Here is a 123,729-nt window from a genome sequence, read left to right as displayed (position 1 = left end):
ACATATCTGCTATTGGGAAAATGGAAATAACTGCTGGAAGATCATGGAAAAGTTCCCATGTTAATCTGGAGTTAAAAATAATGGATCCCGCCTGATCAGGTGGTGGCACAGTGGATAGAGTGTCAGACTGGGGGACCCAGATTCAAAACCCCAAGGTTAGGCCCTGGCCGGTTGACTCAGTGGTAGAGCGTCGGCCTGGCGTGTAGGAGTCCCGGGTTCGATTCCCGGCCAGGGCACACAGGAGAAGCGCCCATCTGCTTCTCTACCACTCCCCCTCTTCTTCCTCTCTGTCTCTCTCTTCCCCTCCCGCAACCAGGGCTCCACTGGAGCAAAGTTGGCCCGGGCGCTGAGGATGGTTCCATGGCCTCTGCCTCAGGTGCTAGAATGGCTCTGGTCGCGACAGAGCAACGCCCCAGATGGGCAGAGCATCGCCCCTTGGTGGGCATGCTGAGTGGATCCCGGTCGGGTGCATGCGGCAGTCTGACTGCCTCCCCATTTCCAGCTTCAGAGAAATGCAAAAAACCCCCCCAAAAACACAAAAAAACCCCAAGGTTACTGGCTTGAGCACAGGCTCACTAACTTGAGAGCACGGTCTCTGGCTTGAGCGTGGGGTCATTGACATGATCCCATGGTTGTTGGCTTGAGCCCAAAGGTTGCTGGCTTGAAGCCCAAGGTCGCTCGCTTGAGCAAGGGGCCACTTGGTCTGCTGTAGCCCCCAGGTAGAGGCACATATGAGGAAGCAATGAATGAACAACTAAGGTGCCAATACTGAGTTGATGCTTTTCATCTCTCTCCATATCTATCTGTCTGTCCCTCTCTCTTAGTCTCTGTAAAGCCAGTGGCCATGGCCATTATCACAGCCGTCTGGCCCATGCAGGTTCGCATTGGATTTGGACAGTCGATAAAGAAACAATGGAGCCAATGATCCAATCAAAAGACATAGGGTAGCTGTGTGGATAAGAAAACAGGACCCATACATATGCAGTCTACAAGAGACACACAGTAAAACAAAAGATGCATATAGACTGAAGATAAAAGGATGGAAAAAAATATTTCATGCAAATGGAAATGAAAGAAAAGCTGGGGTAGCAATACTTATATCAGACAAAATGGACTTTGAAACAAAGGCAGCCCTGGCCAATTGGCTCAGTGGTAGAGCGTCGGCCTGGCATGCAGAAGTCCTGGGTTCGATTCCCAGCCAGGGCACACTGGAGAAGCGCCCATCTGCTTCTCCACCCCTCCCCCTCTCCTTCCTCTCTGTCTCTCTCTTCCCCTCCCGCAACCGAGGCTTCATTGGAGCAAAGATGGCCCGGGCGCTGGGGATGGCTCCTTGGCCTCTTCCCCAGGCACTAGAGTGGCTCTAGTTGCAACAGAGCGACGCCCCGGAGGGGCAGAGCATTGCCCCCTAGTGGGCAGAGCATCGCCCCTGGTGGATGTGCTGGGTGGATCCCGGTCAGGTGCATGATGGAGTCTGTCTGACTGTCTCTCCCCGTTTCCAGCTTCAGAAAAATACAAAAAAATAAATAAAGAAAGAAAAGAAAGAAACAAAGGCAATAGTAAGAGATAAAGAAGGTCACTACATAATGATAAAAGGAGCAATCCAACAGGAAGATATAACCATTATAAATATCTACGCACCTAATATAGGAGCACCTAAATATTTATATATAAAGCAGACTTTGATGGATTTAAAGGGCAAGATCAACAGCAATACTTAATAGTAGGGGATTTCAATGCCCCCCTAACATCACTAGGTAGATACTCAAGAAAGAAAATTAACAAAGAAACAGCAGACTTAAAGGACACACTAGATCAACTCGATTTAACAGATATCTTCAGAACCTTTCACCCTAAAGCAGCAGAATATACATTCTTTTCAAGTGCCCACAGTACATTCTCTAGGATAGATCACATGTTAGGGCACAAAAGCGGTCTCAACAAATTTAAGAAGATTGAGATCATATTGAGCACTTTCTCTCATCACAATGGCATGAAACTAGAAATCAATCACAACAGAAAAACTGAAAAATACTCAACTAAGTAGCATATTATTAAATAACGAATGGGTTAACAACAAGATCAAAGAAGAAATAAAAAAATTCATAGAAACAAACGATAATGAGCATACATCAACTCAAAATTTATGGGACACAGCAAAAGCAGTCCTAAGAGGGAAGTTCATAGCAATACAGACATACCTTAAGAAGCCAGAAAAAGCTCAAATAAACAACTTGACCCTGCATCTAAAAGAACTACAAAAATAACAGCAAGTAAAGCCCAGAGGTAGTAGAAGGAAGGAATAATAAAGATCAGAGCAGAAGTAAATGACATAGAGGCTAAATAAAAAATACAGAGGATCAATGAAGCCAGGAGCTAGTTCTTTGAAAAGGTAATCAAGATCAATGAACCTTTAACCAGACTCACTAAGAAAAAAAGATAGAGGACTCAAATAAATAAAACTAGAAATGAGAGTGGAGAAATAACAACTGACAAAACAGAAATACAAAATATTGTAAGAAAATACTATGAAGAACTGTATGCCAAAAAACTAGACAACCTAGATGAAATGGACAAATTCCTTGAAACATATAATCTTCCAAAAATTAATCTAGAAGAATCAGAAAACCTAAACAGACCGATTACAACAAATGAGATCGAAACAGTTATCAAAAAACTCCCAAAAGAGAAAAGTCCTGGGCCTGATGGTTTCACAAGTGAATTCTACCAAATATTCAAAGAAGAATTAATTCCTATCCTTCTCAAGCTATTTCAAAAAATTCAAGAGGAAGGAAAGATTTCCAAGCTCCTTTCATGAGGTGAGCATAATTCTGATTCCAAAACCAGGCAAAGACAACACAAAGAAAGAAAATTATAGGCCAATATCCCTGATGAATTTAGATGCTAAAATCCTCAACAAAATATTAGTAAACCAGATCCAGCAATATATGAAAAAAATCATACACCATGATCAAGTGGGATTTATTCTTGGGAGGCAAGGCTGGTACAATATTTGCAAATCAATCAATGTGATTCATCACATAAACAAAAAGGAGAAAAACCACATGATAATTTCAATAGATGCAGAAAAAGCATTTGATAAAATTCAGCACTCATTCATGATCAAAACTCTCAGCAAAGTGGGAATACAGGGAACATACCTCAACATGATAAAGGCCATCTATGACAAACTCACAGCTAACATCATACTCAATGGGCAAAAATTAAAAGCAACCCCTTAAGATTAGGAACAAGACAGGGGTGCCCCCTTTCACCACTCTTATTCAACATAGTTATGAAAGTCCTTGCCACAGCCATCAGACAAGAAAAAGAAATAAAAGGCACCCAAATTGGAAAAAAAGAAATAAAACAATCATTATTTGCAGATGATATGATATTGTATATAGAAAACCCTAAAGTCTCAGTCAAAAACTACTGGACCTGATAAATGAATTCAGCAAGGAGGCAGGATATAAAATTAATACTCAGGAATCAGAGGCATTTTTATACACTAACAACTGTCAGAAAGAGAAATTAAGGAAGCAATCCCCTTCACCATTGCAAACAAAAAATAAAGTACCTAGGAATAAATTTAACCAGGGAGATTATAGACTTGTACTCAGAAAATTATAAAACATTGATAAAAGAAATCATTGATAAAAGAAATACAGACAAGTGGAAGCATATACCGTGCTCATGGTTAGGAAGAATAAACATCATTAAAATGTCTATGTTACCCAAAGCAATTTATAAATTCAATGCAATACCAATTAAAATACCAATGACATACTGCAAAGATATAGAACACATATTCCAAAAATTTATATGGAACCAAAAGAGAACATGAATAGCCTCAGCAATCTTGAAAAGGAAGAATAAAGTGGGAGGTATCACACTTCCTGATATCAAGTTATACTACAAGGCCATTGTACTCAAAACATTGGGTACTGGAATGAGAACAGGCATATAGATCAATGAACTAGAACAGAGAACCCAGAAATAAACCCACAGCTTTATGGACAACTGATATTTGACAAAGGAGGCAAGAGCATACAATGGAGTAAAGACAGCCTCTTTAATAAATGGTGTTGGGAAAATTGGACAGCTACCTGCAAAAAAATGAAACTAGCCTGACCTGTGGTGGTGCAGTGGATAAAGCGTTGACCTGGAATGCTGAGGTTGTCGGTTCAAAACCCTGGGCTTGCCCGGTCAAGGCACATATGGGAGTTGAAGCTTCCTGCTCCTCCTCCTTCTCTCTCTCTCTCTCTCTCTCTCTCTCTCAATCTCTCTCCTCTAAAATGAATAAATAAATAAAAATAATTAAAAAAATGAAACTAGACCATCAACTTACACCATTCACAAAAATAAATTCAAAATGCATAAAAGACTTAAATGTAAGCCGTAAAACCATGAGCATCTTAGAAAAAAACATAGGCAGTAAGCTCTCTGACATCTCTCGCAGCAATATATTTGCCGATTTATCTCCACAGGCAAGTGAAATAAAAGACAGGATAAACAAATGGGACTATATCAAACTAAAAAGCTTTTGCACAGCTAAAGACAATAAGAACAGAATAAAAAGACAAACTATACAATGGGAGAACTTATTCGACAAAACGTCTGATAAGGGGTTAATAACCAAAATTTATAAAGAACTTCTAAAATGCAATACCAGGAAGACAATCCAATAAAAAAAATGGGTGAAAGAAATGAATAGACACTTCTCCAAAGAGGACATACAGATGGCCAATAGGCATATGAAAAAATGCTCAACATCACTAATCATTAGAGAAATGCCAATTAAAACCACAATGAGATATCACCTCACACCAGTCAGTATGGCGCTCATCAACAAAACAACACAAGAAGTGCTGGCGAGGATGTGGAGAAAAGGGAACCCTTCTGCACTGCTGGTGGGAATGCAGACTGGTGCAGCCCCTGTGGAAAACAGTATGGAGATTCCTCAAAAAATTAAAAATCGAACTGCCTTTCAACCCAGCCATCCCACTTTTAGGAATATACCCCAAGAACACCATAGCACTGTTTCAAAAGAAGAAATGCACCCCCATGTTTATGGCAGCATTGTTCACAATAGCGAAGATCTGGAAACAGCCCAAGTGTCCATCAGAGGACGAGTGGATTAAAAAGCTTTGGTACAGGCCCTGGCCAGTTGGCTCAGTGGTAGAGCATCGGCCTGGCGTGCAGAAGTCCCGGGTTGGATTCCTGGCCAGGGCACACAGGAGAGGCGCCAATCTGCTTCTCCACCCCTCCCCCTCTCCTTCCTCTCTCTCTCTCTCTTCCCCTCCCGCAGCCAAGGCTCCATTGGAGCAAAGATGGCCTGGGCGCTGGGGATGGCTCCCTGGCCTCTGCCCCAAGCGCTGGAGTGGCTCTGGTCGCGACAGAGCGACGCCCCGGAGGGGCAGAGCATGCCCCCTGGTGGGCAGAGCGTCACCCCCTAGTGGGCGTGCCGGGTGGGTCCCAGTCGGGCGCATGCGGGAGTCTGTCTGACTGTCTCTCCCCGTTTCCAGCTTCAGAAAAAAAAAAAAAGCTTTGGTACAGCCTGACCAGGCGGTGGCGCAGTGGATAGAGCGTCGGACTGGGATGCTGAAGACCCAAGTTCAAGACCCTGAAGTCGCCAGCTTGAGCGCGGGTTCATCTGGTTTGAGCAAAACCTCACCAGCTTGGACCCAAGGTCGCTGGCTCAAGCAAGGGGTTACTCAGTCGGCTGAAGGCCCATAGTCAAGGCACATATGAGAAAGCAATCAATGAACAACTAAGGTGTCTCAATGCACAATGAGAAACTAATGATTGATGCTTCTCATCTCTCCCTTCCTGTCTGTCCTTGTCTATTCCTCACTCTGACTCTCTCTCTGTCTCTGTAAGTAAATAAATTAATTAATTAAAAAAAAGCTTTGGGGCCTGACCTGTAGTGGTGCAGTGGATAAGGCGTTGACCTGGAAATGCTGAGGTCGCCGGTTCGAAACCCTGGGCTTGCCTGGTCAAGGCACATATGGGAGTTGATGCTTCTAGCTCCTCCCCCTCTCTCTCTGTCTCTCCCTCTCCTCTTTAAAATGAATAAATAAAAGAAAATTAAAAAAAAAAAACAAAAATAAATAAAAATTTAGTAAAAAAAAAAAAAAAAGCTTTGGTACATATATACTATGGAATACTACTCAGCCATAAGAAATGATGACATTGGATCATTTACAACAACATGGATGGACTTTGATAACATTATACTGAGCAAAATAAGTAAATCAGAAAAAAACTAAGAACTATATGATCCCATACATAGGTGGGACATAAAAATGAGACTCAGAGTCATGGACAAGAGTGTGGTGGTTACGGAGGGGGGGGGAGAGGGAGGGGTTTGGGGAGGGGAGGGGCACAAAGAAAACCAGTTAGAAGATGACAGAAGACAACTGGACTTTGGGTGATGGGAATGCAGCATAATCAAATGTCAAAATAACCTAGAGATGTTTTCTCTGAATATAAGTACCCTGATTTGTCAATGTCACCCCATTAAAATTAATAATAAAAAAAAGAAACAACAGAGCTGTAAGGCCAGGAGCCGCCATCGTGGCCATTCACATGCAGGTTCCCATTGGATTCGGGCAGACGATAAAGAAATGGCGGAGTCAGAGTATGGGGGGCCATCCTATTTATTGGTGTCTCACCAAGACAGGCAAACCACAAAAGAAGACAAGGGAAAAGCAGAAAACCAGCTCTTCCCATGAAGGGCCAGGGATCAGGGAAGCCCCTGCAATTGTGATAGCAGGAACTGTGTGTCCAAGCTCCTGGTCTGTCCCACTTTATAGTGTAGAAAACCAAAATCCTTTAATTTAATATACAAACAAGGAAGTCTCCGATACAAAGTCACTTATCCAAGGCATAACTGGATTCCTCATGAGAGTGCACCACCCAGATCATACAATCAGTCAAGGGTGTGGGGAAAAGCTTAGTCCCAAAACCAAACCTTAGGCTACAACGACCTGGCCTGCTTATAGCCTGTCCCCCACACCCAATATAAGTCACAAGCGAGCTAACATATATATCATATTTACAAACTTATTTGACCAACAAGAGCCTAAAACTGGTGGGCCATTATCTTTAATCCTAGCTTGCACCCAGCAGGCAAGTAAAAACACACACTGGGCTCCAAAACTCACTCATTCTGTGCTCACAAAGCTACTGACTTATCCAAGTTTCCTAGAATCAAAGGTTTCTAGCTCACTAGCCTCATTCTCCTTTGTTCCCCATCTCCTTCTCTCTACACAAACTATGCACTAACTGGCTTCTCTTTCAGCATTCTGCTTTCTTGGTTGTTTCTTCTTGGCCTCCTCCACGTGGCCTTACTCTGCTCTCCTCTTTAATATTAATCTCAGGAACTGAGAGAGCAAGCTCCCAGTCTGCCCCACTTTATAGTGTAGTTCAAAACCTTTAACCAATATACAAAATAGGGAAGTCTCTAATACAGAGTCACTTATCTGAGACATGATGGGATTCTTTATGAGAGTTCACCACCCTACATCATGTAACAGTCAAGGGTGTGGGCAAAAGCTCAGTTTTAAAACTAAGCCTTAGGCTATAATAATTTTGCTAGCTTACAGCTTGTCTCCCACACACAATGCAATCTATAATCGAGCAAACATATATATATATATCATTTTTACAAACTTATTTGACCAACATTCTCTCTGTCTCTGTCAAAAAAATATAAAATAAAATAATGGATCCCATTGTGACTTGAACTCTCCCTTGACCCCAGTATATTGAATTTTAAAGAAGAAATCTTAGACTTTGAGGGACTAACCATTCAGTTACAAGTGAATTTCAGGCAATGATCCTCCCACTGAGAAATATACTTATACATATTATTCTGATTGTTAAATCTCAATGGTCAGTGGGTCTTTGTTTTACAATTAAAAATTTTCTATGTACTTAAACATTTTGTAATTTTTTTTTCATTTTTCTGAAGCTGGAAACAGGGAGAGACAGTTAGACAGACTCCCACATGCGCCCGACCGGGATCCACCCGGCACGCCCACCAGGGGCGATGCTCTGCCCACCAGGGGGCAATGCTCTGCCCATCCTGGGTGTCGCCATGTTGCGACCAGAGCCACTCTAGCGCCTGAGGCAGAGGCCACAGAGCCATCCTCAGCGCCCGGGCCATCTTTGCTCCAATGGAGCCTTGGCTGCGGGAGGGGAAGAGAGAGAGAGGAAAGCGCGGCGGAGGGGTGGAGAAGCAAATGGGCGCTTCTCCTGTGTGCCCTGGCCGGGAATCGAACCCGGGTCCTCCGCACGCTAGGCTGACGCTCTACCGCTGAGCCAACCGGCCAGGGCAAACATTTTGTAATTTTAAAATCTGAAAAAAAATTGTTCTACCAGTCTTTATAAGATCCCTACTAGAAGGCTCGTGTTGGGCAGATAAAATGTATTATGCTCACTTTGTTAAAGATGACACAAGGAGGCCGTTGCCCAGGTGAAATTAATGTGTGTTGGGGGCAGGCAGGATTGTTGTAGCCTGGGGCTTGGTTTTGGGATTAAGCCTTTCCCACCCTTTTTGATGTGGGGTGGTACAATCCAATTATGCCTTGGAGAAGTGACTTTGTATTGGAGACTTCCCTATTTTGTATATTGGATTAGAGGTTGTGAAGCTACAATATAAAATGGGGGCGGAACGAGAGTTTGGGCTCTTGGTTCCTGAGGTTAGCATGAGAGAGCGGAGAGAGTAGAGCCAGCAGCGGAAGGAGGCCACGTGGAGGAGGCCAGGAGAAGCAGCCAAGATGGCGGAGTGCTGAGTGAGATGCTAGTTTGTGCAGAGTTTGTATCTGGGATAAGGAAGGAGATGGGGAACTGAGGAGAATAAGGCTGGTGAGCTAAACACCTTTGATTCTAAGAAACTCGGGTAAGTCAGTGGCTTTGTGAGCACTGAATGTGAGTGGTTTTGGAGCCCAGTGTGTATTTTTACTTGCCCGCCGGGTACAAGCTAGAATTAAAGACTATGGCCCATCAGTTTTTGGCTCCGCTGTTTCTTTACCGACTGTCCGAATCCAATGCGAACCTGCATGGGCCGGGTGGCTGCTGTGATAGTGGCCCTGCCCGTGCTTCTGGCTTTACAGCTCGCTTTGGTCATACAGTCTCTGACCGAAAAAGGCTTACGGGTCTGTGAGGGAGGAAAACACAGTAGCCTAGAAGGCAATGGCTCTCCTTTCCCCACACCCTGTAAGATTTGATTTACTTAGTTCCCAGTCCCACCTCACCCTCTTCTCACCCCCTGCCAGGCTGATCTCTCCTGCCTGGGGCTTCTGTCACTCCCGCTCACCATCTCATACTGAAACTGTTAAATGAGTTTGGAAGCTGTTGGTCAAATAAGTTTGCAAATATGATGTATATGTTTGCTCGCTTGTAGTTTGCATTGGGTGTGAGGGACAGGCTGTAAGCGGGCAGGATTGTTATAGCCTAAGGTTTAATTTTAAGACTAAGCTTTTTTCCCCACACCCTTGACTGTTGCATGATAGGGGGTGGTGCACTCTTATGAGGAATCCCATTTATGCCTCAGATAAGTGACTTTGTATCAGAGACTTCCTTGTTTGTATATTGGATTAAAGATTTTGATTTCTACACTATAAAATGGGGCAGAGGAACCCATGTTGGATGAGAGCAGAGAAAGGCCACATGGAGAAGAGGAGAAGCAGCCAAGATGGCAGAGTGCTGAAGGAGAAGCCAGTTTGTGCAGAGAGAAGGAAATGGGGAACAGAGGTGAATAAGGCTGGTGAGGTAGAAACCTTTGATTCTAGGAAACTTGGATAAGTCTGGCTTTGGGAGCCCTGAATGGAAAGGGAAGTGTTTTCCCACTGTGTGTATTTCTTGCCCACCAGGTACAAGCTAGGATTAAAGCTTAATGGCCTACCAGTTCTTGGTTCTGTTGTTTCATTACTGTCTGTCCAAATTAAATGCAAATCTGCTTTGGCCAGGTGGCTGTGATGGTGGCCATGGCTACTGGCTTTATAGAAGCTGCAGGAAGTGGTGGAGAAATGCGGAAGTCCAAGATCTGGGACTTGTGTGACCTGGGCTAATTACTAGACTCTGAGCTCATTTCCTGTCAAATGGGTTGTTTGGGGAACTCAGTGGGATAATAATGTATGCAAAAGTGCCTGGCACCGTGGGGTGTCAACTTCATTTGGTGTTCCAGCGCCTGTCATGCTGTGGCCAGTGTCCATGAAGGTGGACAGGAGATCCTGGCTCCAGTACAACTCAATGGTCACCTCCAGGATCCCCACCCGACCACACACCATCCCGGCTTGGGGGTCCAAAGGTGCCTTCTCAGCTAGTGTCAAGCTCTGCAGCACTTCCCTGGGGCAATAGCTCAGAGAGGAAAGTGGCTTGGGGTAGTGTTGGGCAAATGAGTTTGTAAAATATGTATTTTCTGGTTTTGCTCACTTTTATTGTTAAAAATGGTGCTGTCCATGTAAATGTCTGCTGCCAGGTGATACAGGTAATTACCTTTCTTCTTGGAAAGGGTCTTGGTTATGCTAATATATGCTGGAGGAGGGCTTTTGCTCCAAAAAGTTTTAAAAGGAGGAGATAGGAGGCCATTTTGAGGAGAGAGCAGGCCACTTTGTTGCAGAGGAGGCAGGAGGCAAGATGGAGGCTGCAGAGGGGACTGAGTGAGACTAGTGGGCCTTTGAATCTAGGGAAAAAAACAGAAAGATTCTCCTGGTTGTGGAAGGGAAGGACAAGAGAATGGGTTTTGGAGCTCGTGTGTATTTTCTTGCCTGCCAGTTGCGAGCACTGGCTCGTTGTTTCATTACCATCTGTCCTAATTAAATGGGAACCTGCACAGGCCAGGAGGCTGTGATGGTGGCGTGGCTACTAGCTTTACAGGTAGAAAGGGATTTGTTTATAGGAAGAGCTGCTGAAGGATAAAGGGGAAGTGTCAGCGCAGGGACCTGAGAGGCAGGCAGGCCCTGGGGTCTAGGCCCCCAGGAGCCTATATCTCTGTCCGCCCCGCAGGGTCTGCTCGAGGTAGGGGTAACCCCGGGGAGGCCTGACCCATCCCCCAGGTGGCTGCCGCCATGCCGTTACTTTGGTCCTCCGGGAGGTGAATACACAAGCTGGAGAGGCTCTTGGAACTACGTCTCCCAGAGGCCCCTGGGAGTATAAGGAACCAATCAGAGGGCTGGTGGGCGTGCTCGCTCGGGTACGTCTCCCAGAGGGCGCTGGGCTGCGGCATTGTTGATGGAGTTGGCGATCCCAACAGGTTGTTACTGTATCTAGTCGGAGTGGCTGTCCGCTGCGCGCGGAATGGGAGCAGTTTCATTTGGTATCCGAGCACAACCCCGGGAAGTAGATTCAGTGTAGTCCTCGGTGGCTACGTGCCCGCGAGCTTCGGAGAGGCAGTTGATTCTCAGAACCCTCCGACCCTTTGCACATGTCGATTCTTTCTCTCATGTTTACGGCAATATTTACCAGGTGCATAGTATGTACCCACTTAACTGTGCCAGGTGTGAGAGTGGTCAAGTCAGGCAGGATTCTTGCCCCAAGGAGCGATCTCAAGAGAAAGAGTAAACGGTAGTTCGTCATGATAAGAGCTGTGAAATAAATGGGTCATTTATACCAGTTGCCGCAAATGCCAACTTCTCGGTTTTCAAACTGTCCCTAGGAAACCCAGGGTACAGATTCTTTACTTGGATCATGATTTCCTCTATATATATATATAAAAAAAAAACCCTAGTAAAATGCTATGTACCATATCTGTATTTGTTTCTACTTAACATTTAAGCCCTTCCCATTGAGGCAGGAAAGTTAGAATTGGGAACAAAGGCCTCAAGTTCTACCCTTCCCCTTTTCCTAGCTGGAACATCACAGCCCTGACTTTCAGTAGCCACCTGTTTCTGCTCCCCAATTGCCTGCAATTGACAGAACCAGAAAGAAATCTTATTTGGAGAGGAGAGACAAGAACAAGCCAGTCAACAGTCACCCCACCAGCGCCAGAAGCCCAAAACCATCCTATTTACCCCCCTGCCCCTGTCCCCTGCGCTTGCCCACGTTTAATAAAACCCTTCTACCCAGACTGCATCAACTCATCTGACTGGTTCCCGAAGGTCGCCCACTCTCACTTCATAAGTGTGTATGTATTGATACTATCACTTTAACAAATGTACTGTGTGTTGCTAAAACCTTTTGTCATGTTGAATTTTTTCTTGTTCTGTTACAAGAACCTGGATTGGTGAACCTGGATCAGGCTGAGGCCTCCCTTGGCACCACCTGGCATCACCATCAAGACTACTTTCTAGTCTCAGGTAAGCATAACTAGATTGCATTCATTTGCGTGGTAGTGTGAAGGCTACCTTCTGCCAACTTTTTTCTAAGAGATTTAATGATTTTAGAAGAGAGAAATTGGGGGTATAAGCAGGAAGCATCAACTTAGTAGTTTCTTGTTTGTGCCTTGACTGGGCAAGCCTGGAGTTTCAAATTGGTGATCTCAGCATTCCAGGTCAACGCTGTATTCACTGCGCCATTGCAGGTCAGGTAATAGCTACCTTCTTTCTTAAATCTTTGTCAGCCATCTGGAGCATTTATCTGCCTGCCCTACTTGCCAATTGTTGGGCAGATAAAATGTATTGTGCTCACTTTGTTAAAGATGGCACTGCCCACGTGGAAGCCCGTTGCCCAGGTGATATTAATGTGTGTTGGGGGTGGGCTGTGGGCAGGCAGGATCCTTGTAGCCTGGGGCTTGGTTTAGGACTAAGCCTTTCCCACCCTTTTTGATGTGGGGTAGTACAATCCCGGCATGCCTCAGATAAGTGAGTTTGTATCAGAGACTTCTCTATTTTTAAAGGTTTTGATTACTGTGAAGCCAGTAGCCACTATTGTGGCCATTCGCATGCAGGTTCACATTGAATTCAGACAGACGGTAATGAAACAACAGAGCCACGAACTGGTGGGCCATTATCTTTAATCCTAGCTTGCACCCAGCAGGCAAGTAAAAACACACACTGGGCTCCAAAACCCACTCATTCAGTGCTCACAAAGCTACTGACTTATCCGAGTTTCCTAGAATCAAAGGTTTCTACCTCATCAGCCTCATTCTCCATTGTTCCCCATCTCCTTCTCTCTACACAAACTCTGCACTAACTGGCATCTTCTTCAACACTCCGCCATCTTGGCTGCCTCTGCTGGCCTCCTCCACGTGGCCTTTCTCTGCTCTCTGCTTTCTGCTGTCTCCTCTAATGCTAATCTCAGGAACTGAGAGAGCAAGCTCCCGGTCTGTCCCACTTTATAGTGCAGAAATCAAAACCTTTAATCCAATATACAAAATAGGGAAGTCTCTAATACAAAGTCACTTATCTGAGGCATGATGGGATTGCACCACCCCACATCAAAAAGGGTGCTTAGTCCTAAAACCGAGCCCCAGGCTACAAGGATCCTGCCTGCCCACAGCCCGCCCCAACATACATTAATATCACCTGGGCTACGGGTCTCCACGAGGGCAGTGCCATCTTTAATAAAGTGAGCATATATATTATATTTTATCTGCCCAACACTGTCTCTCCAAATCTAATGCAAACCTGCACAGGCCAGGTGGCTGTGATGGTGGTTGTGGATACTGGCTTTACACCAATTATGTAGTTAGCAACTGTTAACAACTTAAATGACTATCACCAGGCTACTGGCTTAGTAAATTTTGGTAAATCCATTCCTTGCATTGCACTGCACCCATTGAAAACAGTGTGGTGGGCCTCACTTGTGGCACAGTGGCTAGAGCATCTACCTGGGACATTGAGGTACCAGGTTTGAAATCCTGAGGTCACCAGCTTGAGTGCAAGCTCATCAACTTGAGCGTGGAACCATAGACAAGACCCCATAGTCACTGGCTTGAAGCCCAAAGTCTCTGGCTTGAGCAAGGGGTCACTGGCTCAGCTGCAGCCCTCTGGTCAAGGCACATATGAGAAGCAATCAATGAACAAAAGTGCTGCAACTGCAAAGTTTTTTCTCTCATTTCCTGTCTCACACACACAAAAAAAGATGGTGGTTTTCATGTGCTAATTTGTAAAGATGGTCACTATACAGGGTGAGGCAAAAGTAGGTTTAAAGTTGTTCATATGGAGCCTGACCAGGCGGTGGCGCAGTGGATAGAGCGTCGGACTGGGATGCAGAGGACCCGGGTTCGAGACCCCGAGGTCGCCAGCTTGAGTGCAGGCTCATCTGGTTTGAGGAAAGCCCACCAGCTTGAACCCAAGGTCGCTGGCTCCAGCAAGGGGTTACTCGGTCTGCTGAAGGCCCGCGGTCAAGGCACATATGAGAAAGCAATCAATGAACAACTAAGGTGTTGCAACGCACAACAAAAAACTAATGATTGATGCTTCTCATCTCTCTCCGTTCCTGTCTGTCTGTCCCTGTCTATCCCTCTCTCTGACTCACTCTCTGTCTCTGTAAAAAATAAATAAATAAATAAAAATTAAAAAAAAAAAAAAAGTTGTTCATATGGAAAATAATACAATAACAAACTTCCATGTACTCACAACTGTTAACCTACTTTTGCCCCACCCTGTATATTAAAAAAGCATGTTTACAGTACAATGTGATAGTATAACCCCATGTTTGTAAATAATAGAAAAATATTTTAAAAATTTAAATATCTGAAGGAAGACTCAAGAAATAACATGGCAACCTCTAGAAAGTGGAATTGGGGTTAGGGGTTGTGCCTTTCACTCTATGTCCTCTGTACACTTTTGTGTTTTTTTTAATGAGTAAACATTGTATTGCACAAGAAACAGTTTGTGAATACAGTTTTACATTGTTTCTCAATGTAAAATAATAAGGCAAAGCAAAATATAGCAAGCTAAATATTTTTTAACAAAAACTTAAAACCTCATTAACTGGAATACTGGCCTGCAGAGGATTAGAAAAATAGTTTTTGCCCTGGCCGGTTGGCTCAGCGGTAGAGCGTCGGCCTAGCGTGCGGAGGACCCGGGTTCGATTCCCGGCCAGGGCACACAGGAGAAGCACCCATTTGCTTCTCCACCCCTCCGCCGCACTTTCCCTCTCTGTCTCTCTCTTCCCCTCCCGCAGCCAAGGCTCCATTGGAGCAAAGATGGCCCGGGCGCTGGGGATGGCTCTGTGGCCTCTGCCCCAGGCGCTAGAGTGGCTCTGGTCGCAACATGGCGACACCCAGGATGGGCAGAGCATCGCCCCCTGGTGGGCAGAGCGTCGCCCCTGGTGGGCGTGCGGGGTGGATCCCGGTCGGGCGCATGCGTGAGTCTGTCTGACTGTCTCTCCCTGTTTCCAGCTTCAGAAAAATGAAAAAAAAAAAAAAAAAAAGAAAAATAGTTTTTAAAAAGCAGACCATGCCCATGGAGAAACCAGTTTGTTAGGTTTGCAAACAATATGTGAGGTTGGACAATACTGAAGGAAGCACAGCACAGACTTACTCCAAAATAAACACATACATAGATACACACTGCAGACATCAAAGTAAAGCATTCACAGACTCTTTAACGGGAGCATAAGGCCTCACACCTTGAATCCCTTGAAGCTACAGAGTGGAAGCTAAATTTTTAAAAATGTAATCAAAATAAGCTGAAATGACTGAAAGGACATTTGCCTAGGAAAGCCTTAGAACGTATTTGGACAGTGCCTTCACCCACAGGACTTGAGCAAACTGCATCCTAGCCACTCAGATGTGGAACTTCTCATGGCATCCTTTAGAGGGCGCCCGTGCGCTTGGTCTCCGGGGCTGCTTCTGGAAGCACAGTGAACACCCCTACTCCCATCTATCTCCAACGCCAAGGACAAGACTCCTCAGAACCCAGCTGCTGGGAACCATTCTTAATTGCTACAGGAAATAGGAGGAAAATTATTCAATTGCTGCAGGAAGTAGAAGGGGAAAAAGATTATTAGTCAAAGTTATAATTGGACATCAAAACCACAGAAAACATCTTTCAAGACTGTTATGTTGGTGGGGGTATCAAAATACCAAAATTCATAGCTGGGAACTACAATAGATGACACTTTTTTTTTTTTAATTATTTTTATTTATTCATTTTTTAGAGAAGTGGGGGAGGAGCAGGAAGCATCAACTCCCATATGTGCCTTGACAGGGCAAGCCCAGGGTTTTGAACCGGTGACCTCAGCAGTCCAAGTCGATACTTTATCCACTGCGCCACCACAGGTCAGGCTAGATGACACTTTTTATTGAAGCTAACATATACTAAATATATTTACCAAGTATCATGTGAGTGATGTGCCTTTATATGTCTTCATAACACAGACTTGGGTCAGAGTTCCTGCGTGAGAATACTGCCAGTTGTATGACACTGACATGTGATGTACTGACCCACTAATTCAACCTTGAAAAGGAAATTCTAATACATGCTACAAGATGAGAAAATAGATAAATCTTGAAAACATTAAGCTAAGTGAAATTAGCCAGACACAAAAGGACAAATATTGTACAATTCCACTTATATGAAGTACCTAGAATAGTCAAATTTATAGAGACAGAAAATAGCATAGTTATTACTAGGGGCTTGGAGGAGAGGGTAATGGGAGTTCTTTAATGGGTAGAATTACAGTTTGGGATGATGAAACAATTCTGGAGGTGAATGATGGTGATGGTTACACAATATGAATGCACTACAATGGTAAATTTTATATTACGTATATTTTACCACCTGTCAAAAACTTTAAAAATGCATGTTCCTTTCCTTCAGTTATTCCATTTCTAGGACTCTATCCTAAAGAAATTATTAAATGTACACAAAACTGCATTATTAGAAGTTCATTGCAGAATTGTTTGTTAAGGCAAGAACTGGAAACAACCTTAATGTCCATCAACAGAGGAGATAGTAAGTACTATTTTGACACTCCCACAATATAGTATACTGTGCAGCTGTTAAAAGAGTTCTTTTTCTGGGCCCTGGCTGGTTAGCTCAGCGGTAGAGTGATGGCTCGGCGTGTGGAAGTCTCGGGTTTGATTCCGGCCAGGGCACACAGGAGAAGCGCACATCTGCTTCTCCACCCCTCCCCCTTTCCTTCCTCTCTCTCTCTTCCCTTCCCACAGTGAAGGCTCCATTGGAACAAAGTTGGCCCGAGCACTGAGGACGGCTCCATTGCCTCCGCCTCAGGTGTTAGAATGGCTCTGGCCTCAATGGAGGACACCCCAGATGGGCAGAGCATAGCCCCCTGGTGGGCATGCCGGGTGGATCCTGGTTGGGCACATGTGGAAGTCTAACTGCCACCCTGCTTCTAGCTTTAGAAAAGTACCCCCCCCCCCAAGGTAATTCGTCCAGATTCCAATAGATTTCAAAGGCACACTGTTGTTATAAAATAAAAATCTGGGAAATTATGTATCGCATGATGTGTATATGTATATATTATACACACACACATATATACATATAATGAATACACATGTATGTAAACATATCAGAAGAAGACTGGTAGGATGTACAGCCAACTCTTGCCTATAAAAAAGAGAGAAGTCAAGTGATGGGGTGATGGGAAAGTTTCTTTTTCTTTGTATGCATCTATATTCTTTGAATCTTGTACAATTACTATTCATATATTACTGTTGTTCTGGTTATCTATTGATGCACAACAAACACCTCAAAATTCAGTGGTGGAAAAACAATCTTTTTAGGATGCTCATGATTTTGTAGCAAGGATTTTGACCAATTCACAGCACAGACAACTCATGTCTGCTCCGTAACTGGCACTTCAGCTGGGGTGGCTCAAATGTCTGAAGATCACAGGAATGGCTATAACTGACTGCGGTTGTGTGTCTGGGGCTTCAGTACTGGCTGCCTGCTAGTGACTTTTTGATTCTTCTCTCCTTGGTTCTTCTCTCCTTTTTGTGTCTGCTGAGGCTAGAATGTCCAAAATGGCTTCTTCACATGTATGTCTGGTGCCTGGGCTGGGATGGATGGAACAACTGGAAAAGACTGAACATCTTTCTCCATAACTTGAGCTTCCTCACTGCATGGCAGACTCAACATACTCAACATTTTATTTATTTATTTTTACTTTTCCCCCTGAAGATAGAAGCAGGGAGGCAGTCAGACAGACTCCCGCATGTGCGGGACCAGGATCCACATGGCATGCCCACCAGGGGGCGATACTCTGCCTATCTGGGCGTTGCTGTCAGAGCCATTCTAGGGCCTGAGGTAGAGGCCATGGAGCCATCCTCAGCGCCCAGGCCTTCTTTGCTCCAATGGAGCCTTGGCTGAGGGAGAGGAAGAGAGAGATAGGAAGGAGAGAGGGAAGGGTGGAGAAGCAGATGAGTGCTTTTGTGTGCCCTGGCCAGGAATTGAACCCAGGACTTCCACACGCCAGGCAGATGCCCTACCGCTGAGCCAACTGGCCAGGGCCATAGTTAGCATTCTGCAAGGGGTGGTCTTCCCACAAAGAGCATTCTTTTTTTTTTTTTTTAAAGATTTTTATTTTATTTTATTTTATTCATTTTAGAGAGGAGAGAGAGAGGGAGAGAGAGAGACAGAGAGAGAGAAAGAGAGAGAGAGAGAGGAGAGAGAGACAGGGGGAGGAGCTGGAAGCATCAACTCCCATATGTGCCTTGACCAGGCAAGCCCAGGGTTTCGAACCAGCGACCTCAGCATTTCCAGGTCGATGCTTTATCCACTGCACCACCACAGGTCAGGCCACATATAGCATTCTAAGAGGCCCAGGTGGCAGCTTCAAGACTACCTCTGAAGTCCCAGAAGGTCATGTCCACTTCATTCTATTATCTAAGCAGGTCAGAAGGACAACATGGACAACATAGATTCAGGGAAAGAAGATCAGATACTGCCTCTCAATATAGGAAGTAAAGACATGGCAGCTATTTTTATCCTGCCACATTTGGATGTTAAAAATAAAAAAATTTTAATAGGAAATTCAACCTGACCTATGATTTATAATTTATAGTAACCTTCACTGAAACAGATCACACCACCTCTTTCATTTCTTTCACCAGTTACAAATGTACAACCTTTTGGAAATTCTCTACCAGGCCTGTTGCTTCCAAGTTTCTTATGCTTTTCCTCAAAGTGATGTCTCTATCAGTGGTTCTCAATTTTGGTTGCACATCAGAAACATCTGAGAAGCTTTGGAAAATCCTGACACCCCCCACCCCATCCCACCCCCGCTGAAAAGAAAATCTTGATGCTCAGACCAAATATATCAGAATCTTTAGCAGGTGATAATTAGGAGCTATAGTCTGAGTATTTGTGTCCCCTTAAAATTCATATGTTGAAATACTGATGCCTGATGTGATGGTATTAGGAGGTGGGCCCTTTAGGAATTGCTTTGTCATGAGGGTGGAACCCTCATTAATGGTATTATCTTTAAAGAGAACCACACAGAGCTCTCTAGCCCTTTCCACCATGTGAGGGCACAGAGATTGGCAGCCTGCATCCTGTAAGAGGGCACTCACCTGACCTCACTGGCATTCTGATTTGGGAATTCCAATAACCAGAACTGTGAAAAACAAATATCTGTTGTTTATAAGCTACTCAGGCTGTGGTATTTTTTTATAGCAGCCGTAATAGACTAAGACACTAGGCATCAGATTTTTTAAAGCTCCCAAGGTGATTTCAAAGTGCAGAAGGCTGAGAACCAGTGGTTTAGACTGAGTAAAATGTTCTAGCCCCAGTTTTATTTCTCATTCTAGAGAGAAATAAAAAGTCTTCCCATCTCAGTTTTTAAAACACTCAGATTTGAGAGCTGATTAAACTCACTATCAGTGCTACAGAAAGGCCAAAGTTGAGCTCTCCTTCCACCTCATTCCACATCTTTACGGAGAACTTGAGGAGAGAGGAAGCAGGGAGTCTATAGGAGGCTTTAAGTCGGAGTGTTAGTCATTTCTGGACTATTCAGCCCAGATTACTAGGATAGAAATGAGAGTGGATTTCACAACAAGCACTCATTTCATAATTAAAGATCATAAAATGCCTGACCAGTGCTGCCTCAGCCTCAGCTGGTTATGTCTATCCTGATGGTGTATATAGATATTTGACCTTTTTCTTTTTAAAAGAGGCCCCCCGCAGAGGGTGATATACAATGCATCACAATGTTATTTATCTAACTTTAAAGCTAGTTTGCCGATCTTCCTTTGGACAGTTTTTGGTTATCGGTTGCCAAGGAGTTCCCCATTCTGGCCAACAAAGCTATTTTGACATTGCTCCCGTTTTCAACCACATATCTATGTGAGCTGATCTTCTCAAGCTTGACTGTGATAAAAACTAAAAACAGAGAGAGACTGAGAACTGTTGAGGAAGAGCTTCGTGTGTGTCTTTCTACCATTCCTGCCAGGATATCCCTTTTGTGTTCATTGAAACAGGCCCAGGTTTCACACTAAGTGAGTATAAATACATTTAGAAACTATATTATTAACTATATGTATAATATGTACTGTGTTAGAGTGTCATTTTGGTAGGTGGTGTGCCCCAGGATTTTGTAAATGTAAAAAATGTGCCGCAGCTCAAAAAAGGTTGAAAATCACTGTCTTAGAGAACTCTGAGGTCAAAGTTTTCTGAAATGGACCTATACCAGCTTGTGCACTGTGCCGTGTCTGGATCTGCATTTGGCACAACAGCTTGTGGATCTGACTTCCCCTGGAGTGGAAGAAAACAAACACTGCAGGCTCTTTCTTTGGGTCCCTGTAAAGCCAGTAGCCAGGGCCACCATCACAGCAGCCTGGCCCATGCAGGTTCACATTGGATTCGGACAGTCAGCAAAGAAACAACGGAGCCAAAAACTGGTGGGCCATAATCTTTAATCCTAGCATGCACCCGGCGGGCAAGTAAAAACACACACTGGGCTCCAAAACCCATTCACATTCAGTGCTCACAAAGCTACTGACTTATCCGAGTTTCCTAGAATCAAAGGTTTCTAGCTCACCAGACTTACTCACCTCTGTTCCCCATCTCCTTCCTTCTCCCTGCACAAACTCTGCACAAACTGACTTCTCACTCAACAACTCCGCCATCTTGGCTGCTTCTCCTGGCCTACTCCACATGGCCTCTTTCTGCTCTCTCGGCTCTCTTCTCTAATATTAATCTCAGGAACCAAGAGAGCAAGCTCCCGTTCTGCCCTCATTTTATAGTGTAGAAATCAAAACCTTTAATTCAATATACAAAATAGGGAAGTCTCTAATACAAAGTCACTTATCTGGGACATGATTGGATTGTATCATCCCACATCAAAAAGGGTGGGAAAGGCTTAATCCCAAAACCAAGCCCCAGGCTACAAGGATTCTGCCTGCCCACAGCCCGCCCCAACACACATTAATATCACCTGGGTGACAGGTCTCTACAGTGGGCAGCGCCATCTTTAACAAAGTGAGCATAATATATTTTACTGCCCAACAGTCCCCATATCACTCTTTATCATCACGATAACCTGAACTTCAGCGACAGACTAGCTGTGTAACACCGGGCAAATGATTTAATTGACACTTGGTGCCCTTATCTGTAACGTGGGCATGATAATAGCGTACACTTGTCAGGATCCGGCTGCATGTAAGCATACGCTCAATAACCGGTACTGGTTGTCTGGACTCGCTCCTTTGACGCTACTATCGCCTGAGCCCACAAGCATAATAACCGTTGCTGGAAGGAATGGAGAAACTGGGCGATCCTTGGCTGGGGACACCCGCCTCACAGCTGGGCGACCCTTACCTCACCGGCACAAAGCACTCAACTGTGTGGCGGGGAAACCCACCCTCCGGGTTCGCTTCCATTCACCCCCTCAGGATGAAAGTTCATGGCCGGGCTAGGAGAGAGATGAATAAGATTTTGCCACCGCAGGGCTGGACAATGTCCAGCACGGCACGTCTCAGGCAAGTTTAAAATCCGGTTTAAAATCGGAAACCGGTGGCGCGAGATTGAGTCCCTAGCGGCCCTCGGGGAAGTTCTGCCCCCAAAGCCAGACCCTGGCGGGTCAGAGCACTGCCATTGACCTTCATCCCTAAACCCCCAGCGCCGCAGAGGCGTCACCGTTTCCTGGCCCCGCCCACCGCCGCTCTGGCCCCACCCAGACCCCGGATGAAGTCGCGTGCAGTACTATGGCCCCCATCTCCCGGCAGGCCTCGCGGGGATGCCGACCTGGGCGGGGCAACTTGGCGAGACGCCAAGCTGGCGGGTGGGCACCCGGCTAGTGAGCCTCCGAGACCGCTAGGGAAGATAGGCCCCTCTCCTCCAACTCTCAGTTACTGGAACTGGTGGAGACCGCCATTAAGTCCCTTATAACCGGGACAGTGACCCTCAAACTTGGCTATGGGTGAAGAATTTCTTGAGGCAGGGGGACGTTAATTCAGATTTCCGAGCCCACCCCGAATTATGACGCACTGGATCTCGCCTGGCTCGAGATTTTGTATCATTAAATTTCCGGGGAATTCTGACTCAGGCAGCCCTCCGGTCGCACTCCTTTCAGGACCACTTTTTACAAATCGACTTAATAGATCGGTCCCAGCCCGCGGCCAAGCCCAGACACATCTGAGGACCCGGGGCTAGCAGGGTGGCCCCGCCTCTCGCCTCGAATTGGCCCCTCGCTTGTTCCGTCCCTGCAGATAAATCTTCATTTCTGATTGGCCGGCGGCGAATCCGTAGCGAGATCTGACCCAATGGCCGCTCTAGTTCAGAGAACGTGACTTGGAAATTGGTGCCGACCCGGCGCCGTTGGTTGTGGACGCCTAACTCGCGCGCTGAAACTTCCGGCGTGGGACGGAGCGCTAAGTCCTGCGTGAGTCCGCGACGAAGCCGAAGCTTGCCTCGCGGATCCTTCCCTAGGGAGGGCTGGGCAGGGGCAGGTGCGGCGGCTCCCGGGACCGACTGAGGCCAACGCGCCGGAGGCGGCTGAGGTCTGGGTGGAGCTTGCTCTTCGGTCGGGACTTGAAGTCCAGGGTCCTCGGGCTCCTGCTGACGCCGGCCATCCCTGCGCGAGGCCGGGGCGCTCCTTTCCAGGCGGGCTCCGCTGTTTTACGGGGTAAGGCACTCCGAGGACCTGACGATGGCGTCGGGCTCGGGCTCCCAGGATCCGGAAGGGCTCCTGATAGTGAAGTTGGAGGAGGACTGCGCCTGGAGCCAGGAGCTGCTCCCGCCAGACCCAGGGCCCAGCGCTGAGGCCTCCCACCTGCGCTTCAGGCGGTTCCGCTTCCAAGAGGCCGCTGGACCCCGGGAAGCCCTCAGTCGGCTCCAGGAGCTTTGCCATGGGTGGCTGCGGCCAGAGTTGCGCACCAAGGAGCAGATTCTGGAGCTGCTGGTGCTGGAGCAGTTTCTAATCATCCTGCCCCAGGAGATCCAAAGCAGGGTGCAGGAGCTGCACCCAGAGAGCAGCGAGGAAGCTGTGATCCTTGTGGAAAATATGCAGCGAGAGCTTGGGAAACTGAGGCAACAGGTGAGAAAAAGAGCTGTTGTATCTGCGGTTTGTTTGGCCCCAGGATTGGGACAGTGTGCCGGCCCAATTCCCTGTACGAATTTAACTTGGTTTCCCTGAATAGACCTTAAATAGGTAAGAGACCTTTTTGCATTTTAGTGGGGAACATTCATTTTCCACATTATTTCATTTACGTGGACAGGGAGAGTAGTAAGAGTTCCCTGTTTCCATATGAAAGTAGTGTTTGCATTAATGTGAGCCCTGGACTCAGCTCGCAGAGTTCAGATCGTCACTGTTTTATACTAGTGTTGTGACTTTGTGCAAGCTGCTTAATCTTTTTGGATATGTTAGTGGTAAAATTAAGTTGATAAAATACTTTTCTACTGTTGTTTTGAGAGTTAAAGGGAGAGCAACATATAGTGCTTAGTAGCTATTAGCTATTTTTATATCTGGGTCAGCAAGCTGGTCTCCTATGCAGAGCTGGGTGAGAGTCGATTGTGGACTTAAAAAATCAGTTTGGCACCGAGTCTCTGAGGGCACTTGTGCCACCAGGGCCACCCAAGTTTAACTTACCCAGTAGTGAGGAATGAAAGCATCTAGAAAAGGTTGAGGTGCAGGAGGAAGTCAGGTGTGTCCAGAAGAGCTGTGTGGGGCAGGTATGCTCTGGGAGTGGACTCTTCTCCCGCCCAACCCCCCCTCCCCCCTTTCTCACACGCACTGGGATCTGAAAAGCCTATGATGGAAACCATCCTTCTCTTTTCCTGGACCCAAAGGGATCACCACGGTTCACTGTTAAAGGCTTGCCCCTCAGAATTCTGTACTAATTTCCCTTTCTGGGGGGTCTTGTTGTGATGAGTAATGTGGGTTGGTCCCCAGGTCACAAACCATGGGCGGGGAACTGAAGTGCTTTTGGAGGAGCCTTTGTCCCTGGAAACAGCACGAGAGTCACCGAGCTTCAAGCTGGAGCCAATGGAGACTGAGCGAAGCCCTGGCCCCAGGCTGCAGGAGCTGCTAGGGCCCAGCTCTAAAAGGGACCCCCAGGCTGTAAAGGAGAGGGGTGAGGAAGTTATTTGGGTAGGTGGGAGGGAAGAGGGGCTTGGGTTTGCCTCTGAAACCAGTAGGATGGAACACCTATACCAAGGAGAGGGGATTGCTGACCTTAGGGGTTCCCAGAGTGGACTGAAAGACCTAGAACTGGGGGTTGGGTTCTTCTGGAGGTGGGAGGAGGGAGAGAGATTTGTTAGCCCTTCTTATGCAGAACAGACACCTTTAGAGGAAAATGAATGATTGAGAACTTGAATACTGCAGACTACTGGTATTCCTTCCCCTGCATTTAGGGTGTCATTTTGGATATGGCTTTATTATCCCTTTCTTGCCTTCTTTTATTCAGTGTTCAATCCTCAGAGCAGAGACTGGGTATTGGGAAATGGATACTGTGTTGTAATAATCCTTGGGTTGCCACGAAGTAGGAATGCCATTCTCATCATGATTTCTATCACCTTCAGCATTATCTGCTCCCTGGCTTTCTCTCTTTCCTCCTGAAGGAAACACAGAAGACAAGATGACTGGGCCCCAGGTGATGTGGAAGTTCCCATTGTCTTCCCTTAGTACACACACTCCCACACCCTGTGTTGCTCTTGTGAAGGTGGGGTCCTTTTGCCTCTTGGAGAGGATCCTTTTTCTCCCAGTAGTGCATCTCCCCTGCCTTCTTTATATGCCTCCTCCTCACCTTACTCTTAGACCTGGCACCCTTCTTCCCCATGAAATGTGTCCTTGGCACTCCCAGGTTTTGCCCCTTTAACCCATGACTCTGCTTGAATTGTTCTTGGTGCCTCGGAGGCTAAAGGAGATCTTGTGCTGTTTCAGTTGCCTGAGAGCTTAGAGGACGTGGCTATGTACATCTCCCAGGAGGAGTGGGGGCATCAGGATCCTAGTAAGAGGGCCCTCTCCAGGGACACGGTGCAGGAGAGTTATGAGAATGTGGACTCACTGGGTAAGGACTTCTTTTCCAGGGATGAAGACTAAGCCATTCATTTCTGACCACATTTCTGTATCTTAGCCATTCACCCCCCAGACATAAGTTCCCAGTTTTTCCCAAAGACCTCCCTTTGTCTAAATTAAATCTCCTGAACTAGGATCAGTTAAACATCTTCCAGGTGGTACATTTGGCACACTTATAGGCCCCAGCTGCTAGAGCCAAAGCAGGGAGTCTGAGCTATAATAGACTTCCCAGGGCTGAACAAATTAAATCCAGTGACTGCAGTGCCTGTGCCCTTTCCCCCACATTACACACACTCAGTGTCCTAGGATGCTGTGGAACTGTAACTTCTTGATGCCTTGCAATTTTGCAGTGCTTATTTTTCTGATCTCATTTGTGTTTTCTGAGCTTCATTAGTATTTCTAGGTCCTTCCGCAAAAACACAAATTTCAGGGACAGTGTCATCAACATTCCAGGCTAGCAGCTCTCTCCCAGCCCTTAAAAATTCAGGAAGTGGGGAAGGCCTAAGGACATTTGGAAATAGTATATATCCAAAACTGGAGCTAAATGAATTAAGCATAAATTAAGATGCATCTGTGGGTCGACCTATTATGCAGATTTAAAATGAGGCTTGTTAACAAAAACCAAAAAAGCCTAGTGGGTAGGGAGGGGAGAAAAGAAGGACAAGTATACAAATGATCTGACTTTGGGTGATGAGAACACAAGGCAGTCAGCAGTTCAAATGCTGTAGAGATGTTTACCTGAAACCTATGTGTTCTTACTGATTAATGTGACCTCATTAAGTTTAATTTCTAAATTAAAAAATGAGGCCTATGAAATACAACCCAAAACAGTATTTTAGGTGGAAAGTGTATAGGTATTTAATTCCTTTCAACTTCTATATTATGTATGAAAATTCTCATAATAAAAGTTGGGGGAAGTCTATAAAAACAACCTAAGAGAGGAATGTGTCCATTGTGATTGTGCCGACACTGACGCACACACAGAAGAGTCACCCTGGACTTTGTTTTCCTATGTCAGATTTTCATAACGAGCACAGCTGTCGGCTCGCTTACACCCTTTCTGCAAAGGGGTCACCGCTGGCTCAGGTTCCCTTCGTTGGGCCTTCTCCAGGTTTACCATCACTGTGCTGTGCTTTGCTGCCCGAAGTTGAGCACAGCTCTTCCAGTGAGTGCTAAATAGGAAGAAAAGTTTAGTTTACAAGTTCTCAGAACTCAACTGTTTAAAGTCCTTGTTTGCTGGAATTCGTTGGAATAAGGTTTTTATTTTTGGTATAGCATAGCAATGACACTTGGATTTTGACCTCGGAGTCCTTTCAGAGCCTTTGTCCTTTTCTCATCATCCATCATGATATGTTTTCTCCTTTTGGAGTTGCCTAGTCAAACTAAGTTCTATTTTCTATTAAGAATCAAGGCTCTTTTATAATATTAAGCTGATTCTTTAAGGAACTGATCACTCTAACAATGTTCATTTGTTTTCATCACAAAAGTATATATTCTCATTGCAAAGATAAAAGCTATTGTCCCCCAATTTCTTTCTCTAGAGGTAACCACTAGGAGATTAGTGTGTATTTTAAGTAATTGCTGTCAGACTTATTGCACCTTCTTAATCCACCTACTGAGGACAGGGAACAAGACTCTCTTTGTTTCCCCTGCCTGGTGGAGGAAAGTGGTGACATAGAAATCAATTTCTCTCGTTGTGAACAGAGTCTCAGGTTCCCAATCCGGAGGCCCTGAGCACCCAGGTGGAACAAGGAAGAAAACCATGGGATTGCAGTGTCCAGACCTGTAAGGAGGGACAGAGCCCTAGAAGCCTAGCTCCAGGTAAGGAAGATGAACAGCTTACCCAGCTACTTTCCCCTTGTTGGGAGTCAGGCAAAAATGAGGGTTTGGTGTAGGGCTAGGCCATTGCTACTACCAGGGAGGTACATTGTGTCCTGTGTCCCCCCGCCCCCTTCCATCCTAGTGAGGCAGGTGACGCACCCGGAGGTACAGAATGTGAGGAGGCATTCAGTTGCCCATCGTAGTCCCAACCCTGCTCCATCCCACCCATTTCTGAAGGGCAGAGCCAGAGGCTCTGTTGGAAGAATGAGGTGGGGCCCCTACAAGAGAAAAAGACTGAGCTCTGATTCCTGAGCAAAGGCCCCACCTTTTATCCAGACGCCTCTAGGGTGCTTTTGTATGGGGAAGACAGGATACTAAAATAGAACTAGCTTTTCTCAACTTCCGACTTACTGGCAATAGCAGGCAGATGAGATTTTCTTTTCTCCAAGGTAGAAATAATGTAGAGATTTGTTTTCTCATTCTACCAGGGGAAGAGAAATTTGAGAGCCAGGAAGAAAGTGCTCAGTCTGTTTCTTCTGAGAGCATCCATCTACAGGTACTTCTGCCTGGCCAGGCCAGAGGGGAGGTGCCCTGGAGTCCTGAGCAGGGACGGCCTAGGGACAGGGCAGATGGGCATTGGGAGCCTCCCCCAGAGGATCGGATGGAACAGTCTCTATTGGGGACCACAAGTTGCAGAGAAGTGGGACGACCAAAGGAACTGCAGCCGAAGAAGCTCCATTTATGTCCGTTGTGTGGCAAAAATTTTTCTAACAACTCGAACCTAATTAGACACCAACGAATACATGTAGCAGAAAGACTGTGTATGGATGTAGAGGGCAGTGAAATCTTTGGTGGGAGCCCACACTTTTTATCACTACACAGAGCACACTTGGGAGAGGAGGCCCATAAGTGCCTGGAATGTGGGAAAAGCTTCAGTCAGAATACCCACCTGACTCGCCATCAGCGCACCCACACAGGTGAGAAGCCCTATCAATGTAATGTGTGTGGAAAAAGTTTCTCTTGCAACTCAAATCTCCACAGACACCAGAGAACACACACTGGTGAAAAGCCCTATAAGTGCCCTGAGTGTGGGGAGATCTTTGCTCACAGTTCCAACCTCCTTAGGCACCAGAGAATTCACACAGGAGAGAGACCCTATAAGTGTGCTGAGTGTGGGAAAAGTTTCTCTCGCAGTTCCCATTTGGTTATACATGAAAAAACTCACGAGAAAGAGAGGCTTTACCTCTTCTCTGAGTGTGGGGAAGCAGTGAGTGACAGCAGCCCCTTTCTTATAAATCATGGAATTCACAAAGCAGAAAAGAAAGTGTTTGAATGTTTGACTTGTGGGAAAAGCTTCCGTCGGGGCATGCACCTCACCAGACATCAGAGAACGCACACAGGAGAGAAACCATACAAATGTACTCTTTGTGGAGAAAACTTTTCTCATAGATCCAACTTAATCAGGCACCAGAGAATTCACACGGGAGAGAAACCCTATACTTGTCACGAGTGTGGAGACAGTTTCTCTCACAGCTCCAATCGGATTCGTCATCTGAGAACCCATACCGGAGAGAGACCCTATAAATGTTCTGAATGTGGAGAAAGCTTTTCTCGGAGTTCACGCCTAATTAGTCATCAGAGAACTCACACGGGATAGAAACAATGGTACTTCATTTTGCCCCAGATAAAGTGGCATATTCAGAGGGTCCTGTTGTTGAGTGCTGGTATTTCTTGCCCTTATGACCAAATCATCTGTTTTTAAGGTAATTACTATAAAGAGTAACAGGTACTGGGGTGTGTGGGGTTATGGTGAGGGAGGTGCAGAGGCAGCAAAGGATTAGCATAAAACTAAAAGGATTCTGTCTGAGCTAGTGAGGGTGACAAGTCTTTGAGCCGACCTGCTCAGGGCAGAAGTCTGAAGTCGACCTTGGCTCACGGTGCACCTGCCCCATCGTATTTAGCCAGGTTGTGATTTTGGATGCCTTACTGTGTGGTGTCTTTCCCAGCAACTTTGGGAATCCATATGACTTTTTCTTACCGTTTCCTCACTTAGCGACATTCAGCAGGAGCATTTGAGCTCCTGAGGCCCTTGAAACCAAAAAAGAGGGGCTCAGTCTCCTGGGAAACCAGCATGAGGGCAAGGGAAGACTGGTGGTGCGTTGCAACTCTTCCAAAGACCCTGTCAGAGAAGCTACATTGCCCCTCCATGGTCTGACAGGAGGGCCTTTTGGCAGGCCATACATGCCAATGTCACCCCAGAAACTTAAGGGAAGTAGTAATAAGAAATTTGCAGGTCAGCCCAGGAATTGGTGGAGGGCACTGGAGTCTGAGTTGTCTACCTTTTGCACAGATCAAGACTTCCCCCACCTCCGTCAGAGAAAGATAAACGGAGCTCTGGAGATTTCAGAGGGTCCATGTAAGATGGCCTTCCTAGGAAACTTTGAAAACGTGAATCTTGGGGGGAAATCGGAATCATGCCCTTCCTTGTTGGAAATATGTTTGGATGGTAATAAATATCTTCAGGAAACATGAAGGTGTGTGAGACTCTTCATTGAGGGCCTTTGTCCTGGGCTCCATCCAGTGTTGATCAGTCTCCCATCTGCTTTGCTTGAAGGACTTGCTTTCTCTTTGTGGTTTTGCTGGGTTGATCATGAAGGGTCCTACAAAGCTGGCAGCAGACAGGCTGAGGAAGGGTGTGGCCCTCCCTAGCTCCCGACTGGGACTGCTATGTGATAACAGGGTCAAGCCCAGTGGCTGCTTGGGGTGGTATCATAATTGTCTCTTGAGGTTTTCTTTCCTTCTGTAGTGTGCAACAGTAAAAATGTCTTTGTTTGTTTAGAATTTTTTTTCTTGGGGAGTAACTGAAAGAAGATTTGGCTATTCAGAGACAGAATATTTTGGTCTTAAAAATAATTCCCAGGAGCCTGACCAGACGGTGGTGCAGTATATAGAGCATTGGACTGGGATGCCAAGGATCCAGGTTCGAGACCCCGAGGTTGCCGGCTTGAGCGTGGGTTCATCTGGTTTGAGCAAAAGCTCACCAGCTTGGACCCAAGATCGCTGGCTCAAGCAAGGGGCTACTCGGTCTGCTAAAGGCCCGCAGTCAAGGCACATATGAGAAAGTAATCAATGAACAACTAAGGTGTCGCAATGTGCAACGAAAAACTATTGATTGATGCTTCTCATCTCTCTGTTCCTATCTGTCCCTGTCTATCCCTCTCTCTGACTCTCTTTGTCTCTGTAAAAAACAAACGATTCCCAGAAAAAGATGGTCCTAGTATAACTGAGTTTTTGCCCACTAGTGGAGGGAAGATATATGGGAGACCAAAATTATTAGGGGAAAGCATTATTAGGCAATGGTAGTACAGGGGTTGGGGCGTTGAGGATTTGAGAGAGATTAATATAGTATCCACAGTGGTAGGAGTGGGACAGGGATATGTGGCTGCTCATGCCATGAGATGGGTGGGGTGGTGACAAGTTGTTTCTAAGCATTCTCTTTGGTTAAGATGGCATCCTGTGTGCATTGTAAATCTTACAAGAATGGAAAGTGCCCCTCACCCTTCACTCTCCCTCCTTCAGATTCGTCCTCCTCCCAATAATATCACCCATATAGATCTTATGTGTCCAGCTGGTGTTGCTTCTACTTGCAGCATTGCAGTTTGAGACTTAAAGAAACAAGAACCGCCAGGTAGTTGCTTTTGGCACTAAATAGAGCCTTTACTCCATCCCCAGTGTAGCTCCCTTTCTGATAAATTTCAGATGCATAGCTATTCTCAGCCTTGTTATAACGAGATGTCACAAATTATTTCATGTAAAACATTTACCGTAGTGCTGGATACTTAGAAAGCACTCACCTATTTGTGCCATCTGTGGGCAGATGATGTTTGCAAGACTAGAGTATTTTCTGAGCTACCTGGTACTGAGATCAGTTTAAGACCACACTGGCAGAACTCTAGGAAACAGTCTGATACTCACAGGCAGGACTGATAAGGTCTTCCCTTGTAGTCAAATTTCAAAGAACAGGTCAGAGGCCCTTCGTGCAGGGTCCCATGAGGTCACCACAAGAGATGGCCAAGTATGTGCTTTTTACATTCATATTTCTACATTACACCCATACTGTTGACAATACTTTTCATCTGCTAGTCCTCTTGCAGAAGAAACCAGGACAGATTCCAACTGGCTTTTATGTCACAGGGAAAACAACATAATAAAAACCTGTCCCTAACTTTAAATGGGTACAAAGGAGACCTGGTAGATGTGGTCTGACCCTGAGCAATAGCCACACATCCTGGTAACAAATGTAGTGCAGGAGACCAGCAGCAAGGCTCCTGGGTGGAGAATCCAGTAACATTTAAGCAGTGTGAAAACACCTGGCAGAGCAATGAGGACAAAGCCTGTAGTGCCAGAGAAATGTTATTTAAGCATTAATTTTTTTTTCCAGAAAAACTCAAGTCATTTAAAGAGTTTTTACTGTAGAATGAAAGAATATATGGGTCTCAACATCCTAATATATTTGTTATTGATAATCATTGAATTATCAACTGATACAATTTTGGAATAGGCAAGATCACTACCACTAGCTTTCAACTTGTACTTTTTATTGAATATAAATGTCTCCCAAGCATTTAAAACAAGTCATGTAAAAAATCTTAATATATGCTACAGGAAACCAACTAGTGAATTTATTAGCACTGGGAGACTTCCTAACTTAGTTGGATATCAGGAGCTCAAGAATAGCAAGATAAATTAGAAATACATTTATTAGAAACATTTTCCTTTAGCCTTTAATCTAGCTTGCAAGCACTTTGATTAAAACTTAGTTTCCATTCTTAAAAAGGAGATGGATAATTCCTTCTCATCGAATATTTTTTATTAAAGGGTCTAAGTCGCCGGACTTAGGAGGCAGGGAGAATGCTCTAGGTCTAGGACTAGGTAAATTCAACAAGACAGAATGGTTGATGAGAAGTGGCTCAGGCCATGAGAAAATTTCTGACAGATCTTCCAGTTAATGTCCCCAATTCATTAAGATACCTTTAATGTTCCAGAAGTTACCAATCAAAACTGGTGACTCACCAGGATCTAAACTTGCTTCAGGGAGACAGTAAAATACTTAATTTCAGAAATGCTGGGGTATGTTTTAGACAGGAACTGGTGTTTGCCTCTCAAGTCCCACATCCCCTCAAGGCAGGGGAACACTCGAGAACCTGGCTGTGGTTCCCCACTCCTAAGGTGAAGCTGCCCTTCAGGGAATTCCCACTCTCCTGCGAGGGAGTCCAGCTTACACTCAGGAATCCTGCCCCAGCCACTGGGACAAGAGTGAGGTCCCCAGGTTTCTGGGGGGAGCTCTAGTCTTCAGGATGGTTTCCAGAACCAGACCGGTCCTTTCCCTTCCTCAAACTGGGGCAAAGCAAACGAATGTATGACTCCTGCAGCTTAGCCTTCGCGGGCATTGGGGCGGGGTACCACTTCCCTAGAACCCCCTGCCTGCCCCACGGAGGAAGACAAAGGCTGATGGGGCATACGCTGGCTGCCGCCCCGTACAAACCTTACCCTCTGCCTGAGGCTTGATTGTTGCTTGCGTTCACACCTGCGGCCCCTGCGGCCTCGCCCCACCCGCTGTGGTCCTCTGGCAGGCGCTTTTATAGCTGCAACGGGCTATTCCCTTCCCTTGGCCAACGGACCCTCTCCTGGCAGTCTGACCCGCTGGCTGAAGCTCCAGTCGTGCCGGGTGCCCCCCCTCCAGCCCTGCCGCCCTCGGCTGTAGGATTTCCTCCATACTCGAGCGGATACTGGTGGCGCGAGCTCTCTGGTGTCCCCCTCCCTCAGATGCGCGAGCACCAACCCAGAGCCGACAGCAGGGCTGGTCGTCTTGGCTGGCTCTTGGTGTAGCAGCAGGTGGTGAGCGCAAAGCTAGGTGGGGATGATGGACACCCGGAAAGGGGCCTCTCACCGCTAGGGAAAGGCCGCCCTGCACCTGCCCTCCAGGGGTGGGTATTTGAATGCAATGGGAAGTCCATGAGGGATCTTAAGCAGGAGAGGCCCCTGCTTGTTTTTTGCTTTAGTTTGCGCTGCATGACTATAGGGTGGGGAAAGGATGGGGAGAGGACAAGAAAGGAGGGCAGGGACACTAAAGAGACAGGCGCAGTCGCCAAGGCAGGAACTGATGGCAGCCTGGACCTGGACACAAACAGTGAGGCGGGAGAAATGAAGACAAGCCATATTCAGAAGGTGAAACTGACAGAACTCTCTGTAGCCCCAGACCCAAGTCTAAAATTTCAAGATGACCCCCAAGGGCACTGAAATGTTGGCCATGCTGTTTTTCTGCCAGCTGCTCCTACAGCAAACATCCAGGGACCTTGTAGCTTCCCTAGGAGATACACTCACACCAGAGTCTGGACTCAAGCTCCCATTTTGCCCTTACTCTCCTTCTCCTCCCCCACTAAACTCTAAAACCCAACTCAGAAACCACTCCTGACCTTTTCCGGTACTTCCCCTGCTATCCAAGCACTCTCAAAGCCCTCTCCATACTCAGCTCTTACACATCCAGCAGTGGTTTGTTCCTGTTTTCTTTGTAATTAATGTCTAAATGCCTAACACTGTGCATGCTAGCATAGAATGGTAATGTGAGGTTTCCAGAAAAAATGGATACTTTTGAAAAGGGTGTTGTTAGATAAGATAGTTACCAGGGCAGGAAAAGGGAAGGGGAGAAATAAGGGCGGTTTATCTCAACCACTAAAGGAGACAGTCAGCAAGCAGTCTTAAGGTCTGCGAAAACAAAATCACCAGATGGCCTTGAAACACTGTATGTTGGTCCCACTATCAAAGAAGGGGAACCTGGAAAGCCTGTATGTTAAACCAGATAACGGGGAAACAAAGCCTTCAAACTAAGTATATAACTCTACGACCCCAACAGGCGGGGCACTGAGACAATCTAAGTTGCCTGCTTGTGCCTTTGCTAAATAAACTGCTTGCTTTGTTTAAATGCTGTACTCTCTCTCGCCTAAATTCATTGTCAAGAACATAAGAACCAAGGAGGGAGAAGCCCCCTTGGACTTGGGCTTTCTCCGGTGACAATGTGTCTGCCAGCCCTTTATTCTGGGATTACCATTGGGCGTGGGGGAAAGATATTTGATGCAATGACTCAAAAGGAATTAGAGCTGTTCAGTATGCTCATCTGACATCCCCTTCAACTTCTTCCACAAGCTCTTCTACCCCAGGTTTGGAAAGTGTCTCAACAAATGCTAACTTATTAACACCAAAGCCTAAAATATTAAGATAATAAGATATAAAATTGTATTTGCAATGTAATCTGCCTATTTTAAAAATACACGAGCTATTACCAGTGTTAAGAGAGACTATCATTGGTCAAGTGAGTGAGTGCTTTCTATCTTTTTTTATTCCATATTAGTTTCATAATAAGAAAAACAACCCTCAATAAGCGGTAACAGATTTTAAAAAGCAGAGCATGTCATATTATTAAATTGAAAAGTGAATCTATCCTTATCCTAAAGGTAACTAGAACTAGTCAAAATATAGCTTTGTTATATGTTGTGAATACATCAAGGTAGAATTTAATGATTTTCCCACATCCATTCTTAGATAATCTGGGATAATAATTCCTCATTATTCAGTTCCTTATCTAAAATAGGAAAGATATAGATTAATATATATTTATACATTAAAGAAACATACATCTATTATTTTCAAATTGTGTATTTTATAAACTATATAAATGGGTATTGTTAAACAAAATGAGGTCATTTGATAAAAACTGACAATTCACAACAGTTCTACATCATATATTGTCATATAACTGCAGAAATCTTTAAGTACGAAATCTAATTACTAGAACCAGAAGTTGAAAGCATACTGAAAGAATCTGTTATTTTTATTTTTTTTACAGAGACATTCAGAGTGAGTAATAGACAGGGACAGACAGACAGGAACGGAGAGATGAGAAGTATCGATCATTAGTTTTTCGTTGTGCATTGCGACACCTTAGTTGTTCATTGATTGCTTTCTCATATGTGCCTTGACCGTGGGCCTTCAGCAGACTGAATAACCCCTTGCTGGAGCCAGCAACCTTGGATCCAAGCTGGCGAGCTTTTTGCTCAAGCCAGATGAGCCCGCGCTCAAACTGGCAACCTCGGGGTCTCGAACCTGGGTCTTCCTCATCCCAGTCCGCCGCTCCGTCCACTGCGCCACTGCCTGGTCAGGCAAGAATCTCTGTTATTATGATGCCTACATTGTAAAAAGCTAGCAATGTTAGCATGGACTACTTTGGAAGTGTTTCTTGATTATTTCTCGTTGTAGCTCTTTCGATGTGAAGTGAAACCTTTGAAACTCAGGTGTGGCATCAACAAAGTCAAGAAGGTAGTCCAGGCCCTGGCTGGCTGGCAGTAGAGCATAGGCCCAGTGTGTGGAGGTCCCAGATTCGATTCCCAGCCAGGGCACACAGGAGAAGCACCCATCTGCTTCTCTACTCTTCCCCCTCTCCTTTCTCTCTATCTCCCTCTTCCCCTCCCGCAGCCAAAGCTCCATTGGAGCAAAGTTGGCCTGGGTACTGAGGATGGCTCTGTGACCTCCGCCTCAGGCTCTTAGAATGGCTCTGGTTGCAACTGAGCAATGCCCCAGATGGGCAGAGCATCGCCCCCTGGTGGCATGCCGGGTGGATCCCAGCAGGGCGAATGCAGGAGTCTGTCTGCCTCCCTGCTTCTCACTTCAGAAAAATACAAAAAAAAAAAAAAAAAAAAAAAGAAAGAAATCCAAACTCTTTCTTAAGCCAGTAATTTAAATTTGGCAGTCTGCACTTGAGCTTCTTTTTGAACAAATTCCTTTGTAATCCCACATTTTTATTTGGAGGAGGGGGAATACCCTTTTGTTCATTGTCCCCATTGACCCACACCTTATCACCATCCAGCTTGGTTTCCAGCTTCACAGAGTTCTTAGGACTTTCTCTATAATCCCCATCTTCTAATCCCTGAAGATCATATTCAGGTTCCTTTTTGTAAAGATTTTCCCATGCATTTGCTATGGCTATTTGTTTTTACTTCATCCCAACTCTTTACCCAATTAAAAACTGCACTTTCTATGTTGTAGATTTTAATCGTGGGAACTCCTTTTTCTCCTTTACCTTGCTTATCGTCACTTTTTTCAAAAATTACAAGACTCTCTTCAAATTGCTTCCACCTATAAAGTCATTTGCAGCTTAAGATCACACCTTGATTCATTGATTGAGTCAAGGTTGAAGTGTTGTGGGGAAAGAATATTCATTTTATTCGACCATTCTCACTAGTTGGTGATTCAGCAGAAGGGTAAACTGGAGAATTGTCCAGAAATAACAGCCCACCCTTTTCATGGGCTCTTAGAACATTAAGTTAAAATGCCTTACCCTCAGGAACAATATTTTGAAAGAACCATTCTGAAAACAATTCTCTGGTGAACTAAACACCTTTACTAGGTTTATATATAACAGGTAATGTACTTGGTGTCCTCTTTCACACTTTTGGGTACCTTTGATTTTCCAATAATGATAGACTTTAACTTTAGAGTTCCATCAGCATTTGCACATAAAAGAGCAGATAACCATTCCATTCTTTATTTTCCTTTCAGGCAAGCAGATATCTTTTCTACTTGCCTCAGTGTTTTCCGGCACTGATTTCCAAAAGAGGTCAGTCTCATCCCCACTGTAGAGTTAAGCTAGACAAAGTTTCTTCTCTTTGATAAGGATGAACAGGTTTTGTCGAAATAGCTCAACAATAGTGAACTTAGGGCTTGTTCGGCACATACTTTTTGGTTCCCCATTGCGTGCCTGTTTTGAATCTAAAAAGCCAACCAGTACAGTGATGCCTCGGTTTTCGTTGATAATCTGTCCAAAAACAATTGGCGAAATCCGAAACCAATGAAAACCAAGGCAGTTATTTCCATATGAATCAATGTAAATCCAATTAATTTGTTCTAGACACTCCAAAATACATACCAAAAACACATTTTATAGAGAATAAATGTAGTGTTTAATATTAAAAAAATAAGAAATTAATATAAAATAAATATAAAAGACTAATGTAAAGAATAAATGAACATTTAACATTGCATTTCTAAAGACTCTTCTTGGCGTATGGAAGATGGCGAGGGGGGGAGAGAGAGGTGCAGATGTTATTGTTTGGAAGGGGAATGCCCCTCCATAAGGACCTTAGGTATCAAGTAACTATCTGGGGTCACTTCCCTTCTTGGTCTTTTGGCACTAGGACCAGCTTCAGAGTCAGTGGACCCATGTCGCACAAGAAAACTGTCCAAAGAGGTCTGTTTCTGCCGCCTCTTTAAGATTTGCCTAAAATGGGGCAAGACATTATCATTAAACAAGTTGCAGACACAGCCTGCCACAGCTTTATCCGGGTGATTTTTCTCCACAAACCTCTGTACTTTACTCCACATGGAGATGATGTCCTTAATCTCTGAAGAAGGCACATTCTCCCCTGTCTCTTCTTCCTCATCTGAAGCAACTTCTTCATCTGCTGTCTGGTGCAGTTCTAAGTGAAGGTCTTGCAGCTCTTCAGTGGTGAGTTTTTCTTCACTGCGGTCATCCACCAACTCTTCCACATCCTCACCACTCACCTCCAAACCCACTGACTTCCCCAAATCAACAAAGGACTGCACCACATGTGTAGGGTCATCAGGGGGAGGCTCAAACCCTTCAAAATCTCTCTCATGCACACATCCTGGCCATAATTTCTTCCAGGCCTCCTGCGTAATGAACGTCCTTTTTGGCATTTTCTTCCAAAAGAGGCCAGTTTCATCACAGTTGAAAACTTGTTGGGGGATGAATCCTTTAGCTTCTACGTAATCTTTGAATTCAGACACAAATTTTTCAGCCCCAGAGTTGTCCGAACTTGCACCTATGCTGTACCTAGTAACACTGTGTATGCCAGTGCGCCTCTTAAATTTTTCGAACCAGCCTCTGCTGGCCTTAAAATCACTAAGTACGCTAGCACTCGTCCCAGGCATTTTCTTAATGAGATCGGCATACAATAGTCTGGCCTTTTCACATATGATGGCCTCCGAAATAGAATCACCATCTAACTGTTTTTGATTGATCCAGATTAATAATAACTGTTCAACATCTTCAATTGTTTGTGATCTCTGTTTCGTTAGCACATTCACACCTTTTGCTACATTAGCCTTCTTTATTGCTTCCTTTTTCGCCACAATAGAACTTATCGTGGATGGTGACTTCCCGTACATGCGGCCAATTTCAGCAATCTTGAAGCCGCTCTCGTATTTTTCAATGATTTCCTTCTTCAACTCGATCGTGTTCCTAGCCTTCTTCTTCGAAGGGCTGCTGGCTCTGGAAACTTTCTTTGGTCCCATGATGGAGCTAAAAGGAAAGGATTAACTTATTAGAAAGGGAAACACTTAACAGGGACAATGAGATTGCACATGTGATTTTATCTTACGTTGTGTTACATACATTTTGAAACTGAAAAATGCAAAATAAACACATTACAACGAATACTGTATACACAGTAATCACTTACATGTAATTGTAGTATTAGCACTCGCAACCAATAAAAAAGCACAAAAACACTGGAAAGCAATGGAATTGTTTGGCTAGATGCGCGGGGTGATGCTTACGCAATGAGAAATACACCACACTGAGCAGAACCCAGGGTCGCCCTTTGTTTTCGGAAAATTAGCAAGGTCACATGGGTACGCCAACGAATCCCATGCAACCAAAGAAAACGGAGACAAAATTTTTGAGGAAAAATCAATGATAACCAAAACTGATGATAACGGAGGTCAACGAAAACTGAGGCATTGCTGTACTAGCTTTGAAGTCTGCTTGCCCAAAACACTGCGAATCTCTCTGCAGCAGCCTGCAGGTCCACACCCCTAAGGGACTCCAGCAGAGCACTTCTGTGGATACCTCACGGAGAGTGCATCATCCACATCACCATACTTGGCTGCAGTTGTCCTCTTTCTCTTCTCAGCTCCTACTAATGGCATGTCCTGCCTCATTACAAAGCCCCAAATCAATTTCTTATTCTTTTTACTGTCATTAAATGTTGATTTACTGATTCCAAATTCATCCACTACACTTTTAAAAGATCGTCCAGCTTCAGTCCTTAGAACCTTCATTTTCTCCTCCAAATTCAGTGTTGTATATTTCCCTCTCTTATTCATACTGAATTTGGTTTCAAACAACCAACAGGAGTATAAACGGGAAAAAGCCTTACTGAATTGGAAAAAAAAATTTTAAACACTAATCCTTCCAGCTTCTCAAGGCTATGTTTTTATCTTACTCCAGTGACTTTCCATTTTTTTCATCTTATGGTATACATAAACTAATTACTAAAAATCAGCACACCAAATATATATTATACCTTTTGCCAAACTGACAAAAACAATAGGTGTAATTCTGATCCATTCACACGGATAGCTATTGTGTTGGCTGTTGTCCTTTTTAAAAAAATTTGACAATCTAAGGGAAAAGTCAGTGCTCCTGACTAAATAGTCAGGTATTGCATCTTTTAAAAATTCTGTGGCACACTGAAAATTGCTGCTCTGCCCCCCCATTCCCTGCTGCTAGCAAACCCCTCAAGTCTTTCATAATTTTCCACAACCAAACATCAACTTCCATTTCCTTGAAATTTCTGCAGCATTCAGCTTATGTCCCTTTTCCTCCTTATGTTACTCATATTCATGAAAGTCCCTCTGAGATTCCTTGATTCAAAAGCATTGTTATATCAACTCTAACACTGGCTACACCTAGTAGACTTAATAATTCCTCTGCTGGTAGAGGCTGACACTATGAAAATACTAGCAATTAGAACACAAACTGAAATACTCAGATTCCTCTAAATATGATTCAGTGAATATACGTGGAATGCCCATCTTACCCAGGTAATTCAAGCAGACACTGCAGGAAATACAAGATGAAATGAAAGCATTCTACAGAAAGCACGCAGTAGTAAAAAAGGAAAACGGGACGTAAATTCCAGTCTAAGGGCTGCAAATGGCAAGTTATGCGACCCTGGCAAGTCACTTCTCAGCTCTAAATTTGTGTCACGGAGAACTATAAACGTAACCTATTTCACATACTTCACATGAAAAAATAGAAACGCACAGCCTAAAACAGGGTACAAACCCCCTCAGGGCCGTTGATCCAGGGTCAAAAAGGCCTCCTTGAAGAGCTGGGCACACGACAGCTCGGGCACCACCGGCTGGGCGGGGAACGCCAGAGCCCCTGCAAGTGCAGCGGGCCGCGCTCCTTTCCCGCGGGACTTCCGATTACCCAGCCGCCGGAAGGCGACGCAGGAAGCACGGGACACTCGTAATGTCTCACAGAGCCAGACTGCGAGACGGTGACACCCACGAGCCCAGCCACGCGCAAGGCCCTTCAAGACTCCACGACCTGTAGGCTGTAGTATTAACTCTTCTGGGTGCCAGAGCTGAACCCGGCACCAGGCTGGCGCCTTTCGCGAAGCCGGAAGCCGCGGGGCTCGCCGACGCTGCCGGGCTGCCGAGCCAGCCCGGAAGTGCTCCAGGTCCGCTTCCGGTGGGAGCGCGGGTTTCAGAGCGCTGCGTAGGAGAGGCAACAGGTGGCTGGAGTGTCTGTCCGGTGCGTTAGTGGGGCCTGCGCTCTAGAATCCGTGCGGGGTCCCGGCTCTCTGGACCCGCCAGAGTGGAGAAGCCGAGGTCTACGGCGCTTGATCCGCGGTCCGAAGTGTGGCGTCTGGCGTTGAAGCCGGAGGACGACGGAGCGGCCTCCACGAAGCCCAGCTGTCCGAGGTAACGAAGCCCTTCGGCTGCTGCTTGGGGCTGCTGCAAGGTGTTTGGAGGCCATTTCTCGTGGCTGGACGGCTAGAGCCTGCGGCCACACTGTCTCGGGCGAGGCCGGCCGTCGGGCTCTGGAGGCCCCTCTTTCTGCCCTCGGCGCAGATAGCTCCGGGCCCCGGCGAAGCCCGACTGCCCTCCAGAAACATCTACGATCCCGCCTCTGCTGGTGTGTTTGTTTGCTTTGCGGGCTGATGTTAACCGCCGATGAACCGCAGTTCAGAATCAGAAAGATCACTTTGACGTGATTCAAAAGTCCCCGTCCTCCTGAGCCGGGGTGGGCAGCGAGGAGCCGGCCATTAGTGAATACGGTAGCATCTTGGACAGAATCTCAGTGCTGGTTCTGCTGCATCACCTCGGGAGGGAGAGGAGAGGCTCAGGATGTTCTAAAAGTCTATAAGACCCTTGAAACGTAGTCAGCAGCAGGATCACTTTAATCATCACCAACTGCCATTCTCCCCTTTACGACTTGATATTTGGACATTTTGTAAAGCAAGGTCGGCTGTGTTTTTTCCTAGTTTAAGTAAACAAATTAAAAAATACAGGTACAAATCTGCGTGGTTCTCTTAATACGTCTTGCAAAGAAATACCAAAGAAGAATATTGAGCATCTAGTTATTTAGTTGGGGGATTTTTTCTGAGAAGAAAGGTTATTTTTTCCCTAAGTACTTTACTTCTCTGGTTTCAGCACTTCAGCTCTCCTGCTAGTATTCATACAAGAAAAGGAGAGTCTCAAATGTTCCATGAAGTGAAGGCTTCCATTATCACAAGAGTTTGGAAGGTCATAAAAGCTGTACTGTCTTACTAAAAGCAGAAGACTAGGGTGATATATTAAAATTTAAGAGAAACTTAGAATGTTCTCCTAATCTTCTTTTGACACAGGGAAGATACGATAGGAAGGACATCAATGAACTCTCTGGATAATCCCCAACTGTTTGGAGCCAGTGGATGCCCATTTTTGTCACCCACCAACCTTCCCTGCTTTTTTATTTTCTTCTAAAGGCAAAGTCATCAGTTGACATTTGTCCTCAATAAGTTGTGCTGTAGTCAACTGAATAATACAAAGAAAAGGAGAGAAACAAAGGTCCTGGCAGTTGATTTTAAAGAGAAGGCAAGGCAGGATCTTTTCATTTTTCTCTCATAATAAATAGCACCTAGTAAAGTTCATGTGACTTTCTTGTTGACCTGCACTTTTTTTCTGCCCTTGGTGCCTTAGGAAGAAGATCCTTTTGTTGATTTTATTCCAGACCAGACCGGGCCTCAGTTGTCAAAGGTGGTATTGGTGGTGTGCCTAACACAGGAGCAACTGTTCGGGACAGAATGATGTTGGTAGATCTGAAAGTGGCTGAGTATTTGAACCCTCAGATCAGAGCTCTGTGGGAAACCAAGGAACCTGTGAACCAGAGCTCCACTCAGAGTAAGAAATATACTGCACAAACAGACAGTCTCAGTCCTGAGAGCTCTCGCCAACACTTCCGGAACTTCCACTATCATGAAGCCACTGGACCCCGTGTGGCTGTGAGCCAGCTTCAGAAATTATGCCAGCAATGGCTGAGGCCAGACATACATTCAAAAGAAGAAATCTTGGATCTGCTGGTGCTAGAGCAGTTCCTGACTATTCTGCCCAGAGACACCAAGATGCAGATAAAGAAACACCACCTACAGAGCACTGAGGAGGCTGTGGCCTTGGTAGATCACTTGCAGAGTGAATCTGGTCAAACGAGGAATGGGGTGAGAAGAAAGATTCTTGATACATACAATGAAATAGGATAAAGGTAGATATATGGGTTTTGGGGGCAGTTAATTTAGAAATGAGATGATTTAATCAATTATCTGTTATTACTTTAGGCCAGCTAAGGCAGGACCTGAAATCACAAACCTCCAGCAATAGTCATTTCACGGGTTTTGGAGATTGTTGCAGAGACTCTCTGGCCTTAGAAAGAGAACTGCATATTTCCCTCTTTGGAGACAGTAATGTATTGAGAGTAAAAGCCTAGTCAGGTTTGGCCTAGAAGATGGATCTTAAGTTTTAAGAAACAGGTCAATAAGGGGTTGGAGAGGAAGGAGCAGATCTAAAAAAGGGAGAACATGTAGAGATGAGAGGAGAGGATTGAGAAAAAACCCCAAAACTAGGAAAGATTGCAGAGAAAGAAAGAGGAGAAACAAAAAAGGAAACAAAGATTTGGAAATACCAACACAGTGGCTATGAGAAGAAAGACACTGAGAGATAGTGTCCTTTGTACCATAGACAAGAGCCTCCACTGCCCTCTCTTAGTGATTGGTCATTGGGTCTGCTGGTGATTGGGGATGCAGGGGATGCCCTTGGGTTGGGGGCAGTTCATCAACTGGCTTTAGGCCTACTGTGTAGAATACAGAGTAGGGCATATGTTTGGTGTTAGAATCATGTGGAGGGAGGTTGGAGCCAGAATCTTTCCCTTTTCCATTTTATCCCTTTTCTGAAAATCTTTCCTGGCCATTGGGAAAAAATTTGGTTGACGAGACAATTTTTTTTTTTTTTTTTTTTTTTGTGACAGAGAGAGGGACAGATAGGGACAGACAGGAAGGGATAGAGATGAGAAGCATCAGTTTATTGCAGCACCTTAGTTCATTGACTGCTTTCTCATATGTGCCTTGACTGGGGTAGAGGGGGTCAAAGCAGAGCGAGTGACCCCTTGCTTAAGCCAGCAACCTTTTGGGTTCAAGCCAGTGACCATGGGGTCATGTCTCTGATGCCATGCTCAAGCCAGTAACCCCACACTCAAGCTGGGGAACCCGCACTCAAGCCAGCAACCTCGGGTATTTGAACCTGGGTCCTCCGCTTCCCAATTCAATGCTTTATCCACTGCGCCACCAGCTAGTCAGGCTATAGGACAACTTTAAATTCCTTAATTCCTTAAAAGACAGGAAACCACTAAGGTAGGATTTTAGTCAAGAAAGACTGTTAAGGCAGCACGAGAGCAGGTGCCCTGTACAACCCTGCTAGTGATCTGAGCCAGGCTGTATGCAGAGGGGGTGGTGGACACTGTTGAAGGGCTGTCAGTAGCCACATCTTTTTTTCCTTTTATCCTAAATTTCCCAGGTTGTGGATAGTTCTTTGTAGAAAATTTGTGGCCCATTATCTTTAAGCCTTTTGTCATTTCCTTTAGTGCCTCACACACTTCCCATATTCTGGACTCTATGCTTTTTCCTCCCTCTACCTCCAGCCCCTAAGCCTAAAGTAAGCTTTGGTAACAAGAATGGGAATTATTTCTAGGTTGCAGTCCATGTGCTGGGAAAGGAGGCGGTGCTCTTGGGAGGAACAGCAGAGGCCCCAGGCTTCAAACTGAAGCCGACAGAGTCCCAGCCAGTTGGCAGGTCTCAGGATGAAGAATTTTGGAGAACATATCAGGATCTACAGCAACAGCTGAGCAGGAATACTCATAAAGAAACCAAGTCTGTGTCTGAGAGGGGTAAGGAGCTTCATGATAATTTCTTCTGCTGGGAGCTGTGATAGTAATGTTTTTCAGAACATTGTGAGCATTTTCTGGGTGCCCAGCTTTGTGGATGTGTAAACATAGCCATGTTAGCAATTATTATACTCCCCCCCACCCACTCACACAGGAGCCCCTAGAATAGACAAGCTGGTAAACGTGGGGATTGGCTAAGGTACAGAAATATTCAAACCAAAGAACTGTGGTAATTACACTCTGTTCCTTAGAAAAGTAGAAAGGATTTAGGCTTCTTCATCCTCAAGGCACAGAAGGAATTGGGATCACAAATGGGCTACCGGCTGGTATGTGAATACAATTGTGTACCAGGAAAGAATAATAAATAATAAACAATATATCTACTGTACACTGGAGTTTGTATTTTATTTTCAAATCCATTAAATTTTCCTTAAGGTGATGTCATGAGAGGAAAATAAGGGTTTTTGTCTATTAATTTTGCTTGTGAAAACTCGGGAACCTGTTCTGGGGGTTGATAGGTGCTTGGTTCTTATGAACAATGAGGCCACTTACCAGCACCACAGGTACTTATGAAGGTTTCCCATCTACTGAAAGAATGAAGATCATTTACATTAGAAATGAGCTCAGAATGTGCATAGAAGAGAGAGAGATTTCTCATGGCTCTTTTCCACCCACAGCTGTGCCTGCTCACCAGATCCTAGCCTTTCCTGAGCAGACAAACACCAAAGATTGGACAGTGCCGCCTGAGCTCATCTTGCCTGAGTCCCAGGTGAGCTGAGCTTTCAAGCTGTTTAGGCTGCCTTTCCCTGCTGCCATGAACCACACTGCCCAGCGGGTGCTCAGAGGCATGTGCCCAGATGTTCTCCCTGGGGAACTGGACACCTCCCAGGCTGTTTGCTGATCTTTTGCCTCCTTCCTTTCTTACTTTCACTTTTTAAAAAATCATATACTATTAATTTGTTCAGTGCCTGGCCTACCATGCAGTTCATGGGCTGATGTTAGGGCTACTTCTGGAGTGGCCAGTACTGAGCTGAAGCCCATTCTTTTATCTTTAGAGCTTGTTGACATTTGAAGAAGTGGCCGTGTATTTTTCCCAGGAAGAATGGGCGTTACTGGATCCCAGTCAGAAGGCTCTCTACAATGACGTAATGCAGGAAAACTATGAGACTGTCATCTCTCTAGGTAAAGATTCTCTCTTTCCTTTGTGTAGAAGTCAAGTAACCTATAATATTATTATCTGACTGGGAATGCACCCTGATGAGAGAGTCTGTTCCAGTAGATCTAGTTGGTCCTCAACTTGATGGTGTGCAGGGGAAAGGTGTATCCCAATCACCTGGAGCTTTTATGCAGTCCATATGCTCATTCCTTATCCTGATTTTTTTTAAGTGAGAGAAAGAGGAAGGAAGGAGGGACAAACAGGAAGGTAGAGAAATGAGACGCATCAACTCAGAGTTGCAGCACCTTAGTTTACTGATTGCTTTCTCTTATGTGCCTTGACCGGGGGGGGGGGGGGGGGGGGGGGGGGGGGGGCCTCCAGCTGAGCCAGCACCTTGCTCAAGCCAGCACCTTGGTCTCAAGCCAGTGACTTTGGGCTTCAAGCCAGCAACCTCAGGGTTTGAAACTCTGTCATCAGCATCCCAGGCCGATGCTCTATCCGCTGTGCCACTGCCTGATCAGGCTTATCCTAAAATTCTTGATCTCTCTCTCCCCCATCTTTCCATTTCGACAAATGGCACCACCATTTACCCAATATTTCAGGCCAAAAATCTTGGGTCATCCTTTAGTCCAATCTTGCCATCATACCACTACTAATGCATCACTAGTTCTCTTGGTTCCACTTTTATATCATAGTCTGAATCCAACCATGTCTTATTCTCTTGCCCTGTTAGCACTCTGGTCTAAGCCAGTAGCTTCTCTAACCAGCTTTGTAACTAGCGTTCTGGCCACCACTCTTGCCCGTCCACAGTCTGTTTTCCATGAGCAGCCTAGTTTTTTAAAACCTGGTGAGATCATGACATTTCTCTGCTTCAAAACATTACAATAACTTTCCACACATTCAGAATAAAATCTAAACTCCTTCTGAGGGGTGTAGGACCCTTCAGAATCTGACCCCTGCTCACTTCCCTGCTATTTGTGCCCTGGCTCCATCCTCTTTGGGTGCAATGGTGTTCTTGCTGTGTCTTGAACCTGCTATGCTCATTTTTTAAAAAAAGATTTTATTTATTGATATTTTAGAGAGAGGAGAAGGAGAGAGAGAGAAAGGAGGAGAGGAACAGGAAGCATCAACTCATAGTTGCTTCTCATATGTGCCTTGATCTGGCAAGCCAGGGGTTTCAAACTGGTGACCTCAGCATTCCAGGTCGACTCTATACACTCCACCACTGTAGGTCAGGCCACCATGCTCATTTTTAACTTTCCATTTCCTTTACCTGCCACATTGGAGTCTCTGAGATTGCATTTTCAGACACCTAATTTTTTCCCAACTCAGAATAATTTATGTCATGTAAGGAAAAATTCAAATTTCCTTGTACTGACTTTACTCATGAAAATAAGACAGTTAATTGGTTGTAGAGACTGATAGCCACTTATAGGTACCATGTAACATTTGTAAGGCAGCTCCATCTCAACTGAAAGAATTAGAATCTTGTATATTTTAGAAATGTACTCAGGATATTTGTAGACGTGAGAGAAATTTCCTATGGCTCTTTTGCCCACCCACAGCTGTGCCTGCTCACCAGATCCTAGACTTTCCCGAGCAGACAAACACCAAAGATTGGACAGTGCCGCCTGAGCTCATCTTGCCTGAGCCCCAGGTGAGCTCTGCTTTTGAGCTGTTTAGGGATGCTTTTCCCTGTTGCCTGTGAATTACACTGCCTAGCAGGTGCTCAGGGACATGTTAGCCCAGATGTTCTCCCTGGGGAACTGGACACCTCCCAGGCTGTTTGCTGATCCCTTGCCTCCTTTCTTTCTGCCTTGTCACTTTTTAAAAATCATTTGCCATTAATTCCTTCAGTGCCTGACCTACCATGCAGTTCACAGGCCAGATGTTAGGACTGCTGCTGAGGTGGCCAGTACTGAGCTGAAGCCCATTCTTTTCTTTAGAGCTTGCTGACATTTGAAGAAGTGGCCGTGTATTTTTCCCAGGAAGAATGGGCGTTACTGGATCCTGGTCAGAAGGCTCTCTACAATGATGTAATGCAGGAAAACTATGGCACTATCATCTCTCTAGGTAAAGAGTCTCCTCTTCCCTTTGTGTAGAAGTTGAGTCATCTGTTCTGTTCTTGTCGTACTGTGAATACTCCCGTGAGAGAATCTGTTCTAGTAGCAGATTGGTACTCCACTCGATGGTATTTGCAGAGGAAAGGTGTATCCAGGTCACCTGGGAGCTTTTATGAAGTACACATTCCTTATCTTATATAGAATTCTGAGTCTTGTCCCTTCTTTTCCCCAAACCTGCCTTCTATATTTCTCATCTCAGTAAAAAGCAACTCTATTCACCCAGTTGCTCAGAGCAAGAAGCATAGTCATTTTCCCCTGTTATCTTGTTGTCATACCCACTACTAATGCATCACTATTCTTTTGGCTCCATCTTCACAGTATAGCCTGAATATGTCTTAGCCTCTTCCTTGTTAGCATCCTGGTTTAAGTTGGTAACATCTCAAACCAGGTCCACCTCAGTAGCTTTTTAACTGGCTCCTGCTACTAACATTCATGTTCTCCCATACCTGTTTTCTATGCAGCAGCCTTTTAAAACCTGATCAGTTTATGGCATGTTTGTTGCAAAATCTTATGATGACTTCTCACCACATTCAGAATAAAATCCAATCTTTTCCTACCAATGTTCTCAGGACCCTTCAAGATCTGACATCTCTCTCCTTTCTACCTTCATCTGCTACCACTTGTGCCATTGTTCAGTTCTCTTTAGCCACACTGGTCTTGCTGTTTTTAGAACTTGCCATGTTCATTTCTATTTTCTCCTTCCCTTTACCTGGCACACTTTTCTACCATATGGCAAAACATGGACCTTTAGGTCTGCTCAAATGTCACTTCCTCTCTCTTTTACTAAAAATATTTCCATTGATTTGAGAAAGAGAGGAAAGGAGGGAGAGGGAGAGAGAGAGAGAGAAGCATCAACTCGTTCCACTTAGTTGTATACTCACTGATTGCTTCTTGTACGTGCTCTGACCGGGGATCAAACCCACGACCATAGTGTGCCAGGGAGGTGCTTTAACAACTGAGCCACCCAGCCAGGGCCAATACCACTTTTTTTTTTTAATTTTTTAAAAATTTTTTAAAATTTATTTTAGAAAAGAGAGAGAGAGAGAGAGAGAGAAAGGGTGGAGGAACAGGAAGCATCAACTCCCATATGTGCCTTGACCCGGTAAGCCCAGGGTTTTGAACTGGCGACCTCAGCGTTCCAGGTCAACGCATTATCCACTGTGCTACCACAGGTCAGGCCAATACCACTTTCTTTTTTTTTTTTTTTTTTTTTTTTTTTTTTCATTTTTCTGAAGCTGGAAACAGGGAGAGACAGTCAGACAGACTCCCGCATGCGCCTGACCGGGATCCACCCGGCACGCCCACCAGGGGCGACGCTCTGCCCACCAGGGGGCAATGCTCTGCCCATCCTGGGCGTCGCCATGTTGCAACCAGAGCCACTCTAGCGCCTGAGGCAGAGGCCACAGAGCCATCCCCAGCGCCCGGGCCATCTTTGCTCCAATGGAGCCTTGGCTGCGGGAGGGGAAGAGAGAGACAGAGAGGAAAGCGCGGCGGAGGGGTGGAGAAGCAAATGGGCACTTCTCCTGTGTGCCCTGGCCGGGAATCGAACCCGGGTCCTCCGCACGCTAGGCCGACGCTCTACCGCTGAGCCAACCGGCCAGGGCCAATACCACTTTCTTAAAGGGGCCTTCCACACAGCTTTACCTCAGATAACTTCACAAAAGCAGAATCTTAAATGCTCTCTTACCCTGCTTTAATTTCTTTTAAAACATTTATTCTTGATATTTTATTTGTCTATTTTTTTATTTTTATTTTTTTAATGGAATCACTTTATTTTTATTTTATTTTTTTTTAATATTTTATTTATTGATTTTTTTAGAGAGAGAGACAGAGAGAGAGAGAAGGGGGAGGAGCAGGAAGCATCAAGTCCCATATGTGCCTTGACCAGGCAAGCCCAAGGTTTCGAACCGGCGACCTCAGTGTGGAACCACTTTATTTTTAATTTTTATTTTTTCAGAGACAGAGAGTCAGAGGGAGGGATAGATAGGGACAGACAGACAGGAACGGAGAGAGATGAGAAGCATCAATCATTAGTTTTTCGTTGTGACACCTTAGTTGTTCATTGATTGCTTTCTCATATGTGCCTTGACTGAAGGACTACAGCAGACTGAGTGACCCCTTGCTCGAGCCAGTGACCTTGGGTCCAAGCTGGTGAGCTTTGCTCAAACCAGATGAGCTGGTGTTCAAGCTAGCTACCTCAGGGTCTTGAACCTGGGTCCTCGGCATCCCAGTCCAATGCTCTATCCACTGTGCCAACTGCTGGTCAGGCCATTTGTCTGTTTATTGATGTTTGATTGTCTCAGTCTCCCACTAGAAGGTAGGTTCTATGAGATCAGCAGACTTCAGCTTATACACCATTATATTCCTATTTCATGGACAGTGTCTGGCATGCCATAGCCAGTTAATACATATTTGTTTAGAGATTGAATGATGAATACTTCCTCTACTTGGATATTTGTATTCAGTAAAAGTGCACTAAATGATGCTCATCTTTTTTGTCCAACTTGATATGAACCAGTGAGCTATAGGAGTGGTAGAAATCTTTCCTAGTTCACTTCCTGGTGCTCAAGAGCAATATAAAAAGTTAATATAATTATGACAAGAGTCATATGTGCATATGACACCCAACCCGCTCGCTGATCTTCACATTAGCTCTGTTAGGCCTGGTCTTATATCAGGGTGGGTCCTAATTAGTTAATAGGACCAGCCTGTATTCCCTGCAACCTCTGGAGTTTTATTCCATCTTGTTCAAGTGTAGGGTTGTTGGTGGCAGAAGAAAGAGAATATGGACGAGATTCCCATGACCTATGTCCTTTCCACTGATCAAGCTAGGTTTATTTCTCAATCTCCACTTTGCATACTTACCCATAAATGTAGTGTAGTATAAAACTGTTATCTGATATGAGAGTCTAATCATTTAACCATTGGGCATAACAAATTGTAAGTGTTCATTATTCTTACTGAAAGTCTAGAATTAGTGAACCATTGTTACCAGTTCTTGACCTCTATTTTTCCATTTCACAGCCATATTTGTGCTCCCCAAACCTAAAGTGATCTCCTGTCTAGAACAAGGAAAAGAGCCATGGGTTCAAGGATTCACAGAGTTCATGGACAGTCCTCGAGAGCTACCTATAGGTAAATACACCATTGGAAGAGGAGGAATGTGTCCTAATAGGAACCTTTGCAAGGACTTAAAATTTTAGGACTCTCCTTATCTGTTTATTAAAAATCAGTCGTCTTTGAATTTTTTTCTCTCTCCATTCTTGCTCTGTCACTCAGTTGGCTGATTGTCATATTCATTCCCACAGGGTTAAAGCTCAAAGATGACACTGGAAATCATCCTGGATTAGAAATACAAGCACCTGGAGACATAATATCAGAAAAGGCCAGAGTGAAAGTTCCTCAGAAAACGACAGTCATAGAAAATCATGGTGATGTGCACAGGGTGGGGAAGTGGCTCCGAGATTGTCCAGTGAAGAAAAGAAAGAAACTTTCAACGTGGAAACAAGAGCTGCTGAAACTTATGGATCGTCATAAGAAAGTACGGGCAGGAGAGAAGCCTTTTAAATGCCAGGAATGTGGGAAAAGCTTCAGAGTTAGCTCTGACCTTATTAAGCACCAAAGAATTCACACTGAAGAGAAACCATATAAATGCCCACAGTGTGATAAGAGGTTTAGATGGAGTTCAGATCTTAATAAGCACTTAACAACACACCAAGGAATAAAACCATATAAATGCTCATGGTGTGGGAAAAGCTTCAGTCAAAATACAAATCTGCACACACACCAAAGAACTCACACTGGAGAGAAGCCCTTTACATGTCTTGAATGTGGAAAAAAATTCAGTCAGAACTCCCACCTTATTAAACATCGGAGAACCCACACAGGTGAGCAGCCTTATTCCTGTAACATATGCAGAAGAAACTTCAGCAGGCGGTCAAGCCTTCTTAGGCACCAGAAACTCCACCAGTGAAGGGAAGCTTATTCAGTGTCCTCATTCTGAATAAATTCACTAAGTGGTGCTTGATGCTAAAGTTTATGAGAAGATACAAAATTATGAAAAATGAACATTTTTTTCATCAGTGGAAAATTTGGAGATACAAGCATTTCACAGAAAGAAATCAAATTTGACTCTGCAGGGGATGCATTAAAGTTGTTCTATTTCCTGTGTTGACTTATAACCTATAGGGAATTTCTGTTCAAGATCAGTGTTCTAGGAACATTCTAAAAGTAGAAAAAGCTGTTTGAGATTGTATCTGCCAGAATATCGAATTCAACTTCAAATAGCAGATGAGCCCATGAGTCAGTCTTCTGTGGTCACAGAGGTAACTAGTGTTGGTTTTGCATTGAGCTCCTCAGTCACTCTTAAACATGATAGAAACATTTGTAGCATGGTCTTCCAAGACAAAAACAATAATATGCTCATTTAATTGCTTACCATTGTCTTCAAGGTAGCAGGCTTATCAATTTCAATAGTCTCATGGGGCAGAAATGAATTCTAATGTAAAATTTTCTAAGAACCAAATTGGATTTTATTCCTTTCATCATTGGATATTATGTGAGGTTTTGCTTGAACTTTTTAGCAACTTAGCTTTGATGTGTATTAGCACAAATTTTACTTTGATGAAATATTTACTTCACCACTAGGGAACCTGACATATAACTAATAATGCACTATGTCTCTCGGTGGTGGTGTTTTTAAAAAAGAAAACATTTCTCATTAATGAGGTTATATGGAAACGGGTTGGAATTTTTAGCCATAGAATAATATATTAGATGTGAAGAGTTTTCTACAATAAAACCTAGACTGTTTTCTCTCCTCACGATGTCAATAGGATAAAACAGCCATAAAAATCAGCACTTTCCTGAGGCCTAAAAGAAAATTAATGTGAGTCCAGGGTTAACTTCTCAGGATTTTGTTTGCTTTTTCATTTGGCTTTTGTTATTAAGAATCAAGAGAGATTTGTTTGTCTAGAAACTGGAACATGTGCTGTAAGTAGAATCTTGTGTTTCACTGGGCATGGTGACTTAGGAATTCTTGAAGAGACCAGATTTCCAAAAGGACAGTTTTGGAAACTAACGGGGGAGTGGTTGGTAAAAGTGTGTTAATCCATGTCCATGTTTGTTGTTCTACACCAGTGGTAGTCAACCTGGTCCCTACTGCCCACTAGTGGGCATTCAGCTTTCATGGTGGGCGATAGCGGAGCAACTAAAGTATAAATAAAAAGATAGATTTAACTATAGTAAGTTGTTTTATACAGATTTATTCTGCCGGCCTGACCTGTGGTGGCGCAGTGGATAAAGCATCGACCTGGAAATGCTGAGGTCACCGGTTCGAAACCCTGGGCTTGCCTGGTCAGGGCACATATGGGAGTTGATGCTTCCTGCTCCTCCCCCCTTCTCTCTCTCTAGGTCTTTCCCTCCTCTCTCTCTCTGTCTCTCTCCCTCTCTCTCTCCTTTCTAAAATAAATTAAAAAAAAAAGATTTATTCTACCAAACTTAGTGAAAATCTGACGTAAAGTACTTGGTAAGTAATTATTATTATATGCTTTAACTTGATGTAACTCTGCTTTATAAATTTTATAAAATAAAGTTACTTCCCTACTTTATAAATCACCATTGCTGTGGAACCAGTGGGTGGTTAGAAAATTTTACTACTAAAAGAGATACAAAAGTGGGTGGTAGATAAAAAAAGGTTGACTACCCCTGTTCTACACTGTAAACTATTAGGCAGGGTCTACCTGCATTTGTTTTCCTTAGCATAGCATTTATCAGTAGTCTTGGGTGGTGTTTGATAAGACTGCTAAAAATCTCTAGGCTGTGGATATTCTTATAACGCACCCTTTATCTATTTTTACCTTTGACTCGGATGTATTATTTAGTTAGCGCTTTTAGGTAGTATCAAGAAAAGGGTTAAAATATCTCTTCCAAATCTATGATTTTATAAATGAGGAAGATAAGGTACAAAGAGATACAGGGATTGTTCAAGACCCCATAGCTAGTGGGTATGTTGGCTGTCACTTAGCTTCATCAGTCAGGCCTGAAGGTAGTACAGTGATACCTTGGTTTTCATCCATAATTCATCTGAAAACTGCTGCGGACCAGCGCGACTAGAAATTCTGGGTCTTGAGGGAGAACAGTGTGGAATTAAAATAAATTCAGACTCATTGAGAAAAGAGGATGGGATCAGGAGGCCTCTTCAATGCTGATGGCAATATCTGAGAGAGACATAGCCCCCAGTTTGCTTTACTATATAGTCATATGCAAATAAGGAAGTCTTTGATACGAAGTCATACATCTGAGGCAAAAACAGGAACTCTCTTAAGGCATAAACAGGAATCCTCCCACCATGCATAAGTGAAATCAACCAACATCTGAACAAAGGCTGAGAGGAAGGGCATGTAAATTGCTTCCAGCAACTTAAGCAATCAAGTGAAGTGGGGCTATGGGATGAGTGCAAATACTCAGCTTCATAGCCAATATGGAGGTGTGTGGGGGGGGACTTAGCCTTTTGCTAAGCCTAGAATTTACAAAGGCTTTTTGCCACTTGCAGTCTACCACAGAAAACAGCGAAGTCTGAAACCGATGAAAACCAAGGCAATTATTTCCATATGAGTCCGTGTAAATCCAATTAATTAGTTCTAGACACTCTAAAATACAAACCAAAAACACACTTTATAGAGAATAAATGTAGTATTTAATACTAAGAACAAATTAATATAAAAATATAAAAAGCTAATGTAAAGAATAAATGGAAACTTTCTTTGATCCCATGATGGAGCTAAAAGGAAAGGGATAACGTATTAGCAGGGAAAACACTTAACAGGGACAATGAGATTTGAGCACATGTGATTTTATTTTACGTGCGTTATGTTAAGGTGACCAATCATCCTCCTTTAGGGAGGACAGTCCTTTAAGTTCCGTCCTCCCTCGAAAAATGTCCTCCTACATGTCCTTTTTGATATTGGAAGACTAATCTGTAAATGTGTATTCGATCAATGCAGAGTCGATCCATTGTGTGTGATGTGATTTATTTGTATCTAAATGAGTAATTTTTTACAATTAAAAATTAATAGGCATGTAAGCATAATTACAATATAAAATATTACAAACGTTTTTATTATGCATTTATATTATAGTGTATTGTTGCAATGAATAAAATGTTTCTTTTATTTATATTGTTTTCTTCAATTTATTTTTGTCCTCTCCATTGTAAAAAAGTTGGTCACCTTAGTTAAGTACATTTTGAAACTGAAAAACACAAAATAAACATCACACCAAATATTGTATATGCAGTAATCACTTACATGTAATTGTAGTATTAGCACTCGCAATCAGTAAAAAATCACAAAAACACTAGAAAGCAGTGGAATTATTTGGCTTGAAATGTGGGTGATGCTCACACAATGAGAAACAACGCCACTCTGAGCAGGAGAATGCGTGGGTTACCCTTTGTTTTTGCAAAATTAGCAGCAAGATCACATGAGCATGATGACAAAATCTGAGGCAATCAATGAAAACCGAGAAATTTTTTGTGGAAAAAATCGACAAAAATCAAAACCAACAAAACCCAAGGTATTACGAATGTTGATCGATTTACGACCTATGCAACTTATGACCACTCGACTTTACGACCACAATTGCTAGCCACGACTGCTCGGCGTCTGGCAGCACAAGCGTTGCCCAGCTAGGCATACGACAGTGTGGACCAGCTTCCAGCAGCACTACCATCTCCGTATGCACCATTTCAACTGTTATCCCAGACTCGGTACAGCAATTTGTGTTTTGTGTCTTGGATATTTTTCATCAAACCCCTTCCAAGATGTCTACCAAGAGGAAATTGTCTTTGCAAATATTAAACCAGTTGTACTGGGAATGCAGGGTTTTACTTAAACCTGATGAATGTAAAAATAACAAAATGTTGTAGAGATGATACAAATGGCATAAAATGAACAAAGAAAATTATGATATATAACAATAATGAAAGAAAATTATGATAAAATATGACAGATTTTTATAACATCACTTCACAGTACTGTACATATAGCCTACTCAACTTACAACCAAATCGTGTTATGACCAGTCTGTCGGAATCAATCATGGTCGTAAGTGGAGCACTAGCTGTACTGTATTATCAGGGCTTTGTATATTATCTCTGCAGAGCCAGGCTAGATGAGATTTCTAGCTTATAAAACATTCTTGTTTTTCCCTGGCCAATTGGCTCAGTGGTAGAGCATTGGCCCGGTGTGTGGAAGTCCTGGGTTCAATTCCCAGTCAGGGCACACAGGAGAAGCACCCATCTGCTTCTCCACCCTTCCCCCTCTCCTTCCTCTCTGTCTCTCTTCCCCTCCTGCAGCCATGGCTCCATTGGAGCAGAGTTGGCCCGGGCACTGAGGATGGCTCCCTGGCCTCCATCTCAGGCACTAGAATGGCTCCTGCCACAACGGAACTTTGCCCCAGATAGGCAAAGCACCGCCCCCTGGTAGGCAGGCTGGGTGGATCCCTGTACGGCACATGTGGGGAGTCTGTCTGCCTCCCCACTTCTCATTTCAGAAAAATACAAAAAAAAAAACCATAAAAAAGTTAGGTCACTTAGATTTAGTATTATTCAATGGCCTAGCCTATCCTTTCTTTCCTTTGTTCCCTTTCTGGTGGTGGCTCTGTTGCAGAGTAGTGATCTACCCTGAAGGTAGCAGTAGTATATAACAGTAGGTGACTACAGCTCAATTATTGCTTTTGAATAGATTCAAGCTGTTAAAATTCTATGTGTGCTCCCCAGGAAGGGGAAGACTGTCTTTTCTCATATGGCCCAGAAACAGTTCTCAGGCCACCTGCCACACTTTCTTTGTTCAGAACAAGGGCACCCTAGATTCCTGGCAGGAATTAGGGGTTTTATAGCCTTCTTCCCTTCAAAGCAAAATGCATGATCACAGTGGGACAGGAGTGTGAACTTCTAGGCCCCTGGTCGGCAAACGGCAGCTCTCAAGCCACATGCGGTTCTTTGGCCCCTTGAGTGTGGCTCTTTCACAAAATACCACGTGCAGGCGTTACCTCGATAAGGAATGTACCTACCTATATAATTTAAGTTTTAAAAATTTGGCTTTCAAAAGAAATTTCAGTCGTTGTACCGTTGATATTTGGATCTGTTGACTAGTGAGTTTGCCGACCACTGTTCTAGGCAGATATAGAAAGAAGGTTCTGCAGTCTTAGGCTGATTCCTGTTCTCAGACGTGGTTCTTGAGATCCAGTTGTCAGTAAGTTTAAGGCTAAGCCAGGGATTGGCTAGTAGAACTTTTCACAGCAGAAGGAAGCTCTAAGAAGCACTTGTTGACCTAAGGAGTTGATGTATCAGGTTTCTACAAACTCGGCACATCCTTTCCATCCTGTGATGTATCTCTTTTCTGTGTATTCCTATGGCAGATAAGAGCAGAGTTCTCAGTGAAGCTTTTTTTCACCCTGAAAGCATTTGTATAGCTTTTCTCCAGTGTGGTTTTCCTGTGGGCAATGAAATGGTAACTGTTGTTGAAGCCTTTCCCACACTGGAGACACTTGTACAGGCTTTCCCTGGTGTGGACTCACCAATGAACGCTAAACTGGGAACTGTTGTTGAATCTCTTCCCACAGACAGTGAACTGATATGGCTTCTCCCCAGTGTGGGTCCTCTGGTGCAGTGGTTCCCAACCTTTTTTGGGCCACAGACCAGTTGAATGTCAGAAAATATTTTCACGAACCGGCCTTTAGGGGGGGACGGATAAATGTATCACGTGACTGAGACAAGCCTCAAAGAGTGAGTCTTAGATGGATGTAACAGAGCGAACCTGGTCAATTTTTAAAACTAAAACATCGTTCAGACTTAAATATAAATAAAACGGAAATAATGTTATTTATTCTTTCTCTGCAGACCAGTACCAAATGGCCCAAGAACCAGTACCGGTCTGCGGCCCGGGGATTGGGGACCACTGCTCTGGTGGACAATGAGTCTGGAGCTCTGGTTGAAGCTTTTCCCACATTCCCCACACTAGTCTGGTCTCTCTCCTGTGTGAGTCCTCCAGTGGGCAGTGAGGTGGGAGTGCTCACTGAAGCCTGTCCCACATTCGCTGCACTTGTGAGGCTTCTCTCCTGTGTGGATTCTATGATGCCAAACAGATAAGAACCTCGGCTCAAGCTTCTGCAACATTGACATTTTTTGTGACATTTAGAAGCTTTTTCAAGATCAGGAGCTGGCTGATTGATGATGAGGGGGGAGATCTCTGAGAGCATTTTCTCCCATACAAGAGATGTGTCCAGGGATTCTCCCAGTTCAAAGTCTCTGGTTACTCATCCTCTCCTGGCATGGGGCTGCCTCCTCCCTCTCCCCTGGACAATGTCTGTGTTGCTTTCTTGACATTGGCTTACCCTCCCAGCCTGTTGTTAGCCCAGAGTGCCAAAAAACGTTTCCACTATTACAGCCTCATTTGTTTCTACTTTTTCTGAATCATCACATTTCAGATTCTCTTTTTTAACCCCATTCTTCATCTCAAACCTGAAAGATTAAAATTACTCTGGACTCAGAAGAAGAAAAGAATGGAATGAAGAAAGAGTTACAATTAAACTACCATAGGAAGAACTGCGAAGTGAGGAAAGGTGTGTCTGAGCCTTGTATCTTTTATTAGGAAATGGATGCGCCTTCAAGCTCCTCTGTACGTCCTATGGCGAGTGATGCTAATTGGAATTCTTCACATGACAGTCCTCTGTTAATGAAAACCTAAATTTTATTTTCCAATTGCAACACTTTTTAACTCCAAATTTGTGGTCACTGGTAAATATGCCATACATACCCCTCACTTTTCTCCACTTCTGTACTTTTTGGATGTTTTGACATAATAACAAAACTGAAGCAAAGAGCAGAGCTGTGTGTCAACTGTCAATCTGTCTGCAGGTGTATTCTAAATACTTGAATGGCCTAGCTTCTGGGGGGTCATAATAGGCTACCTTGAGTTTGGGCAGCTGAAACAAGAATAACAAAGTTTCTGAGTATCTGGAAAGCACAGACTTAGGTTAACATAGGTGGGTAGGGTACAGAGTCTGGGCTGGAGGCCTAAGTGGCAATTGAAGGAAGCAAAGTAAGCGAATCTCCGTGAGAAAAACAACATGGACTCTGTGGAAGGGACCAGCATATGCAAAATCAGGGCTCTAAACTGCTAGGGCAATAATCACTAAACTCCATGAAAACCAGAGCTTTCTGGCCTGTATATGGTCATTCATCAAGAAGATGACAAGACCAGGAGCAGAAACAACCCTTTCTAAGTGTACCTTCCCATCCTTTGACCATCAGAGCCACGAGTCTTAGTAAGCTGGCTTGGGAACAGGACTGGCTGCCAACTTCCCTAACTTGCTGGTCAGGAACCCTGAAGTCCTTTTCATCCCTGGCTGTACCATCTACAGCGATACCTTCTCCGACCTCTGTGGACTCCCTGTTCTGCTGACTCGACTCCCTGGCTCCATGTCACTTTCCTCTCAGCCTGAAACAGCATCACCTGCCCCAGGAGGTGCAGAGGAGCTTGAAGGGGAAGGGGCATCCATTTCCTCATAAAAGACACAAGGCTCAGGCACACGACCTGTCCTCACTTTGCAGTAACCCTGCTGTAGCTTTTGAACTTGGTGTGAGGCTGCTTTGGGGTCCCCAGGAAACCCTGCTCCTTGAGCTGTTGCCCCACAGCCTGTCGACCTGGGTGTTCTGCTGATGGGTATGGAGTTATGAAACAGAATTACTGAGAGTGGCCGGGAGTCCTATTGCCCCAGTGCATACCTGCCCTTTGGGTCAAAGAACACAGACATCAGATCAGAAAGGACGGGTGCCTCAGTGCAGGACTTTAGCAGCCCAACATGCAAGTTTCCCAAATTGTGCCACACTGGTGACCAGCATTCTTGGACGGTATCTCACTGTGAGCTGTTTTCCTAAAACAAAAACTTTCAATGAAGCCTGACCAGGTGGTGGCGCAGTGGATAGAGCGTCGGACTGGGATGCGGAAGGACCCAGGTTTGAGACCCCGAGGTCGCCAGCTTGAGCGCGGGCTCGTCTGGCTTGAGCAAAAAAGCTCACCAGCTTGGACCCAAGGTCGCTGGCTCCAGCAAGGGGTTACTCAGTCTGCTGAAGGCCCACGGTCAAGGCACATATGAGAAAGCAATCAATGAACAACTAAGAAGTTGCAACGCGCAACAACAAAAAAAAAAACAAAAACGAATGATTGATGCTTCTCATCTCTCTCCGTTTCTGTCTGTCCCTGTCTATCTCTGCCTCTGTAAAAAATAAAAAATAAAATAAAATAAAAAATAAAAAAAAACAACAAAAAAACAAAAAAAAAACTTTCAATGAAGTAGCTAGACATCCTCTTCAACTGAGAAAGTTTATAAGTGTATTTTCTAAAGCTGCCCTTTTTATTTCTCTTTAATTATTCAGAGTCCTGTTCGTTGTCCCTGAGCAATGATTCAGTCAAGGCAGTGCTTGCCTGTCTCCACACTGATTGAAACCTGAGGGTGTGTGGCCACATAAGAGGACACAGTGAACAGGGAAAAACTGGAGGGAAGCAGAAAGTCAGAGGAGAGCCCTGCCCGGGCTGCTCAATTGATTAGACTGTCATCCCAATGCACCAGGTTTGCAGGTTCAAAATACATACCCTGTGTCACAGCGACTCACTCCTGGGTACAAACCCAGTAGTATCTCATATATGTGGACCACAGACATACAAGAACTACTTGATGTAGCCCCAAACTGAAAATCATCCACTGAAAATCATGTTATTTCTTTAGAGAATAAATAAATAGCATACCCTGGCCAGGTAGCTAAGTTGGTTGGGGCATCATCTCGACATGTCAAGGTTGTGGGTTCTATCCCTGGTCAGGGCACATACAGGTGTCAACCAATGAACACATAAATGAGTAGAACAATAAATTGATGTCTCTCTCTCTTCCCCACATATGCAGAGAGGTCCTCGACCAAGTGTTTCTGGAGCAGGCTGTCATGCCAGGGCTCCCAGTTTCCAGGACTGGCTGCTTGCTGTCAGATTTTTAGCTGTCTGGAGGCCTCCATTGTCCTTGTACCTCTCCTCATTCCACTTCCATGGGTGTTGGCTTGTCTCTTTTGCCTGAACAGGCTTGTCTGCCAAGCTTCTAGGACAACTGGAGGATCCTCATGAGGTCAGCAGATCCTCCATTCTTCTCCTGAAAGGCACAGGGATCTAGGCTGCAGCCTTGCCTTCAACAGCAACTGTCCTAGAGGCTTATAAACTAAGTTTGACATTGCTCCAGAGTCAGGCAGAAACCACAGAGGAGCTCAGCCATTTCTGTAGAGCTGGCTACGGTACTTGTGTAACTGAGGCTTCTCATAAAACCGGCTCGCTGAGAACAGTTAGGAAAGTCCTGGTTTCCTCTAAAGCCCAGGGTGTACCTGCCACTTTCCTGTCTGCCAAGTCCAGCTCTTTAGTGTGACCGCTGATTTTTCTTCCCCTTTGATAGTGTCTCACTGGCATCTAAGTGGAAGAGGCCAGCCCTGGTTGGATAGCTTGGTTGGATAGAGCATTGTCACTATGTGCAAAGCTTGCAGGTTCAATCCCTGGTCAGGGCACATTCAGAAACAGAGCCGTCTTTCTATCTTTCTCTCTCTCCCTTGCTCTCTCTAAAGTCAATACAAAAATGAAGGAAAGAAAGAAAAGAATAAAAAAGGAAGAAAAAGAAAAAAAGAAAAGCAAAAATACACAGCTCACAAAAATTAGGGGATCAGGGAAAGTGCAGATACTCCACTACTTTCATCTTTAGTATAGTGCATTTTCGCCAATGAAATAAAAGTTGGTTTTGCATCTCATTTGCAAAATCAAACAACTTTCTTTCACTTGTCCTTTGCTTTTCTGATATTCTTGTTTAATAAACAAATAATCAAAGGTTTTTTTAATCGTTTCAGATTCATTTTGAAAGATCCCCTAATTTTTGTGAGCAGTATAATAGAAATGTATTCTGAAAGAGATTAAGCTGAATTGGGCAGGGAGTGTTTAATGTCTTGAAGTACATGAAGAATTGCTATGCAGAAGGTGAGGGTAAACATGCTTTTCTCAATACAACTGATTCTCAAGTAACAAAACACATAAAGGATCTCCACTCTACTTATGTACTATTAACCAATTTGAAATATTGCCCCACCTGCAGGACCTTGTAATCCATTCTTTCACTACATGGAATCCAATAGATCTTTAAAAAATTTAAGATTATGTCCATCCCCATTAACACTTTTACTGGTTTCCCACTGCACACAGAATGAAATCCAAACTCCTCTTCACAGCCTGAAAGGTCCTGCATGACGTGGCCCCTGCTGACCCCTCTCACTGCCTCTCATACCAGTCTTCTCCTTGATCCTGAGGCTCTAGCCACAAACCCTCCCTTCTTTTTCAAACACGCAGAGTCCTCTCCCCCTGAGGCTCTTGGAGAGTGCTGTGCCCTGGGGCTGCAGTGCTCTCCTCTCAGCTCGTGACACGACCAACTCCTTCTCTCTCACGTCTCTGCTCAAATGTCCCCTCAAATGTCCTTGCCTGTCTCCCCAGGTCATTCGCTATCAGATATCCAGTTCATTCCTCCACAGCACTCCACATCAACGACTCGGAAGCCTAACGGCTCACAGACGAAACCACGAGAGGGCGACACTCACTACCATGCCGCACGGAGGCCACTCTAGGCGCGGTGGCTCGGAGACTCGGTGGAATTAACTCTTAGCCAGGCTGAACTGGAGCTGGAGCTGGAGGCCAACTCCTTTCGCTAGTCCCTGAGTCTAGCCACTCGCGGACTCAGAAGGGCGGGACCTGGCCGGAAGCACTCAACTTCAGCTTCCGGTAGGACCTCCGGCCGCGGACCCACGCGTAATAAAGGTCTCAGGCGGCCGAGACCCGGGTGTCGTAGGCCTGCGCCCCGACCCTTTGCTCAAGCGCTAGCTCGGCCTTCGCGGTTCCCTGGGTATCATGCCGCGAAGAGTAGCAGTTGACCCGGAGGATGAGGGAGTGGCCTTTTAGAAACCGAGCTGCCGGAGGTAACCAAGAAGCAGTTACCCCTCGGTGTCGGCTGCGGGGCTCGGACAGCTGCCGGCCGTTGCTCGGGGCTGCAGCAAGGCAGTTGGAGGCGAGACGGCCGTTTCTTGTGGCTGGGCGGCCGGAATCTCCGACCACACGGTCTCGGGCGAGGCCGACCGACTTCGGGGGCTCCTCTTTCTGCCGTCTGCAGATTGCTCCCGGCCCGCGGCGGGGCACGTTGGCACGCTGCGCGCCTGCACAGTGCTCGCGGAGCCCGGCTGCCCTCCAGAAACGTCCTGTTCCTGCCTCCCCCCTTCCCCACCCGTCCCCGCGTCGATGTTAACCGCCGGAGAACCGCAGTTCGGAGTCACATCGCCTTCTCTTGATGCAAAAGTCGCCGTCCTCCTGAGCCGGGGTGGGTAGCGGGGAGCAGGCTGTTACTGAATACCGTGGTATCCTGGACAGAATCTCGGTGTTGGTTCTGCTGCGTTACCCCAGGAGAGTGAGGCTCAGGAGGCGTCCCTCAGCCTCCCTTAGAAGTCTAAGAGACCCTTGAAATGCAAAGACGGCAGTCACCAGATGCCATAATCGCCCTTTTTGTGACGATACTTGGATAAACCTTTTGTAAAGAAAGGTCGGCTGTAATTTTTCCTAGTTCAAGTAAAGACAAATTTTAATTTAAAAAAGTGATTGATCTTAGAGGAAGGAGAGAGAGAAACGCCTATTTGTTGCTCAATTTATTTATGCACTTACTGGTTGGTTCTTGTATGTGCGCTAGTGGGAGATGGAACCTGCATCTTGGTTCATGTGGGGACCATGCTCTAACCAGCTGAGCCAACTACGTGGCCAGGGCCCATCACCACTGAGGAGAAGTATTAAAATACAGTTATAAATCTTCTAGGTAGTGCCCTTCATACGTCTTGTAAAGAAGTGCCAAAAAAGAACGTTGAGTATCTGGTTACTGAATTGGGTGCTTTCTGTGACTAAAAGCCTACTTTCGCCCTAATTACTTTCCTTTTAGTCTGGTCTCACTGACTCAGCTCTCCTTCATGATAATGTCAAATGCTCCACGAAGTGAAGGCTTCCATCATCACAAGAGGATGAAAGATCAAAGAAGTTGTACTCTCATACTAAAAGCAAAAGGTTGATAGTTAAAATGTAAGAAAAGTTCAGATATTCTCCTAATCTTTTGGGAAGACAAGATAGGAAGCACATCAGTGAACTCTTTGGATATTCCTCAAACTGCTTGAAGCCACTGGGTGCGAATTTTCTCACCCACCAACCTTTTCTGAATATTTTTCAAAGCAGTCATCACTTGGCATTTGTTTTCAGTGAGCTGTGCTATAGCCAAATTCAATAAAAGGAGAGAAAGGGCCTGGCAGTCGGTAAAGAGGCAAGGCAGGGGGTTTTCTTTTTATTAACTTTTTAATTTTTTTTCAGAGAGAGAGAAAGGACAGATTTTGGGACAGACAGGAAGGGAGAGAGATGAGAAGCATCAACTCATAGTTGTGGCACCTTAGTTGTTCATTGATTGCTTTCTCATATGTGCCTTGTCTGGGGGGCTCCAGCCAAGCCAGTGACTTTGGGCTTCAAGCCAGCGACCATGGGGTCATGTCTATGATAACATGCTTAAGCTGGCGACCTTGGGGATTTGAACGTGGGTCTTCAGCGTCCCAGGCTGACACTTTATTCACTGCACCACTGCCTGGTCAGGCTGGGCAGGATGTTTTCATTTTTCTCTCAGTAGGTAACAAGTAGTAAAGTTCATGTGTGTTTCTTACTGACTTACATTCTTTTTCTATCCTCAGTGACTTAGGGAGAAGATCCCTTTTTGTTCCAGACCAGACTGGGCCTCAGTTCTTAAGATAGTGCTGGTGGTGTCCAGTACAGGAGCACGCTGTTCCAGAGCAGAATGATGGTAGGTCCGAAGGTGGCTGAGTATTAGAACCCTTAGGTCAGTGCTCTGTGGGAGACTGAAGGGCCTGTGACAGAGAGCTCCACTCAGACTAATAAATATACTGCACAAACGAACAGTCTTGGCTGGAGAGCTCTCGCCAACACTTCCAGAGTTTCCATTATCATGAACAGGTGGACACTGTGAGGCTGTTGGCCATCTTCAAGATTTATACCGAAGCTAGAGTAATACTCAAAAGAGTAGATCTTGCCCTGGCCGGTTGGCTCAGTGGTAGAGCGTCGGCCTGGCATGTAGAGATCCCGGGTTCGATTCCCGGCCAGGGCACACAGGAGAAGCACCATCTGATTCTCCACCCCTCCCCCTCTCCTTCCTCTCTGTCTCTCTCTTCCCCTCCTGCAGCGAGGCTCCATTGGAGCAAAGATGGCCTGGGCTCTGGGGATGGCTCCTTGGCCTCTGCCCCAGGCGCTGGAGTGTCTTTGATCGCAACAGAGCGACGCCCCGGAGGGGCAGAGCGTCGCCCCCTGGTGGGCATGCTGGGTGGATCCCGGTCGGGTGCATGTGGGAGTCTGTCTGACTGTCTCTCCCCGTTTCCAGCTTCAGAAAAATACAAAAAAAAAAAAAAAAAAAAGAGTAGATCTTGGAACTGCTGGTGCTAGAGAAGTTCCTGACCATTCTGCCCAGGGATACCAAATCCCAGATAAAGAAGCACCACCTACAGAGCATTAGGAGGCTGTGGCCTGATAGACCACTTGCAGAATAAATCTGCTGAAATGAGAAATGAGATGAGAAAAAAAATTCCAGGTATAGAACAATGAAATAGGATGAAGGTAGATATATGAGGTGTGGCGGCATTTTTTTTTTTTTTGTATTTTTCTGAAGTGAGAAAAGGGTGCGGGCACGGACAGACAGACTCCCACATACACCTGACCAGCATGCCCACCAGGGGGCAATGCTCGACCCATCTGGGGTGTTGCCCCCTTGCAACCGGAGCCATTCTAGCACTTGAGGCAGAGGCCATGGAGCCATCCTCAGTGCCCAGGCCAACTTTGCTCCAATGGAGCCTCGGCTGCGGGAGGGGAAGAGAGACACAGAGAGGAAAGAGAGGGGGAGGAGTGGAGAAGCAGATGGGCGCTTCTGTGTGCCTTGGTCAGGAATCGAACCCAGGACTTCCACTCACTGGGCCAATGCTCTACCACTGAGCCAACTAGCCAGGGCTGGTGTGGGGGCATTTAATTGAGATGAAGTAGGTCAATATTCTGTTGTTCCTTTAGGCCCTTCTTGGCAGGACCAGAAACCACAGACACATAGCCATAGTCATTCCACAGATTTTGGAGACCCTAGCAGAAGTGTCCTAGAGAAAGAGTTGGTTTTTTTCTTTTTAGAGCACGATTTCTTGAGGGTAAGAAGCATAGTCTGGCTTGACCTATGAGATTGGTCTTAAGTTATTAAGAAATAAAGGGCAACAAGGAGTTGGAGAGTAAGGGGCAGAACAAAATAAATGGAGTGCACTTAAAGAACAAAGAAGAGAGAAGATAACAAGACAAAGAAGAAAGGGAAAGATTTGAGAATCCCAAAAGAGTGTCTGAGAGAAGAAAGGTGCTGAGGGCTAGTGTCCTTTGTACCACAGTGAAGAGCCTCCATCCACTGCCCTCCCTTACTGGTTAGTCCTTGGCTCTGCTGGTGAGGGGGATCGAGGGATCTAGGGTATGCCCTTGAATAGGTGGCAGCACATAAACTGGCTTCAGGCAAAACATGTAGAATACAGAGCAGGGCATATGTTTGGTGTCAGAATCACTGATGGCAGTTTAGAGTCAGAGTCTTTACTTCTCCTTTCTTCCTCATCCACATTCTCCGAGAAAACCTTCCCTGGCTGTGGAGAAAATCCATTTGATAAGACAATTAAAAATTTTAATTCTTTGAGAAAAGTATAAGACAAGAAATACTTCAGCAAGGATCTAAGTGAAGAGAGAAAGGCTGTCAAGACAGCATGAGAACAGATGGCCTGCACAATCCCCGTCGAGGTCTGAGCTGGGCTGTATGCAGAGGGGGTGGGGCCACTGTGTTGAAGGGCTGTCAGTAGCCACATCTTTTTTCCTTTTTTTCCTAAATTTCCCAGGTTGTGGATAGTTCTTTGTAGAAAATTTGTGGCCCATTATCTTTAAGCCTTTTAGTCATTTCCTTTAGTGCCTCACACTTCCCACATTCTGGACTCGATGCTTTTTCCTCCCTCTACCTCCAGCCCCTTAAGCCTAAAGTAAGCTTTGGTAACAAGAATGGGAATTATTTCTAGGTTGCAGTCCATGTGCTGGGAAAGGAGGCGGTGCTCTTGGGAGGAACAGCAGAGGCCCCAGGCTTCAAACTGAAGCCGGCAGAGTCCCAGCCAGTGAGCAGGTCCCAGGAAGAATTTTGGAGAACATATCAGGATCTACAGCAACAGCTGAGCACGAATACTTGTAAAGAAACCAAGTCTGTGTCTGAGAGCGGTAAGGAGCTTCATGATAATTTTCTGCTGGGAGTCGTGATAGTAATTTGTTCAGCCAGAACATTGTGAACATTCTGGGTGCCTAATTATGTGGATCTGCATATCCAGCCATGTTTAACAAGTACAGTGTTTTTACAAGTGGCCTTAGAATAGACTATGGGTAAAAGTGGGGGTTGGCCTAAGGTACAGAAATATCCAAACCAAAGGACGCTGGTAATAACACCGTGAAATCTGTTCTTTAGAAAAGTAGAAAGGATTTAAGCCTTCCCATCATAAAAGCACAGAAGGAATTGCGATCACAAATGGGCTGTCAGTAGCAGTATGTGAACACAATTGTGTACTAGGAGAAAGATAATAAATGATAAACAATACATCTGCTGTACATTGGAGCTCATGAATATATCATTTTCAAATTTGTTAAATTTATCTTAGCTCAGAACTATGTCATGAGAAGAAAATAAAGGTTTTATTTAATTAATTTTGCTTGTGAAAACTGGGCAACCTGTTATGGGGGTTGATAGGTGCTTGGTTCTTATGAACAATGAGGCCACTTACCAGCACCACAGGTACTTATGAAGGTTTCCCATCTACTGAAAGAATGAAGATCTTTTACATTAGAAATGAGCTCAGAATGTGCATAGAAGAGAGAGATTTCTCATGGCTCTTTTCCACCCACAGCTGTGCCTGCTCACCAGATCCTAGCCTTTCCCGAGCAGACAAACACCAAAGATTGGACAGTGCCGCCTGAGCTCATCTTGCCTGAGTCCCAGGTGAGCTGTGCTTTCAAGCTGTTTAGGCTGCCTTTCCCTGCTGCCATGAACCACACTGCCCAGCGGGTGCTCAGAGGCATGTGCCCAGATGTTCTCCCTGGGGAACTAACTGGATACCTCCCAGGCTTTTGCTGATTTCTTGCCTCCTTTCTTTCTGACTTGTCACTTTTAAAAATAAACCTGTGCTGTTAATTTTTTCGGCCTACCATGTAGTTCATGGGCCAATGTTAGGGCTCCTTCTGGAGTGGCCAGTACTGAGCTGAAGCCCATTCTTTTATCTTTAGAGCTTGCTGACATTTGAAGAAGTGGCCGTGTATTTTTCCCAGGAAGAATGGGCGTTACTGGATCCCAGTCAGAAGGCTCTCTACAATGACGTAATGCAGGAAAACTATGAGACTGTCATTTCTCTAGGTAAAGAGTCTCCCTTCCGTTTTGTAGAAGTTGAGTCATCTGTAATGTTCTTAGCTAACAGGGAATGCACCCCTATGGAAAGAGTCTGTTAGTTTTCAGTGCAATGTGTGGGCAGGGAAAGGTGAATGTAGATCACTTGGGTGCTTTTGTCTTTCTTTTCTTTTTCCAGAGATGATATTTATATTGAGTTTCTTGGGCTACTGTAACAAATGACCACAACTCTGTTACTTAAAACACTAGAGCTCTGACCTGTGGTGGCGCAGTGGATAAAGTGTTGACCTGGAAATGCTGAGGTCGCCAGTTCGAAACCCTGGGCTTGCCTGGTCAAGGCACATAATGGGAGTTGATGCTTCCAGCTCCTTCCCCCCTTCTCTCTCTCTGTCTCTCTCTCCTCTCTCTCCCTCTCTGTCTCTCTCCTCTCTAAAAATGAATAAATAAAATTAAAAAAAAAAAAAACAGTAGAGAAATTACTCTCTCATAGTTCTGGAATCCAGAAGTCTGAAATCAGAGTGATTTCTGGAAAGATTTTTTTTTTAAGATTTTATTTATTGATTTTACAGTGAGAGGAGAGGGGGCACATGGAGCAAGAAGTATCAGTTCATAATTGTTTCACTTTAGTTGTTCATTGATTGCTTGTTTTATGTGTCTTGACTGGGCAAGCCCAGGATTTTGAACTGATGACCTCAGCTTTCCAGGTTGATGCTCTTTCCACTGCGCCACCACAGGCCAGGCTCTCTAAAGATTTCTAAGACAGAATCCTTCCTTTCTTCGTGGTTCCAGGCGTTCCTTTGCTTGAAGCTGCATAACTCCAATCTCTGGCTCCCTCTTCACATGGTCTTCTCCCCTGTGTCTCAGTACATGTCTGGGAGCTTTTTTCAAGGACATATTCCTTCTTATCCTGCATAGAATTCTTGATCTCTTCCCTCTTCCTCCACAAACCTGCTCTTCTTATATCTTTCTGTACTCAGTAAAGGGCACCTTCATTCACCCAGTTGCTCAGAGCAAGAAAAATGCAGTCATCGTTTACTCTCATCTTGCCATCATGTCCACTACTAAGGAATCACTAGTCCTCTAGATTCCACATTCACAGTATAGTCTGAGTTCAGCCATGCCTTACCTCCTGTGCTGCTAACATTCAGGTCTAAGCTATCTCTAACTAGGTCTACCTCAGTAGCTTTCTTTTTTATTTATTTTTTGTATTTTTCCGAAGTGTGAAGCGGGCAGAGCGGGGGTGGGGGTGGGGCAAAGGGTGGTGACAGATTGCAGTCTGAGCCCAACTGGGATCCACCCGGCATGCCCACTAGGGGGCGATGCTCTGCTCATTTGGGGCCGTTGCTCCACTGCAGCTGGAGTCATTCTAGCGCCTGAGGCAGAGGACATAGAGCCATCCTTAGCACCCAGGCCAACTTTGATCCCATGGAGCCTTGGCTATGGGAGAGGAAGAGAGAGATAGAAAGGAGAGGGGGAAGGGTGGAGAAGCGTATAGGCGCTACTCTTGTGTGCCCTGGCTGGGAATTGAACCCAGGACTTCCACACGCTGGGCCAATGCTCTACAGCTGAGCCAACCAGCCAGGGCCCTTAATAGCTTTCTAACTCACCCTCTGCCATCGGTCTTGCCCTCTTGTAGTCTGTTTTCCATACAGCAGCCAGAGTCTTTTAGAACCTGATCAGATCATGACATTTTTCTGTTTCAGAACCTTTTGATGACTTCTCATCCAGCTAAGTAAAATTAAACCTTCTTACCAAGGTTCCCAGAACCCTCTTGATCTGGCCTCTGAAACCTCTTTGCCCTCAACTCTTGCCACTAGTGCCCTCATTCAGTTCTCTTTAGCTACACTAGTCTTATTGCTGTTTTTTAATTTTTTATTTTTTTATTTTTTTACAGAGACAGAGAGAGAGTCAGAGAGAGGGCTAGACAGGGACAGACAGAAACGGAAAGAGATGAGAAGCATCAATCATTAGTTTTTCGTTGCGACACCTTAGTTGTTCATTGATTGCTTTCTCATATGTGCCTTGACCGTGGGACTACAGTAGACGAGTAACCCCTTGCTCGAGCCAGCGACCCTGGATCCAAGCCGGTGAGCTTTTGCTCAAACCAGATGATCCCACGCTCAAGCTGTTGACCTCGGGGTCTCGAACCTGGGTCCTCCGCATCCCAGTCCAATGCTCTATCCACTGTGCTACCGCCTGGTCAGGCTTTATTGCTGTTTTTTTAATTGCCATACTCATTTCTACTTTCTGCTTCCCTCTACTTGGCATACTTTTCTGCCACGTGGCAAACTCTCACTTTTAGGTCTGCTTAAATTTCACTTTCTCAAAAAGTCCTTCCATACAGCCTTATCTCAGATAGCTTCACAGAAGCAGAATCTTAGATGCTCTCTTACCCTTCTTTAGTTTCTTTTAAAACATTTATTCCTGACATTTCATTTGATTATTGATGTCTGATTGTCTTACTCTCCCACTAGAAGATAAGTTGTCTGAGATCAGGGAACTTTGGCTTATGCATCACTATATCCCTAGTTCATAGAGAGTGTCTGGCACACCATAGCCACTCAGTACACGTTGTGAAAGACTGAATGATGAATACTTTCCATATTTGGTCATTTATGGGTAGAAAAAGTCCACTTAGTGATTCTGGTCTATCTCATCCAATAGGATGTGAACCAGTGACCTATAAGAGTGGTAGAGCCCTGGCCGGTTAGCTCAGTGGTAGAGCGTCGGCCTGGTGTGCAGGAGTCCCGGGTTCGATTCCCGGCCAGGGCACACAGGAGAAGCGCCCATCTGCTTCTCCACCCCTCCTCCTCTCCTTCCTCTCTGTCTCTCTCTTCCCCTCCCGCAGCCGAGGCTCCATTGGAGCAAAGATGGCCCGGGTGCTGAGGATGGCTCTGTGGCCTCTGCCTCAGGTGCTAGGATGGCTCTGGATGCAACGGAGCGACGCCCCAGAGGGGCAGAGCATTGCCCCCTGGTGGGCATGCCGGGTGGATCCCGGTAAGGTGCATGCGGGAGTCTGTCTGACTGCCTCCCTGTTTCCAGCTTTGGAAAAATGCAAAAAAAAAAAAAAGTAGTAGAAATACTAGTCTATTATCTGTTGCACAGCTGCTAAATAAAAGTTTCTATAATTATGACAGGAATCATTTATGCATATGATTCCCAATCCACTGACCTTCACATTGGTGCTGGTACACTAGGTCTTATCCTGGGTGAGTCCTAAAGAGTTATTAGGACCAGCCTGTATTCCCTGCAACCTCTGGAGTTTTATTCCAACTTTGTCAAATGGTGGCAGAAGAAGGGGTACATGCACAAGATTCCCTTGACCTATTGTTTTGTTTGTTTGTTTGTTTTTTGAGAATGAGGAGGAGTGAGAGAGAAAAGCACCAACTTATTGCTCCATTTTAGCTGTGCGTCTGTTGATTGCTTCCCATCTGTGCCTTGACCACAGATTGAATCAGCAACATTGGGCTCACGGCTGGCAACCACGGGATCAAGCTGGCAACCATGGGATTGAGCTGGTGATCTCAGTGCTCCAGGTCGATGCTCTATCCAATGTGCCACCAGCAGCCAGGCCCTATGATCTTTTAACATTGATCAAGCTGGGTTTATTTCTTAATCTCCATTTGCATATCCACTAACAAATGCAGTGTAGTGTAAACCCAATGACTGATATGAGAGTATATTTATTTAACCATTTGGGGTAACAAACTGTAAAAGTGTTCTTCTCTGTTCCTAAAATAGTATATGACTAATGGACATTGTTAAGTTAGCAGTCCTTGACCTCAGTTTTTCCATTTCACAGCCATATTTGTACATCCGAAATCTAAAGTGATCTGTTTAGAGCAAAGGAAAGAGTCATGGGTTCAAGGATCCATGGAGTTCAAGGACAGTGCTGGAGTAATGCCTACAGGTAAAGACACCATGGGAAGAAGAGAATTGTGCCCTAATAGATACCTTTGCAAAGACTCAACATTTTGGTGGGAGGATGGAGGAACTTAACATTTTAAGATTCTAGTTCTCTTTATTTTAAAATTGAGTGATCACTGAATTTTTGTCTCTATTCCTGAGGTTTTCTTGCTGTGCCATTTAGTTGGTTGATATTTATGTTTATTCCAGCAGGGTTAAAGCTCAAAAATGGCATTGAAAATCATCAATCTAAATGCCTTTCTGACTTAGAAATGCAAACACCAGGAGACATAGTTTCAAAACCGGACACAGTAAAAGTTCCCCAGAATACAAGAGTCAGAGATAATCGTGGTGATGTGCATAGGGTGGGGAAGTGGCTCCAAGATTTTTCAGTGATGGAAAGAGAGAATCTTTCAGCCTGGAGACAAGAGCTGCTGAAACTTCTGGATCGTCACAAGAAAGAACGTGCAGGAGAAAAGTCTTTTAAGTGCCAGGAATGCAGGAAAAGCTTCAGAGTTAGTTCTGACCTTATTAAGCACCAAAGAATTCACACTGAAGAGAAACCATATAAATGCCCACAGTGTGATAAGAGGTTTAGATGGAGTTCAGATCTTAATAAGCACTTTACATCACATCAAGGAATAAAGCCTTATAAATGCTCATGGTGTGGGAAGAGCTTTGGTCAAACTTCAAATCTCCACACACACCAAAGAACTCACACTGGAGAGAAGCCCTTTACATGTCATGAATGTGGGAAAAAATTCAGTCAGAACTCCCACCTTATTAAACACCAGAGAACCCATCTATAAAATGTGCACAAGAAACTTCAGCAAGCAGTTGAATCTTCTTAGACACCAGAAATTCCATTGGTGAAGCAAAGCTTGTCCAGTGTCCTCAGCCTGAAAAATTTTATCAAGTGGAGCTTGATCCTCAAGTTTATGAAAAAACATGAAAAGCTTTTCATCAGTGGAAAATTTGGGGCTATAAATGTTTCACAGAAAGGAATCAAGGTGGACCCTGCAGGGGACATATATTAGTCATATTATATACTGTTTTTACTTATAACTTTCAGCTTAGCCACAGGTGTTCTGAGAACATTCTGAATGAAGGAAAAATCTGTTTTGAGATTGTACCTGACAATATAGCAAATTCAGCTTCAAATAGCATATGAAACCATGAATCAATCAGTCTTCTCTGGTCATAAAGGTAAATATTGTTGGTTTTGCATTGAACTCCCCGGCCACTCTTAAACACATAAAAAAGCCCTGGCCGGTTAACTCAGTGGTAGAGCGTTGGCCTGGCCTGCGAGAGTCCCGGGTTCGATTCCTGGCCAGGGCACACAGGAGAGGCGCCTATCTGCTTCTCCACCCCTCCCCCTCTCTTTCCTCTCTCTCTCTCTCTTCCCCTCCCGCAGCCAAGGTTCCATTGAAGCAAAGTTTGCCTGGGTGCTGAGGATGGCTCTGTGGCCTCTGCCTCAGGCGCTAGAATGGCTCTGATTGCAGCAGAGTGACGCTCCAGATGGGCAGAGCATCACCCCCTGGTGGGCGTGCCGGGTGGATCCCGGTCGGGCGCATGTGGGAGTCTGTCTGACTGCCTCCCCGTTTCCAACTTCAGAAAAATACAAAAAACAACAACAACAACAAAAAACACATAAAAAGCAATAACGTCCTTGTTTTATTGCATACCATTACTTCAGGGTAGGAGGATTATCAATTTTAATAGTCCCATAGGGTAGATATAAATTCTTCTTTTTTTTTTTTTTTTTTTTTTTTTAAATGAATGCTTATGAAAACATTCCTTTTCTAAATAAGGTCTCTAACAAGGAATGTGCTGTTTCTAAATCCGATTTGTCCAGCAAGTATTTTTTTTTTTAATTTTATTTATTCATTTTTAGAGAAGAGAGAGAGAGGGGGAGAGAGAGACAGAGAGAGAGGAGAGAGAGACAGGGGGAGGAGCTGGAAGCATCAACTCCCATATGTGCCTTGACCAGGCAAGCCCAGGGTTTCGAACCGGCGACCTCAGCATTTCCAGGTCGACGCTTTATCCACTGCGCCACCACAGGTCAGGCTAGATATAAATTCTAATGTAAAGTTTTCCAAAAACCAAATTGGATTTTCTTCTCTCTTGTCATTGGACATCATGTGAGTTTCATTTTTAGCTGCTTTAGTTCTTGAATCCGATTAGCACATTTTTTTTTTTTTTACAGAGGCAGAGAGTCAGAGAGAGGGATAGATAGGGACAGACAGACAGAAACGGAGAGATGAGAAGCATCAATCAGTTTTTCGTTGCGCATTGCGACACCTTAGTTGTTCATTGATTGCTTTCTCTTATGTGCCTTGACCGCGGGCCTTCAGCAGACCAAGTAACCCCTTGCTTGAGCCAGCGACCTTGGGTCCAAGCTGCTGAGCTTTTGCTCAAACCAGATGAGCCCGCACTCAAACTAGCGACCTCAGGGTCTCGAACCTGGGTCTTCGGCATCCCAGTCCGACGCTTTATCCACTGCCACCGCCTGGTCAGGCTGATTATTAGCACATTTTTTCTGTGATGAAGTCATATTTACTTCCCCACTAGGGAATCTGCCCCATAACTAATAATATCTTGTGTGCCTTATTAGTGGTGTTTGAGAAAGGAAAACATTTCTAATGAGATCTTATGGAAACAGGTTGGATTTTTAGCCATGGAATATATATTAGATGTAAGTGAGAATTTTCTACAGTAACAAAGTGAGCTTTCCTTCCCTCACAAAGTCAATAGGATAAAACAGTAAAAAATTAGCACTCTACTGAGGCTTAAAAGAAAATTAATTGGAGTTAAGGATCAACTTCTCAGGATTTTGTTTGTTTTTAAGAACAAGGAGAGAGTTATGTTTGGGAACTGGATTTTGTGCTGCAGGCAGGATTCTGTCGTACACTGGGCATGGTGACCTGGGAAGTCAGTCAGCTTAGGACCATGTTTCCAAAAGAAACATTTGAAGACTGATGCTGAGTGGTGGGCGAATGTGGCAAATCCACATCCATGTTGGTTGTCTTACGCTGTACACTGTTAGGCAGGGGTTAGCAATGTCTGTTTTCTCCGGCACAGCGTTTAGCAGTGATTTTGGGAGGCATGTCTGATAGACTGCTGAACATATCCCTAGGCTCTGGGTTTTCTGATAACTTACCCTTTAGGTACCTTTACGTTTACTCAGATTTATTACTGTTAGAGCTTTTAAGTAGAATCAGGAAAAGGGGTAAATTACCTCTTCCAAATATATATATTAAAGATTTTATTTATTGATTTTTAGAGAGAGGAAAAAGGTGGGGGTGGGGTGGAGCAGGAAGCATCCACTCATCGTTGATTCTTGTATGTGCCTTGACTGGGCAAGCCCGGGGCTTTGAACCAGCGACCACAGTGTTCCAGGTTGACGGTTTATGCACTGTGCCACCACAGGTCAGGCCCAGATATATTATTTCATAAATGAAGTTAAGGCTTAAATATTCAGGGACCTGTTCAAGACCCTGAATGCAAGACTATCAGCACTTTGTATGTTATATTTGCAGAGTCAGCCTAGATGTGATTGTATTATATCTATTTCTAGCTTATAAAACATACCTGTTTCTTGATTGGTTACTGAAACACTCTTAAGTCTCCATTTTCTCTATACTCACCTCAGGACTGATCTGAGGATATAGGGGTTAATGAAAGAAAAACTCCTGATAACATGGCCAACAGTAGATGCTCAATCAGTGTACATTCCTTTCCTTTTTTCATGCTCCCCAGTGATATGTTGGGCAAGACTGACTACGTTAAAGGAGCAGTTACATTTGTGGCTCTTTCAGCTCCTTTTATTGCAGGAATCAAAGAAGGACAAAACCGCCCAGACAGCTTGATGAAGGAAGTAGGATTTATTAAAGCTGGTGGAGCACGTGGGGATTGTAGCTCCAAAACACAGGCTCCCCGAAGTTTATTTTCTTACAGGTTATATAGCTTTATAGTATCTAAGTAATGGACATGTGATGTCTTTGTTTAAGATTTCCCAGGACTCCAGGAGAGGGGAGGGAGAGTTTTGATGGTGTAAGCAAGGGGGAAGGGGTTTTCAGATGCTAGTCATAGTTACATACAGATCCTGTTATTCTTGCTTTGTACTGTAACTATGGGATATAGTTAATTTATCACTGGCTGACTCGGTTACCCCAGCTGGCTCCTTTCCCTTGTATTCTTTTTGTTTCTTCCTTCTCAGGGAAGAGGGGCCTGCCCCCCCTTCCTCACTTTTAGGAGCTGAGTCCTGGTGGTGAGGGTTATGCTGACTTGGTTTGATCTGTGGCTTCAGTGTTTTCTTTGTGTAAATCACGTGAGGTATTGGTCTGGCACTCTCAATGGGATTTTATTTTGTTCCCCAAGATGAGCTACACCAAGTATTATTTTTAATCAAGGCCAGCTCTGAATCTCTAGTCTGCCTAGCTTTTACCCAACAGCCTCAGTCTTAGACCTGTAGGATTCCATCTCTTCTCCCACAATACATGTGGATTTCTTCCTAGCACTATTCATTCGTTTAAATTGATGAGGTCTATACCAAGGATATAGTAGGGAACAAAAGGAAAAACTGCATACCCTCATGCAGCTTGTATTCTAGTGAATAGTAAAAAGGATAATGGTTATGTTTTTTGCTCCTTGCAGTTAGGGTCATCAGATCATTTTGGTCACTGGGGTGTGACCAGAAGCCTCACTTCTGGGCTGAAGCATTTATTTGTTGGTGTGGGACTCTGTAGTGCTCTCTTCCTGCCTCAATCATGGAAGAACCCAGAGGACCATGGGATCAAACCAGTCTGGGATGCTATGTCCCCCACCTGACAGGACGGCCGTTCTGGAGAGTCCCCATAATGCACTTTGTTGGAGTGAGAAATAAACTTGTGTCTAACCACTGAGATGTTGGAGCTGTGTGTTTCTGCAGCATAACCAAGGCCTGCTTGAAAAAGTTGGTCTTAGTTACCACAGTCATCTTCTTCCTGGTCTTCGTGTGCTCGACCCTTGTCAACTGTGGCTGTGTGCGCAAAGCTAGCCAAGGAACTAGACAGCCAAGAGCAGAGAGAAACAAAGACTTTGGAACCTGAGATCTCCAGGTGGTGGTGGTAGACTGCCCTTTAGCATACAGCTAGTGCTCGACTTACAACCATGATTGGTTCCGACAGACTAGTCGTAACACGATTTGGTCGTAAGTTGAGTAGGCTATATGTACAGTACTGTGAAATGATGTTATAAAAATATTTAAGTCATATTTTATCATAATTTTCTCCATTTTGTGGATGGGCCCGCTTCATTGCTTTGTTATAACTGTTGATCACATGGGTGCAGAACCTTTCACAGCTTCACGAATTCTTTATCTTTCAAAATCATCGACACAGTCAAGTATGATAACTTCGTATCACGTGCGATCACATTCACTTTCTTTCCTCCTTCGTACTGCTTAATTACCTTCATTATCTTGTCGAGATCAATGGCCTTTCTTTCCTTCTTGGCAGGCTGAGGCATAGACAAAGACAATTTCCTCTTGGTAGACATCTTGGGAGGGGTTTGATGAAAAATATCCAAGACATAAAACAAATTGCTATACTGAATCTGGGGTAACAGTTGAAATGGTGCACGTGGAGATAGTAGTGCTGCCGGAAGCTGGTCCGCACTGTCGTACTCCCAGCTGGGCAATGCTTGCACTGCCAGACGCGGAGCACTCATGGCTAGCGATTGTGGTCGTAAAGTCAAATGGTCGTAAGCTGCATAGGTAGTAAGTCACTCAATACCTGTAGTTACCTCTGACTAAATCTAGACTAGGAATAGCTACTTTCTTAATCAGATCAAGTTGCTTATCCTGTTCTTATAGTCAAACCCATGCTGCACTCTCATCTATAGCCTGAGGAACAAAGACCTTAAAGCGGCACTGAAGATGTTTCTGGATGGCTGAGGAGACACATGACTAGGGCCATTGAGAAGCACTGTTTCATTCCTGCTTCCTGCTTTTCACAATCAGACTGCTCTTTCCTGTCAATGTAACCATCTACCCTGCTCACAAAAATGAGGGGATATTTTATCACTTCATATTCATTTTGAAATATCCCCTCATTTTTGTGAGCAGTATAGTTACCTTGCCCTCTGACTAGGGAGGCAGCAAGATACCCTAGAAAATTCATGACACTAGGCACCAAGACACTTGAGCGTTTTGTTGTACTCTGGAACTATGGTAGGGGATGTCTCTTAACACTCTTGTTTTCACCATCTGTAAAATGAATATAATAGCTGGCAGGAATGTAAGGATCAAAGTAGAAAATGCATATGGGTGTGCTTCGATTAAGTCTCTCAGTGTAATACTTAAAGATGGAATACATCATCTAAGGAGGTGTATCAGTCTATTTCACATTTCACCTCCCTCCATTTATATCCTGATAGGCTACTTTGCCTTCATTGTGCAACAAGAGTCCTCAGAAATCAGTGAGGGGTGAAAAGGAGTAGATAAAGGCAGAGAGACTGTGTAGAAACTTCCACTGTTTTTTCCCCTCACCCCAATCCATTAGCTCCCTCACGAATATATATCCAGAATATCACAATCTAGAAGAACACATGAAAATTAGAAAAGTGTTTGTCATATTAAGAGGGAAATGACTGAAGATTGAATGTTACTATAAATGTCTAAATGCAGGGTTTTTTTGTGTTTTTTTTTTAATGAAGTTGATTTATTGAAACAAAAACTTGAAGATAAAGTAAGTGGGAAAAATGACAGATTAAGGTCCAGGAAGCTTTATATACTATAATCATTTCCTCTGAGAGGGAGTGTAGTTTTTGAGGTAAGAGGTGACAAGAGTTCATTTTTAGCTGAGAATGTTTTGCAGTATGTACACAATATTAATAACAGGATAAAACATTGGGTTAGAAGTGAGTTTTAAGTCCTACTTTTGACACTAGATTTTGCCTCAGATTCCTCATCTGGAGGATGAAAATAGTAATATTGACTCCATAAGACTTGTGAGGATGAGTATGTACATTGTTAGAACTGTGACAAGCACACAAGCATTACATTTATTTAATTGTCATTGCATTTGTAACTCAGTGTGAGCTCAACCAGGAATGGTACAAAGACCCATCCAAGTAACAGAAGCGGAACCTTATTTCAGGCAGAACAGCAATAACTCAATAGGAGATATTAACAAACACCCAGACCCAGGGCTGCTGGATCTTAACAGTGGCTTTGGTCCCAGCTAGCGATACTTCGTGAATGTTGTCCCCTCATTGGCAGGAGTGCTGTCAATTAAAGAAAGAAACAGGTGGGGATGGTAGTCCTTGCTGACCTGCACCTCTTTTCGGACTTCTGCCTTGAATATGCATCTGGCCTTGTGGAAATCCTGACTTGCCCTGCAGCAGGTTACCATCTTCTGGCTTGGAAATGATGACCTGTCCAGTAATGGGAATGTGAGACTGGCTTTTACTGTCAGTGAGGTCCCTTAATGCTGCACCTCGGCTGTGTACTCAGCCCTTCATTTTTAGCAATTCTGGAGGTGGACCAGCCCTCTCTCTCTCTCTCTCTCTCCCTCCCTCCCTCTCCGAGGGAATGAGATAGCCCAGCAGGTGGGCCCTGGTGCCCATCAGGGCTCCCTGCTGTTCAGTTCCCAGGTGACAGTTTCTTTGAAAGGCTCTGAGCCTCTTGCCCTTGAGATTTACGCTAGTAAAACACTCATTAACTAAGGCTCTATTGCATCCTCGTGCGCCCTTGTGTTAGGCAGTGGGGACACAAAAACAGTTCAGGCACACCTCTTGCCCTCAGAGAGCTCCCAAAAAGGCTGAATACATAAACCCACCAGAAACAAATTCTGGTGTTAGGTGGCATGAGATAAGGCACCCTGAGAAAGATTTACAGATAGAATGAAGGAGTTCAAAGCATTAGGTCTTCAAGAATGTGGTGGTGGTGATATTAGCAGTCCTGATGCTATGGTTTCTTGCCTTCTTTGATGGTACTCTGAGAACTTAAAATTTTTCGTTATTTCTACATTCCTAATGCCTAGGCTCAGGTGCCCTTCCTCTCCTAGTTGGGAGGGATTGACACTAGCAGCCCCTTGTGTTCACTGTAAATAGAAAGAATGAATCCTGCCTTGGGGAAAAAGTATTCTAGACAGGAAAAGTTAGGTACTAAGGCTAGAGAGCACAGAGCCTTTTCCAGGACCTGGGACTAGTTTACTGGTCCTGGATTGTAGACTGTATAGAGAGTTCTGGGCAATGAGACTGAGGGATGGGTTGAGACTTGATTGCCAGGGAGAGCCTTGCAAGCTTGAGATCTTGGCTTATTTCAGTGACGGTAGATAGTCTTGAAGGCTTTTTTTTTTTTTTGCTTTTAACGTGTGTGTGTGTGTGTGTGTGTGTGTGTGTGTGTGTGTCAGAGACGGAGAGAGGAACAGACAGACTGGAAGGGAGAGCGATGAGAAACATCAATTCTTTGTTGCGGCACCTTAGTTTCTCAGTGATTGCTTTCTCATATGTGCCTTGACTGGGGGGCTTCAGCAGACTGAGTGACCCCTTGCTCAAGCCAGTGACCTTGGGTTCAAGCTAGTGAGCCTTGTTCCAACCTGATGAGCCCGCACTCAAACTAGCTACCTCGGGTTTTCAAACCTGGGTCCTCAGCACCCCAGTTCGATGCTCTACCCACTGTGCCACTGCCTGGCCAGGTGGTCTTGAAGGCTTTTGAGCAGAGTATTTATACAATTGGATTAGATTTGTAGAAAGTCAAGAAATCCAGAACTGCTCTGTAGGAAAGTAGGTGGACACATGGAAGAATCTTACACCAGCCTGTTCTAATGATATGGCCCTAGATAATAAGTTCTCAACCAGGGGCAATTTTTGCCCCTCCAAGACCTTTAGCAAGGTATGGAGTCAATTTTGTTGTCACCACTGGGGGGTGCTAACGAAATCTAGTGGTGGAGGCCAGGGATGCAACTAAATATCCAGAATGCACAGGACATACACCCAGCCTCCCACACCCAACAAAGATCTGTCCAGCCTCAAATGTCAATAGTGCTGAAGTTAAGAAATCCTGCCATAGATTGAAAGGAGTGAAACTGGACCAGAAAGGGTGTAACAAACATGTCATCCAAAGAACATTCTTAGTCTCCTTTGGTGTTCTTTATTATGCTTATTACTTGATATGCTGTCAGTTAACCAAGTCTCATGATCCCTCTTCCTCATATTTTTTCACCCACTGATTCATTTGCCAAATATTTATTTAGCACCAGAAACTATTTGAGATGCTGTGATTCAGCAATGAGCACATCAAATTCCCTGCTCACCAACCTTACTCCTTTTTAGGGAATGACAGACAATAATCCTATAAATATTTGTCATAACAAGACTGCCCTGATGGTATTTGTAAGGTATTTTTCCCCGCAGAGGAAGAAGTAACGGCGTAGCCATGAAGTGTGAAATAATAAAAGCTTTATTTAGTATAGCGCTTCCTGGACGATGTTCTCTGCCCAGGGCACAGAGGCCAGAGAAGTCGCATGGATGAAACCGTGTGGGGGATATTTAAAGGGTCGTCTAAGGTGGAGGCGAGTTGATATGATGTGGCGAGATCTCACTGGCTGGCAGACAGTCGATTTTTTCCAAAGGACTTCTGGGAAGTTTCTTTTGGCGCACATGGGTGTGGGCGGTTCTAGCCAAAGTTCCTGGGTCTGGTTCCTCATGTGACCTTTCCCCTTTGCCCACCGACCTTACATTTCGACCTTTCATGTTAGATAGGGGTGCTGCTATTCATCTGGCTACTTCCTGCTGGTTAGGGGCATCGTGGGGAGGGGAGGTCAGAAGGTGGTTTTGAGGGGAGTCGAGAAGAACATCTGTTTGACTGTGACTTGAGAAACTTCGCAGATGCAGTCCTGTAAGGATTTAAAAAAATGAGCAATAGGAGGATTTGCAGGGTCCAGCCTTTTGGTGAGCCAGAGATGGGTTCCAACTGGTTCCGACTGCCAGCAGTCCTGCATGGGGGCAAGCTTGAGGCGAGAGACATGTTTAGAAATGGTTAGTATTGATTATTATGGAGTCCTTGGTAGTGAGGAATGGTAGGAGTAAGTGGGAAGATGCTGTCAGCTGGATAGTGGCTTCAAGACTGTGTGGAATGTCTTAACCCAGGAAAGGTACAGGGCATGATGGCATAACTAAGGAGTGCAAAAGGGGATTCTGTCCAAACTGCATGTCAGGGGTGGTGTGTGAAGGAGAAAAGAAGGGATCCCATCCATTCCCATAACCAAGACCTGTGAGGGAACTAGAGGTCCAGAGTGTGATGGTAAAACAGAGAAGGTAGTCCCCTGTCTACAAGAAATGAGATGAACTTACACACTTTTGCAGCATTGCCCTGGGTTTGGAGTGGGTGATGGGAGTCTTCAAGTCCGGGTCACATCAGTCGTCCATGAGGCCGAGGAGTTCGAGCAGTGGGCCCGTCTGGCTGGCTTGGCCTCCTATTTGGGTGGCTTGTCCTCTACATAGAGGTGCTGAAGAAAAGCCTGTTGCCCAAAGGGGCAATCGCTCTGCCAGTGACCGGGCTGCTTGCAGTCAGGGCAGGGCTCAGTGGGTAGCCGCAGGCAGGGGCACTGTCGGGACCAGTGACCTTCCTTGCCACATTTAAAGCAAGCTCCTAGTGGGGATCCTCTTTGTGGCCCAGACTTGGGTTGGGCACCTCCTATGCCTTACCCCTGTTGCTCTGCCAGCCTCTGGGCTGCCACAAGAGCCTGGATTTGGAGTGTTACCTTCTGCTGCATGCAGGCCTGGTGAACAGCCTCGGCCTTTTTCTACTAATCATGACCATTAAAAACTTTAAATGCCGTGTTCACAGGTCCCGGCTAGGGGTTTAGGGGCTGAGAATAAGAGGAGGGGGACTCGTGGGGAGCCTGGCACCCAGATCCGGCCAGAAATGTCAGAGCCAGAGCAGGACAGGGCCAGACCTTCCTGCAAGAAGATCAGGGTTGGGCCATGGGGTCAGGGTCCCTGCAAACCTGCGTGAGAACCAATGCCTGGCGGAGGAGGGGTTTAAGAACATAGTGGAGAAGGGAGGGGCCCCTGGCCAGCAGGGGAGGAGAAAGAGAGACTGGTATTTGCAGGTGAATGAGAAATAGGATCCTGTGAAGGGAGGGCAGGGGGCTCCTGGAGGGAAGAGACCCGAGTGAAAGAGGTCCGCAGAGGGACCATAGAGGGGTCCCAAGAGAGGGGCGCCCCTGGGGGTCCGGCAGGAAGGTGAGAAAGTTGGGGGTTGGCTAAGGAGGAAAGATCAGGAGTGGAGGGTTTAGGTGAGGTTTCTCTGGCCAAAATGGGCCTACGCCAGGGAGCAGGCAGCACAGAGATTAGGATGGGAACACAAATACTAGAAGCCCTCAATGTAAGGGATCTCCAACCAGTTCCCAGTTCTTTTGGCAATAGTTAAATTGGTGAGGATGTTAAAATCAAAAGTCCCTTCAGGAGGCTACCTGGTCCGATTATCCAGTGGGTTCTATGGCATGGCCACAGCAAAGAATAACAATTTCTTCTTCTTTAAGGAAGGAGATTTTGGATAAGGCAACTTCAGGAGTGTTTTTGGATTAGGTTTAGATTCCTGTGCTTCTATGGCTGCCCTCAGTCCTTGGAGTGGTCAGAGATGAGAATTGGCATCCCGCAACTCAAGCTCTGACCACCGGATGTTAGGTAAAGTGGATATGCCTGGGACATCTCCACAGACATACACGCACTCAGAACGGAAAAGAGGTCCCTGATGCAGCAATTACAGACAGAGAGTCTCAGCGAAAAGAACTGAGGGGAGAGTGGAGGCAGGAGACTTACTGAACCGTGTGCCGAAGTGGGTGGAAAGTTGGAGATCCTGGTTCTTCTGTGGAAGGGAAGGGGAGAGGAGCGGCCCCAGTGGGCTTCAACTCCTCCTGGATTTCGTCTCCAAATGTAAGGTATTTTTCCCTGCCGAGGAAGAAGGAAGGGTGTTGCCACGAACTGTGGAATAATAAAAGCTTTATTTAGTACAGCGCTTCCCAGACAATGTTCTCTAGTCCTGGAGACAGAGGCCAGAGAACTCGCATGGACAAAACCACATGGGGGATATTTAAAGGGTCGTCTAGGGTGGAGGCAAGTTGATATGATGTGGCGAGATCTCACTGGCTGGCAGACAGTCGCTCTTTTCCAAAGGACTTCTGGGAAGTTTCTTTTGGCACGCATGGGTGTGGGCGGTTCCAGCCAAAGTTCCCGGGTCTGGTTCCTCACATGACCTTTCCCCATTGCCCACCGACGTTACAGTATTAACATGCAGTGTAAGGACTCTGCTCTGAGGTTTCACAGAAATTGTTAGCCAGAACGATAGTTGAGAGCGAGAGACAAGTAATTAAAGACTTTTTAAATGTTTTTTTTTTTGGGGGGGGGTTTCCTGTGAGACAGAGAGAGGGACAGATAGGGACAGACAGACAGGAAAGGAGAGAGATGAGAAGCATCAGTTCTTCATTGCAACTCCTTAGTTTGTCATTGATTGCTTTCTCATATGTGCCTTGACCGGGGGGGGGCTAGAGCAGAGCAAGTGACCCCTTCCTCAAGCCAGCAACCTTGAGCTCAAGCTGGTGAGCTGTGCTCAAACCAGGTGAGCCTGCACTCAAGCTGGCGACCTCAGGGTTTTGAACCTGGGTCCTCTGCATCCAAGTCTGACACTTTATCCACTGCACCACTACCTGGTCAGGCTATGTGTTTTTAAAATATTGGTTGCTATCTTAAGAGTAATTTTATTATGCTTACATAATGAAAATAACTGGATAATAAAATTCAGTGGGAAGATGGGTTCATCCACAGTAAAATCTATGGGGCAAAAAAATCTATGGGTAACTCTGAACAAATTTATTCTTTTTTTTTTTATAAAAAAGGTTCGTGGCAACACCCTTTATTCTTTTTTTAAATAAGATATAAATAAGTGTCCTTATGCTGGATTGGCTTGCCTTATAACATGGTCCGCTACGTCTTCACAAGGCTCCTTCTGGTGTTTAATAAAATCCAAGTTTCCCCAGCTGTACTTAGATTCTGAATGCTTCTAACAATTCTAAAGAGATACCCATTTGTTACTGAAAAGGGACCAGATGGAGTTGTCTGTCTTGGTTGTCCTGTAGTGTGTGGGTTCTTGACTCGGTGTGAGAAAGGTTTCACAACACGAGTCCAGATGATTTTGAGAGTACATTTATTAAAGCTAGGGACAGTGAAACAGGAAAGGCTTAGCATAGAAGAATCAACAGGAGAGAGTATAGGCAGGGCTGCTTTGGCTCACTGGAAAGTCAGAGAAAAGGGGGCCTTGGAGACAGGTTAAGGGGTTTCTGCCTGGGACAAGCTGCCACTACCCATTGCTCCCCTGGTTGCAAGCCTCGAGGGGTTCCTTAGAGTTTAGGAAATGCATGCCTGTGGGGGAAGAAGACAGGGAAGGGAAAGGAGTCGGCGTGCTCCCAGGAGGGAGAGCACTGCCTAAGATTTTCAAATTGATTTTTTTTTTACTTATTGATTTTAAAGAGAGAGGAAGGGAGAGACAGGAACATTGATCTATTCCTGTATGTGCCCTGACTGGGGATGGAACCTGCAGCCTCTGTGCTTTGGGACAGTGCTCTAACCAACAGAGCTATTTGGACAGGGCTCAAATTGATTTGACCTATGTTAAAATCAGTTCTTTTTTTTTTTTTTTGTATTTTTCTGAAGTTGGAAACAGGGAGGCAGTCAGACAGACTCTCGCATGCGCCCGACCGGGATTCACCCGGCATGCCCACCAGGGGGCGATGCTCTGCCCATCTGGGGCATTGCTCTGTTGCAACCAGGGCCATTCTAGCGCCTGAGGCAGAGGCCATGGAGCCATCCTCAGCACCCGGGCCAACTTTGCTCTAATGGAGCCTTGGCTGTGGGAGGGGAAGAGAGAGACAGAGAGGAAGGAGAGGGGAAGGGGTGGAGAAGCAGATGGGCGCTTCTCCTGTGTGCCCTGGCCGGGAATCAAACCCGGGACTCCTGCATGCCAGGCCGACGCTCTACCAGTGAACCAACCGGCCAGGGCCAAAATCAGTTCTTTTACTCTAGGCACTATGCAAGTCACTTAACCCATGATAGCAGTTATAAATTGGGGCTACCAGGAAAACCAGACTTCAATTGCAGTTCTCAGTAATCCCAAATTTATGAAACAACTCCATAGGAGCCGCTGGAATGGCCAAGTGAATGGGAAATGCCTAAGCAGCTGCCAGAGCACAGCTTCCTCCAGATGCCAGAGTAGGGCAACCACAACTTCAAAAACATTTCCCCTACTTCAGGGAGTGCCAAGCTTCCTTGCTAGTATCTTATGTTCTCCACAAGACTGTTCAATCTTTCTCTTGCCTCCACCAGAAGCCAAGACAAGGAGGAGCAACAGGATTGCGAGGAGACTGGAGCCGATAACAGTGAAAGCGAGGATTCACCCATGATGAAGTGAGCAATGAAACGGCACTCTCGTTTAGGATACCAGAAGTCCCGGGCTGATCGTACTCTGGTAGAACAGTCCCCTTACAGGACAGGCACAGAAGAGGTGGCAAGAGGAGTCTGACTGATGGAGCGTCGACCTAGGATGCTGAGAATCCAAGTTGGAAACCCCGAGGTCCCAGCTGGAGCGTGGGCCTTCCAGCTTAAGCATAGGCTCACCAGGTTGAGCACCAGCTTGCCGGCTTGAGCATGGGATCATAGGCATGATCCCAAATTCGCTGGCTTGAGCCCAAAGGTTGCTGGCTTGAAGCCCAAGGTCACTGGCTCAGCTGGAGCCCCCCTGCCAAGGCACATATCAGAGCAATCAGTAAGCAACTAAAGTGCCACAACTACAAGTTTATGCTTCTCATCTCTCCCTTCCTGTCAGTTTGACTGTCTCTCTGTCTCTCACTAAAAAAAAAAAAAGTGACAAGAGGAAAGGAAAGTGGGATAACTAGGTTTTAGAGGCCCAACTCTTGCTTTGGCTGTGACAACTCATCTACCACCTTAGGCTGAGGAACCTCAATAGATGTGTAAAAACAGCGACAGTCAGTAATCTTAGCCCTACATTTCTCTGAATAATAGTGATAATATCTGAGCCCATCTATGGAAAGTGGTTAGGAATCCTTGAGAAAAAGGAACAGTGTGAATTGAAAAATTTGATCAATTAGTTAAAATGTTTTGGTGAGAGAGGGAGATAAAGAAAGCATATGGAGAGCTCTAGTAGTTAATTTACAGGGGGACAACCTGGCTTTTTAATGAGCATCTGAGGGGCTAAACCAAACCAAGAGGCTGATGTTACACATCTGAACAGCTGTGTCGGCTTGGAGGGTTGCCTTTTGTACAACCTGCTTTAAGTTTATTCTCAAGTGGATAGTTCAGTATCAGGCTGTGTTAGGTAGTGAGGTAGAGAGTAAGGTAACTAGAATCATAACTGTGGGAAGCAACTACCAAGCATGGGGCTGGAAGAATACAAGAAAAAGTTTGCATTTACCAGAACTTGGAAGCTTGGAAGAGAGGCCCTGCAGAGCTGGCATCCAAATCTTGGGGGGTTGGTAACAAGGTGGTGCTGCCTGACTGGCACTTGTATTTCTATGGGGTCCAATGAGGGTGGTTCTAGAAGATACAGTGTCTTTGTTCACTGCTTGGTATCTAGTCCCTACTATAATGCCTGGTAGACTATAGGCAATCAAATACTATTTCTTAAATGAATGTATTCTCCAATTCTTACCTAGGTACTCCGGACCATCCCAAATAACTCACAGGCTAGGGTTCCAAGCTCTAGTGTTCCTTTTTCTGCCCAGTATACTCGAGAATAAAGCAATTAGGAGGATAGAGCCAACCTAAAACTGCAGAGCTCAACAGTTGCCTCAGTTTCCCTGGCCAATGCAAACTGATGAGTGGGAGAATTCTGATAGTGAGGCTTCATTAAATATTTCCACTGCCTTAGCATTTTTATTGACTTTCATCCCACATCAAGACTCTCCAATGAAGTCATGCTGTCCTAAATAGATCACATTCAAGCCCAACCCTTTGCCTTTGCTTTGCCCAGGATTGTAGAAGAGTAAATTTTTGTCTCTGTGTAGCAGAAGTAAGTATGTGACTCCAGGAACTGGTTGCATAGCTTGCTTAAGGACACTCGCTATGTGGGGAAACTGGGGTGGCCCCGGCAGAGCTTAAACTGAGGACACCCTGAAGTCTATTCTGTCCTGCCTTTGCTTCTCCTTCTTCCCCAAAATTTAGAATTTTTTTTTTTTTTATTTTGAGGTATAGGGTATTCTTCTTTGCTTATATTTAATTCCTCAAAAATAGAGACCATGTCAGTGTCTTTTCAACATAGCTTATCCAAGGTACTAACATCTTGCCTATAAGGGCCAATAACTGTGTATAACATAACCATCTTTTACCACTTGTTATTTATTTATGGAGATTTCACAGAAGCTGAAATATCTGTGCCTTATTCTGTATCAGTAACTTTTAATTTTGGTTCCTAATGTTCTGCACTCATTCTTTCACCTGCAGCCACAGCCTCCTGCAGTCTCTATATTTTTCCTATAATTTCCCAGCACTGTGAGCTCAAGCCTTCTCACCAAATTCTATTCCTCTTCCCCTGATTTCTTATCCTTTATTCCCTCTCTGCGTGTCCTACTTGCCTGCACCAGGTTCTACACTTAGATATTCTTCATGATCCTGCAGGTATTTATTTGACTATAAAGTTTTAGTTGAGAAAATTACAAACATAGGCCAAGGAAATGGAAGGAGAAATGCCTTTATTTTAATCAGAAATAGTAGTACTTATAAACTTGAATAAACTCTATGAGAGAAGAAACCAAGAACTGGGTTGGGGTTGATGGTAACACGAGAAAGCTACAAAATTACCCTAGATATTATGCTAGCTCTGAGATTAGGTCACTTAGCCCTGGCCGGTTGGCTCAGCGGTACAGCATCAACCCAGCGTGTGGAAGTCCTAGGTTCGATTCCCAGTCAGGGCATACAGGAGAAGCGCCCATCTGTATCTCCACCCCTCCCCCTCTCCTTCCTCTCTATCTCTTCCTCTCCCACAGCCAATGCTCCATTGGAACAAAGTTGGCCCAGGCACTGAGGATAGTTCCATGGCCTCTGCCTCAGGCGCTAGAATAGCTCCAGCTGCAACTGAGCATCGCCCCCTAGTGGGCATGCCGGGTGGATCCCGGTTGGGTGCATGTGGGAGTCTGTCTGCCTGCCTCCCTGCTTCTCAGAAAAAAATTTAAAAATAAAATAAAACCCATAAAAAGGTCACTTAGATTTAGTATTATTCGATGGCCTAGCCTATCCTTTCTTTCCTTTGTTCCCTTTCTGGTGGTGGCTCTGTTGCAGAGTAGTGATCTACCCTGAAGGTAGCAGTAGTATATAACAGTAGGTGACTACAGCTCAATTACTGCTTTTGAATAGATTCAGGCTGTTAAAATTCTAGGTGTGCTCCCCAGGAAGGGGGAGACTGTCTTTTCTGATATAGCCCAGAAACAGTTCTCAGGCCACCTGCCACACTTTCTTTGTTCAGAACAAGGGCACCCTAGATTCCTGGCAGGAATTAGGGGTTTTATAGCCTTCTTCCCTTCAAAGAAAAATGCATATTCATGGTGGGACAGGAGTGTGAACTTCTAGGCAGATATAGAAAGAAGGTTCTGCAGTCTTAGGCTGACTCCTGTTCTCAGACATGGTTCTTGAGATCCAGTTGTCAGTAAGTTTAAGGCTAAGCCAGGGATTGGCTAGTAGAACTTTTCACAGCAGAAGGAAGCTCTAAGAAGCACGTGTTGATCTAAGGAGTTGATGTATCAGGTTTCTACAAACTCGGCACATCCTTTCCATCCTGTGATGTATCTCTTTTCTGTGTATCCCTATGGCAGATAAGAGCAGAGTTCTCAGTGAAGCTTTTTTCACCCTGAAAGCATTTGTATGGCTTTTCCCCAGTGTGGTTTTTCTGTGGGCAATAAAATGGTAGCTGTTGTTGAAGCTTTTCCCACACTGGACACACTTGTACAGGTTCTCCCTCATGTGGGCTCACCGATGAGCACTGAACTGGGAACTGTTGTTGAATCTCTTCCAACAGACAGTGAACTGATATGGATGGCTTCTCCCCAGTGTGGGTCCTCTGGTGGACAATGAGTCTGGAGCTCTGGTTGAAGCTTTTCCCACATTCCCCACACTAGTCTGGTCTCTCCCCTGTGTGAGTCCTCCAGTGGGCAGTGAGGTGGGAGTGCTCACTGAAGCCTGTCCCACATTCACTGCACTTGTAGGCTTCTCTCCTGTGTGGATTCTATGATGCCGAACAAGATAAGAACCTCGGCTCAAGCTTTTGTGACATTGTGACATTTAGAAGCTTTTTCAGGATCAGGAGCTGGCTGATTGATGATGAGAGGGGGGAGATCTCTGAGAGCATTTTCTCCCATACAAGAGATGTGTCCAGGGATTCTCCCAGTTCAAAGTCTCTGGTTACTCATCCTCTCCTGGCATGGGGCTGCCTCCTCCCTCTTCCCTGGACAATGTCTCTGTTGCTTTCTTGACATTGGCTTACCCTCCCAGCCTGTTGTTAGCCCAGAGTGCCAAAAAACGTTTCCACTATTACAGCCTCATTTGTTTCTACTTCTTCTGAATCATCACATTTCAGATTCTCTTTTTTAACCCCATTCTCCATCTCAGAATCTGAAAGAATAAAATTACATTGGATTCAGGAGAAGGGAAACAATGGAATGAAGAAAGAGTTATAATTCAACTACCATAAAGAACTACCTAATTGGAATTCTTCACATGACTCAAGTCTTCTGTTAACGAAAACCTAAGTTTTATTTTCCAATTGCAATACCTTTTAGCTCCATATTTGTGATCACTGATAAATATACCACACACCGCCCACCACCACACACACACTTTTCTCCTATTCTGTACTTTTTTGGATATTTTGACACGAAGACAAAACTGAAGCAAAGAGCAGAACTGTGTGTCAACCTTCAATCTGTCTGCAGGTGTATTCTCTATTCTTGAATGGCCTAGATTCTGGGAGCAGATCATAAAATGCCACCTTGAGTTTGGGCAACTGAAACAAGAATAACAAAGTTTCTGAGTATCTGGAAAGCACAGACTTAGGTTAACATAGGTGGGTAGGGTACAGAGTCTGGGCTGGAGCCCTAAGTGGCAATTGAAGGAAGCAAAGTAAGCGAATCTCCGTGAGAAAAATGACATGGACTCTGTGGAAGGGACCAGCATATGCAAAATCAGGGCTCTAAATTGCAAGGGCAATAATCACTCAACTCCACGAAAACCAGAGCTTTCTGGCCTGTATATGGTCATTCATCAAGAAGATGACAAGACCAGGAGCAGAAACCCTTTCTAAGTGTACCTTCCCATCTTTTGGCCATCAGAGCCACGAGTCTTAGTAAGCCGCTTGGGAACAGGACTGGCTGCCAACTCCCCTAACTTGCTGGTCAGGAATCCTGAAGTCCTTTTCATCCCTGGCTGTACCATCTACAGCGATACCTTCTCCGACCTCCGTGGACTCCCTGTTCTGCTGACTCAACTCCCAGGCTCCATGTCACTTCCCTCTCAGCCTGAAACAGCATCACCTGCCCCAGGAGGTGCAGAGGAGCTTGAAGGGGAAGGGGCATCCATTTCCTCATAAAAGACACAAGGCTCAGGCACATGACCTGTCCTCACTTTGCAGTAACCCTGCTGTAGCTTTTGAACTTGGTGTGAGGCTGCTTTGGGGTCCCCAGGAAACCCTGCTCCTTGAGCTGTTGCCCCACAGCCTGTCGACCTGGGTGTTCTGCTGATGGGTATGGAGTTATGAAACAGAATTACTGAGAGTGGCCAGGAGTCTCATTGCCCCAGTGCATACCTGCCCCTTGGGTCAAAGAACACAGACATCAGATCAGAAAGGACGGGTGCCTCAGTGCAGGACTTTAGCAGCCCAACATGCAAGTTTCCAAACTATGCCACGCTGGTGACCAGCATTCTTGGATGGTATCTCACTGTGCGCTGTTTTCCTAAAACAAAAACTTTCAATGAAGTAGCTAGACATCCTTTTCAACTGAGAAAGCTTATAGTGTATTTGCTAAAGCTGCCCTTTTTATTTCTCTTTAATTATCCTGAATCCCGTACATTGTCCCTGAGCAATGACTCCATCAGGGCAATGACTCCATCAGAGTTTGCCTCTCTCCAAACTGGTGGGAATCCCTGCTGGGGTGTGGCCACATAAGAGGACATGGTGAACAGAGACCAGTTTTCTCAGTGAATTAAAGCGTCATTCTAATGCACCAAGGTTGCAGGTTCGATCCTCAATCAGGGCATGTACAGGCATCAGCCATTGAATGCATAAATGAACTCAGGTTGATGTTTCTCTGTTGTCCTTCCTCTCTAAAATAAAAAATTAAATAGAAAAAAGATTCAGAGGAGAGAAGAGCTGATCACTGCCTACCCCCACTCTGCTGTCTGATTACCACTTGATCTACCCAGCTCCATCTGTTACATCTCCTGTCATCCTTGTAGAAACAAGGAAGTACATGAGTAACTACCAAAGGTTAGAATAAGCAGTTAATGTGAGCTGAGCAGTGCAGGCTGACTGGTGATATGAGATCCCTCAGCACACACTCCTGCACTCAGCTGAAGTCCAGCATCCCTTTCAGGGATACCCATCTGGGCCAGCTGATGAGGGCTCCTTTGGCTAGAGTTGGTCCAGCAAGTGCATTTTGAGTACATCTGGTCATGATGCTCTAAAGGGCACACAGCCTCTATTATCATCACCCCTTCTGGTCCCCTCTGTTCTGAGCCACCACTATCTCATGCCTGGATTATGCCATAGCTGCCTCCCTAGTCCCCTTCTTTCTCTTGACTTCCTACAGTCTGTTCTCAATCCAGCAGTCAATGTGGCCCTCTTCCTGTTACATCCCAGGAGACAGACCACAGCAAACCCAAAGTGAATTTAGTGAATTTTATAAGTTTTATTGCAAACCTGCACAGGGACTGCAGGCAACCCACGCAAGGGAACACTGCAGCCCTGAGCTTCTAAAATGGCTCCTTTTTATAGAGTGGCTATCTAGGCTGAGCAAGCAGGCAACGCTTACAAGGGCAGGAGGGGTGCGGTTAGCTGACCTTATTCTTGGCTAAGTCTCTAGGGTAGGGGCTTCCTTGATCTGGGTACATAGAGTTCAGTGGAAAATATTGCTACATTTCTAACAGATATTTATCTTTTTTCCTCCAGCCATGTACTGGATGTACTCAGTTTTCATGGCTGGTGGCCTGCACCACTTGTCCTAAGATGTCACACTTCCTTTTCCACTCAATTCAACCAACATGTATTGAGTGCCTATTATTGTAGTTTCTGAAAAATGCATACATCGATATGTCACAGATCCTGCTTTCAAGGAGGCTACAGCCTTGTAAAAGTGTCTGTAATATAAAAGAGACACAAAAAATGTTTAAGTAGAGTTAAGTAAGAAATAAAGGGAAATATAAAACTCTAACTCCTCTGCTCAAGACCCTGCCTACCTCCCTTATAACTCAGAAAGTCAGTGTCCTTACAAAGTCCTTCATGTAGGGACTCGAGGCCCTGTCTTAGTGATTCTCAAATTATCTTTGAAAAACCAGTTTTTTTTGTTGTTTAAAATACAATAAAAATTTAGTTGGATAATGCAGCAATGTGAAGCTGCTATAAAAATCTCTAAATGTTCAGTTCACTCTCAATTATATTTCACGTCACTTCCAACAACTCTGCCCCACGTGATCTGGTTCATAGGTCTCGTTTGTTACCCTCCTCCTCTCTCAGTCTGCAGTAGGTCACAGTGGCCGCCTTGCCCAAGCTCCTCTCCAGCCTCAGAGCCTTTGCACTGGCTATTCTGTCTCTCTGTTAAACTTCCCCCAGAGAAACACATGGTGCATCTTTTCTTCTTCTAGTCTTGATTCAAATGTCTTTTTCTGGCCCTGGCCTGTTGGCTCAGTGGTAGAGTGTCAGCCCATTGTGTTGACGTCCCGGGTTCAATCCCCAGTCAGGCACGCAGGAGAAGCAACCATCTGCTTCTCTACCCCTCCCTCTCCTCCTTCGCTCTTTCTCTCTTCTTCTCCCATAGCCATGGCTCAATTGGTTTGACCGTATTTGGCCCGGGGCACTGAGGATGGCTCTGTGGAGCCTCTGCCTCAGGCACTAAAAATAACTCAATTGCGAGTATAGCCCCAAATGGGGGTCACCAGGTGGGTCCCGGTCAGAGCACGTGCAGGAGCCTGTCTCTCTGTCTCCCCTCCTCTCACTTGGAAAAGACGAATTAACAAACAAAAAACACCCTAACCCCCCAAAAACCAAATGTTATTTCTCAATGTGGACTACCCTGATAACCCAAACCAAAAATGAAACCCATCCTCTGCCCCGCACTCTTGATCATTCTTATTGTTTCATTACCCTGCAGCTGCTGTGGCAGCTGATTCCTAGACTAATGACAACCTTTTCACATGGTGGCACCTACTGGAACATCACCCACCTGTTGTGGATCATAAATGGCAAAAAGCCATTGTAGATTCTAGGCTTAGCAAATGGCTAAGTTCTCCCCCCTTCACCTCCATATTGGCTGTGATGCTGAGTATTTGCACCCACTTCACTTGCTTCCTTAAGTTGCTGGAAGCAGTTTACATGCCTTTCCTCTTAACTCTTTGTTCAGATGTTGGTTGATTTCACTTATGTATGGTGGGGGGATTCCTGTTTATGCATTGGGAGAGTTCCTGTTTTAGCCTTGGATGTGTAACTTTGTATCAAGGACTTTCTTGATTTGCATATGGCTATATAATAAAGCAAACTGGGGCTGTAGGGCACTCGGATATTGCCAGCAGTATTTGAAGAGTCCTCCTGGTCCCATTTTTTAATAAGTGTGTTTCCTTAATTCTGCACCGTTATTAGGAGCCATGCTGGTCCGCGACACCCACCTTTCATGGACAATACAATACTCATTCCCCAGGTCAACATCACCTTCATTCCTTTCTGTTCTTTTGAAGAAATCTAGATATAACACCTACTCAGACAATTCATTATTTTGGTGATGGTAACATACCTGGCTTTGGCCTCCAGTTTCACAACTCAAAGTCCCCTGGATTTAGGTACTACTGTCTCCTATATATAACCTGCTCATGGCCAAATGAATGGCTTTACATTGGGTATCCACTATAGCTTTATTTCAACATACCCCCAACAGTGAGGGAACAGGAACCATCTTCAATTTATAGCTGGAAGACAAGGCCTATTGTAGGGGAGTGGTTTCCTTACAGGCAATCAGTATAGGATACATGTGCCGAGAGGTCCTCAACCAAGTGTCTCTAGAGCAGACCGTCATGCCAGAACTCCCAATTTCCAGGACTGACTGCTTGCTGTCCAATTTGTAGCTGTCTGAGTCTCATTGTGTTCTCATACCCAAATTCTTTCTGCTTCCATGAGCCTTGGCTTGGCCCTTTGGTCTCAACAGCTAAGTTCCTAGAGAAGACCTGTGAGGCCTGCAGAGGTTTCATCTCCTGAAATGCACAGGGTTCTGGGCTATGGCCTCACCTCTCTTGATAGCAAGTGGCCCAGAGGCTTCTGAATTCTGTTTGACACTGCTCCAGAGTCTGGTGAAAACGTTCACGGAAACCAAAGCTCACAAAGAACAGACAAGAAAGTCCTGGTTTCCTCAGTGGCCAAGGGTGTACTGCTACTTCTCCATCCTCCAAGTCCTGCTGATTTGCATCACATTATTTTTTTCTTCCCCCTCTGCTAGGGTCTCATGGGCTTCAACTCCAGTCTCCCTTGTGAACGCTTAGAACTTTTCTTCCATCTGCAGCAGTGAATATCTGGGGTCCCTGTGTTTGCTCTGATCCAGCCCAGAGATGACATTCAGACCATGAATAGGAAACCCTATATGTGAAGAAGCAAGAAGGTAATATCAAGGCCCCAGCCAGTTGTAAAGTATTTGAATCTGATGGTCAGGGAGGTTTCCTGAAAAGGAGCAGCCCGGATGGGGCAGAATTAATTTGAGAAAAGGAAGTGATCAGTCCTGAGACTGACATAGAGCTCTTGGTGCCTCTTGAGGGACTGGGCATAGAAGTGGAGTGTCACGGTTGGGTTGTTTTGTTAATTTCCTCTGCCACTAAGGACATTACCTCCCTGTGTGAGAACACACGTTCATTCGTCCCCCGCCTGCTCACAGGACATTACCTCCCTGTGTGAGAACACACGTTCATTCGTCCCCCACCTGCTCACAGGACATCACCTCCCTGTGTGAGAACACACGTTCATTCGTCCCCTGCCTGCTCACAGGACATTGAGAACACAAGTTCATTCGTCCCCCGCCTGCTCACAGGACATTGAGAACACACGTTCATTCGTCCCCCGCCTGCTCGTGGCAGTCTGTTACCTCACTGACTGCTGTCTCCTCCTTTGTGTTTCTCTTGTAGCTCTTCTCCCCATCTTGCCACTGACCGTCCACACTATCCCCACAGCTTTCAAACTCATGCCCCCTCACTTATTTTTGCTCACTGTCACTCATGTTGTCTATTCCAGTCATGAGATTTCTGACTCCTTTGCTTTCCTTTTCTTTCAATCTCTGTGTCCCTCGCCGTGTCTTCCTTTCTGTATGTGTTTCTGTCTGGGTCTTCCTTTCTCTGTATCTTCCTTTCTTTCTGTCTCTTGCCCACTCTCAGTATTTTCCTGTTTATTTCCTTCTATCTCTCTGCCTAAGAGACTCCCCACTGCCTCTGTCTCCTTCCTTCTCAGGTTGTTTCGGATTCTCCTTCTCTCTGAACATCTGAACACATTCACGCTGGACCTAGAGGGAATGCAGATCTGTATCTAGCAAGACGTTTCTGTCATTCTTCTGTGGAACACCCCTGGAGAGAGCCTTCTGTACGGGCCTGAGGTGTGTCCGTCCTTCCTGACAGAGGAATACAGTCTATCCTCACATATGACTGGCCCCTGTAACAACACCGGGGTCTGCTGCTACTGATAAAATAGCACTGCTCTAGCCTGGGATGGGCATAAACAGGACCGTAGTCATCAGATCAGAGGCAAAGCAAGGTAAGGGAGGGAGGTCAGGTTCCCAATGGAAGGATTAGGGTTGGTAAAAGCAGCCATTTGATGACGTCAAGTGGACAGAAGAAGAAAACAACCCAGGACAAGCTCAATGGACCACATAAAAGTCTTCCTAACATCTCTGGGGAAGAATGAGTTTTAGAGTGAGAGTCAGTACAAAGTGTAAAGGGAACTTCAAGAGACAAAAAACAGCCTGACCAGGTGGTGGCACAGTGGATAGCGCATCGGACTGGGATGCGGAGGACCCAGGTTCGAGACCCCGAAGTCGCCAGCTTGAGCGTGGGCTCATCTGGCTTGAGCAAAAAGCTCACCAGCTTGGACCCAAGTCGCTGGCTTGAGCAAGGGGTTACTCGGTCTCCTGAAGGCCCGTGGTCAAGGCACATATGAGAAAGCAATCAATGAACAACTAAGGTGTTGCAACGAAAAACTGATGATTGATGCTTCTCATCTCTCTCCATTCCTGTCTGTCCCTATCTATCCCTCCCTGTCTGCTGGTCTTGAGGACCCCTCTTCCAGAGATAGTTCCTGGCAGCCTGTGGAGTAAGCCAGGCTGGGGCAGAAACATCCACTATTAGAGGGTGGCTTCCACATAACAGTCACAGAGCAGAGGTTCTGAGTGGAGTTCCTGGGCCAACAGAATCAGCCACACCTGGGAACCTGTCACAAATGCATATTCCTGGGCCCCACCTCAGAGCTACTGAATCAGAAATTCTAGAAGTGATGCCTGGGAATGTGTTTTAACATGCCCCAGGTGAGTATGATGCACACACAAGTCTGAGGAAGACTTTCATAGCCACTGCCTCGCTGTCTGTAGAGAAATTCATTTCACCAGATTCTTCTTTGCATAATACCTTTTAAAAATTTTTTTGCCCTGGCAGGTTGGCTCAGTGGTAGAGCGTCGGCCTGACGTGCAGGAGTCCCAGGTTCGATTCCCAGCCAGGGCACACAGGAGAAGTACCCATCTGCTTCTCCACCCCTCCCCCTCTCCTTCCTCTCTGTCTCTCTCTTCTCCTCCCGCAGCGAGGGCTCCATTGGAGCAAAGTTGGCCCGGGTGCTGGGGATGGCTCCATGGTCTCTGCCTCAGGCACTAGAATGGCTCTGGTTGCAAAGAGCGATGCCCCAGATGGGCAGAGCATTGCCCCCTGGTGGGCATGCCGGGTGGATCCCAGTAGGGCGCATGCGGGAGTCTGACTGCCTCCCCGTTTCCAACTTCAGAAAAATACAAAAAAAATAAAATAAATTTTTTTTCATTCCAAAGAAATATGTGGACGCTATGGAAAGAAAAAATATAAGACAATAATGGTGTGTGAGGGAAAAGTCTCAGAGCCGAATACTAGAGATAACCAAATACTCTTAAAATTACCAAAGTATAACTCAAACCTTTTATTTTTTTCTGGACCAAGATAATATATTCTTTCCCAGATCCCCACCTTCAATTATACAAAGGAAATGGTTCATTTTGATGCTTTATTAATGAACCATCAGAGGACATTTAGAGGTCTGTGACCCCATAGAGGCTATAACACTTGGGATCTGAGCAGCAGGGCATCGTGAGCGAAGAAAGCAGACCAGGAATAATACAGTGAATCCTGCCCCCTTCGCTCACACACCAGAGAGCACAGATGTTCCCAAGGTTTAAAATGAAATAAATGCTAAGTGGCAAAGTTTAAAAATATATTGACAGAGTATTTACATTACTTAAAAAATACAACAGCAAATAAACCTCTTAGACGATTATCCATTTCACTGACAGAAAGCTTACCAACTTAAACAGCATGAAGACACCATGTTTTCCTCCAGAATTTGAGTTATATTAAGATGAGCCAACTTTTAAAACTTATTTAAGTAGGACACTTGAAATCATGTCAACACAATAAGTTAAAAAAAAACAACTTATTTAGCTACCTGTAACGGCAGCTTTCAATTAAGCAGAAAAAGCAGCAGTGGTCTTTAGGTCATCTAGAAATGTACGGAGCCAAAGTACTCCATGGAAAGCGACTTATAAATTTAGATCCTTGGTCTGTCCATGCAATGGAATATTAGCCACAAAAAGGAATGAAGTAGTGATGCATGCTGGAAACATGCTAAATGTGAGAGGGCAGATGCAAAAAAGTCACGTAGATTCCATTTCTATGAAATGACCAGAACAGGCAAATTCATAGAGAATGAAAAACAACTGCTTAACAGGCACAGCATTTACTTTTAGGGGAATAAAATGTTTTAGAACTAGAGAGAGGTAGTAATTGTACATTTTTAATGTACTAAATGCCACTTGAAAATGGCTAATTTTATGTTATGTGAATTCACCTACATTAAGAATTTTTTCTTTTAAGTTTTTTTTCATAAAGAAATTGAGACAAGGAAAAACAAAAAATAGAGCTTTGGAAGAAAGACAAAAACAATAGAACTGTATTCTGAAAGACATTAAGCTGGATAGGGCAGGGGATTTTTTTTTTTTTTTAATATTTTATTTATTGATTTTTTAGAGAGAGAGAGACAGAGAGAGAGAGAGAAGGGGGAGGAGCAGGAAGCTTCGACTCCCATATGTGCCTTGACCGGGCAAGCCCAAGGTTTCGAACCGGCGACCTCAGTGTTCCAGGTCGACGCTTTATCCCACTGCGCCACCACAGGTCAGGCCAGGGGATTTATTTAATGTCTTTCAGTACACGAAGAACTGCTGTGCAGCAGAAGGTCACAGTAAACATATTCACCTTACTACAACTGATTTGAAAGTAACAGAATTAAATTGTAATAAAGGAGAATTCGGCTAACACATAAAGGATCTCCACTCTATTTATGTGCTATTACCATCAACTAATATGTACATCAACTTGTTTTTTAGGTACATTTCAAAGGCATTTAATCTGGATCCCAGGGGCAAACTTAAGCACAGTCCTGCACTTCCCATAGATGCTTGTTCCTGTCCCACCTCAGGTGAGGGCACAGGCTTCTCCTTACCTTCTGACTCTTCCTGTGGTGTTTGGTGTGAGTTCTGTGACCCCTTCCAAGTCTGTTCCTCTGCAAGAACCCCCTGTTTCAGATGGGGCCTCAGTGATTCTCTGGCTATTCCAAAAGGGCTGTCTCATCGAGGAATACTTTCAAGTCCTTCCCAGAATCCAGGACCTGAGAATAGATCCCATCTGTCATCCCGCATTCTGGCCTAATCTGAACCTTACAACCCCTAAGAGTGGCATTAAAAAAGGACATAACAAGAAATTAAAAAGAAAAACAAAAAACGAAAAAAAGAAAAGACAAAAAAAGACAAAAAAGAAAAAAAAAACATGAAAGAAAAAATAAATAGAAAAGAAAAAAAAGGACATGACACATAGGGAAGCAGAAGAGAAATATTCTCAAGGACACTGTAAAAAAAAAACTAAATAGGATTTGGTCTCACCTACCGTATTTCTCCATGTATAAGACATACATTTTTCTGAAAAATTTGGAGTCTAAAAACTGGGTGTGTCTTATACAGTGTAGATTTTTTAACTTGCATTTCCTGCTTTTTCGTGTCAGTTTTTGCGCTCATTGTTGAAGACAGTGATTCGTCATCAGACACAGATAAGGACAAGCTAATGGATGGGAGGGGTTTTTTTTGTTTTTGTTTTTGTATTTTTCTGAAGCTGGAAACGGGGAGAGACAGTCAGACAGACTCCCGCATGCGCCCGACCGGGATCCACCCGGCACGCCCACCAGGGGGCGATGCTCTGCCCCTCTGGGGGGGGTCGCTCTGCCGCGACCAGAGCCACTCTAGCGCCTGGGGCAGAGGCCAAGGAGCCATCCCCAGTGCCCGGGCCATCTTTGCTCCAATGGAGCCTTGGCTGCGGGAGGGGAAGAGAGAGACAGAGAGGAAGGAGGGGAGGGGGTGGAGAAGCAAATGGGCGCTTCTCCTATGTGCCCTGGCCGGGAATCGAACCCGGGTCCCCCGCACGCCAGGCTGACGCTCTACCGCTGAGCCAACCGGCCAGGGCCTGGATGGGAGTTTTGACAGTGATGAAGAGTTGTATGAATTTTATGATGAATAAAAAAAACTTGAGTTCAGTAACTTTATGTAATACATTCCTTTTCAAATGTCAGGCACCAAAATTAAGGTGTGTCTTATACATGGGGAAATACAGTACTTTGTCTCATGTGATTAAGATCATTCATATGAAAACACCTAGTACAGAGCCTAACACGCCAGAAGTGAGAATGTCGCTTCCACTTTAGAAAGCTCCTGTGACCTCAGCACTACTGCCATTTCCTCTCCCCCCAAATCCATACATGACCAAGTGCAGTCCGTTCTATCTTCAAAAAATCCTTTGCAGTGGTCCTCATTCTATCGCTGTGCTCTTCTGCCTGTTCAAGGACACTTTCCAGCCTGGACTGGACTGCTGTCATCTCAGCTTAACTGTCCGCCCTGCATCTTCTCTGCTGCTGGACCCTCTAATCCAGGGGTCAGGAACCTCTGGCTCTTTTGATGATTGCATCTGGCTCGCAGACAAATATTTAATAAAAAATAATAATAACGTTAAAAATATAAAACATTCTCATGTATTACAATCCATTCATTTCCTACTGCTCATGTTCATGGTTGCAGGTGGCTGGAGCCAATCACAGCTGTCCTCCGGGACAACACCAAATTTTTATTGGATAATGCATAATGTACACAGGTCGTTGTATGGCTCTCACGGAATTACATTTTAAAATATGTGGCGTTCATGGCTCTCTCAGCCAAAAAGTTTCCCGACCCCTGCTCTAATCCATTCTCTCTCTACACAGAATCCAGTAGATCTTTAAAAAAGATTCACATCCATCCCTGCTAACACTTCAGTGTTAACATCCCACTGCACACAGAATGAAATCTAAACTCCTCTTCACAGCCTGAAAGGCCTTGCATGACGTGGCCGCTGCCGACCCCTCTCACTGCCTCTCATACCAGTCTTCTCCTTGATCCTGAGGCTCTAGCCACAAACCCTCCCTTCTTTTTCAAACACGCAGAGTCCTCTCCCCCTGAGGTTCTTGGAGAGTGCTGTGCCCTGGGGCTGCAGTGCTCTCCCCTCAGCTCGTGGCACAACCAACTCCTCCCTCACATCTCTGCTCAAATGTCCCCTCAAATGTCCTCAGAGGACATCGCCCCACTACCTGACTCCCTCACAGTTATTCTCTATCAGGTCACCTTGCTCATACCCTCAGAACACTTATCTGAAAGTATCTTTATTCACTTGCATAGTTTGTTTCCCCCATGTAATGTAGGATTCGGCAGGCCAGGGGCTGTGCCTCTCGTTCACTAGAAAATCCCCAATATTTGGCATGTCATTGGCCCTTACAATCAACTTTACTCTTTCATAGCCATCTTCATTCTTTGAATCCCAACCTTATACCTTGTCCTTAAAGTGCTACAGGACAGGCAACTGGGTCCCAAGAAATGGTATCATCCTGTTACTATCAATACTTCTCACTGCCACTTCTTGCTCTCACCCACTTCATTGCCATGATTGGTTTCACTATTTTTTTTTTTTTTCAGAGACAGAGTCAGAGTCAGAGAGAGGGACAGACAGACAGGAACGGAGAGAGATGAGAAGCATCAATCATTAGTTTTTCGTTGCGATACCTTAGTTGTTCATTGATTGCTTTCTCATATGTGCCTTGACCATGGGCCTTCAGCAGACCAAGTAACCCTTTGCTCAAGCCAGCGACCTTGGTTTTGCTCAAACCAGATGAGCCCGTGCTCAAGCTGGCGACATCAGGGTCTTGAACCTGGGTCCTCCGCATCCCAGTCGGATGCTCTATCCACTGCGCCACCGCCTGGTCAGGCGGTTTCACTATTTTAAAAATTAATTTTAGAGAGGAAGAAAGGAAGAGAAAGAGGAAGGAAGGAAGGAAGAGGAAGACATTGGTTTGTTGTTTCACTTATTCATGCATTCATTGTTGATTCTTGTATGTGCCCTGACTGAGGGTCAAACGTGCAATCTTGGCATACCAGAATGATGCTCTAACCCAGGGGTCCCCAAACTTTTTACACAGGGGGCCAGTTCACTGTCCCTCAGACCATTGGAGGGCCGCCACATACAGTGCTCTTCTCACTGACCACCAGTGAAAGAGGTGCCCCTTCTGGAAGTGCGGCGGGGGGCCGGATAAATGGCCTCAGCTGAGCTACCTGGCCAGGGCTACGACCAGCCAGGGCTATGATTGGTTTCAAATAGCTTTTAACCCTTACATTCCTCTACTGTGTTCATTCCTATTAAGAGTTTGGTTCTAAAATGGTGGGGAAAAACAAGGGAGAGATCATCACTAAAGTGAACTGGGACCAAGGTGATTATTAGTATATAAGGTTTCCCACTTTATATAGTTCACTTCTCCAAACTCTAACTTTATAAATGTCCTACTACTTGCTTTTCTCCACTCTACTCTAATTATCATTAATAGTCCCAATCCCACGAATTCTTTTTTTTTTTTTTTTTTTTTTAGCAAGAGAGACAGGAAGGGAGAGAGATGAGAAGCATCAACTTATAGTTGTACTTTAGTTGTTCATTGATTGCTTCTTATATGTGCCTTGAGAGGAGGAGGAAGGCTCAAGCCAAGCCAGTGACCCCTTACTCAAGCCAGTGACCTAGACCTCAAGCCAGTGACCATGGGGTCATGTCAACGAGCCCATGCTCAAACTGGCAACCTCAGGGTTTCAAACCTGGGGCCTCAGCATCCCAGGTCAACACTCTATTCACTGCACCACCACCAGTCAGGCATCATGGATTTTAAATTAATTTCTTCAGTTTCTTAACGCATCACCACCATGTTGCTTTTCTCTCTCTAAATTATGTCAAAACTACAAATTTCATCTATATTGCACCTTCTCACTGGGAAACAGAAGTACCTCCTATTCCAGCCACAAAGACTCAGCACTGAGGGAGCTGCTTCCTGCTCAGACCACAGACCCACCCACTCAGGCTACAGCATTCCTCTGACCCACACTCCGTGACACTATGCCCCTCCTACAATTCTGATCCAGATTTCAGTTGCCTTTTTCCACCAAATCTCCCACAACCAAAGCCCTCATGCTAGTTTTCCTTTTCCTGAGCCTTTTACACCTCCCTTCTTCCAAAATATTGATATATACAGGATGGTTACACTGATCAGACCTCAGACCTAGTCTCTACCTCCACATGAGGTATTTTGTGAAACTTGTCCCTGTCTCTAACTGACCAGTTAATGCAGGCAGCAAGGACCAACTCATACAACTCTGTTTAATGTACCACCCATGCCACTGGGCTCTCAAGCAACCTTCTAGTGAAAGATTTGATTTTTTAAAAATAGATTTTACAGGCCCTGGCCGGTTGGCTCGGTGGTGGCGCGTTGGCCTGGCGTGCGGGGGACCTGGGTTCGATTGCCGGCCAAGGCACATAAAGAGAGGCACCCATTTGCTTCTCCACCCCCCCCTTCCTCTCTGTCTCTCTTCCCCTCCCGCAGCCGAGGCTCCATTGGAGCGGGGATGGCCCGGGTGCTGGGGATGGCTCCTTGGCCTCTGCCCCAGGCGCTGGAGTGGCTCTGGTCGCGGTGGGGCGAGGCCCCGGAGGGGCAGGGCATCGCCCCCTGGTGGGCAGAGCGTCACCCCTGGTGGGCGTGCCGGGATTCCGGTTGGGCGCATGCGGGAGTCTGTCTGACTCTCTCTCCCTGTTTCCAGCTTCAGAAAGATATATAAAAAAAAAATAGATTTTACAGAGAGGGGTTGAGAAGCAAGAAATATCAACTCACAGTTGTTTCACTATAGTCCATTGCCTGCTTGTTGTATGTGCCTTGACCCGGCAAGCCCAAGGTTTTTGTCTGTTTGTTGTTTTTTTATATTTTTCTGAAGTGAGAAGTGGGGAGGCAGACAGACAGACTCCCACATGAGCCCGGGATCCACCCAGAATGCCCACTAGGGGGCGATGCTCTACCGATCTGGGCCGTTGCTCTGTTGTGACAGTAGCCATTCCAGCACCTGAGGCGGAGGCCATGGAGCCATCCTCAGTGCCCGGGCCAACTTTGCTTCAATAGAGCCTTGGCTGCAGGAGGGAAAGAGAGAGATAGAAAGGAGAGAGGGAAGGGTAGAGAAGCAGATGGGCACTTGTCCTGTGTGCCCTGGCCGGGAATCGAACCTGGGACTTTCACACACCGGGCCGACGCTCTACCACTGAGCCAACAGGGCAGGGCCAAGCCCAAGGTTTTGAACTGGCAAACTCAGCATTCCAGGTTGCCACTGTGCCACCACAGGCCAGGCAAGAGATTAGATTTTAAGTCATCAATATCTCTAATTTTCCTGACCTCCTTAGTGAGGGATAGTTATCCTTTCCCTGACCTTGTTCTGGAGAACTGTTCCGAGTAGTTTAATACTTTAATTAGAGATTCTAAAGATTCACTGAATATATGAATACCAATATTATTTCAGCAAGTATGAAATTCTTCCCATAGACTATGGGCACAGGATCAATGGAAGCTAGTTGGTACTTTGGTGGTTGACAGAGGGCTAGTGTGCATTTCTCAACTAAGCACCTCTCCAGTAACTAGATTCCTGTGTTCTTTACCCTAACTTCTTTTTTTTTTTTTAAGATTTTATTGGTTTGAGAGAGAGAGAGAAAAAGAGACTGGGGGGGGGGGGCGAGTAGGAAACATCAATTTGTAGTAGCTGCTTCTTATGTGTGCCTTGATGGGGAAAGCCTGGGGTTCCAAACTGGAAACTTTGGCATTTCCAGGTTGACATTGTATTCACTGTGCCACCACAGATCACGTACTCGCCCCAACTTCTTATAATCAAAACCACAAGATTCTGACTTCCTTTTCTCACCTGTTGCCCAGGTGATCTCTGTACATCCTCAACCAGAGCCACAGCTTCCTCCCCATTTTCTGGACACCACTTCTTCACCCAGGCCTGGATCCCCTCGGGCAACATGGTGAGGAACTGCTCCAAAACCAGCAGCTCCAGGGTTTGCTCTTTTGAGTGTGTCTTAGGCCTCAGACACTGACAACAGAGTTCTCAGAGTGTGCTGAAAGCTACAGGGGGGCCAGCTGCCTCCTGACGGCAGAACTGTCTGAAGCGCTGGCGGAACGCTTCGCAGTCAAGGTTGTTGCTCTGAAGGGCTGATTTCCGTCCCTGTGTGGAGTCCTTGCTTGGGGATGGATGTGCCTGGGGATGCCTTGTGGCAGCCATCATTCACTTCACAAACTGGCTCACTGGTTGCCACTTCCATGCTGGGGATCAGACTCCATCTCTTTTTTTTTTTCCACCCGAAGCTAGAAACGGGGGAGAGACAGTCAGACAGACTCCCACATGCGCCCGATCGGGATCCACCCGGCACGCCCACCAGGGGGCGATGCTCTGCCCCTCCGGGGCGTCGCTCTGTTGCGACCAGAGCCACTCTAGCGCCTGGGGCAGAGGCCAAGGAGCCATCCCCAGAGCCCGGGCCATCTTTGCTCCAATGGAGCCTCGCTGCGGGAGGGGAAGAGAGACAGAGAGGAAGGAGAGGGGGAGGGGTGGAGAAGCAGATGGGCGCTTCTCCTGTGTGCCCTGGCCGGGACCTCTGCACACCAGGCCGACGCTCTACCACTGAGCCAACCGGCCAGGGCCCAGACTCCATCTCTTTTCATATCACTGGAAGCGGTTCTCCTGGATGCCAATGAGAGGAGTCAGAGACATGAGAGGGACATAGATGTGAAGAATCACAGTTGAGTGCTCGCTTCGGCAGCACATATACTAAAATTGGAACGAAACAGAGAAGATTAGCATGGCCCCTGCGCAAGGATGACACACAAATTCGTGAAGCGTTCCATATTTTTTCCTTCTACAAAGGCATGTCTATCGTTCCCTGTCTTTGGACATGTAAGAATTGGAGGCAAAGAAATGTGGACTTGAGAGGTCTGGGGCCAGCTTGCTCCACACAGGCTCAAGATCAACCATCCCACATAGAAAAAAAAAAAATAGAAAGAAAGAAAAAAAAAAGAATCACAGTTGAAGAGGGCTCAACTTTGAAGGGTGAGTAGAAAAATACAGCATAAAACTGTCCTACATTTCTTCTTTCTGCTTTTGTGATTTTATCCTTTTCTTTTACTCCCTCCACAATCCAAGCCAACGACCCAAAGCACTAGTAATATCAAAAAGTTTTCACCTGGCCTGACCTGTGGTGGCGCAGTGGATAAAGTGTCGACCTGGAAACCCTGGGCTGAGGTCACCTGTTCGAAACCCTGGGCTTGCCTGGTCAAGGCACATATGGGAGTTGATGCTTCCAGCTCCTCCCACCTTCTCTCTCTGTCTCTCTCTCCTCTCTCTCTCCCTCTCTGTCTCTCTCTCTCTCCATTTCTCTCTCCTCTCTAAAATGAATAAATAAAATAAAATAAAAAAAGATTTATTCTAAAAAAAAAAAAAAGTTTTCACCTGACTGGTGGTAGCACAATGGATCAAGTCTCAACCCGGAATGCGGAAGTCACCACTTTGAAACCCCAAGGTTGAGGTCACTGGCTCTGAGCACAAGCTCATCAGCATGAGGTGGTTGGCATGAAAAGCCCAAGGTAGCTGGCTTGAGCACCAGGCCACTGACACGCCCAGGTCAAGATATGTATAAGAAGCTCAATGTAGCCTGACCAGGTGGTGGCGCAGTGGATGGAGTGTCAGACTGGAATATGGAGGACCCAGGTTCGAGACCCCGAGGTCGCCAGCTTGAGCAAGGGCTCATCTGGCTTGAACAAAAATCTCACCAGCTTGGACCCAAGGTCGCTGGCTTGAGCAAGGGGTTGCTCGGTCTGCTGAAGGCCTGTGGTCAAGGCACATATGAGAAAGCAATCAATGAACAACTAAGGTGTCACAGCAAAAAACTGATGATTGATGCTTCTCATCTTTCTCTGTTCCTGTCTGTCTATCCCTCTCTTGACTCTCTCTCTGCTCTGTAAAAAACAAAACAAAAGCTCAATGTACAACTAAAGTAAAAGCAACTATGAACTGATGCTTTTCACTCTCTTGTCCCTCTCTCAGAAGTAATCAGTGCACAACTAAAGTGAAAGCAACTATGAGTTGGTGCTTCTCACACTTGCTCCCTTCCTCAAAAGAACAGTAACATAGTTTTCTACCAGAGATTTCTCTCTGCTAACGAATTCCTCAAACTACTCATAGTGTAGGAGTCCAGCTGTTCCTTCTCATGGTCCCCACATCTGGGTCTTGTCCCTGCCCTTCCTCACCCTTAAAAAGCCTGCGCCCATCTTCTCAAGTGTCAGCTTCTCTTAAGGAGAAAATACTATGTGAGTGACTCTCAATTAACTGTTGAGAGTCCACACAATGTGGATGATAAATGAATCTTCGGGTTTGCTGTATGTTGCCACCCCCCTCCCAAGCCCCAGCAATCCTTTTCTCACTTCTTTTTTTTTTTTTTTCTGAAGCTGGAAACGGGGAGAGACAGTCAGACAGACTCCCACATGCGCCCGACCAAGATCCACCCGGCAGGCCCACCAGGGGCGACGCTCTGTCCACCAGGGGGCGATGCTCTGCCCCTCCGGGGCGTCGCGACCAGAGCCACTCTAGCGCCTGGGGCAGAGGCCAAGGAGCCATCCCCAACGCCCGAGCCATCCTTGCTCCAATGGAGCCTTGGCTGCGGGAGGGGAAGAGAGAGACAGAGAGGAAGGAGGGGGTGGGGGTGGAGAAGCAAATGGGCGCTTCTCCTATGTGCCCTGGCCGGGAATCGAACCCGGGTCCCCCGCACGCCAGGCCGACGCTCTACCGCTGAGCCAACCGGCCAGGGCCCTTTTCTCACTTCTAATAGCAGCAGCATCTTCCTTTTTTGAAAGAACCCCTCTCTATCCCATTGTCTCTGGTAGAGCTGTTCATCATTACAGTACCTTTCTTCCTACCCCAGGAGTGGGCATCTGAAAAAGGCTGGACCTATCAAAATTCTTCTCTTGAGGTTTTACACACATGTGGGGTGGTAAAAGTTCTGAATTTCCTGGGAATTGCTAAATTGGAAGGATGTAAAATGGGAGCTGTCTGCAATTATGTCCCACTCAACATTCCACATCTCCTCCACCAAAGGGGTGAGCCTATATACAGGAGTAAAAAAAAAATTACTTAAAAAAAAATGGATTTAGGCCCTGGCTGGTTGGCTCAGTGGTAGAACGTCGGCTTCGGGTACAGGAGTCCCGGGTTCGATTCCCGGCCAGGGCACACAGGAGAAGCGCCCATCTGCTTCTCCACCCCTCCCCCTCTCCTTCCTCTTTGTCTCTCTTCCCCTCCAGCAGCAGACGCTCCATTGGAGCTAGGTTGGCTCGGGCACTGAGGATGGCTCTATGGTCTCTGCCTCAGGTGCTAGAATGGCTCTGGTTCAATGGAGCAACGCCCCAGATGGGCAGAGCATCGCCCCCTGGAGGGCATGCCGGTTGGATCCCAGTCCGGCGCATGCAGGAGTCTGTCTGACTGCGTCCCCATTTCCAACTTCAGAAAAATACCCCCCCAAAATGGATTTAGGTTGCTGTTCTTCCAAAGAATTTAAACTGCCTTCATTTATATTCTCTTTACATTTCAGTGTGGCAGTAGAGGCTAGAGATAGAGGAATCAAAGGAATTGTTGTTGAAGTCCTTTTTAACAAAAAAGGACCGTCATATAGCATAGCTTCTCAGCAGCAAGGCCAGGCCTAGAACCTGTACTCCTCCTTGACTTACACGTTTCCGTACATCCCACACTTTATCTGGAATAATAAATGCTATCCAGGTTTCATGGAGAAGCGGGGGGCAGGCACTCCTCTTGACCCCTGGACATCCCATTCATACCTAATTTTAAAATTCTAGTTTGTCAAAAACGTGTTTCCCTCTGACAATGATCTACTCAGCGGAAAGCAGGATGAGAATTGGTGCCGGACTGATTCACTTCACTCAGCAAGGATGCACTGAGTACTGGCAGTGCACTCGGTACTAGGGTTCGGTACTGTGGCTAGTGTGGCGTAGGAAAACATCCGCAGGCTTCGTTGCACCCTGACGGGCATTAGCCGTTCAGGGTCACTGACCAGAGAGAGTCCGGGCTCAACCTCAGAGATCGAAGATCGGAACCCGGCCTGGTCAGCTGGGGTGGAAGAGGGCACCAAAACGCAGGAAGGTGACCGCGGAGCATCCGAGAGGCGCCCGGGCCTAGCCCGACTGCTCTGAAAAAACGCCGGTGACAAGGGCATCAGGCTGGCGTGGGGCCCAGCTGCGAGCACACCGCCTGGAGCAAGCAGAGCACTCACCAGATGCACGCACTAGCGGCTTTCCAAACTCGTTCAGCCGCCGGGCGGGAAGTCAGCGCACGAACTCCCGCACTGGTCAGCACTTCGCAAATGCTCGCTGGCTGTGCCGCTGCACTACAACTCCCGCGGTGCACTGTGACGGCTGGGCGCCGTTCCTCTGCTGCATCTACAGCTACAGCAGCCAATAGACAGAAGAAACTGCTCTCGAAGAGCCAATCGTCCTGGAGAGAAGGCGGGTTCGGACGTGGTGTAGTTCCTCCGCAGCCAGTGGGAGGGTTTGCGACAACAGACTTCTGCCCCGCCCCCAACTCTGGCTCCTAGGTTCTGGTTTCCCAGTCCCCAGAGAGGTGAGTCCACTGCCGGTGGGCGTGGGGTGCGGTGCTGTTGGCGACGCTGCCTTCCCGGGGGCTCCCCGGGCTTGCACCCGGCCACAAAAGAGAGCCAAGCGCCGGAGTGCGGAAGCTTCGCCAAGCCCGGGGTCAGCTGTGGCGCGGGGCCCGAGCCGGGCGTTCTTAGTGGCTGGAACGGCTGGGCCTTCCTTGCCTCTGGAACGAGCCGCCACCGTGTCTCCGACTGCCCTGCGAACGAGCAGGGGGCTTTCGCTAACTCCCAGCCCCCGGCGTGCGCCGCGGCCTGCCTGGGATCACCTTGTGGCACCCGGCGAGATGGCGGAGGTCTACCTAACCAGAACGAGGGACAGTTGGTGCAGGCCACCTTTCTGACAACTTGAACTTTTATTAGGGATTCCTGTTAGCCCCTTAAGTCTTATTGCGCATTTCTTCTGAGACTTCGTGCACTTATGGCTGAAATAAACAAATCATTGTCTCCAGTTTCCTTTTAGGACGTTATGACTTTTCTCCTTCACAAGACAGTTCTGAAAACTAGCGGAAAGACAGACTCTTATTCACTCATGGGGACTATGTCGTCTTCCTGAATGTGGGGTCAAGGCCAGCGAATGAGAAGGTCCTGTCTGCATCCTGTCCTCAACATCCTCAGAGGAGCTGCGTTTCTAGTATTCGGAAAGACTTCTCCGGGCCATGGTTCCTCAGGCTTGAGCTGTTGACAAGGAGAAGCTGTCTCCGGAGCCCCAAAATGGCGGCTAAGATGGAGATAACTTTGAGCTCTCAGTCCTACATTCAGGCTTCCTCCAAGCAAGAGAGACACATCATAACAAAGCTAGAAGAGAAGCAGGGGCCGGCTCTGCAAAAAGACTGTCCCGATCCTGAGGTCTCCCGCCAGAGCTTTAGACGGTTCTGTTATCAAGAGGTATCTGGACCCCAAGAGGCACTCCTACGGCTCCGACAGCTCTGCTGGCAGTGGCTGCAGCCCGAGGTACACACCAAGGAACAGATTTTGGAGCTGCTGGTGCTGGAGCAATTTCTGAACAGCCTGCCCCCAGATATCCAGGCACGGGTCAGGCATCGATGTCCAATGAGCAGCAAGGAGATGGTGACTCTGATAGAAGACTTTCAGAGAGCAGCCAAGAGGCCAAAGCAGTGGGTAAGGAGGGTCTTCTCTAATGGTCCCCAGGATTTCTTTTTTCATCTGGATAGTGTTTGTTCTCTGGGTCTTTCCCTAATTAGAGCCCAGAAACGGACCCGTGGCTTCAAACATGTCTTCTGGCCTCTATTTTGGGGAACATTGCCCCTACCCTCAGCTGTACCAGGTTTTCAGAAAACCCAGCCACTGGCACTCCAATGAGGAAGCAGAAGATTAAGAGAGGTTATTGAGTATTTACTGACATCTCCCCCATTCATTTCTCTTAAAGTTTTCCTTCAGTCCGATTCTTAGCAGACAACGTCATACTGTTGGATAGCAATTTGATTTGGTGGGAACTTCACTGGACTTTTTTCCAGTGAAGTGTCTTGCATATTGCGTTTGGATCAGGAAGTCACAGCTCAGTTGACTAGTATTGCTTTCAACCCTGACCTCCCAAGTCAGACCAAAGTCAGTCGTAAGCAGGAAGCAGCTAACCGGGTGTTTCCTGGAAGCAGTTAGTTGGGCAGTCCTCTTAGAGCCTTGCTACTACTGGGATCTCCTTACCTGGAAAGCCTGGTCAGAACAATTTTAGATAAAGATGGTTTAATGATTTCCACTATACTGCTTCCCAGTCCTACAGAGCCTGTTTTTTACAAGTAGGGAAACAGGTGGGCATAAAGTGGGAATCTGCTGAGCCAATTTCAAGACTGATCGTGACTATTTATATCTTCTCTCTGATGACTGATTCCAGACCTTGAGCAAAATCCAGGCTTTACGAGTATCCACTCAGGAAGTAATGGCTGGGCCCGAGTAAGGTAGGTAGCTCAGTTGGTTAGTGTGTCGTCCTGATAGGCCAAGGTTGCAGATTTGGTTCACAATCAGGGCACATACAAGAATCAGCCAATGAATGTACAACTAAGTGGAGCAATAAATCGATGTCTCTCTTTTTTATCTCTCTCTCCCTCTCTCTCCCTTTCACTCCCTCTCCCTTTCTCTCTCTAAAGTCAATAAATAAATTTAGAAAAAGAAGTATTGGCTGATTTGAAGCAGCCTCATTCTGGTCATCCCCCTGTCCTTTCCGTGCTTCCTTTGCGAGTTTCAGCAGTCTCTGTCCAAGGTGACCTCCAGGCCATTACCTGGAATTGCCAGGGGAAAGGGTCATTACGGAGCAATGAAAGGTCAAGCTGCCTTCAGTCAGTCTTCTGGCTATGCTCTAATGCATAGGCCTTGTTCCTAGGTGGCCGTTTGTATGCAGGGGCAGAAGGTGCTTTTGGAGAAAACTGGATCTCAGCTTGGAGAACAGGAACTGTCAGACTTTCAGCTGCAAACTCCTAGGAGATATCCTAGGGAGAGCTGTCTGGAGGAGCCTTACCAGGCAGGACCTCAGGACCAGCTTAGCCCCCACCTTTGGGAGAAATTCCCACTCCTTATGGAACCAGCTACCAAATGGGCTTGGACAGGTAACTACTCTGTGCTTCCTCTCTCCCTCTCAACAGTCCTTTATCTCATCAAAGCATTCATGGTTCTGAAAACGCATAGACTAGGTGTTGGGTTTTTTTTAAATGTTGTATATAATAGATCTTTATTCCCGAACAAATTTTACTGATTAGAATGGTAGTGATACTATACTTAAGATTATGTATTAATTTCCTTTAAGTGATTATTTGACAATGCAGTGCACAACAGAAATATTCTAGTTCCATTTTTTTTTTTCTTTTTGTATCTTTCTGAAGCTGGAAACGGGGAGAGACAGTCAGATAGACTCCCGCATGCGCCCAACTGGGATCCACCTGGCACGCCCACCAGGGGCAACGTACTGCCCACCAGGGGGCGATGCTCTGCCCCTCCGGGGCGTCACTCTGTTGCGACCAGAGCCACTCCAGTGCCTGGGGCAGGGGCCAAGGAGCCATCCCAAGCACCCAAGCCATCTTTGCTCCAATGGAGCCTCGGCTGCGGGAGGGGAAGATAGAGACAGAGAGGAAGGAGAGGGGGAGGGGTGGAGAAGCAGATGGGCGCTTCTCCTGTGTGCCCTGGCCAGGAATCGAACCTGGGACTTCTGCACGCCAGGCTGACGCTCTACCACTGAGCCAACCGGCCAGGGCCAGTTCCTATTTTTTTTTATCCCTTTCAAAGCTTCCTATAGTGAAGACAGATCCAAATATGACTGCTGATGAACTTCCATGGAAGCTGTAGCTGAGTTTCATCACTTAAAATGGTCTCATATTTAGAAAGGGCCTAAAGAATGTTCTTTTCATTAGAGAAAAAGCCCAGTCCGTATTAGTTTCTGCCTCTTTCTCCTCCTGTGACATTTCCTGTGCTTAAAACTTTTGTGTCCACTTTCCTACTTTTCTCATGTACAATACTGTATAACTGTCAGCCCAGCTCCCTGTGATTGCCAAAACTGAGTGACTGACCCTTTGGCCAGTCTTGGTGATGTGAATATACGATACAGTCAATAGGTTAGAGAAGAGAGTTGGGGAGAAGACTGGAGACTTGGTCCATTCAGATTTGTTACATTCAGTGAAACACTTTAGTTTGACTAGCCTCAGAATTTAAGATTGGAGAACTGGGTCATCCAGTAGAAAAGCATTGTGATCCTGGCTGCAGTCTTGCCCCCTAATCTATGGCCTTCATGGTCCTAAGTGGAACACATACAGTGGAGGCAACCAGGTGTGTGTGCAGTTTCTATCTCCTTTCTTTTTTGTATTTTTCCAAAGTGAGAAGCGGGGGGAGGCAGACAGACTCCCACATGCACCTGACCGTGATCTACCTGGCATGCTCATCAGGGGGTGATACTTGGCCCATCTGGGCCTTTGCTCCATTGCAACCAGAGCCATTCTAGCGCCTGAGGTGGAGGCCACGGAGCCATCCTCAGTGCCCGGGCCAACTTTGCTCCAGTGGAGCTTTCGCTGCCAGAGGAGAAGAGAGAGAGAGGAAGGAGAGGGGGAAGGGTGGAGAAGCCGATGAATGCTTCTCCTGTGTGCCCTGGCTGGGAATTGAACCCAGGACTTCTGCATAGGCCGATGCTCTACCACTGAGCCAACTGGCCAAGGCCAGTCTCTATCTCCTTTCATTTGATTCGCAAGAGAGTAGATTTTCATCCTTTTCATCCGTAATATCCAACAGTGCATTCCTTCAGAGCTTCACTGTCCAATACAATTGCAGCTAGTCACATGCAACTATTTAAATTTTGTTTATTGAGATGGAATTCAAATACTACAAAATCCACCCATTTAAAGCATGAATTTTAGTATAATTACAGTGGTTTTTAGTATATATAATTACACAATTGTACAACCATCATGACTAATTTCTGAATATTTTCATAACTTCTGAAAGCAACCGATACCTGTTAGCAGTCACTCTCCCTCCCTCTAGCCCCTGGCAACCACCATCTACTTTCTCTCTCTGGATTTGACTATTCGGAACATTTCACTGTCCAGAATCATACAATATGTGCTCTTTTGTGACTGGCTTCCCTCACTTAACATAATGTTTTCAAGGTTCATCCATGTTGTAGCATGTGTCAATACTTCGTTCATTTTTCTGGCTAAACAATATTATATATATTAATGAACATTTTCTTTATTAGTTGATGGACATTTGAGTTGTTTCCACTTCGGGGCTATTATACATAATACTGCTGTGAATATTTGTTTACAGGTATTTCTGTAAATATGTTTGCATTTCTTTTGGGTATGGAGTAGAATTGCAGGGTGAAACGGTAACTACGTTTAACCTTTTGAGGAAAGGCCAGGCTGGTTTCCAAAGCAGCGGTGCAATTTTACATTCTTACCACCTGTCTGTGGGTATTCCACTCTCTTTACATCCTTGCTAACACTGGTTATTGCTGGTGTTTTTTATTACAGCCATCCTGTTAGGTGTGAAGTGGTATCTCATGGAAGTTTTGAGTTGTTTTCCTTATAACTTTGAGCATCTTTTCATGTATATTTATAATCAGTTATATTTATTATTTGGAGAAATGTCTGTTCAGATCTTTTGCTCATTTTTAAATTGGGTCAATCCTTTTATTATTGAAAGAGTTCTTTACATATTCTGAATACTAGACCCTTACACAGTTTGCAAGTATTTTCTCCTATTCTATGGGTTGCCTTTTTATTTTCTTGATAGTATTCTTTGACGCACAAGTGTTTTTAATTTTAATGAAGTCCAGTTTATTTTTTCCTTGTTTGCTTTTGTTTTTGATTACATATCAGAATTACCATTGCCTAACTTAAAGTCAGTAAGGTTTACACCTATGTTTTGTTTAAAGACACATTAGTTTAATTCTTACACTTAAGTCTTTGATCCATTTTGAGTTAATTTTTGTATATGTTGTGATGTAGGGGTCCAGTCCAACTTCATTTTACAACTGGAAATCTAGTTATCCCAGTAACATTTATTGAAAAGGCTATTCTTTCCCTATTGAATTGTCTTGACAACTTTCTTGAAAAGCTGCTGACCTTAATTGTATGGGGTGCTTATTTAATTAAAAGTTTAAAACTCAATTTCTTGGTCACACTGGTCACATTTCAAGTACTCAATATCTGCATGTGGCTGATATGCATGGCCAGCATATTGCATAGTGATGAGCTTGTATGTGCGCACACAGACACACAAATACACACACACATACACACACACACACATATTGTTCACATGTAAGGAATTCTTTGGGGTAGCACAGCTCTAGAACCCCCAACTTGCCCACAGGCCATTCTAACATATTTCCATCCTAATTCTCAATCCTGGTGATAAATACGATGCATATCTAACCCATATTCCAGTTTCCAAACACAAATTATCTCAATTTTATAAGGAAAGAAAATTACACATTTACTGGATTTACCATTATTTGAAGAGACAGTGGTAGCCATTCAGTGTCCATGAAAAGAGTATATTTGCAGTGTTGAAATTCCAACTCTCTTTCATCTTTTCATTCCTTAGTTGATTCTTAGGCCTTATGGGTTTGCTTTTCCCTATTTCTCCTTTCATAAAACTTTCGTAAAGTTAGGAGGAAGGAGAGGGTTGGAGAACTTGGTTCCTAACTTTAATATAAATCAGAATGATATCAGGAGCTTGTTAACTGTGCCAATTTCCAGGTCCTCCACCCCCAGATTCTGACTTGACAGCTGTGGGGATGCAGGGGCAGCCTGCTTGCTGGCAAGTGCCGCAGAGGAGTCTAATGTACGTTGCTAGTGGAGGACCACACTTTGAGAAACCTTACAACATATTTCATAACTCCTTTGCTGAGTTTTCTTTGAAGCCCAGAAAATGAAACATTCTTTCTAATTATAGAGGCCCCCAGAATGAAAAGTGAAAACAAGGAGAATCCGCAACAGGAGGGGTCTAAAGGAGCAAAGCCACATGCCGTGTCACCTGGCAGATCCAAAGGGAATGGTCTGCAGAGTCCTGAACCGAGAGGGATGAATATGAGTGAATCCCGATTGTCACGGAGGCAGGTCAGCCCCCCAGTTGCTCAAAAGCCATTCACTCACTTCCAGAGACATCAGATGAATATTCTCAGCAGGGAACTCGAATACATCAGCAGCCCCCTAAAAAGCCATCCACTGAGAGAGCTGAAGAAAAGCAAAGGAAGTAGAAGAAGCCTGAGCAATCGTTTGCAGCGTCTTAGTCACCAGCCCACCCACTCAGTGAAGAAACCTTACAAATGCGATGACTGTGGGAAAAACTTCACATGGAATTCAGAGCTGAAAAGACACAAACGCGTCCACACAGGGGAGAGACCCTACACATGTGAAGAATGTGGAAACTGCTTTGGGCGACAGTCAACTCTGAAACTGCACCAGCGGATCCACACTGGGGAGAAGCCGTACCAGTGCAGCCAGTGTGGGAAAAGCTTTCGCCAGAGCTCAAACCTTCACCAGCATCACAGACTACACCATGGGGAGTGAAAGCAGACCTTTGGGCCTTCTGTTCAGAAGGAAGGTATTGGTGTTCCTTCTTCCTCTTGCATATAAATCACAGAGTCTGAGTGACTTACAAGGAAAGCAAGAGGACCCTGAGGAATGATGGTGCCCATTTCGTTGATGAGAGATCCCAGAAGAAGCTGCTGGGGACATGACCATGCATGGTGACAGGTTGAGGAAATGGTAGCTCTGAGCATTAGTTGAAAGGAAACTGGGGTCTGTTCTGGAGAGCAGGGTATAACCGAGGGAAAGTCAGGATGATCCTGCAGGTGTCCTTGCCCCATGTTAAATCTTTCCTGCACGGCTTTATTTATCCTCAAGGGTATATTCTATATATAGTTATACATTTACTGGTATACCAGATAATCTTGATCATGCACACACTTCTTTAATAAAGATGGGTGATCCATGACCCTGGCCAGATGGCTCAGTGGGGAAAGCATTTGTCCTGTCATACTGAGATCACGGGTTTGATCCCCAGTCAGGGCATGTAGGAGAAAATCTATGAGTACACAGCTAAATGAAAAAAAGATGTGTGATCCACAGGAAGTTCAAGGCAAAAGTTCATTGGCGTATAAATCCCCTCGTATTCTTTGTAATTCCTGGCTTTTCATAACAAAGGGTCATGAAGGGAGAATATGAATGTGTTTGTGTGAGTAGAGGATTTCCAGGTAGTTACAGTACTTTTACCATAATAAATATATATATATTTTTTTGCATTTAAAATATAATCACCTTTATTAACAAATTTTGGGGTAAAATACACTTCGCAGAACAGAAAAACAGTTCCAAGAGAACAGAGTGTAACATTACAGCAGACAGGTTAGTACTCTTCACCCTCATCATCTCCCTCAGCACCATCTGCTCCAACCGCCTCATAATCCTTCTCAAGGGCAGCCATGTCCTCGTGTGCCTCAAAGAACTCTCCTTCCTCCATGCCCTCACCCACATTCCAGTGCACAAAGGTATGCTTGGCACACATAAGGTCACACTTGTCCAGGTGAGCCTGTCCTCAGCCATGGCTGTGGTGTTCAGCATGCACACAGCTCGCTGCACTTTGGCTATGTCTCCACCAGGTACCACAGTGGGAGGCTGGTAACTAATGCCAACTTTGAAGCCAGTGGGCACCAGTCCACAAACTGGATGGTACACTTGGTCTTGATGGTGGCAATGGCTGCACTGACATCTTTGGAACCCACATCACCACAGTATAACAGGCAGCAAGCTATGTATCTACCATGGCGAGGGTCATATTTCACCATCTGGTTGGCTGGCTCAAAGCACACATTGGTGATGTCTGCTACAGTAAGCTGTTCGTGGTAGGCTTTCTCAGCAGAGAGAACAGGCATATGTGGCCAGAGGGAAGTGGATGTGGGAATATGGCACAGGTAACACTCACATATTGAGGAATCTTTTTATATCAAAGCACCCTTAATTTAGGAAAAGAGAAAATCTACACAGCTGCTGCAACCCTGCCCAAGTGATAGGGAAAAGCTACAACCAAAAGCAAGTAATGGATGTAGACTGCTACGGAGGCGTCAAAGGGGATCTTTACTACTCTCTCACTCAGGCCAGTAATTTTTTTATTATTGATTTTAGAAAGGAAGAGAGAGAGAAACATCAGTTTGTTGTTCCACTTATTTAAGGTGCACCTCGGTTGGTTCTTGTATGTGCCCTAACCAGGGATCAAACCCGTACCCTTGGTGCATCAGGATGATGCTCCAACCAACTGAGCTATCCAGCCAGGGCTCATGTTGTTATTAAAGCTATTGGTCCTGGCCGGGTAGCTCAGTTGGTTAGAGTGTTGTCTTAATATGCGAATGTTGCCGTATGATCCCTGGTCAGGACACATACAAGAATCAACCAGTGAATGCATAATTAAGTAGAACAACAAAATCAATGCTTTTCTCTTTAAAAATCAATACATTTTTTAAAAAGAATTAAAGAATAACAAAATAATTAGGGTACTGAAAATGTTCTAAAACATTATTTCAGTACATTTACTAAAAAATTATAGAAATGGATTAATATGTATTTTAAACCAAAATGACATTTCTAAAATAACAAAATAGACTTATATAAAATGTTAAAATCCTGGAAATAGGCCTGAGATCCCATCCCGTTATTCTCTCAAAGTGGAAATGAAAACCCAGTCAGTAATTTTTAGTCACTTTGGGCAATAACCTAAAGTCACTACCAGTAACCTCAGGGCTGTAGCCTGTGCTGTTGTTGTCCCCCCACCCCCCAGAATATCATGTTTCTTCTTAAGTAGAGGATCAAGTGCACACACGTCTGTCCCTACCTTCCAGATCTTTGCACACATCGTTTCCTTTGCCCTTAGGACCCGCCCCCCCATTCCCTCTCTCATCCCTGAAGTGTTGCCTGCTCTGCAGAGCCTTCTCTGACAAGTTCTAGGCATACTAGACTTTAAGGCCTGTCACACCCTGCTCCTCTCTACATCAGTGATGCTCAAACTGGGAGCACATTTTGCCCCCCAGAGTACATTTGGCAATGTCTGTAAACGTTGGTTATGACTTGGAATGAAGGATAGCTCCTGGCCTTTAGTGGGTAGACCAGGAGTACAGCTGAACATCCAACAGTACACAGGAGGGCCACCACTAGAATGATCTGATCCAAAGTGTCAATAGTGCTAAGGTTGGGAAACCATACCATATACAATTAAAGGTCTTTTAAGAACAACAACCTTGTTTTATCACCATTTTAGCTGTTGGACTTAGCCCATATGCAGCCAAGAGAGATGGAGGAATAGGTGTCAACAATTGGAAGAGCTGAGGGCCCATTTCTGCTTGAATCAAAGATCGTGGTGATAACCTACTGAATGCAGTGGATGAAGCCTCTTGTTTTGGGGGTGGAGATGGACTTAATGGTAGACCAGTGGCCTCCCTCATAATTTTTGATGGCCCTTTAGACTCGAATCCATGGTCCTCTTCCCAGCTATTATGTTAGATATTAGAAGAGTTTATCTTCATTATTAGGCCTGAACCTCACCTCATTCCTATCTGCTGTCTCTCACTGGTCAGGGCCTTGATTCCTCATTTTGTTCCTACCTTGCCCCACCTCCTTTGTCCATGCCAGTTTCACTGTTGTTTCTCAATAACTTGACTAATCCTATTTACCTCTATTAGTTTCTTTGTTGGTGCTATAACAGATGACCACAAACTTAGTGGCTGCAAAACAACACAAACATCTCATATAATTCTAGAGGTCAGAAGTTCAAAATCAGATTTGTTGAGCTGAAATCAAGGTGCAAGCAGGCCTGGTTCCTTCCAGAGGCTCTCGGGTGAATCTGTTCCCTTGCATTTTCCAGCTTCTGGTGGCTGCTTGTATTCCCTGGCCTGTGGCCCCTTCTCCATCTTCAAAGTGCAACCCTCCAGTCTCTGAACACATCACCTTCTCTGACTCTGACCCTCTGGGCTCCCTTTTGCAAGGAACATTATGATTATTGGGCTCACTTAGATAAACCAAGATAATCTCCCCATCTTAAGATCATTAATCACATCTGCAAAATCTCTTTTGCATATAAAATAGCATTCATGGGTTCCAGGGATTAGAATGTGGACACCTTTGGGGGGCCATGATTCATTTGACCACACTAATCCATTGAATCAACTTGATTACTCAAACATCTCTTCTAAATGTGAAGGAACATAGATTTCCACTTTTCTTATTTAAGAGTTGGGACAGGAACTCTAACTTAAATAAGAGCTTTGTTTCTGCCCTAGCCAGGTAGCTCATTTGGAGCATCATCCCAATACACCAAGGTTGCAAGTTCGATTCCTGGTCAAAGCACATACAAGAAGCAACCAATCAATGTACAACTAAGTGGAACAAATTTAATTGATGTTTCTCCCTCTCTCTCTCTCTCTCTCTCTCTCTCCTCCCTCTCTAAAATCAATAAAAGAAAATTTAAAAAGCTTTGTTTCTTTGGTATATTTTGAAGAACCTGTACATATGTTTTGTTTCTCATTACAAAATCAATAATTGTTGAATCTTAATGTCTTTGGGTACATGTTCATATGTGAACCTTGAATAAAGGTGACAAAATGACCACTCTATCACTCATTCCCAAAAGGGGATGCTGCCTCACCTCCCCCAGCCTAGTTTGCCTTTAGGAGACAAGGTGGTGAGTGCCCGTGAGGGTCTGAAGGTTTGGAAGAAGCTCCTGGGCGTCCAGCCACATTTGTAGGCTTGTATGCTGTTCGTCAGATGTAGGTGCTCCCTGTGCCCTCCCCCACATGTGGTTCCACTAGAGGGTCTTAACACAAAGCACTGACCTGCTGGCTTGCAATCAGCTACCCCATGTAAGAAAATGTTCTTTCCCCTCTCATGTGCAGCCCTCTCCCATGGGGCAGCCTGTAAGATTCACCATCTTTCCTGGGTTTGCCCTGGACTTACCCATGTCAGAGAGGGATGATTTCTTCTCAGGTAATTTGGTCCTCTGGTTACCCTCAGGGGACAGGGAGAGGGGAAGCATCTGTGCACAGCTAGGGGCTGGACCTCACAGATTTCTCCGTAAAGCGTGTTTCCATCTATAGCAGATAAGGATTTGTAAAACCTGCCCCATGATACCATTATCACTCCCAACAAAATTAACACTAACTCACTAATTCTATCCAATAGACAGTTTGGGGTGGAGGCCGACTTAATGGAAGAGTTGAAATTTTCCCCAGATATTTCTAAAACAAAAATTCTGTTTCTTAAAGCTTTATTGAGATGTATTTTACATAACATAAAATTCAATACAGTTTAATAATTATTGACAGAGTTCTGCATTTATTACCACGATCTAATTTTAGAACATTTTCAGTAGCCTAAAATGAAACCAAATCATCATTAGCAGTCACTTCTCGACCCTGTGCCCCGTGAGCCCTCACCCCTTTTACCTCGCACAGTATCTGAGGTCCATCATGTTGTAGAGATTATCAGTACTAGAGGCTTTTTATGCCTAATGTCTTGTGGATAGATCATGTTTGTTTATCCATTCATCAGTTGATGTACATTTGGGTTTCCACTTTTTTGTCATTATGAGTAATGCTGCTATGAACATTTGTGTGCAGGTTTCTGTGTGAACATGTTTCCATTTTATTGGATATACATATTTAGGAAGGTCATATGGTAACTCAGTGTTTAACCATTTGAAGAACTGACAGACTGTTTTCCACAGGGTCTGCTCTGTTTTACATCCCCTCTAGCAGAGTGTGAGGATTCTCATTTCTCCATATTCCTTTCAACATTTATTATCTGTCTTTTTTATTATAGCCAGGCTAGTGGATAAGAAGTGGTATCTCATTGTGGTTTTGAATTACATTTCCCTAATGGCTGATGATTTGGGGTATCTTTTCATGTGCTTACTGGCCATTTGTGTATCATCTCTGGAGAAATGGATATAAAATATTTACACCCCTTTATTGTCTTTTTGTTGAATTGTAAGAGTCCTTTATACGTTCTAGAATAAAGTCCTTATCAGATATATGACTTGCTAATATTTTCTCGCATTCTGCTGTAATATACTTTCTTGTACAATGGCAATACATCTCTCTCTCTTTTTTTTTTTTTTTTTTTTTTTTTTGAAGTGAGAGGAGGGGAGATAGACTCCCACACATTCTGTCTGTAGGATGTGGTTGGACACCCGAGTTCTCCATTTTCTGGCTGTTTTTCCCTAAAAACAGAGACAGTACAGATTGAACAGGAAGAGCTTACTATACATTAGCTGAGACTCTTACAAGTTCTCCATTAGAAAGATCAGGCCACTTCCCTGTGCCCTTTCCAGAAGTTTCCAATCAA

At 45.3% G+C, this 123,729-nt stretch overlaps 6 protein-coding genes, 3 non-coding genes and 2 pseudogenes across 17 annotated transcripts; 7 read left to right on the top strand and 4 right to left on the bottom strand.

The window, feature by feature from the left end:
* The first annotated feature begins 22,688 nt into the window (after positions 1-22,688).
* Positions 22,689-29,713, top strand: ZNF263 (zinc finger protein 263). 3 transcript variants are annotated; one of them, XM_066275103.1, is made up of 7 exons: positions 22,689-23,394; positions 24,250-24,430; positions 24,879-24,949; positions 25,240-25,366; positions 27,079-27,195; positions 27,684-27,751; positions 28,078-28,244. In XM_066275103.1, exons 1-7 carry the CDS (start codon positions 23,008-23,010, stop codon positions 28,102-28,104), a joined length of 978 nt encoding a protein of 325 aa, XP_066131200.1. In that variant the 5' UTR covers positions 22,689-23,007; the 3' UTR covers positions 28,105-28,244. The 3 variants fall into 3 exon arrangements, with proteins under 3 accessions (XP_066131200.1, XP_066131198.1, XP_066131199.1); XM_066275101.1 differs by having other exon boundaries at positions 27,684-29,713; XM_066275102.1 differs by lacking the exons at positions 24,250-24,430; positions 24,879-24,949 and having other exon boundaries at positions 27,684-29,713.
* A 5,229-nt stretch (positions 29,714-34,942) lies between these two features.
* On the bottom strand, positions 34,943-40,659 carry LOC136334638 (tigger transposable element-derived protein 1-like). Of its 4 annotated transcripts, none has more exons than XM_066275122.1 (2): positions 40,607-40,659; positions 34,943-38,569 (listed from the first exon to the last, which is right to left on the bottom strand). In XM_066275122.1, exon 2 carries the CDS (start codon positions 38,560-38,562, stop codon positions 37,351-37,353), a length of 1,212 nt encoding a protein of 403 aa, XP_066131219.1. In that variant the 5' UTR covers positions 38,563-38,569; positions 40,607-40,659; the 3' UTR covers positions 34,943-37,350. The 4 variants fall into 4 exon arrangements, with proteins under 4 accessions (XP_066131219.1, XP_066131218.1, XP_066131217.1 ...); XM_066275121.1 differs by lacking the exon at positions 40,607-40,659 and adding an exon at positions 40,340-40,464; XM_066275120.1 differs by lacking the exon at positions 40,607-40,659 and adding an exon at positions 40,319-40,439.
* Positions 40,347-92,619, top strand: LOC136334632 (zinc finger protein 75A-like). Of its 4 annotated transcripts, XM_066275104.1 has the most exons (9): positions 40,845-40,983; positions 42,244-42,758; positions 44,281-44,476; positions 45,151-45,242; positions 45,529-45,655; positions 47,195-47,286; positions 47,576-47,702; positions 50,777-50,887; positions 51,061-54,928. In XM_066275104.1, exons 2-9 carry the CDS (start codon positions 42,348-42,350, stop codon positions 51,723-51,725), a joined length of 1,821 nt encoding a protein of 606 aa, XP_066131201.1. In that variant the 5' UTR covers positions 40,845-40,983; positions 42,244-42,347; the 3' UTR covers positions 51,726-54,928. The 4 variants fall into 4 exon arrangements, 3 of the variants coding, with proteins under 3 accessions (XP_066131202.1, XP_066131203.1, XP_066131201.1); XM_066275105.1 differs by lacking the exons at positions 47,195-47,286; positions 47,576-47,702 and having other exon boundaries at positions 40,347-40,983; XR_010731197.1 differs by lacking the exons at positions 47,195-47,286; positions 51,061-54,928 and having other exon boundaries at positions 40,357-40,983; positions 50,777-50,793.
* LOC136334082 (zinc finger and SCAN domain-containing protein 32-like) lies at positions 57,549-58,267 on the bottom strand (annotated as a pseudogene).
* On the top strand, positions 62,614-73,996 carry LOC136334637 (zinc finger protein 75A-like). The gene is given in 8 exon segments (XM_066275119.1): positions 62,614-63,196; positions 64,590-64,699; positions 66,987-67,179; positions 67,857-67,948; positions 68,233-68,359; positions 72,153-72,260; positions 72,467-73,061; positions 73,063-73,996. Coding segments are annotated over 7 exon segments (1,218 nt in total). The 5' UTR covers positions 62,614-63,196; positions 64,590-64,693; the 3' UTR covers positions 73,160-73,996.
* A 14-nt stretch (positions 92,620-92,633) lies between the features above and the next one.
* On the bottom strand, positions 92,634-110,760 carry ZSCAN32 (zinc finger and SCAN domain containing 32). Its single transcript, XM_066275125.1, is given in 5 exon segments — positions 92,634-96,134; positions 100,266-100,388; positions 100,391-100,430; positions 106,105-106,550; positions 110,516-110,760. Coding segments are annotated over 4 exon segments (627 nt in total). The 5' UTR covers positions 106,471-106,550; positions 110,516-110,760; the 3' UTR covers positions 92,634-96,036.
* Positions 106,987-107,093, top strand: LOC136336896 (U6 spliceosomal RNA). Its single transcript, XR_010731632.1, has one exon. It is a non-coding gene; the product is annotated as a U6 spliceosomal RNA (small nuclear RNA).
* Positions 107,094-107,223, top strand: LOC136336666 (small nucleolar RNA SNORA38). The gene has a single exon (XR_010731501.1). It is a non-coding gene; the product is annotated as a small nucleolar RNA SNORA38 (small nucleolar RNA).
* Positions 109,386-109,461, top strand: TRNAP-CGG (transfer RNA proline (anticodon CGG)). The gene has a single exon. It is a non-coding gene; the product is annotated as a tRNA-Pro (tRNA).
* Positions 110,761-110,812: 52 nt separating the features above from the next.
* On the top strand, positions 110,813-118,473 carry LOC136334636 (zinc finger protein 174-like). Its single transcript, XM_066275117.1, has 4 exons — positions 110,813-110,862; positions 111,346-112,015; positions 113,232-113,454; positions 117,293-118,473. Exons 2-4 carry the CDS (start codon positions 111,608-111,610, stop codon positions 117,907-117,909), a joined length of 1,248 nt encoding a protein of 415 aa, XP_066131214.1. The 5' UTR covers positions 110,813-110,862; positions 111,346-111,607; the 3' UTR covers positions 117,910-118,473.
* A 273-nt stretch (positions 118,474-118,746) lies between these two features.
* LOC136334644 (tubulin alpha-1C chain-like) lies at positions 118,747-123,426 on the bottom strand (annotated as a pseudogene).
* Between the last annotated feature and the right edge of the window lie 303 nt (positions 123,427-123,729).

This window comes from Saccopteryx bilineata, chromosome 4 (genome assembly GCF_036850765.1).
Source record: "Saccopteryx bilineata isolate mSacBil1 chromosome 4, mSacBil1_pri_phased_curated, whole genome shotgun sequence".
NCBI classification, from domain to species: Eukaryota; Metazoa; Chordata; class Mammalia; order Chiroptera; family Emballonuridae; genus Saccopteryx; species Saccopteryx bilineata.
Note: the sequence above shows the minus strand (reverse complement) of the source record. Positions and strands in the feature narration are given on the sequence as shown.

Coding starts and splice junctions, on each gene's coding strand:
- ZNF263 (XM_066275101.1), top strand. CDS start 23,008: ATGGCGTCGGGCTCGGGCTCCCAGGATCCGGAAGGGCTCCTGATAGTG. Junction 24,950..25,239: donor ACAAGATGACTGGGCCCCAG/GTGATGTGGAAG, acceptor GTGCTGTTTCAG/TTGCCTGAGAGCTTAGAGGA. Junction 27,196..27,683: donor CCCTAGAAGCCTAGCTCCAG/GTAAGGAAGATG, acceptor TCATTCTACCAG/GGGAAGAGAAATTTGAGAGC.
- LOC136334638 (XM_066275122.1), bottom strand. CDS start 38,562: ATGGGACCAAAGAAAGTTTCCAGAGCCAGCAGCCCTTCGAAGAAGAAG.
- LOC136334632 (XM_066275104.1), top strand. CDS start 42,348: ATGATGTTGGTAGATCTGAAAGTGGCTGAGTATTTGAACCCTCAGATC. Junction 42,759..44,280: donor CTGGTCAAACGAGGAATGGG/GTGAGAAGAAAG, acceptor AATTATTTCTAG/GTTGCAGTCCATGTGCTGGG. Junction 47,287..47,575: donor TCATCTTGCCTGAGCCCCAG/GTGAGCTCTGCT, acceptor TCTTTTCTTTAG/AGCTTGCTGACATTTGAAGA.
- LOC136334636 (XM_066275117.1), top strand. CDS start 111,608: ATGGCGGCTAAGATGGAGATAACTTTGAGCTCTCAGTCCTACATTCAG. Junction 112,016..113,231: donor CCAAGAGGCCAAAGCAGTGG/GTAAGGAGGGTC, acceptor CCTTGTTCCTAG/GTGGCCGTTTGTATGCAGGG. Junction 113,455..117,292: donor TACCAAATGGGCTTGGACAG/GTAACTACTCTG, acceptor TTCTAATTATAG/AGGCCCCCAGAATGAAAAGT.